The 129,925-nt window shown below is 40.8% G+C and overlaps 1 protein-coding gene across 1 annotated transcript; it reads right to left on the bottom strand.

The window, feature by feature from the left end:
- Window positions 1–44,959: 44,959 nt before the first annotated feature.
- Window positions 44,960–82,192, bottom strand: LOC103295193 (kininogen-2-like). Its single transcript, XM_054711496.1, is given in 11 exon segments — window positions 44,960–45,073; window positions 47,304–47,381; window positions 48,742–48,831; window positions 48,948–49,055; window positions 61,731–61,891; window positions 62,760–62,844; window positions 72,677–72,784; window positions 73,880–74,052; window positions 77,535–77,619; window positions 79,148–79,258; window positions 81,998–82,192. Coding segments are annotated over 11 exon segments (1,308 nt in total).
- Between the last annotated feature and the right edge of the window lie 47,733 nt (window positions 82,193–129,925).

The raw sequence follows: 129,925 nt of genomic DNA, 5'->3' as shown, positions 1-129,925 counted from the left end.
ATACATTTGATCTATGAAGTATAGATGCTGCCCCACCCCCCATCCAATTTGAAGAACAGGCTAGTTGGTGATTTGAGGCATTATGTATACTCCTGTCTTAAAATTCCACTGCTGAATATTCTGGTTTTGCTTAAGAAGTATTCAGCAACCTTGTCCTACCCTCCCTTTCTGTATTAACCATTTACTCTGTCCTTGGCAGGGGAGACAAGGGTAGTGGTCTAGCCCTGTCTAAACTTCCCTGAGATTTTATGACCCTTTTACAACTTTGCAAAGAGTTAACTTTGGAACTTATTCATTTCTTTTAATATATCTTTTTTCCTTCTCATTACATACACAACCTTCACAAATTTACACTTTCAAATTAACCTTCAAACCTTCTTTCTATGTCCTTCAAACATGCATAACCATTCCTTAGACCTTCCATTAAGTATTTCTACTCTAAGTTTCTTTCTGTCATACCATCAGCAACTTGTACAGACCTTTTTCTTCTTTTTCTTTTAAAATGTATGTCCTGCCTTCTATTATTAAAAACACACAATATTTAAAACTTAATTTTCCAATGATAATTAAAAGTAAACAGCCATCATTATTAGATTGACATTTATGAACATTCTCACCTTTAAGAAATATATATTTTTAGATTCTCTGTAATAAAAAGTAAAACCAAGTGAACTTAAAACTTGTTGGAATATTTAGATGTTTATCATTTAATCCAGCAATGTTCTAAAGTCTTTAAGTACCAAGAACTTTGGAAAATTATGTATAGGCATATGAAGCTGGAGAAAAGGCAGGGTAAGGAGGGAGCAGGCCTCTATCCACTTGGGTTTAATCTGTTACATTCTTCCTTAGAGATAACATCTAAGGTTACTGCTGCAGCTTCTCTGCATTTACAGGTAGAGGGGCAACTGGCCCTTTCCTCTAACCAAGAATATAGTCATTCTCCTCTTAAGAGACTGGACTTTCATTATTAATATATTTATAATTATTACTGAAGTGCTTTATTACAAATCCTTCATTTTAAGTAACTATTTATTTATGTTTTAACAACTTTGAGATTTTAAAGCCAATTATTATTATCCAAGGCATTTTCTTTGGCAAATTCTGTAACAGAGATAACTTACTGGCTTTCAATGGCTTTAATGTTAAAGTATTATTTTGTTTTATTTTATTTTATTTTATTTTATTTTATTTTATTTTATTTATTTTATCTAAACAGGAGTGCCCTTGGGACCTGTGAGGCAACCTTGGAATGTAGTCCATTATTATTCAAGAATTACCCATTATTATGGAACACTAATCTTGTTGCCCAAACACAGCCTGTGTATATTCCTTGTGTCATTTTTGCCATCTTTTAAAGAAAAAGAGTCTGGGGCTTATTCTATAGCACCCATAAAAAGATGGGGCTTAGGCCTATAGGTCATCCAAAATCAGTCAGGGTGAGCCTTCTCTTAAGCTAGCCTTTTTCTCCTCGTGTGTATAGAAATCCCAGACATATTCCTAAATTGAGACTAATGTCTCATCTATTCAAATTTCAAATGACAGACTGGGAAATGAAAACATGGCTGAAATGAGACTTTTAAGAATGCTCCTGAAAGCAGGCGTCCATTTTACAGGATCACTAATAGACCTAGCAATTAATGGGCCTGGGTCTTTTTTAGTTATCTCTACTTTGTCTAGGGAATTTTCCTATAATCTGTGTTATCAGCCATGTGTTCCACTCATATTCTTTCTCTCCATTCCCACATTCTGTTTGCTCTGGGGAAATTTAGTAATGGCCTAGCCATCTGTTGTTTGTTTTCTATTAAATTAAATTAAAGGCATGCTTAATAAACTAACAATAAACACATTAAACCAAGCAAAAAAAAGAGATAAAACAATAATCAACAGACAAGCATGCATAACACATAGACAAGGCTTAATAAATCAGAGTTCTTTTCATGGATCTTTCAGATGTTTTACATTGCCTGGGACGTATAGCCAGAATGCAATCTAGATCTCAGCCTGTTGTTCACAGATCTTATCCTATTCTGCTCTCCATAGCATTGACTGGCATCTAAAGTTGTATTAGCAAAAATCTGCCAATCTCAAGGCATCATATGGTAATTTTCAGACAAAGCATTAAAGAATCCTTTTGTAAAAGGACTGTTAGGCCCTTTTTCTCTGGTGGATGAGCCTTCATAAACTAGTGGTGGAGGATCCAGGGCCTTAGGTTTTACAGACTTTTAATCCCCAATATGGAATGGGCATAATGCAGTTCAAACAAGAGCTCACATAGTTAAAGATGAAAAGGGCACTCATTTTCCTTGAGCCTTATTTAAGAGAGTACCTTTTGACACCTTAATTCCTTTATCCTTGAGCATGCAAGCTAAAAATATACAGTGATGGTTTTGCCTTTTACTCGTATCCTGCCCCCATTATAACTTAGCTGAATCAAAACATTCACAGTCCACTTATGGTCGCGACTCCAAAGCTGGCATGGGCTTTATGCGTGGTGAACTTCCCACCTTTCTAGTAAATTTCTACTTTTCCTTTTTCACTTCATTTTTTCACTCAAGCTAATTTTCTCCTTCAGATTCATGTTGGTGGGGCCAGAATGCCACAACCTTTTGCAGCAGGGTTTCAGGAACTGAATAAGGGCCCTATGCACAATTGAAAATACTATACAAGAAATATGAATTTAGAAGACAAGGGGGGCCAGGTGGAGACCTCTCTTTTGGAGAGGCACACTGAATCCTGGCCTTATCTGCTTTTTATTAAATTTTAGATACACATCTTGCCCTCAGTAAAGCACGGAAAACAGGTAGCAGGCAGACTGTCTCTAAGGTAACTAAAGATCAGTAAATATTAATAAGGTCCAGTAAACATTTACTTTGAGGCTAGCCATTAGGTCAGGAACATGCTTTGAGCCACCACTATCTCAACTCAGCCCTGATAACACCCAAGGTCCATTGCCCTTCTGCTTTCCTTGGTGCACTCTTATGACAATATTGGGAAAGTGTGACTTCCTGCAATTCACCTTGACCCTCAAATTAAAATCTTTGTCAACATGCTATAAATGATTAATGGGTCATGGGGACTGAAAGTTGAGACATGCCTCTGATGAGTGGGAGAAACTGTGAGCTGCACAAATCTGGATATTTCTAGTAGGTACCAGGTGCAAAGTGTTTTTGACCATAAGCACTGCCTCATTCATGGGAGTGGGGGTAGGGTTAGCAGTAAAGTAATTTTCCTCCATCTCCCAGCCTGTCTCAGCCAGGGGTTGCCACCATCGGTCTGCATGTTGGGTTATAGCACTAGGAGTCTTTAGCAGAAAACAGCTATATTATTTAAGGGAGGAGCTGAGTTCAAGTAGAATAAAATGATTAAGAGCCTGTTGCTTTGGAGTCAGATCTGAATTTCAACTCTGCATTGTTACCCTCTTCCTGTGCAATGCTGGGGAAGCTATGAAATGTCTCTGTGACTTTGTTTTCTCGTGTATAAAATGCGATTAATGTCCCCTGACAGGATTGTATGATAATTAAATAAGAAAACATATAAAGTAAATAATACAATTCTTGGCACAGATTCAGGTGCTTAATAAATGATGCTATTGATGATTATTTTTGTTGTTATTATTATTATTGTGCCTGAGAAGAAGTTGAGGACACCAGCTATCATTCTAGTTCTCCGTGGCTCTTAAAACATGCCAAAAATATTGGTTACTGTGGAAGCGAACCGTGATGAGGGTAGCAATCAAGCCATTTGATGCCTACCTATCCCAGAGAAGGGGTTATAGAGAATACACCATTGGGAGAGAGTCTCAGCATTGGGGGGCAGAGCTGGGATTAAGCTGACCCCCTCTGCCCTATTCCTCCAATAAAACCAATATACCTATATGGATCCTTCATACCAGGAGAACCCAGTAACATCAGACCAGAGGGAATCAGCCCCGATTCACTTTCCACTTAGACAGTATCTCCCTCCCTGCTCTCTTCTCCATAGTGTCTATAAGTGTCCACAGCAATGATGCTCAGCCTTAGCTAGAATCACCTGAGGAGTTTTGAAAAGTCCTTATGTCCAGGCCTTCCCTGAGAGCAATTCAATCAGGATCTCTAGGTATTAAACCCAGGCATTGGTAGTTTTGAAATTCCAAGATGATTCAAATGTGCAGTCAAGGTTGAGAACTATGGGGGCTCCAGAAAAAACCTGGAAGGAGTTTGAAGAGAGAGGGAAAGGGCAGGGCATACCACACAAAAAGCAGACCACACTTCCCCAGAGTCACAGATTGGCTTAAGGAGTGCTAAAAGTGGAAGGGACACATTTTGACTTTTGTTTAATATTGAACTTTTAATATTAACAACAATAACTTTTAAATAACCAAACAGTACCACCTTAGTGCAACTTAGAATGAATGACTGGAAAAGTATGAAATCTGGCCAAGGTATTATTAAGGGGCTCTCACAAAGGTGGTTTGGGGGGTTGTTATTGATTAAAACAAAACTGTTTTATGCTTCAATGAGTTGAGTTCCTTAATTAAGTCTTTCAATTATTGCTGTATTAGTCATGTCCAATATGGAGTGCCCTGGACAAACCAAATGCTGGTGAAGGGAAAGGGATGGGACAGGGAAAAGCTACCAAGGAAGAGAATAAGCTCTTCCTACAATACTGTTTTGCTAAGACTTAGAGGTACTCACAAGAGCCATGTCTTCTGTTCCCCTTGCTTTATTGAACCTTATATACAGACACAATGGTAGTGATGCCATGCAGTTACTTGTGTAGCTTCAGATGAGACAGACATTTCAGGGAGCCAGTGAGAGTGCTAGGGTGGCAAATAATTGAAAGAGCAGATAGTGGTCAGGATCAGATAGACTGATGGTGAGTAGGAGAGATAGTCTGTCCTGGGGAACTATCTGATCTAGTGTTGTGGCAGAATACACGGAAGAATGATCAGCTGGCACTCTGAGGGAGGAATGTTTAACCTTTCTTTCGCAGATCTGCTAGTCCAGGGAAATTCTGGATCCAAAGCCTGAACTGAACTCATGGGGAGGCTCTGACCTATATATATATCTCCTCCTGTGGCGTGACCCTGAGGGTCCCTGCAGCTCCGTCCAAGTCAGCTGTGGCAGGGCCCTGGGGTTAGGCTCTGCAGCTCCACTCAAGCCAGTCAGAGTGGGGAAGTAAGACTACAGTTTTAACCAGATGCTGAATTATGTTGCAAGTCCTCCCCACCATCCCCCCTGCCCTCCATATTCCTTTTCACTAAGAAGTGACGTTTACCATTGTTGAAGCTTCTTACTGGCTTTGGAATAGCTTCCTAGAGGTCCTGAGCCAGAGAATGGCCAATGATGTGCAATGGAGAGGGTACTAGTGACTTTTCACAAGATGGTTATCAGGGCAGCCAGGGGTAGATAGATTTTCACCTCCATGGGTTCTTTCTGTCATGCAGGTTCTTTCTGGGTGTCCTGGCTATAGGATCAGAAAAGTCAGGAACAGAATTTTTATTCTTTTTGTTGCTGTTGTTATTCTTCATCCAATGATATTTTTCCATTGATTTTTAGAGAGAGTGGAAGGGAGGGTGAGAGAGAGAAACATCGATGTCAGAGAGACAATAGAATGGTTGCCTCCCACACTCCCATATGAGTCCCGGATTAAACCTGCAACCTAGGTACATGCCCTTGACTAGAATGGAACCTGGGACCCTTCAGTTCGTGTGCTAATGCTCTATCCACTGAGGAAAACCAGCCAGGGCCAAAATTTTTATTCTTTAAAGCTAGTTTACCCAACTATGGTTGAGTGTTTACTTACAACCTCTATTTTTGAAGGGTATTACTAGAAGCCACTTAAGGTTTATAAATGTGGAAAATACAAAAGTATAAAGAAAAACTAACCTCTAATTCTACTATGTAGAGAAAAATCATGAACAATTATATATTGCTTTATAGACTTTTTCTATTTAAATATCTATAATATATGTGTTTTTACATTATTGGGATTATTCTGTACATATAGGTATTGTTTTCCTCCACTGGATTGAATGTTTACTTACAACCTCTATTTTTGGGAGTTATTACTAGGAGCCATATAAGCTTTATAAATATTGAGGTTTGTTTGGATTTTTTAATAAGGTTTTATTTTCAAATTTGAGTTATTTTAATTATACAATTTTTAGTTATAAATATAATCCCTATACAAAGTTAAAAGAAAACTGGATATTATCAAATGTGTAAAATAAAAACAAATTTGTTATCCCTCATTCTTTTTAAAAAAATATTTTTATTTATTCATTTGAGAGAGAGAGAGAGAAACACTGATATGTTGTTCCATTTAATTATATATCCATCGGTTTCTTCTTGTGTGTGCCCTGACCTGGGATTGAACCCACAACCTTGGTGTATTGGGACACTGCTCTAACCAGCAGAGCTACCTGGCCAGGGCTTATCCTATGTCTTATTCTTCAAACCTTTTCCCAAGGGAAACACCATTTAAAAAAAAAATTTAAGGAATATTTTTTAAAAGTATGTTTTTATTGATTTTAGAGACTGAGGAAGGGAGAGGGAGAGAGAGATAGAAACATCAACTTTAAACAATAAAGAAGTAAAAAGAAAAAGAAAGAAAAGAAACATCAACATTGATTGACTGCCTCTGCTAGAGATTGAGCCTGAAACCTGGGCAAGTGCCCTCACCAGAATTGAACCAGCAACCTCTTGATGCATTGGTTGATGTTCAACCACTGAACCACAAGTGAGCCCAAGGGAAATGCTTTTAATAAATTTTTGATATATACAGTTTAAACAGTACATTTTTCCTTAAGGTTATACCATGAGGACTTTACCAAATCATTAAATATTATTCAGAAAGTTTATTCTCAAAGATCACAAGATATTATATGCTATGTATGCTTATAATCCTACCTAATAATAGACAAATATGCAAATTGACCATACCTCCGACACACCCACAAGCCACACCCACCATCCAATCAGAGCGAGTATGCAAATTAACCCATCCAAGATGGCTACAGCCACAGAGAGCAAGGTTTCCCAGGCAACAGAGGGAAACAAGCTTTCCACCAGCCGTTGCAGGCCTAAGCCTCCACTCAAGCTACAAAGTTTCAATTATAGAAGGTAAATAAATTCAAACAGAAATGGCGTCAGAATGGAGCTTGAGAGAGCAGGCCAGGGTTGCCAGCGGCAACAGGGGAAGCAAAGCTTTCTGCACACCCTGGCCGGGCCCACCCGCTTAAGGCAACAAAGTTTCAATTATAACCCCAACAGAAATGGCTGCCGCCGCAGAGGGAGCCCCAGGCTTGGCTCTGCTCCAGGCTACAAAGTTTCAATTGTAGAAGGAAAATAAATTCCAGATACCAGGGCCTCTGCTTGGGTTGCCAGGGGGGCGTGGCTGGCCTGCAAACCACCACAGGCCCCTCACTCAGGCCGCCCCACACCCCAAGGGAACCCCCACCCTGATCTGGGACACCCTTCAGGGCAAACCAGCTGGCCCCCACCCCTGTACCAGGCCTCTATCCTATCTAATAAAAGAGTAATATGCAGATTGATCATCACTGCAACACACAATATAGCTGCCCCATGTGGTCAAAGATCCTGCCCCCATGTGGACACAAGATGGCCAGCAGGAGAGGGCAGTTGGGAGGCACCCGGCCTGCAAGAGAGAGCAGTTGGAGGTGATCAACCCTGCAGGAGAGGGCAGTTAGGAGTGACCAGGCCAGCAGAGGAGGAAAGTTGGGGGAAAACAGGCTGGCAGTGGAGTGGTTAGGGGGTGATCAGGCTGGCAGGCAGAAGAGGTTAGGGGCAATCAGGAAGGCAGGCAGGCGAGCAGTTGGGAGCCAGCAGTCCTGGATTGTGAGAGGGATGTCTGACTGCCCATTTAGGCCCAATCCCACGGGCCTAAACGGGCAGTCGGACATCCCTTGAGGGGGTCCCAGATTGGAGAGGGTACAGGCTGGGCTGAGGGACAACACCCCTCCGTGCCGAATTTCGTGCACCGGGCTTCTAGTGTATCAATATTCTCTTATATTTAGACATGTATATTGCTTTCAATTATTTGTTCTTAAAAATAACTAGAGGCTCAGTGCATGAAAATTTGTGCACTTGGGGCGGGGGTGGTCCCTCAGCCCAGCCTGTGCCCTCTCAAAGTCTGGAACCCCTCGAGGATCGGGGGATCAGGGCCTAATCTGGCAGTCAGACAGCCCTTTGGCAGCACAGGAGCCCTTGGGGGGTGTTTGACTGCTTGTGGCTGAGCAGAGATCCCCTTGTGGGGGCACACTGACCACTAGGGGGCAGCTCCTGCATTGAGCATCTGCCCCTCCGGAGGTCAGTGCGCATCATAGCAACCTGTCTTCCCCAGTCGTTCCACCATTAGGGCCAATTTGCATATTACCCTTTTTTTACATAGGATGTCAATATGGACATATTTGTAAATTTCTGATTTCTTTGGGGATCACTGGGCCAGTTGACAGAATTTTATAACATCCAGCTATTTGTAATACAAGGCACTTAAAAAAAAGATTTCCATATACTCCATGCTCAGTCTCCCCATACAGCCTCCTTCACCATCAATATTCTCACCAGAGTGGTACATTTGTTGTTAACAATGAACATACTTTGAGACATTATCACTCAAAGTCCATAGATCATATTGGGTTCACTCTTGATGTACATTCTATGGATTCAGACAAATGTGTAATGCTCTGTATCCACCATTATAGTGTCTTACAGGATAGTTTCATTGCCCTAAAATACTCTGTGCTCTGCCTATTTATTCCTCCCTACCCTCAACCCACAGATCTTCTTATTTTTTCTGTAGTTTTGCCTTTTCCAGAATATTAAGTAGTTGAAATCATAGGTTATGTCACCTTTTCAGATTTTATGGTTTCACTTAGTGATATGCCTTTAAGGTTCCTTTGTATCTTTTCATGGCTTAATAGCTTATTTGTTTTTAGCACTGAATAATACTCCATTGTTTGTATATACCACAGTTTATCCATTCAACTACTGAACAGTATTTAGGTTGCTTCCAAGTTTTGGCAGTTATGGATAGAGCTACTATAAATATCCATATGCAAGTTTTTCTGTGGACATGATTATATGGTAAGAATATGCTCAGCTTTGTAAGAAGTGCCAAATTATCTTTCTATGTGACTATACCATTTTGCATTCTCAATAATGAATGAGAGTTTCTGTTGTTCCACATACTGTCTAGCCGTGGTGTTGCCAGAGTTCTGGATTTTGGCCATTCTAATAGATGAATAATGGTATTTCATCATTGTTTTAATTTTTAACTCCCTCTGACATATGATATGTCCATCTATTCTTTTACTTATATGCAAAAGAGGTGACTGTTCAAATTTTTTGCTCTATTTTTAAAAATCTTCATCTGAGGATATTTTTCCATTGATCTTTAGAGAGAGTGGAAGAGAAAGACAGAGAAAAGCATCAATGTGATAGAAACACATCGATCGGTTGCCTTCTGCATGTGCCACGACCAGGGCCTGGGCCAGGGAGGAGCCTGCAACCACGGTGTGTGCCTTTGACCGTAATCGAACCCAGGACCCTTGGGTCTGCAGGCCAGCATGACTGTACTTGGAGACAGAACCTTCAAAGTGGTAATTAAAGTTAAATGAGATCATAAAGGTAGGTTCCTAACTCAACAGAACTGGTGTCGTCATGAGAAGAATAAGAGACACAGGGGTGTGCAAGCACAGAGGAAAGTCCATGGGAGAACAGCAAGAAGGCATTTGTCTGTATGCATAGGAGAGAGACATTAGGAGAAAGAAACCTGTGGACACCTTGTTCTTGCACTTTCAGCCTCTTGAACTGTGAGAAGATAAATGTCTGTTGTTTAAGGCACCCAAGTCTGTGGTATTCTATGATGGCAGCTCTGGAAGACTAATGGATGTCAGCAAATCTAACTGTATCTAGTCTATACTAATAAAAGGGTAATATGCTAATTAGTCTGGGAGACCTTCCGAGAGACCTTCTTGACATCCTTCCGGACAAAGTCATGGGGGCAGGGCCGAGGCAGAGGCTGTTAGGGGTGATCAGGCCAGGAGGGGAGGGCAGTTGGGGGCAAGCAGGCCAGCATGCAGAGTGGTTAGGGGCGATCAGGCAGGCAGGCAGGTGAGTGGTTAGGAGCCAGCAGTCCTGGATTGTGAGACGTATCTCTGACTGCTGGTTTAGGCTGAAACCGGCAGTCGGACATCCTCCGAGGGGTCCCATATTAGAGAGTGTGCAGGCCGGGCTAGAGGCCCAGTGCACAAATTTGAAAACGGGTGGGGTCCCTCTGGGTGGCCTTCAAGGATCGGGCCAAAACCCCACAGTCCAACGCCGTTTGCAGCTCCTACCTGCCACTTCCGCTCATCCTGGCCCCACTGTGCCTGCCATGGGCCCTTGCTCAATCAGTTCTGATTGGAGGAGGCTCATGCTGCCACAGCAGTGCTCACCAGCCATGAACCCTGCGTCTGGCACCCTCCCAAGGGGAGTGGCCTGCGGGATCAGGCTGAAACCGGCTCTCTAACATCCCCTGAGGGGTCCCGTTATACTGGGCCCACCTGTATTATTGCGATAGGGTGCAGGGCAGGCTGAGGGATCCCACTGGTGCACGATCAGGCCAGGGAGAGACCGCGGGAGGGCTCAAGGACATATCCGGCCAATCTCGCTCAGTCCCGATTGGCCAGATCCCAGCAGCAAGCTAACCTACCAGTTGGAGCATCTGCCCCATGGTGGTCAGTGCACATCATAGCGAATGGTCAACCGGTTGACTGTCTGCCCTCTGGTGGTCAGTGCACAAGTGGTTGAGCAGCCTTAGCATATCATTAGCATATTACGCTTTGATTAGTTGTTCAGTTGTCCTAACGTTTGGTCTATTTGCATGTTACCCTTTTATTATATAGGATTATTATATATTATATGCTAGGGCATGGCTATTTTTCATTATAGGAGTGTTCTTTTATCAAATGACTAATAATAAGTATATTTTATTTATTTTTTTATTTTATTTTTATTTTTTTTTCAAGCCTATATTTTTTTTATTGAGGTATTATATGTGTACATATCTTACCATTACCCTCCCCCGCCCCACACCCATTCATGCCCTCACCCCCCAGAGTTTTGCGTCCATTGTTTATGCTTATATGCATGCATACAAGTCCTTCGTTTGATTTCATAACTCCCCCACCTCTCCCTAAATTTCCCCCTGTAATTTGAAAGTCTGTTTGATGCTTTACTGTCTCTGTATCTATCTTTTTGTTCATCACTTTATAATGTTCTTTACTATCCATAAATGAGTGAGATCATGTGGTATTTTTCTTTCATTGACTGGCTTATTTCACTTAGCATTATGTTCTCCAATTCCATCCAGGTTGCTGCAAATGATGAGAATTCCTTCTTTTTTATGGCAGCATAGTATTCCATTGTGTAGATGTACCACAGTTTTCTGATCCAGTCATCTGCTGACGGGCACCTAGGCTGTTTCCAAATCTTAGCTATTGTAAATTGTGCTGCTATGAACATAGTGGTGCATATATCCTTTCTGATTGGTGTTTCTAGTTTCTTCGGATATATTCCCAGGAGTGGGATTACTGGGTCAAATGGGAGTTCCATTTTCAGTTTTTTGAGGAAAGTCCATACTGTTCTCCACAGTGGCTGCACCAGTCTGCATTCCCACCAGCAGTGCACGAGGGTTCCTTTTTCTCCGCATCCTCACCAACACTTGTCGTTTGTTGATTTGTTGATGATAGTCATTCTGACAGGTGTGAGATGGTACCTCATTGTTGTTTTGATTTGCATCTCTCAGATAATAAGTGACTTTGAACATGTTTTCATGTGTCTCTTGGCCTTCCTTCTGTCTTCTTTTGAAAAGATTCTATTTAGGTCTGTTGCCCATTTTTTTATTGGATCATTTATCTTCCTTTTATTAAGTTGCATAAGCTGCCTGTAGATGTTGGAGATTAAACCTTTATCAGTGATAGCATTTGCAAATATGTTCTCCCATGCAGTGGGCTTTCTTGTTGTTTTGTTGATGGTTTCTTTTGATGTAAAAAAGCTTTTTATTTTGATGTAGTCCCATTAGTTAATTTTCTCTTTAGCTTCCATTGCCCTAGGGGCAGTGTCAGTGAAGAAGTTCTTTTGGCATATGTCTGAGATTTTGTTGCCTGTGGATTCCTCTAGTATTTTCATGGTTTCCCGTCTTATGTTTAAGTCCTGTATCCATTTTGAGTTTATTTTTGTGTATGGTGTAAGTTGGTGATCTAGTTTCATTTTTTTTTTGCATGTATCTGTCCAATTTTCCCAACACCATTTATTGAAGAGACTGTCTTGACTCCATTGTATGTTCATGCCTCCTTTGTCAAATATTAATTGAGCATAGTGGTTTGGGTCGATATCTGGGTTCTCTATTCTGTTCCATTGATCAATATGTCTGTTCTTTTGCCAGTACCAGGCTGTTTTGAGAACAGTGGCTTTGTAATACAGCTTGAAATCTGGTATTCAGATCCCACCTACTTTATTCTTCTTTCTCAGGATTGCTGTGGCTATTGGGGTCTTTTTTTATTCCAGATGAATTTTTGGAGAGTTCTTTCTAGGTCTGTGAAATATGCTGTTGGTATTTTGATGGGGAGTGCATTGAATCTGTAGATTGCTTTGGGTAGTATGGACATTTTAATGATGTTGATTCTACCAATCCATGAACATGGTATGTTCTTCCATCTGTTTACGTCTTCCTCTATCTCTTTTTTCAGTGTCCTGTAGTTTTCTGCGTATAGGTCTTTTACCTCCTTAGTTAAGTTTTTTCCTAGGTATCTTAATTTTTTTGGTGCGATGGTAAATGCAATTGCTTTTTTAGTCTCTCTTTCTGTGAGTTCATTATTGGTGTATAGAAAAGCCATAGATTTCTTGGCGTTAATTTTGTATCCCGCTACATTGCCGAATTCATTTATTAAGTCTATTAGTTTTTTTATGGAATCTTTTGGGTTTTTTATGTACAATATCATGTCATCTGCAAATAAGGACAGCTTCACTTCTTCTTTTCCAATTTGGATGCCTCTTATTTCTTCTTCTTGCCTAATTGCGATAGCTAATACTTCCAGTACTATGTCAAACAGGAGTGGTGAGAGTGGCCATCCCTGTCTTGTTCCTGTTCTTAGGGGAAATGGTTTTAGTTTTTGTCCATTGAGTATGATGTTTGCTGTGGGTTTATCATATATAGCTTTTATTATGTTGAGGTATGATCCTTCTATTCCCACCTTGTTGAGAGTTTTTATCAAGAAAGGGTGTTGGATTTTGTCAAATGCTTTTTCTGCATCTATTGATATGACTATGTGATTTTTATCTCTCAGTTTGTTTATGTGATGTATCACGTTTATTGATTTGCGGATATTGTACCATCCTTGCATTCCTGGGATAAATCCTACTTGGTCATGGTGTATGATCTTTCTGATGTACTGCTGGAGCCGATTTGCTAGAATTTTGTTGAGGATTTTGGCATCTATGTTCATGAGGGATATTGGCCTGTAATTCTCTTTCATTGAGTTGTCTTTATCTGGTTTTGGTATTAGGGTGATGCTGGCTTCATAGAAGGAGCCTGGAAGTGTTCCTTCCTCTTGAATTTTTTGGAATAGTCTGAGGAGGATAGGTTTTAGTTCTTCCTTGAAAGTTTGGTAAAACTCTCCTGTGAAGCCGTCTGGCCCCGGGCTTTTGTTTGCCGGAAGCTTTTTGATGACTGCTTCAATTTCTTCCATAGTTACTGGCATGTTGAGCTGTTTAGATTCTTCCTGATTCAGTTTTGGAAGGTTGTATTTTTCTAGGAATATGTCGATTTCCTCTAGGTTGTCCAGTTTTTTGGAATAGAGTTGTTCGTAGTATTTTGTAACAATCCTTTGTATTTCGTCGGGGTCTGTTGTTATTTCACCTCTTTCATTTCTGATTTTGTTTATTTGGGTCCTCTCTCTTTGCTTCTTGGTGAGCCTGGCTAGAGGTTCATCAATCTTGTTTATCCTTTCAAAGAACCAGCTCTTGGTTTTGTTGATCTTTTGTATTGTTTCTTTGGTCTCTATGTCGTTTATCTCCGCTCTGATCTTTATTATTTCTTTCCTTCTGCTTACACTGGGCTTATCTTGTTGCTCTCTCTCTAACTCTTTGAGTTGTTGGGATAGGTAATTTATTACCATTGTTTCTTGTTTTTTGCAGTAGGCTTGTAGAGCTATGAACTTCCCTCTCAGGACTGCTTTCGCTGTGTCCCATAGATTTTGGATTGTTGTGTTTTCATTGTCATTTGTTGCCATGATGTTTTTTATTTCTTCCTTGATGTCTTTGGTAACCCAGTCATGGTTTAATAGCATGCTGTTTAGTCTCCAAGTGTTTGATTTCTTTGGGTTGTTTTTATTGTAGTTTATTTCCAGTTTTATGCCACTGTGATCTGAGAAGATACTTGATATGATTTCTATCTTCTTGAATTTGGAGAGACTTTGCCTATGTCCTAACATATGGTCTATCTTTGAAAATGACCCATGTGCACTTGAGAAGAATGTATATTCTGTGGCTTTGGGGTGAAATGTTCTGAAGATGTCGATGAATTCCATCTGTTCTAGTGAGTCATTTAGGATTGATGTTTCTTTACTGATTTTTTGTTTAGAGGATTTGTCCAATGGTGATAGTGGGGTATTGAAGTCTCCTACTATGATTGTATTGCTGTCAATCTCTCCTTTGATATCTTCCAGGAGTTTTTTAATGTATCTTGGTGCTCCTGTATTGGGTGCATATATGTTTACCAGAGTTATTTCTTCTTGTTGAATTTCTCCCTTTAGTATTATGAAGTGGCCTGCATTATCTCTAGTTATGTCCTTCACTTTGAGATCTAATTTGTCAGATATAAGTATTGCTACCCCAGCTTTTTTTTCATTTCCATTCGCCTGGAAAACGTTTTTCCAGCCCTTTACTCTCAGTCTGTATGCGTCCTTTTTTTTGAGGTGGGTTTCCTGTAGACAGCAGATATATGGGTTTTGTTTTCTTATCCAGTCTGTTACCCTCTGTCTTTTGATTGGGGCATTCAATCCATTTACATTTAAAGTTATTATTGATAGGTACTTATTTGTCGCCATTTTTATTCTATACCCCTGTGTTCCTTCTTTGCTTCCTATTTCTTTCTTTTTTTTTACAGCAGACCCTTTAGCATTTCTTTCATTGCTGGTTTGGTGGTGATAAACTCCCTTAGTCCTTTTTTTTCTGTGAAGCTCCTGATTTCACCTTCAATTTTGATTGATAGCCTTGCTGGGTACAGTATTCTTGGATTTAGACCCTTCCTTTGCATGACTTTGTATATTTCATTCCATTCCCTTCTGGCCTGATGAGTTTCTGTTGAGAAATCAGTTGCTAGTCTGATGGGGGTTCCTTTGTATGTAACTGTCTGTCTCTCTCTGGCCGCTTTTAAGATTCTTACTTTGTCGTTGGTGTTTGCCAACTTAATTATAATGTGCCTTGGCGTCGGTCTTTTGGGGTTCATTTTGCTTGGAACTCTGTGAGCTTCTTGGATTTGTGTGGGTTTTTTCTTCCCTATATCAGGGAAGTTTTCTGTTATTATTTCTTCAAACAGGTTTTCTATTCCTTGCTCAGTTTCCTTTCCTTCTGGCACCCCTATTACCCTGATGTTGTTTTGTTTTGTGTTGTCGCAAAGTTCCCTTAGGTTCTCTTCAATCTTTCTAATTTTTGTTTCTCGAAGCTGTTGTAATTGGGTATTTTTTTCCATCTTGTCTTCTAGCTCACTTATGTGGTCCTCTGCTTCGTCTAGTCTACTCTTGATGCTTTCTATTGAGTTCTTTACAGCAGCAATGTCATTTTTCATTTCTTCTTGGTTCTTCTTCATTTCTTCTTGGTTCTTACTCATATTGTCGAATTTGTCTTCCATCCTTTTCAGCCACTTTATGACCATTTCTCTGAATTCTTTCTCTGATAGGTTGTTTGCCTCTAAATCGTTTACTTCCTTTTCTGGTGATGCCTGCTTCTCTTTCCTGTGGGGACTATTTCTTTGTCTCCTCATGGTCTCTTTTCTCCGGAAGTCTGGTTATATAGATTTCTCTCTCCGGCGTTGATTTAAAGGTATAAAATACAACACAACCAGGCACAACAGACAAGGCACTGAACAGAATTGTATTCACGATATTAATAACCTCCAATAAAGGTAACCACCAGAGAAAGACAAATTAGGGAATAGGAGTGGAAGAGGGAGAGTAAAAAGAAAGAACAACAATAAAAAAAACACAAAGAGTGTGAATCTGAACTTGGGAAAAGAGCAGAAAGAAAGAAAAGAAAAAGAAAAGAAAAAAAAAAATAAGAGAGACAAGAACGATACTAAGAGAGAAAAGGGGAACAAACTATATATATGGGGAGTAAACTCCACTAGAACAACCACTATTCCCAGCAAATTCCTGCAACACGAGCCTGGAGATTAATACAAACTGCAACACCAGCTAATATCAAGTGAGGCAAGGGAAAACAAAAGTAAAAAACAAACAAAAACAAAGCAAACAAAAGAACCAACCAAACAAACAAAAAGAATAATCAAAACAATCTCATAAAAAAGCATAAAAATTCAATCTAATCAACATTCAATCAAACAACAACAAAAGGCCAGAGAGAAAAATAATTTTTTTAAGGTAGCGTAGAGAGAGGTTTGTATGGATTTGGAGCAGGGGGTTGGGAATTAGATATATAAGTAGGGTGAAGTTTTAGCAGAGAGTAAACTGAAAAAGTAGGGAAAATCTAAAGCCATAAAGGGTTAAGATAAACTGGAGAACAAAAGGGGAAAGGTTAGGAGGAGAGTGATGGCATAATGTTAGCTTTGAGATAGGGTAAAACGATTGTAAGGGAAAGATGCAAATCGAATGTAGGACACTAATCCAAAAATAAAAGAAAGAGAAAATCAAATGACATTAAAAAAAAAAAAGTAAAATAATAGTAATAATAATGCTGATTGAAAATAAAAATGTAATAATTAAAAAGGTGAAAATCGAGTGAGGAAAAAGAAAAAAATTTTAGTTTCTTAAGTAAAAGATGCAAAAAATGAAAATAAAAAATATGAGAATAAAAAATTAAAAAAATTGAAAAAAGAATTGAAAATTAAAAAATAGGAAGACTAAAATGTGCAGTAGCGGCTGTCATTCACTTCCTCTATTATTCTGTTTGGTACGCCTGTTTCCCAGTCTGGGCGGTATTTCAGTTCAGCTTCATTCCAGGGCTCCTCAGTGTTGGAAGCCAGTCCTGCTTTTTAAGCCGGCCGTGTCTTAATTTCTCGTATTTATTTTTGATTACACCAGAGACAATTAGCGTTTCAGCCCCTGGGTGGCGGTGTTTCTGAATTGACTTCCGGGCCTCTTTAGCTTTTTTTTTTTTTTTTTTTTTTTTCCCCTCTATGGCACTCACTACCAGTTTGTGGAGGTGTGCGCCTCAGAGCTGCCTCTCTGATGGTCACACCCAGCTCTGGTCCCCAGGTTCTGAAAAAACAACTTCCCCCTGCAGTCTTTCAGGGCCCCTCCACCTGGGTTTTTCTATGTATTGGGCTTAGCAATCAGAGTCGGAAAGACCCCCCAAGTGTGTGGACCGTGGGTCTGTGCGCCAGACTAAGGATCCTGCACTCCTTTGAAAATTCTTAGTCTGACCCTCCTCGTCAGATTAAAATGAGTTGCTTTCAAGAGGTCACTTCTGTTAGCAGCTCAGAAGGCCCCCCTCCACATTCACGGATCACGGCAGTTCCAACTGCTGCAGATTTTTCTAGGCACAGACCTCCCGGTTCCTGCTGGTCCTGCGGCTGCCGCGCTTCCCTCACCCAGCGCTTCCCTCACCCACCGCGGGGATTAGAAACCACTCCTTATTTCAGGCGAAATCTGACCTTTCCGTGGTGCAGTGAAGAGTTCCTTTGAATCCGAATGTTTGCGCTGATAGGGGACCAGTGGTCTGGTGATCTCAGCAGTTCAGTGTTTGCAGTTGTCGCGGAAAGTCAGGTTTCCAATAAAATCCTCCTTTCCTTGCAAGATGGCGAGGCGCCCGGTGAGCCTGCAGCTCCGGGAGGGGACCCAGCCCCTGTGGGTGCTGCACGGTCAGGGGAACACTGCCCAGCACTCCCCCGCCTTCTCCTGGAGTTTAGCTGTCCCTTGGCTTGCCCACATACACTCCCTCTGCGAGCCTCTGCTTCTCCTACACTCCGCCCCAGGAACAGACTCCAAACCCGACTATTCCGTCGCCATTTTTTCCCCTCTCTCCCACCATTCTAATAATAAGTTTATTTTAAAGTAATGTATTATGTGATTTAGTTTGTAAAGGTTATGCCACTTACTCCATCCCCTTTATCTCTTAAAATTTGCTTCTTTTCTTAGGATCAGCTCAAAAGTCTGTCTTTTGCTATGCCCTTCCTAACTAACCTAAAAATGAAGTGATTTCTTTCCTTGGGTTCCCAAAGCTATTCTGTTGTACCTCTGTTAAAATATTCATTATGATCTAGCCTATAGAGAGGAGGGATTGTGTTTTATTTATCTTTTTATCTCCCACAACATGAAGCCCAGTGCTTTAATGCTTATATTAATTTTCATTGTTGCTGTAACTAATTACCCCAAACTCAATAGCTTAAAACAACACAAATTTATTATCTTACAATTCTGGAAATCTGAATCCAAAATGGGTCTTGGCTAAAATCAAGGGGTCAGTAGAGCTGTGTTCCTTCTGGAGGCTCTAGGGAAGGATTTATCTGTTCCCTGTCTTTCCCAGCTTCTAGAGACTGCCTACAGTCCTTGGCACCTGGCTTCATCACTCTGCTTCCATTATGGACACATCTGCCATTCTGACTCTCCTTTTTTCTTATAAGGACTTTATGGTTATACTGGGCCCACCTGGATTATTCAGAAAAATCTCTCCACATCCAGATCTTGAACTTAATCACATCTGCCAAATTCTCTTTGCATGTGAAATAACATAATCACAGGTTTGGGGGATTAGAATGTGGACACTTTTGGGGGGACATTATTTTGCCTGCCACAATGCCCAATCCATTTTTTTGAATGATAAATAATAATAAGAAAGACTGAGGAAAGACAGTAAAGAAATTATTAGACTAGAACGGATCCAGAAAAGTATCTAAGAAATTGTGAGTTTTGATACAAAAATGGCAAAATAATTTTTTTTGTGCTTTTATTTTAAGGTCAAATGAACTGATGAGAAGGTTTTCCCATTGCACACATAATAAGCACTCAAATATGTTTTAATAAATATGTGAATAACTAGAAGAATGGATATTATACATATATTTCCTATAGTGATTTATAATGATGATACTCTGTTTTAATTTCTTTTTTTTTCTTCTGATTTTTATTGATTTCAGAAAGGAAGGGAGAGGGAGAGACAGATAGAAACATCAATGATGATTGATGGGCTGCCTCCTGCACGCCCCACACTGGGGATTGAACCCACAACCCAGGCATGTGCCCCTGACTGGAATCGAACCCAGGACGCTTCAGTCCTCAGGCTGATGCTCTATCCACTGAGCTAAACCAGTTAGGCCTGTTTTAATTTCTTTAAAAGAGTCTATTTCTCCTTGCTATTCACAGTCAGAAAGGACTCATCTCATTTTTTTTTTTTTTATGGCTGAAAGCTATTTTATTATTCCTGCCGATGTGCAGAGTATGGTTTGCTCTGCTGTGTGTCATGTCTGCTGGGGCCGAGTCCAGGTTGCCTCTTCAAACCCATGGCAGTGCCTGGCAAGGATGACCCCGGGGACTGGGGACTGTTTGTAATAGCCAGCTGGGGTCATAAGCCTGGCATCTTGGTTCTCCTCCTTGGAGGTTGCAGCCTCTTCCATTCCATGTGGTTGTCCCAGCAGCTTAGCCTGACTTCTTTATTTTTTTCTTTATTGATTAAGGTATTACATATGTGTCCTTATCCCCTCTTTGCCCCCCCCCACGCCATTCCCATTCATGCCCTCAATCATCACCATTTCAATAATTAAATGAAGGCCCATAAGTCTAGGGAATAAAAAATAGTCATTATAAGCTGTGGTGGGACCGGGATGGGACTGGGCGAGATGGGCCAGATATGCCCGGTAGCCAACCTTCTGTGGTGCCTCCCCAGCCGGTCGCACCTGGGGTGGTGCCATGGCTCAAAGGGACATCTGAGGAGTGAGCGGGGGTTCCTCCAGCAGGTGGGGTCCCTCAGCCTGGTCTGTGGGATTGGCCAAAACCAGGTCTCTGACAGGAGTGAGAGAGGGCACTCTGCAAAGTTGCTGTCCTACAGCGTGTGGAATGCATCGCAAGTGTGCAGTAAACCAGAATTGGGGCCTATAGTGCCCAAGTAACAACATAACCCATGGCCAAAGGTGGAATCATGTGGCCCCATGAGGAATCGGGTTCCCTCCTCTCTGGTTTCAGGGTGTCAGGAACCACTGCTGCCAAGTCACTGCAGCTTGGCAGATCCTCTGTTGAGCATCTTCCCCCTGGTGGTCATTGCACGTCATAGCTACCAGTTGGATGGACACTTAGCATATTAGCCTTTTATATATATAGGTAATTTATAAGGCTCTGTCTCTGGTTAGGTTCAATAAGAAACACAAAAATTTTTCCTGAGATGTTTTATTTTATTTTATTTACTGATTGATTGACTTGAGAGAGAGAAAGAGAAAGATTTGTTGCTCCACTTCTTTATGCATTCATTGTTTGATTCTTGTATGTGCCCTAACCAAGGATGGAACCTCAACCTTGGTGTATTGGAATGATGCTCTAACCAACTGAGCTACCTGGTCAGGGCCCTGAGATATTCAATGCTTCTTACATGTTTACTAATCTCCCTTCTGTTGCAAAGTAAATACAATTTTTCAGTGTTTCTTCAATCTGCAGAATATGTTTATAGTAGAAAATGGAATTTGTTTGCTTAAATTGTAGTTGAACCAGTCTGGTCCCTTTATTCCTGATATGATTTACCTTTCTATATAATCTGATGTCTCTCAATTAATGGATTAAAAGAAAACCCACACCCTGTGTCTAGCTGTTCTTTTGCCAGCTAAAATGAAACATGATTCTAATAGATTTAATACTAAATACACTTCAGGAAAAAAATGGCGGCTGAATAGAGTCGTGTTCGGAGTCTGGTCCTGGGGCGGAGAGTAAGAACAGCTGAGGTTCGCAGGGGGAGTGTATGTTGGCAAGCTAAGGGACAGCTAAACTCCAGGAGAAGGTCGGGGAGTGCTAGGCAGGGTTCCCCTGACCATGCAGCACCCACAGAGGCTGGGTCCCCTCCTGGAGCTGCGGGCTCACCGGGGGCCTCGCCATCTTGCAAGGAAAGGAGGATTTTATTGGAAACCTGACTTTCCGTGACAACTGCAAACACTGAACAGCTGTGAGCACCAGAACACCGGTCTCCAATTGGCGCAAACACGCGGATTCAAAGGAACTCTTCACTGCACCACGGAAAGGTCAGATTTCACTTGGGATAAGATGTGGTTTCTCATCCCCGCGGCGGGAGAGGGAAGCACGTGAGCCGTGGGACCGGCAGGACCGGGGAGGTCTGTGCCTAGAAAAATCTGCGGCAGTTGGAGCTACCGTGATCCATGAATGTGGAAGGGGGTCCTCTGAGCTGCTAACAGAAGGGATCTCTAAAAAGCAACTCATTTTAATCTGACATGGAGGGTCAGACTAAGAAATTTCAAAGGAGTGCAGGCTCCTTAGTCTTGCGCGCAAACCCACTGTCAGCACACTTGGGCTCTTTCTGACTCTGATTACTAAGCCCAATACATAGGAAAACCCAGTTGGGGAATACCCTGAAAGACTGCAGGGGGAAGTTGTTTTTCCGGAACCTGGGGAGCAGAGCTGGGTGTGACCATCGGAGAGGCAGCTCTGAGGCGCACACCTCCACAAACCGGTAGTGAGTGCCATAGAGGGGAAAAAAAAAAAAAAAAAAGCTAGAGAGGCCCGGAAGTCAATTCAGAAACACTGCCATTCGGGGGCCAAAACACAAATTGTCTCTGGTATAATCAAAAATAAATACGAGAAATTAAGACACAACAGGCTTAAAAATCAGGACTGGCTTACAACACTAAGGAGCAGTGGAACGAAGGGAACTGAAATCAGCCCAGACTGGGAAACAGGCGTACCAAATAGAACAATAGAGGAAGTGAATGACAGCCACTACTGCACATTTTATTCTTCCTATTTTTTATTTTAAATTCTTTTTTTAAATTTTTTTATTCTAATTTTTTATCTTTTACTTAAGAAACTAATTTTTTTCTTTTTCCTCACTCGATTTTCACCTTTTTAATTATTACATTTTTATTTTCAATCAGCATTATTATTACTATTATTTTACTTTTTTAAAAAAATTGTCATTTGATTTTCTCTTTGTTTTATTTTGGGATTAGTGTCCTACATTCTATTTGCATCTTTCCTTTACAATCGTTTTACCCTATCTCAACGCTAACTTTATGCCATCACTCTCCTCCTAACCTTTCCCCTTTTGGTCTCCTGTATATCTTAACCCTTTCTGGCTTTAGATTTTCCCTACTCTTTCAGTTTACCCTCTGTTAAAATTTCACCCTACTTATATATCTAATTCCCAACCCCCTGCTCCAAGTCCATACACACCTCTCTCTACGCTACCTTAACTAAAAAAAAAATAAAAAAAAAATAAAAATAAATTGTTTTTCTCTCTGGCCTTTTGTTGTTGTTTGCTTGAATGTTGATTAGATTGAATTTTTATGCTTTTTGGAGATTGTTTTGATTATTCTTTTTGTTTGTTTGGTTGGTTCTTTTGTTTGCTTTGTTTTTGTTTGTTTTTTTACTTCTGTTTTCCATTGCCTCACTTGATATTAGTTGGTGTTGCAGTTTGTATTAATCTCCAGGTTCGTGTTGCTGGAATTTGCTGGGATTAGTGGTTGTTCTATTGGAGTTTACTCCCCATATATATAGTTTGTTCCCCTTTTCTCGCTTAGTATCGTTCTTGTCTCTCTTACTTTTCTTTCTTTTCTTTTTTTTTTCTTCTCTTTTCCCAAGTTCATATTCACACTCTTTTTTTTTTGTTCTTTCTTTTTACTCTTCCTCTTCCTCTCCCATTCCCTAATTTGTCTTTCTCTGGTGGTCACCTTTATTGGAGGTTATTAATATTGTGAATACAATTCTGTTCAGTGCCTTGTTGTGTTGTATTTTGTACCTATAAATCAACGCAGGAGAGAGAGAACTACATAACCAGACATCCGGAGAAGAGAGACCATGGGGAGACAAAGAAATAGCCCCCATAGGAAAGAAAAGCAGGCATCAACAGAAAAGGAAGTAAACAAATTAGAGGCAAGCAACCTATCAGAGAAAGAATTCAGAGAAATGGTCATAAGGTGGCTGAAAAGGATGGAAGACAAATTCGACAATATAAGTAAGAACCAAGAGGAAATGAAGAAGAACCAAGAAGAAGTGAAAAATGACATCGCTGCTGTAAAGAACTCAATAGAAAGCATCAAGAGTAGACTAGAAGAAGCAGAGGACTGCATAAGTGAGCTAGAACACAAGATGGAAAAAAATACCCAAGCTTCTAGAAACAAAATTAGAAAGCATGAGGAGAGCCTAAGGGAACTTCGGGACAACACAAAACAAAACAACATCAGAATAATAGGGGTACGAGAAGGAAAGGAAACTGAGCAAGGAATAGAAAACCTGTTTGAAGAAATAATAACAGAAAACTTCCCTGATATAGGGAAAAAAACCCCACACAAATCCAAGAAGCTCACAGACTTCCAAGCAAAATGAATCCCAAAAGACCAACGCCAAGGCACATTATAATTAAATTGGCAAACACCAACAACAAAGTAAGAATCTTAAAAGCGGCCAGAGAGAGACAGACAGTTACATACAAAGGAACCCCCATCAGACTAGCAACTGATTTCCCAACAGAAACTCATCAGGCCAGAAGGGAATGGAATGAAATATACAAAGTCATACAAAGGAAGGGTCTAAATCCAAGAATACTGTACCCAGCAAGGATATCAATCAAAATTGAAGGTGAAATCAGGAGTTTTACAGACAAAAAAGGACTAAGGGAGTTTATCACCAACAAACCAGCAATGAAAGAAATGCTAAAGGGTCTGCTGTAAAAAAAAAAAAAAAAAAAAAAAGGAAGCAAAGAAGGAACACAGGGGTATAGAATAAAAATGGCGACAAATAAGTACCTATCAATAATAACTTTATATGTAAATGGATTGAATGCCCCAATCAAAAGACACAGGGTAACAGATTGGATAAGAAAACAAAACCCATATATCTGCTGTCTACAGGAAACCCACCTCAGAAAAAAGGACGCATACAGATTGAGAGTAAAGGGATGGAAAAAGGTTTACCAGGCGAATGGAAATGAAAAAAAAGCTAGGGTAGCAATACTTATATCTGACAAATTAGATCTCAAAGTGAAGGACATAAAAAGAGATAGGGAAGGCCACTTCATGATACTAAAGGGAGCAATCCAACAAGAAGAAATAACTCTGGTAAACATATATGCACCCAATACAGGAGCACCCAAATACATTAAAAAACTCCTGGAAGATATCAAGGGAGAGATTGACAGCAATACAATCATACTAGGAGACTTCAAGACCCCACTATCACCATTGGAAATCAACTACAATAAAAACAACCCAAAGAAATCAAACACATGGAGACTAAACAGCATTCTATTAAACAATGACTGGGTTACCAAAGACATCAAGGAAGAAATAAAAAACATCATGGCAACAAATGACAATGAAAACACAACAATCCAAAATCTATGGGACACAGCGAAAGCAGTCCTGAGAGGGAAGTTCATAGCTCTACAAGCCTACTGCAAAAAACAAGAAACAATAGTAATAAATTACCTAACCCAACAACTCAAAGAGATAGAGAGAGAGCAACAAGAAAAGCCCAGTTTAAGCAGAAGGAAAGAAATAATAAAGATCAGAGTGGAGATAAACGACATAGAGACCAAAGAAACAATACACAAGATCAACAAAACCAAGAGCTGGTTCTTTGAAAGGATAAACAAGATTGATGAACCTCTAGCCAGGCTCACCAAGAAGCAAAGAGAGAGGACCCAAATAAACAAAAGCAGAAATGAAAGAGGTGAAATAACAACAGACCCTGATGAAATACAAAGGATTGTTACAAAATACTATGAACAACTCTATTCCAACAAACTGGACAACCTGGAGGAAATGGACATATTCCTAGAAAAATACAACCTTCCAAAAATCAATCAGGAAGAATCTAAACAACTCAACATGCCAGTAACTATGGAAGAAATTGAAGCAGTCATCAAAAAGCTTCCAGCAAACACAAGTCCGGGGCCAGATGGCTTCACAGGAGAGTTTTACCAAACATTCAAGGAAAAACTAAAACCTATCCTCCTCAGACTATTCCAAAAAATTCAAGAGGAAGGAACACTTCCAGGCTCCTTCTATGAAGCCAGCATCACCCTAATACCTAAACCAGATAAAGACAACACAATGAAAGAGAATACAGACCAATATCCCTCATGAACATAGATGTCAAAATCCTCAACAAAATTCTAGCAAATCGGATCCAGCAGTACATCAGAAAGATCATATACCATGACCGAGTAAGATTTATCCCAGGAATGCAAGGATGGTACAATATTTGCAAATCAATAAACATGATACATCACATAAACAAATTGAGAGATAAAAATCACATAGTCATATCAATAGATGCAGAAAAAGCATTTGACAAAATCCAACACCCTTTCTTGATAAAAACTCTCAACAAGGTGGGAATAGAGGGATCATACCTCAACATAATAAAAGCTATATATGATAAACCCACAGCAAACATCATACTCAATGGGCAAAAACTAAAACCATTTCCCCTAAGAACAGGAACAAGACAGGGATGCCCTCTCTCACCACTCCTCTTTGACATAGTACTGGAAGTATTAGCTATTGCAATTAGACAAGAAGAAGAAATAAGAGGCATCCAAATTGGAAAAGAAGAAGTGAAGCTGTCCTTATTTGCAGATGACATGATATTGTACATAAAAAACCCAAAAGATTCCATAAAAAAACTAATAGACTTAATAAATGAATTCGGCAATGTAGCAGGATACAAAATTAACGCCAAGAAATCTATGGCATTTCTATACACCAATAGTGAACTTACAGAAAGAGAGACTAAAAAAGCAATCCCATTTACCATCGCACCAAAAAAATTAAGAGACCTAGGAATAAACTTAACTAATGAGGTAACAGACCTATACGCGGAAAACTACAGGACACTGAAAAAAGAGATAGAGGAAGACGTAAACAGATGGAAGAACATACCATGTTCATGGATTGGTAGAATCAACATCATTAAAATGTCCATACTACCCAAAGCAATCTACAGATTCAATGCACTCCCCATCAAAATACCAACAGCATATTTCACAGACCTAGAAAGAACTCTCCAAAAATTCATCTGGAATAAAAAAAGACCCCGAATAGCCACAGCAATCCTGAGAAAGAAGAATAAAGTAGGAGGGATCTCAATACCAGACCTCAAGCTGTATTACAAAGCCACTGTTCTCAAAACAGCCTGGTACTGGCACAAGAACAGACATATAGATCAATGGAACAGAATAGAGAATCCAGATATCGACCCAAACCACTATGCTCAATTAATATTTGACAAAGGAGGCATGAACATACAATGGAGTCAAGACAGTCTCTTCAATAAATGGTGTTGGGAAAATTGGACAGATACATGCAAAAAAAATGAAACTAGATCACCAACTTACACCATACACAAAAATAAACTAAATACACTTCAAATCCTCATTCTTGCACAAGATGGTGCTATGGTAAACTCAGTTGTCAAACTCCCTCCCTACACTCTGGATTGAGCTCCTGGCATGCCAAAAGAAATAAAAGGCAAAGTAGAATCAATATACTCATTTCTGTATTAATTGATAAGATAGAGGTAAGTATACTTGTGAACAGTGGGAATCACTGAGAGATAGACAGTACAAGGGTATGTGTATTGAGGTGTAATTACTAAATTTTTATTTGGGACATGTATTTTCTAACTTTGGTTGCCTTCCTCCTTTGCACTAACTAGGGTTCCTAAAGGTAAAAACACAGGGAGGGGATTGCACAGAGATTAAATGATTTATTGCAAGATGATTGCTTTTGTTTTGTTTGTTCTTTTTAAAAATTATCTTTATTGTTGAAAGTATTACAAATGTGCCCTTTGTTGTTGTTTTTTTGTTTGTTTTTCATTTTTTTTCTCCCCATTGACTCCTTCCAGCCCACACCCACCCCTCCCAAGCCTTCACCACACTATTGTCTGTGTCCCTGGGCTATGCATAGTTGTAGTTGAACTAGTCTGTAGTTGAACTTGCCCTTCTCCACATATTAATTCCCCAGTTAATCTCTCCTACCCCTACCTCCCACCCCCGCCTTCCCTCTGAAGTTTGCCAGTCTGTTCCAGGGTTCTATGTCTCCGGATCTATTTTGTTCATCAGTTTATTTTGCTCATCAGCTTCCACATGAGTGAGATCACATGATACTTATCTTTCTAATCTGGAGAGTATTATGCAAAAATGCTTGCTTTTGAATGCTTTGCTTGAGCCCACAGGGATGAGACCCCCCTGGGTGATCCCTAAGGCTAACTTGGGAATCAGGTTTCAAAGCTTCCCAGGGAACTCTGAATGGTTTGTGGCTCTAAGTGGATTCTTTCTGCTCCTGGGGACATCAATGACCCACGTTTGTTTCATGCTGCCCTCTCCCTTCAAATGGGGATTTATTTATTTATTTTTTCCCTTGTATATTAAAGTCTTGATTTTTTTTTAAAGTTAAAAGATTGATATTTAACTCTGCCCTCTCTTGAAAGCTCACTAAAATAATGGTAAAAGTTTTGTTTTCTTTCTTTCTTTCTTTCTTTCTTTCTTTCTTTCTTTCTCTCTTCCTTTCTTCCTTTAATATTTTTTATTTTTATTATTTGTATTTTTTTTAAATTGACCTCATAGAGAAAAAGGGAGAGGGGGGAGAGAGCGATAGAAACATCAATGATGTGAGAGAATCATTGATTGGCTGCCTCTGCATACCCCCTACTATGGATCAAGCCCACAACCCAGGCATGTGCCCTGACTGGTAATCAAACTGTGACCTCCTGGTTCAAGGGTTGATGCTCAACCAGTGAGCCACACTGACCAGGCTAACAGTCATGTTTAAAAGACTTACACACTGGAGAATATTGGAAACAGAAAACAGGTCACAAAGCTGCTTAAATTGGGTAGCAAATGGGGGAAATGATGACAAAATTAGCAGATAGGAGAAAGCTTAGTCCTAAACTGGGAGTGGGAAAAGCTGATAAACAACCTCATTCATATTGTAGAACCAATGACTCAGGAATTGGTACCACCATGTTCTTTTGGACATGTGAGAATAAAGCAGGAACACTGGTAGAAAATTTGTTGAAAAAAGCAATTCGAATTTGCCAGAGCAGAGAGGGGCAAAAGCATAGTCTGGAATATTGAAACCACTTATTTCTAAGTGTTTTTGGTTAGGGAAGATAAGACCTTGTGATTTTTCATCTGGCTGTAAATTGCTCTGCCAGGTAACTCTCTGTCTCAGTTTCCTCATTCCATTTGTCAAGGAATGTTCCTAGCTTTTTACTAACCAGTCTCAGAATCATGTATGGTCAAAAGCAATTGCCCAGGGTCTTAAGCACAGAAGAATAAAGAAAAGTGGAAACAATGTCCACAAATGCTCATAAATTTGTAGGGTGTATACCCTACTATTAAAGAGGCCAACCAGAGGCCAAAGAGGAAACTCTGGCCTTGTCCTTATGGAGAGGCCTTTCACAGGATCCTCGAATATAGATGAGCAGACACTGTCTTCTCAGGTCCTCCCTGTGCACATGCAATTAACCTCCTACCTCCTAAGTATCAGCCCCAATCTTGTGCCAATCACATTCCCTTTGAGGAGCTGCTGTGCCTTTCGCCCTGCCATACACATGTAATCTACATGGAGGAACATCAGGTACCCACATGGAGTCCTGGGACATGAACCTTCTAAGGTCAAGTACATTTCTGTTTTCTGTCTTTCTCCAGCTCTGAACAGCAGTTGACCTCCTTTGATTCTGATTCAGATACTCAACTTAAAGAAAACTAGAATCTGGATCCCAAATTTGAAAGACAATAGAATAGCCCAATTCTATGCACTAATAACTAATTTCTTTCCAAGTTCAATGTAATGAGAATAAATGTGAAATTAACCTAGAAAAAAGAAAGAGCAGACTTCAGGAATTCCTGCCCTTCTCCATGTAGTCAGGCATCATTTCCTCCTTCAATCTGGCTAGTCTCCAGATTTTTTTCTGCAAAGATAGTGAAATAGTAAGTCTTTGATTAGAGGCCTCTCATGAAGCTGTACTTAAAATTTGGTGGTCAACGTAGAGAACTATGTGATAGGTCCTCCCTCCCCCCAACTTGTGGACGGAGTTATGACATTACCGGCAGACTCCGCCAAGACATCCCCAAGACATTGAACCACCAATCAGCGTGTGCCGAGTGCCCTGGGGCCCACCCCTTCCAGTTCCGCCCTGGGTCCAACCTTTTCCTGTTCCTCCCCTCCAAAGGCTCTTCACCACTCCACCTGTCACTGTTCTCCAGACTGTCTCTTCCAGTCTAAAGGAGGCAGTCCGGTTGGGTCCCTCCTTCTTCTCCTCCCCCTCACGTTTTCCTTGTTTCTCTACATCCTCCTTAAGAAATCTCGCTCGTTAGGCGGAATAAACCTCCCTTTTAATGTGTCTTGGTCTCCAACTCCCGTTTCCTGCGCCTTGAACCTTACACTATGTGTTGTTGTTTTTTTAATTACTTTATTGATTAAGATATCACATATTTGTCCTCATCCCACCCCCATTCCCATCCCAAACCCCTCCCCACACTTGCCCCACCCCCCTGTTATCCGTGACCACTGGTTAGGCTCATATGCATGCACACAGTCCTTTGATTGATCTCTCTCCCTTATCCCCACCCTCCCCTACCTTCCCTCTGAGGTCCGACAGTCTGATCGATGCTGTTCTTGTTCATCAGTCTATGTTGTTCGTAATTTCCCCTAGATGAGTGGGCTCATGTGATACTAGAAATACACTTATAAGAACCGAAAATGAGACAAGCAATAATGGTTATGCTGAGAGGCAAATGAATGAATCAGTCTATAGTGAGTTTCTTTCTGGGCCAACAGTTCTTTTGAGTCCCAATTTCTATGCAAACAGTTCCTTATGTGTACATGTCTGCAATGATATTTCAGTTCTGGATGGTGGACAAATGGTGGTAATGCAGGTCTGACCCTTTCTGGTTTGGTCCTGGGCAACCTGCAGCAACGCACAGCTGCTGATTGCTAATATGGCAAGGCATTGTCAGCGTCTTCCATCTCTGGACTGTTTCTCTTCTGTCTTCATGGCTGGAGCACTCCTGTCAATTCCTCTCTGTTGCAGGAATCCACATGGTCTCGGAATTGTTTTCTGAAAATATATAAACATATTCTCGACCAAAAGTTAATAAAGGAATCTTTTCTATAAATTTGACTTGCGATCCTTTTTCATTTTTTGCCCAAACGATTTTCCTTTGGCTTGTTTTGACACCATGTATGTTTTACCTGGGTGTCTTGCTGTTAGCATTAAAAATGAAAGTTAATTTTCTAAAGTAAAAGTTTTCTATATGTAATTTACTTACAGGATATTTTTCCTTACATGATATTCTTCTACTATCCCCCCTTTTTTGATTTAAATATTAGGAGGCTTTTGGAAATTTTATAATGTAATCTTGATAGCTTTTAAATTTTAATTTTTACCACTAAAATATGACTGCTTTAGGTTCATTACATGTTACTCAATTTTACCATGAGATGAACTACCAATAAAAATTTTAGTTAACACTTTAGGAACAGCTTTTTTGTCCAATACAATTGATTTTTCTAGAATATTCACTTATTTCAATTAGCCAATTTAAATTAGCCTGAAAACTTGACTACTATTTTACTATCAAATTTAATACTCTAACAACCATCTTATTTTACCCTGTAAATATTAGTGGAAAGGATTATTTGCCTTCTTGAGTAGGCACTGAGCATTCCTGGTACTAGGCTGGATTTAGGTATCGAATCCCACTTCCCCACACTATGGGTATAAGACAACTCATACAAGTCTTGTTGCAGTGAGAGGGCAGCTGCTGTCGGCCAAGTCTCTGTCTGTTACCTGGGTCCCGATTTGAGCTGGGCATGGGAAGCTAAGCAGCCATGGGGGCAGGAGACCTCCCTCAGCAGGGGTGAGGGTTCAGGCCTCTGCAAAGTTGCGGGGATGAGGGTCTTTGCCCCACCTCTGTTGACCCCAAGTTCTCTCCTGATGGCCCCTCTGTGACTGTGCCTGTCTTAGGTTGTTCCTTCCCTGAGGAATCTTACCCGTCTTTGGCTAACCAACCATCCTCTGGGGCCAAGCAGGGTGATGTGAGGTTCAGTTCTGTCTCCTTGGCAGCCTATGCCCCCATGGCCTCCACGCCCAGCACCTGTCTTGGGATCCACTCGCCTGCTGGCAGGGCCCCAGCACTGATCACATATCTTGTGAAACCCAGGTTTCTTCTCCAGGGAGGGCCCAGCTCACTCCACTGGGCGAGAGACAGATCCATGGTATCAGCCATCACGAGGCTTCAACCTAGGCATGAACAGAAAGCTCAGGCAACAGCTGTGGACAATTAGATTGTGAGAAGAGGGTCCCTCTTGTCCAAAAGGTCAAGAAGGGCCAATATAGAATGCTCAGGTGCCTTCCCAGGGGGCCCTCTACACCGTGGAAGGGATTAAATCCTTTCATGTCCTTTTTAAATTGCTGCCAGACATTCTAATAATTAGTTTGTAAGTTTGTTTGGGATAATTGTACATTATGCTGTTGTAATTCTAAACTATCTAGAGATGTGTTACCTTTGTCTCCAAGCACCAAAAAGATGATTTTTTATTGATACCCAAGGGTGCGAGGTTCTATTATAGGTAATGGGTGTAACACAAATCTGGGAAAAATTATAATGACATTGTAGAATAATATCATGTAAGGATATTCTTTGCTCTAGGCCATGACAATTCCATTTCAAACTGGCTGTCAATTTCATTTTGTATAGACAAGGTCTTAGTTACATTTTCTACACCTCTCCCAGGAGCAAGTAGTGATAGTCCCTTCCTTTGGTGTCCACACAAGCCAAAAACCTCTCTTTGATTTTACATACAAAGGAGCAATGGTTTGATTTTGTGTCATACAAAAGGGAAACTGGGTGGAGACCCCTGTGTAATTATACTTCCTTGCCCCACCCATGGTCCTCTTGGATGACCAAGGTGTTTGGTATTATTGGTGACTACATTAGGAGGGGGATCAGACCATGTAAGGGCTCTTACCCATGAAAGGTCAGGAACATAAGTCCAAAATACTTCCCCATTTGCCCCAGGTAATATTACCATACAGCTGATGACTGCTAGCATGGCAAGAAAGATGTTCTCAGGCATCCTTGGGGTTGTGGTTACCTCACAATTTCTTTCTTATTTTTTAAAAAATTTTTTATTTTTATGATGATTATTATTTTTTTTATATGTGTCCTTATTCCCCCATTACCCCCCATCCCCAATTCGTGCCCCACCCCCCTGTTGTCTGTGTCCATTGATTAGGCTCATTGCATGTACACAAGTCCCTTGGTTGATCTCTCTCCGTTTCTCCCACCGACCCCCTCCTTCCCTGAGGTTTGAGGTTCTGATCAACGTTTCTCAGTCTCTGGATCTGTTCTTGTTCATCAGTCTATGCTGTCCATTATATTCCACAAATGAGTGAGATCATGTGATATTTATCTTTCTCTGCCTGGCTTATTTCACTTAGCATAATGATCTCCATCTCCATCCATGTTGTTGCAAATGGTAGGAGCTCCTACTTTTTTACCGCAGCAAAGTATTCCATTGTGTAGATATACCACAGTTTTTTAATCCACTCATCTGCTGATGAGCATTTGGACTGTTTCCAAATCTTAGCTATGGTGAATTGTGCTGCTATGAACATAAGGGTACATATATCCTTTCTGATTCGTGTTTTTAGTTTCTTGGGATATATTCCTAAGAGTGGGATCACTGGGTCAAATGGGAGTTCCATTTTTAGTTTTTTGAGGAAACTCCAAACTGTTCTCCAAAGTGGCTGTACCAGTTTGCATTCCCACCAGCAGTGCAAAAGAGTTCCTTTTTCTCCGCATCCTTGCCAACATTTATTGTTTGTTGATTTATTGATGATAGCCATTCTGATAGGTGTGAGATGGTACCGCATTGTTGTTTTGATTTGCATCTCTCTGATGATTAGTGACTTTGAGCAGGTTATCATATGTCTCTTGGCCTTCCTTCTGTCTTCTTTCAAAAAGTGTCTATTTAGATTAGTTGCCCATTTTTTGTTTGGGTTGTTTATCTTCTTTTTGTTAAGTTGTATGAGTTCTCTGTAAGTGTTGGAGATTAAACCCTTATCGTTGATATCATTGGCAAATATGTTCTCCCATGCAGTGGGCTTTCTTGTTGTTTTATTGATGGTTTCCTTTGCTGTGCAAAAGCTTTTTATTTTGATGTAGTCCCATTTGTTTATTTTCTCTTTAGCTTCCATTGCCCTAGGAGCAGTATCAGTGAAGAAGTTCTTTCGGCAAATGTCTGAGATTTTCCTGCCTGTGGATTCCTCTTGTATTTTTATGGATTCCAGTCTTATATTTAAGTCCTTTATCCATTTTGAGTTTATTTTTGTGTATGGTGAAAGTTGGTGATCTAGTTTCATTTTTTTGCATGTATCTGTCCAATTTTCCCAATACCATTTGTTGAAGAGACTGTCTTGACTCCATTGTATGTTCATGCCTCCTTTGTCAAATATTAATTGGGCATAGTGGTTTGAGTCAATTTCTGGGTTCTCTATTCTATTCCATTGATCTATGTGTCTGTTCTTGTGCAAGTAGCAGGCTGTTTTAAGAACAGAGGCTTTGTAATACAGCTTAAAATCTGGTATTGAGATCCCACCTACTTTGTTCTTCTTTCTCAGGATTGCTGCAGCTATTCTGGGTCTTTTTTTATTCCAGATGAATTTTTGGGGAGTTCGTTCTAGGTCTGTGAAATATGCCATTGTTATTTTAATGGGAAGTGCATTGAATTTATAGTTTGCTTTGGGTAGTATGGACATTTTGATTATGTTGATTCTACCAATCCATGAACATGGTATGTTCTTTCATCTGTTTATGTCTTCCTCTATCTCTTTTTTCAGTGTTGTGTAGTTTTCCACATATAGGTCTTTTACTTCCCTAGTTAAGTTTATTCCTAGGTATCTCATTTTTTTGGTGCGATGGTAAATGGGATTGCTTTTTTAGTCTTTCTTTCTGTAAGTTCACTATTGGTGTATAGAAATGCTATAGATTTCTTGGCATTAATTTTGTATCCTGCTACAATGCCAAATTCATTTATTAAGTCTAATAATTTTTTGATGGAGTCTTTAGGGTTTTTTGTATACAGTATCATGTCAACTGCGAATAAGGACAGTTTTACTTCTTCTTTTCCAATTTGGATATCTTTTATTTTTTCTTCTTGTCTGATAGCAATGGCTAGTACTTCCAGCACTATGTTGAACAGGAGTGGTGAGAGTAGGCATCCCCGTATTGTTCCTGTTCTTAGGGGAAATGGTTTTAGTTTTTGCACATTGAGTATGGCGTTGGCTATAGGTTTGTCATATATGGCTTTTATTATGTAAAGGTATGATCCTTCTATTCCCACCTTGCTGAGAATTTTTATCAAGAAAGAGTGTTGGATTTTGTCAAATGCTTTTTCTGCATTAATTGATATGACTATGTGATTTTTATCTCTCAATTTGTTTATGTGATGTATCACATTTATTGATTGGTGCATATTGTACCATCCTTGCATCTCCGGCTTAAATCCTACTTGGTCATGGTATATGATCTTTCTGATGTACTGCTGGATCCGATTTGCTAGAATTTTGTTGAGGATTTTGGCATCTATGTTCATGAGGGACATTGGTCTGTATTCTCTTTCATTGTGTTGTCTTTATCTGGTTTTGGTATTAGGGTGATGCTGGCTTCATAGAAGGAGCTTGGAAGTGTTCCTTCCTCTTGAATTTTTTGGAATAGTCTGAGGAGGATAGGTTTTAGTTTTTCCTTGAATGTTTGGTAAAATTCCCCTGTGAAGCCATCTGGCCCCAGGCTTTTGTTTGTTGGAAGCTTTCTGATGACTGTTCCAATTTCTTCCATAGTTATCAGCCTATTGAGATGTTTAGAATCTTCCTGAGTAAGTTTTGGAAGGTTGTATTTTTCTAGGAATGTGTCCATTTCCTCCAGGGTGTCTAGTTTGTTAGAATAGAGTTGTTCATAGTATTTTTTAACCCTTTGCACTCGCTTGCTTTTTTCTCGATTCCTGCTACTTATGCTAACCGTGTCGAGTCACACTCGACATCCGAGTGCAAAAGGTTAACAATCTTTTGTATTTTGGTGGGGTTTGTTGTTATTTCACCACTTTCATTTCTGATTTTGTTTATTTGGGTCCTCTCTATTTGCTTCTTGGTGAGCCTGGCTAGAGGTTCATCAGTCTTGTTTATCCTTTCGAAGAACCAGCTCTTGCTTTTGTTGATCTTTTGTATTGTTTTTTTGGTCTCTATGTCATTCATTTCTGCTCTGATCTTTTTTATTTCCTTTCTTCTGCTCACTGTGGGCTTTTCTTGTTGCTCTCTTTCTAATTCTTTGAGTTGTTGAGTTAGATGATTTATTACCATTTTTTCTTGTTTTTTTTTGTGGTAGGCCTGTAGAGCTATAAACTTCCCTCTCATGACTGCTTACATTGTGTCCCATAAGATTTGCAATGTTGTGTTATTATTGTCATTAGTCTCCAGAATGTTTTTAATTTCTTCTTTGATCTCATTGATAACCCAATCATTATTTAGTAGCATGCTATTCAGCTTCCAAGTGTTTTGATTTTTGGAATGTTTTTATTCCAGTTTATTTCTAATATTATGCCATTGTGGTCTGAGAAAATGCTTGATAGGATTTCAATCTTTTTGAATTTGGGGAGACTTTGCTTGTGACCCAATATGTGGTCTATTTTTTAAAATGTCCCATGTGCACTTGAGAAGAACATATATTCCGTGGCTTTGGAGGGAAATGCTCTGAAGATGTCAATTACGTCCATCTGATCTAGTGTGTCATTTAGAATTGCTGTTTCTTTGCTGATTTTTGTCTAGAGGATTTATCCAGTGATGTCAGTGGTGTATTAAAGTCCCCTACTATGATTGTATTGTTGTCGATCTCTCCCTTGATATCTTCCAGGAGATTTTTTATGTATTTGAGTGCTCCTGCATTGGGTGCATATATGTTTACCAAAGTTATATCTTCTTGTTGAATTGCTCACTTTAGTATTATGTAGTGGCTGTCCTTATCTCTTATTATGGTCTTTACTTTGAGGTGTATTTTATCAGCAATAAGTATTGCAACCCCAGCTTTTTTCTCATTTCCATTTGCCTGAAAAATTTTTTTCCATCCCTTCACTCTCAGTCCGTGTGAATCTTTTGCTCCGAGGTGGGTCTCTTGTAGACAGCAAATATATGGGTCATGTTTTCTTATCCATTCAGCTACCCTATGTCTTTTGATTGGTTCATTTAATCCATTTATGTTTAATGTTATTATTGACAAGTACATGTTTGTTGTCATATTTTTTCCTTAGTGTTTGTGTTTCTTTTTGCCTTTCATTTTCTTCTTTTTACAGCAGTCCCTTTAGCATTTCTTGCATTGCTGGCTTGGTAGTGATAAACTCTCTTAGCCCTTTTTTGTCTGTGAACCTCCTGATTCCACCTTCAATTTTGAATGATAGCCTTGCTGGGTATAGTATTCTTGGGTTCAGACTCTTGCTTTGCATCACTTTGTATATTTCATTCCATTCCCTTCTGGCCTGGTGTGTTTCTGTTGAGAAATCAGTTGACATTCTAGTAGGAGATCTCTTGTAAGTAACTTTCTGTCTCTCTCTGCCTTTAAGATTCTTACTTTGTCATTGGTATTCGCCAATTTAATTATGATGTGTCTTGGTGTCGGTCTTTTGGGGTTCAACTTGTTTGGGACTCTATGTACTTCTTGGACTTGCATGGTTTTTTTCTTGCCAATATCAGGAAAGTTTTCTGTCATTATTTCTTCAAACAGGTTTTCTATTCCTTGCTTCTCTTCCTCTCCTTCTGGTATCCCTATTAAGAGAATATTGTTTCATTTTGTGTTGTCCCAAAGCTCCCTTAGGCTCTACTATTGCTTTTTAAGTCTTCTTTCCAGTTGCTGCTGTGTTTGTGAGTTTTTTCCTACTTTGTCTTCTAATTCACTGATGCAGTCCTCAGCCTCTTCTAGTCTACTGTTTAAGACTTCCATTGTGTTCTTTATTGCAGCTATGTCATTCTTTATCTCCTCTGCATTCCTTTTTATGTTGGCGACATTCTCATTCAGCTCCTTATAATTCTCATTGAGTTGTGTGTATTTGTCATCCAGCCGTTTACACATCCTTATAACCATTACTCTGAATTCTTTCTCTGATAAGCTGCTAGCCTCAATTTCATTTAACTCCCTTTCTCATGATTCCTCTTTTTCTTTCCTTTGGGGATTGCTTTTTTGTCTTCCCATGTTTTCCTGTAATGTTTTAGTTGTAGATCCACTTGCTTTGCTACCCAGGTTCTTTTGGGGATGGTGCTACTGGTGTAATCTCTCATTCTCCTGGGCTTGGTAATCTAGTGTAGCTCCCTACTTGAGCTATTCGGGTTCTCCTGATGTAGGCCTGCAAGCTTGAGAGGCACAACTGCAGTGTCTAGACGTCAGCAGCTATGGAGGGGAGTATTTCAATTTTTGCTGTCTTGCACCTTTAGTTGAAATCACGCGTGTCCAGCTGGGACTCACAGTGGCACTCAGGAACTGTCTGTTGGGAGAGCTCACAGTGGCTTCCACTAGCGCCCTGTGTGTAGATGGGCTCAGCGTGCCTACCTGTTGGAAATTCGCATCTGTGGAGGTGTGTTTGCAGGTGCAGAGCTCTGATGCGCTCTGAGGGGTCCTGGCACTAACGTTGAGCAGCTAGGGTGAATGTGGGTAGTTATTCAGGAAGAGGAGTTTCAGAATTTCTGCTGTGGGGCAGCGCGTCCTTGTCTGTATAGAATCACACCCAGCAGGGGCTCAAAGCAGCTACCCAGAGGACCCTGTTGATATATGGGCTCAGGCTGCCTGCCCTTTGGAAATGTGCACATCTGTGGTGGTGAGTTTGCTGGCACTGAGCTCTGACACACTTTGAGGGGCCCTGGCACTGAAGTTACCCTGCTGCGGTGTCTGTGCAGGTGTCCAGGATGAGGGAATTCAGAATTTCTACTGCCAGGGGCAGTGCGTCCCTGTTTGTCCAAGATCATACCTAGCCACGACTCACAGTAGCTCCCACAAGCGCCCTGTGGATGGATGGGCTTTGGAAGTGTGCACGAGAAATCTGGAATTGTCTGCCCTTTAGAAGTGCACACGCGAACTGGTGGTGCATTTGTCTGTGCAGAGCTCTGACATGCTTTGAGAGGCCCTGGCACTAAAGTTAAACAGCTAGGGTGTATGTGGGAAGTTATTTGGGAGAAAGGAGTTCAGAGTTTCTGCTGTGGGGCAGCGTGTCCTTGTCTGTACAGAATCACACCCAGCAGGGGCTCAAAGCAGCTCCCCAGAGGACCCTGTGGATATATGGGCTCAGTGTGCCTTCCCTTGTCTGTGGCTGTGAGTTTGCAGGCTTTGGAAGTGCGTGTGCGAACGTTGAAAGTGCCTGCCCTTTGGAAGTGCACACGCAAACTGGTGGTGCGTTTGCCTGCGCAGAGCTCTGATGCACTCTGAGGGGCCCTGGCACTGAAGTTACACAGCCGGGGTGTCCGTGGGCAGTTATTTAGGAAAAGGGAGTTCAGAATTACTACTGCAGGACCGCGCACCCTTGTCTGTGCAGAATCACACCCTTGGGGGCTCTCAGTGGCTCCCAAGCACTGCCTAGGTCAGTGATGGGCAACCTTTTGAGCTTGGTGTGTCAAACTTCATCAAAAAACTGAGCATAACTCAGGTAGTGTGTCACTTTGAGGAAAAAACATTATTTCACGATATTTATAATTTAAATAACATAAATGTGTAATTGTTATATATAATTGTATTTAATAAACCAAAAACTAAATATTTAACTTACCTGCTTAGTGACTTCTTTGTTCATCCATCAGTCGGTTTCTCTTGTTGGTCTTGATATTATTTAGCTTGTGTGGGGTGCCGTGAACTAAGATAAGTGAGGGGGAGGGGGAATTCTTTAACTAATCTGCCTATTAGTGACTTTTTTGTTGCTGAATTTCATTGGCTAAATCTTCAATTGAAGGTTGGTATTTTGTACACTTCAGGCCCAAGCAAGCGCTACTAACTTCATCTGTCAATCTGTTTCTTTTGTTGGTTTTGATATTATTTAACGCTGAGAATAAGGCCTCACAAAAGTATGTAGAGGGAAAAATTGTGAGTAAAGCCATTGCTATAATTTTCAGGGTGCTAAAAGTGTCTGGTAGTCGGTTCCAGGCACTCCAAATTTCCTGTTCGTAGTGGCACTCCTCTTGATTCTCCAAGCGGCACCTTTCCAGATTCTCTAGCTTTGACCTCAAGTCGAAAAACACCTGAGCCCAGATACTGTCTTGAAATTCTGCAAGTTGCATCTCCAAATCATCAATTTGCATCCATTGGAAACCATTTAATTCCAAACCATTGTAGACTACTACATCAGGATACTTAATTATTTTTATCGTCTGTTCTAGCCTTCTAAATTGACTAAATCTATCACTAAACTGGTCAAGTAATGAGTCTAAAACATGCTGGTACTTCATATGCAAGAGTTCCATTTCATTTTGTACAGCTGCACTGGCCTTCTCAAAATACTTTGCTACTCGAGGAAAATACTTATAAGTTTTAGATTCTACATCTCGCTTGAAAAGGTTAACTTTACTTTCAAAAGCTTTTATGTATCCAAACATAACGTCAATACTTTTGCCCAAACCTTGTAATTTTAAGTTCAGTTCATTAATATGAACAGAGAGATCTGTAAAAAACATCAGGGTGTTGACCCACTTATCATCATTAAGCTGAGGAAAGTTTCCCAGATCTTTATCATCAAGAAATACCTTAATTTCTTCAAAGCACTCCACAAAGTGCTCAAGAACTTTGCCTCAGCTCAGCCATCTTACATTATTGTACATTAGCAGTCCACTGTAGGTGGAATCAACCTCCAGTAAAAGTGCCGAAAATTTTCGCTTGTGAAGGGGGCGAGCAGCTATTAAATTAACTATTTTTGTAACAACTGACATTAAGTCGTTTAAGTCAGTGAATCCTGCCTTGGCACATAAAGCCTCCTGATGGATAATACAATGAAAAGGCACAATCGGATGTCCAATAGCTTTTGTAAACAATTGGACAAATCCGACTTTTTTCACCACCATATTTGGTGCCCCATCTGTCGTCACTGTCACAACTTTAGAGATATCAATGTTTAGGTCACGAAATATTTGTATAACAACCTTACATATTTCGCTTCCTGATTTACTTGTTGACACTGATACTATCTTTATCAACTCTTCTGTCATTGTGAGTCCATAAGAATATCGACCAATAATGGCCAACTGAGCATGTTATGTGACATCAGTAGTTTCATCAAGAGAGATCGAAAAATATTTACACTTCCTTATGTCTCTCTTTAGTTGATGTTGTATGTTTGTGTTCAGTGTCATTATTCGGTCTTTTATGATATTTGTACTGAGTGGTAACTCAGATATTCTCTTAATAATTGCATCTTTATTCTGCATATTGTGAAATAGAACTGGTGCACATCTTAGGAGAGTTTCTTTAATAAATTCTCCCTCACTGAGCCCTTTTCCATGCTGAGCTATAGAGTGAGCAATGCTCAAACTTGCAGATGTTAAATTTGTAGAGGCTTTCATAAATTTAAGGATGGAATTAGATTGGCTCTTATAAAGGTGTAGCTGCCTGGAAATGTATTCCTTCCTTTCATCCTCACTTTTTTCCAAGAGCTGGGAACGATTAGTTTCAAAATGTCTATTTATATTCCACATTCTGCTTACTACCGTTTCAGTACATAGAACACAAAATGATCTGCCATTTTTTTTCTATAAAGCCATATATCTCGGTCCATGTCTCTTGAAAGGGTCGGCCACTGCTACTACCACTTCCTTTACTTAACCTTAGTTTTTTATTTTTTGGGTTCTCCAGCAGGGGGGCAGTGACAGAAGATAGAATTATAGGTAGCTTGTTAGGCCTGCAGGCCATTAGAGGTTAACTAGCCTAACTAACCACAAAATGGTGCATATAACCGACTTTTAGGAAAGGGCAGGGTTAAAAAGCAGAAATAGGGGTTAATAAGGATGCACAACAGTAATAGTGGTGAAATGGAGTCTGCACTATGGAGCAAGATGGTGTTCCTTACAACCTAAGACAGGCACAGTCGCATAGGGGCCATCAGGAGAGAACTTGGGGGTCAACAGAGGTGGGGCACAGACCTTCACCCCCCCAAGTTTGCAGGGGCCTGAACCCTCACCCCTGCTGAAGGAGATCTCCTGTCCCCATGGCTGCTCAGCTTCACATGCCCAGCTCAAATCGGGACCCAGGTAACAGAGACTTGGCCGACAGCAGATGCCCTCTCACTGCAACAAGACTTGATGGAGATGTCTTGCACCCATGATCCAGGAAACTGGGGTCTAGGATATCTAAATCCAGCCTAGCACCAGGAATGCTCAGGGCCTACTCAAGGAGGCAAATAATCCTCTCCACTAATAATTACAGGGTAAAACAAGATGGTTGTTAGAGTATTAAATTTGACAGTAAAATAGTAGTCAAGTTTTCAGACTAATTTAAATTGGCCAATCAAAATAAGCAAATACTCTAGCAAAATCAATTGTACTGGACAAAAAAGCTGTTCCTAAAGTGTTAACTAAAATTTTTATTGGTAGTTCATCTCATGGTAAAATTGCATAACATATAATGAACCTAAAGCAGTCACATTTTAGTGCAAAAAAGTAAAATTTAAAAGCTATCAAGATTACAGCATAAAATTTCTAAAAACCTCCCAATATTTAAACCAAAAAAGGGGTGATAGTAGAATATCATGCAAGGAAAAATATCCTGCAAATAAATTACATCTAGAAAATTTTTACTTTAGAAAATTAACTTTCATTTGTAATGCTAACAGCAAGTCACCCAGGTAAAACATACATGGTGTCAAAACAAGCCAAAGGAAAATCATTTGGGCAAAAAAATGAAAAAGGATCACAAGTCAAATTTATAGAAAATATTCCTTTATTAACTTTTGGTCGAGAATATGTTTGTATATTTTCAGAAAACAACTTTGAGACATGTGGATTCCTGCAATAGAGAGGAATTGACAGGTGTGCTCCAGCCATGAAGTCAGAAGAGAAACAGTCCAGAGATGGAAGACGCTGATGATGCCTTGCCATACTAGCAGTCAGCAGATATGCATCACTGTAGATTGCCCAGGACCAAACCAGAGAGGGTCGGACCTGCAATACCACCATTTGTCCACCATCCAGAACTGAAATATCATCGCTGTTATGAACACATAAACAACTGTTGGACATAGAAACCGGGACTCAAAAGAACTGTTGTCCCAGAAAGAAACTCACTATAGACTGATTCATTTGCCTCTCAGCATAACTATTATTGCTTGTCTCATTTTTGGTTCCTATAAGTGTATTCCTAGTATCACATGAGCTCACTCATCTAGGGGAAAAGATGAACAACATAGACTGAAGAATAAGAACAGCATTGATCAGACTGTCAGACCTCAGAGGGAAGGTAGGGGAGGGTGGGGACAAGGGAGGTAGATCAACCAAAGGACTTGTGTGCTTGCATATGAGCCTAACCAGTGATCACGGACAACAGGGGGAGGGGGGCATGCGTGTTGGGGGGGAGGGGGTTGATGACAAATATGTGATACCTTAATCAATAAAGTAATTTAAAAAAAAAGATGGTGTTCCTTATGTGAGTTAAAATGGCTGCCGCTATTTCTAATGGCGGGAAACGGCACCCATAGCACGCCACAAACCCTCGCCTCTCCCAGCCTCCCCCTCACTTATCTCAGTAATGATGGGTTAGAAATCCATGACACCCCAGAACAGTAGATAATGGTTGCTGTGGTTAATTGTTATTTGGTTACTGGTAATGGCAGGCCCCCAGAGATGCGTCCCTTGCTGCGTTCCACTGCTCCCTGCTCTGACGGCGGAAGTGAGGGCAAAGATCCTGGCTTAACCGGAAGTCCCAGAACTAGACGCTCTGTGCTGGACTTCTGTTGTTTTGGCCTACAGACCTCCGGCACAGAGTGTCTAATAGTTAGACTCTAACTCCAAGACTCTAGTCGCAAATGTTTCATCCTCAGGAGCAGCAAATGTTTCATCCTTGGCATGCGGCTGCCTCAGTGGCTGTGTGTCATCAGAAATGGCTATGCGTGTCAGTGCTGACACACGTGTTATAGGTTCGCCATCACTGTTCTAATCAATGCTTTCCGGAGTTTTCAGAATAATGTGTTTTATACACTCTTTCAGTAGGTCTCAGCTCAATAACTATTAGAGGCTCTCTAATGCCTTCTTCAAATCCAAAATATCAGTTGGACTTAATTTTATCTTTCCATCTCTTCCATATCTTCCTATCCCATTCAACAGGTCTGCTTACTGTTCCACAAATGATCATGGGGTGGATTAAATGTCAGTCCCACAGGCTTTAGTCATAACTTCTCAATGTGATTGTAAATTCTTTCAGGAGTTATGTCTCTTAACACTTGTTTCTCTTCTTTTCAGTACCTAGTGCTAAGCAAACAGTAAATGCCCATTGCCAGTGATTGACTCCCTCATAGCTTTCCCTGAGCAGTACTCAGAACAGTGTCAGACACAATAAGATATTTAATCAGGGTTTTTGTATTGAGATAATGATCATCTCAGATTCAGAAATGTGTTTTTTGTAATGCTGACATTAATAATAATACCTCATGGTAACTTGATGTAATGAAGTTCCAAAGGTCTGAGTCTGAACGCCAGCTCTGTGATGCAATAATTGTGTGACCTTGAGCAGGGCACTGGGAGCTAGTTTCCTCATTGTAAATGAAAGGTGGTCATGGGGACCTCAGAGTTGCTGTGAAGACTAAGTCACACACCAAACAGAAACTGTCTAGTATGGTAAATGGCTCCAATAGGTATTCAGTAAATACCTATTTCAGAAAATTAAAACTCTCTCATCACTTTTTACTCTATTAGATTTCTAATTATTACCATTATTTAAACCAGAAAGACAATTTTAAATTTTCTTTAAACTTCTTTGAGGTTTGATATTTTTTGCTAGTGAAAAGTTGGTAAGCATCCTATTAATAAAGAAATTTTTTTTTTGTTTTCCTTTTTGGTAATTATCTAGATCTTAAAAATATATATATATAACAAAACATGACAAATGACTCTTAACTTTGAACTGGAAATCAGGAGAGAGAAAGGGGGGAAAAAAGGAAAGAGAGGACGAAGGGAAGGTAGAGAGATTCCTTAGATTGCTTATGGAACATCACCTACAAACCCTCGATTTAGAGCCTATGATGAAGTCCTGGTGTTAGGAAGGCTCATTTAAGGGATCCCCGCCTGTCCAGAATTGCAATATGAGTCTCCATGGTAGAGTATGCTCTCTGATCAACTGGACTTTGCTGCAGGATGGGAGTGGCTGAAAGCAGACTACTGTGAATTAACCAGGAGTGAGAACATTAAGATCAGACTTTATTTCACACAGAACCAGAATGATAAATGGCATTCTTCTCTATTGACATTCTATCCCATCTTCTTGTCCTTCCATTCAGGGCTGCTGACAGGTTGCTGGGGCTATTGTGTCAGGCGTGGAGATTCTGCCACTGGCCAAGAGACCTCACTCTCCAATGTTGGCTTTGCCTCTGCCTCCCAAGGTCGGCCCTTGTACACGCAGGGTCTTAGTTGTTTCTGTGAGAATGGTAAAATTCTGTTAATATGATGTTATCATTCAACAAGAGAAGAGTGAAGCAACCAGTTGACAAGATGAGACTTTTTCCTGACATAATTGATTCTTTATTGAAAAGTACAGATAATATTTGAAATGGAATATAAACTCAGAGGCTCAAATGCATCCAATAACTTGAAGTAGCAGTGGCACATGCATCCACAAGCGACTGTAGCTGTTTAAAGCCCTGTCCTGTTTCCCTAGGCAGAACACAGCAAGGATTATGAAATGTGTGCTTCCCTCACATTAAAGCAATTAACAATAATCATATTGTTATTTTTTTGTAAAAATCAGAACTTTTCAATGCCATAGCAAAACATGTTTTGCTGATAAAGTGTAGATTGAGAGGCATTTCCTCATAAAATTTCTGAATAAATTTTGTATCACATCTTATGATATTCCCTTGTCAATTATAAAAAAAAACTTCCTTCTATGTCACTACTCCTGCTTTCCATTGTTATCATTAAAATCTGAGCAGCTGAAAACTGAGAATTGCTCATTCTAGCCTCAGCAACAAATAGACAAACAGAAAACTCCTATTTCAAACACTTATTGCAAAGAGTGGTTAATGAGTAAATAGAATTACTGACTTCTGAGAAACAGTCTGACTCTGAAAGAGAATTATCAGAATATCTTTGTGAAGTGGGAGTAACTATACTATATAATAAAAGCCTAATATGCTAAGTGTTTGACCGTTTGTTCAACTTTCCACCAGTCGCTATGACATGCACTGACCACCATGGGCCAGATGCTCCGACCCATCCGTTAGCTTGTTGCTGGAGTCTGGCTGATCAGGACTGGGTAAGACCAGACAGATATGGCCTGGAATCCTCCCACAGTCCCTCCCCAGCCTGATCTTGCACCGGTGGGGTCCCTTGGCCTGGCCTGTGCCCTCTCACAATCCGGGACCCCTTGGGGGTTGACAGAGAGCTGGTTTCAGCCTGATCCCCACAGGCCAGTCTGAGGTACCCCACCAGTGCATGAATCCATGCACCAGGCCTCTAGTTTGATATAAATATCCTGTTTTGGGAACAGAAAGTCAGTTAATTTCCTCCTGTTCTCCCTTTGGCCAGTCTGTCTTTCTTGTTGTCCCTCTTTGACCTCTGGTGGCTTTTATTATTATTTTTACTCTATTAAGAAGTTTAGCATTCAGTCTCTTGACTTCCTTATTTTCATATGTATTCAGGGACCAGATGCCACAGTTTATTCAGAATGGCAAGAATCTTTGTATGAAAGTCGATGACATCCATTCTAAGGTACATATTTGTTATTAGAAAAGCAAATTGCAGTAGGCCACCAGGCACATTTTTTGTTGATTTTTTGTGCTAGTTAAGAAAACTCGTGAGGAAGATTCAGAAAGGATTTAGAATCCTGCACACTGTTTTTGTGTTGTCCATAGAAATTGATGGTGTCCCCAAAGGGAGTCCCACCACTTCTCTCCAGGATGTTTTGAAGCTTCATGGTTTTTGGTGCATTGTATCAGGTATGTGAACAATGGTGAAAGGGGATGATGAAGTATTAAAGAAACACCCATGGCTGCATACATTAATAAAGAGCATCAGAGAGATCGAAATCATGAAATACTTTTGTTTCCACAGTTGGATTCATTCCATTAACTGGCTTCCATGGGTGTCTATGATACTTGGGGGAAATAGTTTCTGGGAAATCAGTATCAGGTTAAATGAAAGGCTATTTGGCTCTCTCTGGATTTCAGGGATCCAAGAATCATCATTCTCTGTTGGCGGTGTATTAGTCATCATAGCTGCAATGAGGTCCAAGTCCCAAAATTCAGGAAAGGCAACTGCTACACCTGACTGGGCTAGGGAAGGGAGGGATGTTGGTTCTTCTGTCTTCTCTGGTGTCTGTGCAGATGTAGTACTATCTTCAGAAGAACTTGTTTTCCAATCATTGTGCTTTCCATTCTTTTTTCCTTATTTTTATGTTTTTCATGGCCATGATCATGCTCATATTTATGTCTATGTGCTAGGCCATGTTCCCTTTGATGTCCATGGCCAAGACCATGTCCCTTTTGGTGCCCAGGGCTTTGGTCATGCTCACGTTAATGGCCATGGCCAAGGCCATGTTTTATTTGCTTTACATGGCCCCAACCATGACATGAGTGGGTCCTTGTTCTTTTTCTGAATCCTGCTCTTCATCTTGTACAGGTGCCATGGAAGTGTGGGGTGGACTTACAGTTGTTCCTTCTTTTGTGTCTGCCACTTGTACTAATCAGAAAAGTGAAAAACCTGGAGGACTTTACAGCAATGTGGTCTAACCAAGAAATATTAAGACGAATGCATTACTGTGGAACCCACACTCTCAATGAAGAAAGAAGGGACTGAGACCTGGGGATGCTATCTTGGTTTACATGGAGCAAGTCTTTAGCCAGGTTTTAAATGCTATGTTAATATTGCAGAAAGGATGAGAATGAATATCTTTTCCTCTTTTGATTGATTTTATAATGTTGTGGATATTTCTTATTAATACTCCTCTAAACTGGAGAGGTCTTTCTTCATCTGGAAAAATTGGAAGGTTGAACTACATAATACCATGCCACATTATTTGTTAATTGATACTATTTCTATTAGCACAATTAGTTTTTATATCAAAAGACCCTAAATGGCTTTATGGACTGAATATATATATACAGCATATGCCCATAATTACTTTGTTGGGCTGAAACACATTAGGACATGTTCATAAGCTTAAAATGCAGCCTTTGTGTAATGTCTGTGTTAGACTACATATATGCGTATACACGGCAAAAATCTAAATCAGAAAAGAAAAGACAAGAGGCAACTCACATTGAAGATCTGGATGATTTCTACCTGCATTTCACTAGTGGTAAGAACAGGATGCTGGAGGCAGTGTTCAGTGGTGCAAAGAGAATGGTCTTTGGGGTCAAATAAGCCAGAGCCTAGTTGTTACATCATGTGAACAACTCTGATTTGAAGACTCTGATTTGACCTACACTTGCATCCGGGCACCATTCGCTTTACATTTCTCATCTCTAAAATAGGAATAAAAGCAGCACCTGCCTCATAGAGTTGTAAAAAAAAAAGTGTGTGATGTCCTCAGTACAGTGATTGGGATAGAGGAAGCACTTGATCATGTTATTATTCACTCCAGGATCTCAGCATCTTCGTAATTTTTGGTGTCTCATCCTTGACAATGGGAAAAGTCTTACTTACCTCCTAAGATTTTCTTAAGAATTGGAAAAGATGATACAAACTAATGCTTCTCACACTTGAATGTGAGTATGAAACCCTGGGGACCATGTTAAAATGCACATTTGGAATCAGTCTATGTGGAGTGGGGTCTGAGATCTGTATTTCTCCCAAGTCTCTTGGATGGAGGCAGATGCCAGTGAAGCATCTCAGGCACATGTTAAAGCTGCAGAGCTGGTATTGGCTCTGCACAGCAGGAACTGCCCTGTGAGCAGTGATTAAGGGGAGTGACTGTTGTTTTCCTTTCTAGACAAAAAAGAGAGGTCAGCACAGAAATGTGAGAGTTCTCTCCATTCTAAAAAGATAGTCCCCCAATTCATTTAAATAGTGGTTCATTTTCAACCCACAAATAAGACTTTGCAGAATAAGCAAAATTTATCCAAGATGACTAATTAGAATCATACCTTTCCTGGTGATTGACATTTGACAGTTGGTTCAATTCTATTCTTCCCATGTATCCCATAGTAAACATCAGCAGTGCATCTTAGAATTTCCTATCCGTGAAAACAAAGCCAAAAGAGAGAATAGTGTTATTCATGAAATACTTAGACAAGTATAAAATGTCAAGTAGATTTCCAGGGAATAAGTAGAGAGTTGCATGACTACTCACTCCAAGTTTATTGATCTCGCAACTTTCGGTCAATTCTTTATTACTTTCCTTGGAACATGTAGTTTCCCTGGCTGTGAACTCAATAACATATTTGTATCCAGCCACCACCTGGAAAATTAATTAGTCCAAAGTAGAACCTTAATTAATATTATATAATAAATGATATGTTTTTACCCTAAGGGATCTTAGTGGGGAATATTAAAATTTTAATTATTCACTGCTCAAATGAGAGGTATACAAATAAAGTACAAATGTTTGACAACTAAACTTTAAGTTTGTATGCATGTGTAAAATATTTGGCTGTTGGTTGGTCTTGTTTCCTTTTGTATAATTATTCAATAACATTCAAGTGCTCAAGTTGTAATAGAATCTAAGAAGAGTAGGAAGAAAGATTTAAACATTTTCTTTAAGTATGCCTTATTGTCATGCCAAGTCCTAAATCAGAGAAATAACGAGTTAGTAGTGTCACTACAGAAATTGTGGGTTAAATTCTGTGATTAGGAAAATTCTTTGGATTTTTTAGTTTGCCTCTCTTAATTGTTTTATATTAAGAAATCATTTTAATCTCTACCAATAGTTTTTTAAAGTGGATTTATAGAGGGAAAGGAAAAAAGAGAGAGAGAGAGAAACATGGATCAGCTGCCTCCTACATGCACCTTACTTGGGATCAAGCTCACAACCTGGGTATGTCCCCTTACTGGGAATTGAATCCACAAACTTTTGGTGCTAGTGGCGTGGTTCAACCTACTGAGCCATAGTGGCCAGTACTCTAAGTAACAGTTTTAATATTTATAAGATGCTGGGTCCACAATGAATATTTTGTGGTCCAATTTATTTATTTATTTTTATATGAAAGAGACATACTTTATTTATTTAAAAAAATTAAACTCATGCTTTTTAAAATGCACTGACTTCAATAAAATTGCATATATGGCTTTTTAAATGTCATTTCAAAATGCCACATCTTACATCTCTTATACTTAAAAAATATACTTGGTAAAAATGACTTTTAAATGTATGTTAAAAAGTTAGTTGATATGGCCCAATTTCTAGTGCAAGTTATTCAGTACTTGATTCTAGGATCTAAATGTGTGTGTGTGTGTGTGTGTGTGTGTGTGTGTGTGTATGTAAAAGAATACATGAATATATCACTTGACCTGGAGAGATGACTATTATTTTTAAAAATGAAGTTATAGCCCAGGTTGGTGTGGCTCAGTTTGTTGAGTGTCATCCCATGCAGCAAAGGATCCTGAGTTTGATTCTCAGTCAGGGCACATGCCTGAGTTGTGGGTTTAATCCCAGCTGGTGGGGACATGAAGGAGACAGCGGATTGATTGTTCTCTCTCCTCCTTCTCTCACTAAAATCAATAAAAGCATATTAAGAAATAAATGAAGTCACAGGGTGATAGTAAAATCTCCTTTGAAAAAGCAAACCACAACAGTCTTCCCTATCTCTGTGTTTTTTAAAAGCATGGAAAACGTGTGGCAGGAGGAAGAGAGCAGGAGAACAAAGTCATAGGACGAACTAAGCTCCCCCTCTACTTTTTCTGGCATTGTTCTGCTGGGTAAACATGGTTAAATTTCTAAGAAAAATTTGATACTTAACTTTTAAGACTCCAGGTATAGCTGTAAATGGGGAGGAAGATTCTAAGAGAGTTTCAGGGTCTATATTTTTAGTGATCATAAGTTTTCTTGCTCATTTCAGAATATATCTTAATCCAATTTTTTGTAACAATAAAGTTGATCACAGTAACATTGCCTAAGAAACTTGACAATATGTGACACAAACCACACTGATGGCTCAACTCTATTCAGGGTCAAGCAGAAGGAATTAAATAGATGTAATCTTCAATTTGAGGGCCTCAAATGGCATCTCTATTGCCATTATTATCAGGTGTCATTCTTATCAAAAGTCTTCCCTGTTCAAACCCATCCTCCTCAACCTTTATTTTTAAAGTAGAGATAACAACATAGCAAAATAAGTTCAAATGTATTAACAATTTAAATTAAAGAAATAAACTCAAAATATATAAATATGTATATATCAGATCTCAGGATGAAGAAGGCCTTTCTTAGGTGAAAAGCAGAGGAAGAAAACCTAAATGGAGAAAACATGTCTAAATTTGTTCAGACAGAAAGGACAACTGATTCTCAAAAATCACAGCAAGCAAAGTAACAAAAATAAAAGCTTGGAAAAATATAGTATAAGATTTATATTCTTATGCATGTAAAGCCCAACACGAAAAAATGAACAAAAGACATGAACAAGTATTTCAGAAAAGAAGTTAAAATGGTCATTAAGCCAGAAACAAATGACTATCTTCATTAACAACCAAAGATTAAAAACACCAACAACACAACAGCATCTTTAATCTTCCATATGTTGGCAAAGATAAAAAACAGTGGTGATACCTGCTATTGGCCACGTGTGGGAAGCACGCAGCTCAGTCACTGTTGGTAGGAATAGAACTCAAGCAAGATGACCAAGTCCTATAGCCAGGTGGTATGAATGTAAAATGGCATAATTGCAAATGGTTTGGCAATTTGGCAATTTGCATCATAAGTCCTAGACATATACATATGCCTTGACATTTCTAGTACTTTGTTAAAGGAAAAATTCCTGAATGTGCACACACAGATCCTTGAAGTATATTCATCTGAGCAAAGACAGGGAGGAATATGGAAAACAGTGGGGACAGCGGTGGCAGAGGCAGGGCAAAAGAAATGGCCTATGACAGAAATCACATCATTCACATGTACAAACGGAGAATTTAAGAAATATTTGGCAGAGAAAGAAGATGGCGACCGGCAGGAAGGTAGGGAGAGAGAGAGTGTGAGTGAGGAACCCATAGAGGAGAGTGTAGACGTGTGTGGTGTGTGTGTGTATGAGCTAGGGTCAGTTAGATTCTGCAGGTCTTCCAAGGGGCTGCCTAACCGGGCAGTCCTAGAAGGCGGAGCCCCGCACACAAAGCGGACACATCTCCGCGGCTGGTGCGGACGCTGAGACCACGCCATCTTGAGAAACAGAGCTGCCTGAGACTCGGATCCTGGCTTCTGACACAAACCAGGACCCTGCAGCCACTGGGGACAGAGAACTGCTATCACAGCTTCAGACCAACAAACAACAAGAATCCAGACTTCCCGGCAGAATTCCGTGAGTCAAAGAGCCTATCCCCCTCCCCGCAGGCGCGCAGATAGCGCCATTTTAACTGATAGACCTGCCCCTCTCACAAGCCGCAGAACTTTGCGCAGGGACTCGCTCCCCCTCAGGGAATTTGGCTCGCGCGGGACAGAAGCAGCTCCCTGTTGGGGAAATCTGTCAGTGCGCACAGAGGGCTCCCCTTCGGAGAATTTGGGGGAATTTGGCTTGCGGGTCAAAGCTCCCCCTTCGGGGAATCTTAGTGCTTGCACAGAGGGGCTTCCCCTTTGGGGAATTTGGCGCGCAGGACGGACTCCGCCCCCCTTCCAGGACTCCGGTAGAGTGCACGGAGCCAGCTCACCTTCAGGAAATTAAGAGTGTGCGCCCTAGCCGGTTTGGCTCAGTAGAGAGAGCACACACAGGACGCAGCTCCACTTCAGGGAATTTGGCACGCCGGACACAGCTGCCTGGGATCCCTGACTCACAGCGCATTCACACTAAGAGCCAGCGACCCCAATTGTTGGTGCATGCACACACAGGGACCCTGATTCTCAACGAGAAACCGCACAAGGCAACAGAGACTCTGACACTCGAGTCTTGGTGCAGAAACAGGGAAACTCTGACTCCTGGCACATGCTAAGGATCTCATTTTCGGCACATACCAACAGTGTGGTGCAGACAGGGCCCCTGATTCTAAGTGTGCACACGAGACCACACGGAACACTGGGGACACTGACCCTGGGCAAGTCTGGTTCCCACCAACCAAAGGCAGCCACACTTCCTAGTGTCAGAGCACTTCAGTGAAACTCGGGTGGAGCGAAGTCCCCACAGCACATGGCCCAGGTCCACGCAAACAGAAGCTTGAGCTTTCTGGTGATAGCCAGAATGGGGAAACGAAATAACTCACAGAGGAAAGAAAATGTGGAGTCGCCAAGAAAGGAAATCAGTGAAACTGAAACTTGCAACATGACCAAAAAGGAGTTTAGAGTAATGGTCGTGGAATTTATACATCGGATGGATGAGAAAATCAACAACTTATGCAAGAATCAGGAAGAAATGAAAAGTGATATAGCTACAATCAAAAACACCATGGAAAGTTTCAACAGTAGACTACAAGAAGCAGAGGACCGAATTAGTGAGTTAGAAGATCAGGTACAGAAACAAGCTCAATCTGAACAGCAATTGGAGAAAAGAATTAAAAAGCAGGAGGAAAGCCTAAGGGAGCTTCGGGACAACATGAAACGAAGTAACATACATGTAATAGGGCTGCCAGAAGGACAAGAAGAGCAGCAGGGATTAGAAAATCTATTTGAAGAAATAATGACAGAAAACTTCCCGGATATGGGAAAGATAAAAGTTATGCAAGTACAGAGAGTCCCAAGCAGGATCAACCCCAAAAGACCCACACCAAGACATGTCATAATTTCAATGGCAAATATAAATGATAAAGAGAGAATCTTAAAGGCGGCAAGAGAGAGACAGCGAGTTACCTACAAAGGAACACCATCAGATTGTCAAATGATTACTCAACAGAAACACAACAAGCTAGAAGTGAATGGAAGGAGGTATACAAAGTGTTGCAAAGCAAAGGACTGAATCCAAGAATACTATATCCAGCAAGACTATCAATCAAAATTGAAGGGGAAATCAGGAGCTTTGCAGACAAAAAAAGGCTCAAGGAGTTTATCACCACCAAACCAGCAATGCAAGAATTGCTAAAGGGAATACTGTAAAAAGAAGAAATAAACAGGTAAGAAGGAATACAGACACAAAAATAGATATGACTACAAATACCTTTCAGTAATAACTTTAAATGTAAACGGACTAAATGCTCCAATCAAAAGATATCGAGTAGCTGATGGATAAAAAAATACGACCCATATATATGCTGTCTACAAGAGACCCACCTCAGAACAAGAGACTCACACAGATTGAAAGTGAAGGAATGGAAAAATATCTTTCAGGGAAATGGAAATGAAAAAAAAAGCTGGGGTAGCAATACTTATATCTGACAAAATAGACCTCAAAGTAAATGCCATAACAAGAGATAAAGAAGGCCACTTCATAATACTAAAGGGAGAAATCCAACAAGAAGAAATAATTCTGGTAAACATATACGCTCCCAATATAGGAGCACCCAAATACATAAAAAAAACTCCTGGAGGATTTCAACGGAGAGATTAATAGCAATACAATCATAGTAGGAGATTTTAATACCCCACTATCACCACTGGACAAATCCTCTAAACAAAAAATCAGCAAAGAAACAGCAATCCTAAATGAATCACTAGACCAGATGGAATTAATTGACATCTTCAGAACATTTCACCCCAAAGCCACAGAATATACATTCTTCTCAAGTGCACATGGGTCATTTTCAAAGATAGACCATATGCTGGGTCACAGGCAAAGTCTCTTCAAATTCAAGAAGATAGAAATTATATCAAGCATCTTCTCAGATCAGAGTGGCATAAAACTGGAAATCAACTACAATAAATACAATCCAAAGAAATCAAACACATGGAGACTAAACAGCATGCTATTAAACCATGACTGGGTCACCAGAGAGATCAAGGAAGAAATAAAAAACATCATGGCAACAAATGACAATGAAAACACAACAATCCAAAATCTATGGGACACAGCGAAAGCAGTCTTGAGAGGGAAATTCATAGCTCTACAAGCCTATTGCAAAAAACAAGAAACAATGGTAATAAATTACTTAACCCTACAACTCAAAGAGCTAGAAAAAGAGCAGCAAGAAAAGCCCAGTGTAACCAGAAGGGAGGAAATAACAAAGATCAGAGCGGAGATAAATGACATAGAGACCAAAGAAACAATACAAAAGATCAACAAAACCAAGAGCTGGTTCTTTGAAAGGATAAACAAGATTGATGAACCTCTAGCCAGGCTCACCAAGAAGCAAAGAGAGAGGACCCAAATAAACAAAATCAGAAACGAAAGAGGTGAAATAACAACAGACCCCGCTGAGATACAAAGGATTGTTACAAAATACTATGAACAACTCTATTCCAACAAACTGGACAACCTGGAGGAAATGGACATATTCCTAGAAAAATATAACCTTCCAAAAATTAATCAAGAAGAATCTAAAGAGCTCAATAGGCCAATAACTATGGACGAAATTGAAGCAGTCATCAAAAAGCTTCCGGCAAACAAAAGCCTGGGGCCTGACGGCTTCACAGGAGAGTTTTACCAAACATTCAAGGAAGAACTAAAACCTATCCTCCTCAGACTATTCCAAAAAATTCAACAGGAAGGAACACTTCCAAGCTCCTTCTATGAAGCCAGCATCACCCTAATACCAAAACCAGATAAAGACAACTCAATGAAAGAGAATTACAGACCAATATCCCTCATGAACATAGATGCCAAAATCCTCAACAAAATTCTAGCAAATCGGCTCCAGCAGTACATCAGAAAGAACATACACCATGACCAAGTAGGATTTATCCCAGGAATGCAAGGATGGTACAATATCTGCAAATCAATAAACGTGATACATCATATAAACAAGTTGAGAGATAAAAATCACATAGTCATATCAATTGATGCAGAAAAAGCATTTGACAAAATCCAACACCCTTTCTTGATAAAAACTCTCAACAAGGTGGGAATAGAAGGCTCATACCTCAACATAATAAAAGCTATATATGATAAACCCACAGCAAACATCATACTCAATGGACAAAAACTAAAAACATTTCCCCTAAGAACAGGAACAAGACAGGGATGCCCACTCTCACCACTCCTGTTTGACATAGTACTGGAAGTATTAGCCATTGCAATTAGACAAGAAGAAGAAATAAAAGGCATCCAAATTGGAAAAGAACAAGTAAAGCTGTCTTTATTTGCAGACGACATGATATTGTACATAAAAAATCTGAAAGACTCCGTCAAAAAACTAATAGACTTAATAAATGAATTCGGCAATGTAGCAGGATACAAAATTAACGCCAAGAAATCTATGGCCTTTCTATACACCAATAGTGAACTTACAGACAGAGAGACTAAAAAGGCAATCCCATTTACCATCGCACCAAAAAAATTAAGATACCTAGGAATAAACTTAACTAAGGAGGTAAAAGACCCATACACGGAAAACTACAGGACACTGAAAAAAGAGATAGAGGAAAACGTAAACAGATGGAAGAACATACCATGTTCATGGATTGGTAGAATCAACATCATTAAAATGTCCATACTACCCAAAGCAATCTATAGATTCAATGCACTCCACATTAAAATACCAATGGCATATTTCACACACCTAGAAAGAACTCTCCAAAAATTCATCTGGAATAAAAAAAGACCCCGAATAGCCACAGCAATCCTGAGAAAGAAGAATAAAGTAGGAGGGATCTCAATACCAGATTTCAAGCTGTATTACAAAGCCACTGTTCTCAAAACAGCCTGGTACTGGCACAAGAACAGACATATAGATCAATGGAACAGAATAGAGAATCCAGATATTGACCCAAACCACTATGCTCAATTAATATTTGACAAAGGAGGCATGAACATACAATGGAATAAAGACAGTCTCTTCAATAAATGGTGTTGGGAAAATTGGACAGATACATGCAAAAAAATGAAGCTTGATCACCAACTTATGCCATACACAAAAATAAACTCAAAATGGATACAGGACTTACACATAAGACGGGAAACCATAAAAATACTAGAGCAATCCACAGGCAGCAAAATCTCAGACATATGCCAAAAGAATTTCTTCACTGACACTGCCCCTAGGGCAATGGAAGCTAAAGAGAAAATTAACAAATGGGACTACATCAAAATAAAAATCTTTTTCACAGCAAAAGAAACCATCAACAAAACAACAAGAAGGCCTACTGCATGGGAGAACATATTTGCAAATGGCATCACTGATAAAGTTTTAATCTCCAACATCTACAGGCAGCTTATACAACTTAATAAAAGGAAGATAAATGATCCAATAAAAAAATGGGCAACAGACCTAAATAGAATCTTTTCAAAAGAAGACAGAAGGAAGGCCAAGAGACACATGAAAACATGCTCAAAGTCACTAATTATCCGAGAGATGCAAATCAAAACAACAATGCGGTACCATCTCACACCTGTCAGAATGGCTATCATCAATAAATCAACAAACGACAAGTGTTGGCGAGGATGCGGAGAAAAAGGAACCTTCGTGCACTGCTGGTGGGAATGCAGACTGGTGCAGCCATTGTGGAGAACAGTATGGAGTTTCCTCAAAAAACTGAAAATGGAACTCCCATTTGACCCAGTAATCCCACTCCTGGGAATATATACGAAGAAACTAGAAACACCAATCAGAAAGGATATATGCACCCCTATGTTCATAGCAGCACAATTCACCATAGCTAAGATTTGGAAACAGCCTAGGTGCCCGTCAGCAGATGACTGGATCAGAAAACTGGGGTACATCTACACAATGGAATACTATGCTGCCATAAAAAAGAAGGAATTCTCATCATTTGCAGCAACCTGGATGGAATTGGAGAACATTATGTTAAGTGAAATAAGCCAGTCAATGAAAGAAAAATACCACATGATCTCACTCATTTATGGATAATAAAGAACATTATAAACTTGAACAAAAAGACAGATACAGAGTCAGTAAAGCATCAAACAGACTGTCAAATTACAGGGGGAAAGTTAGGGAGAGGTGTGGGAGATAAGAGATCAATCAAAGGACTTGTATGCATGCATATAAGCATAACCAACGGATGCAAAACTCTTGGGGGTGAGGGCATATATGGGAGTGGGGTGGGGGGTGGCAATGGTAAGATATGTACACTTATAATACCTTAATAAAAAAATTGGGAAAAAAAAGAAATATTTGGCATCTGAAACCACCTGAAAAATGGACATGCATCCAAATAGGATTAAATAGGCAAAGCCAAGGCAAGACCTAATTTGTAAAATAAATCTTTGGCAAAAATCGGTCATTTGGCAAATTCATCAAATGGTAAATGGATTTCCAGTAACTCGGCTGCTTCCAGCAAGGCCTTCAATAATCATGTCAGAACAGCCAAATTGTTCTCTTTAAATGTAAAAACCAGTAAAGATTCTTCTTTTGTAAGTAAGTCTGATATTCTTCACCATATTTCAAATTGACTTGGCAAGTGAAGGAATGTCAATTCCCTTCAATTAACAGCATTACCTGTTGTTCCCCTGGCATCCTTGGCATAAACAAATACACACAATGCTGGGATGTTGATTCATTACTTTACTGAGAACTGCAAGTACTATGAAGACTAGATAGTCATGTATAACATGAGTGGTTCTCTCCTGACAGCAAACCTCTGATATGCAATATATAGTGGAATAGAGCATATTCCTATATCAAGAATAAGGGAGTTTCACAAGAAAGCAGAAATATGAAGTGAGAAGAAAAGCTGACAAACACAAGAATAGCATTGCGGGTTGGGTGGGTAAGAGAACAACCAAAGGACTTGTATGCATGCCTATAAGCAGAACCCATTTACACAGACACTAGGGAGTGGGGGGGTGGTGAGGGCATGTGCTGGGGATGGGAACACCAGGGAGAGGTTAATGCGGGGGGGAGGAGACATATGTAATACTTTAGACAATAAAGAATTTAAATTAAAAAAAAGAATAGCATGGATTGGTATACCATGTGAGTACACCACTAACATGGGTCTTGTGCCCATGAAATGAGGGAAAAATAGTTGTGGTGTCCGGGGCAGGAATAAGTGCCTGATAGGAGAAGAACAAAGTGTCAGTTTTGACTTATTTCAATACCATTTGGTTAGGTTTCCCCTGCAGTAGCAAAACTGATACAGGATTTAGAAGATGAAAATAAACAGCCCATTGTGCCATCACCTAAAGCCACCACTGTGAATAGTTGGAGGCATTTGTTTACTTTCAGTGTTGTTTTCTGTACTTTTTTATAAGACATCTGACAACAGAATCTATAGTCAATTTTATGGCCTCTTTTTTTCCCACTGAATATTTTAACACAAGGCATTTCCCACATCAAGAACTCCTCACAAAGATGCTTTAAAATTGCTCTTTGGTACTCTATTTTAAGAATATGCCAGACATTATTTGATCATTTCTATATTATTGATTGTTTTGACAGTTTACCATGTTGTCTTTTATAGTTAAAGCTACAATGAATATAATTGTCTATAAAGACACTATTTTAAATTTCTAGACCTTCAATTATTGAGCCAAAAGTATGAATTGTTATAAGTGAAGTTCCCCTCCCCCAACATCAGATTATGTTGGTTTGCTGAAACAGTTTGGTTCCATTTTGATTATTTTTGTTGGTTCTATTTTGTTTACATTTAGAGAGGCCAGTTTTGAGGGTTATAATAGGAATCTGCCCGTGAATAGATTACTCATACGTCGTTAGAGTTGGAAGAATTTTGGGCTCTTCTCACCCAGCCACTCATTTTACAGATGGGGCCACAAAGACTGAGTAAGTCTGAATGACAGCCTGGGGTTACCCAGGACATGAGGGCTGGGACTCTGGTAGAACTGGGTCTCCTGACCCCCAGACTAGGACGCTCCTTATCTATTGACAGGGCATGGGAGGAAAGATGAAGCCCTCGAGGGCACATTTGTGGGCTGGAAGGACACATAGGCAGGGGGGAAGTGACATGGAGGTGAGAGTGTGAAGAGAGTCTGGGTGATGATAGACTGACATGTGGCTGATACAAAGGCACTAAGTGATGCTACAACAAGAAACGACTCTAGAAAGGCAGAGAATAAGAGTAGCTTTTCCTTGTCCAACTTTTTATTAATTATCCTAGAGGCCCAGTGCACAAAATTTGTGCACCGGGGGGTGGTCGGTGTCCCTCAGCCCAGCCTGCACCCTCTCCAATCTGGGACCCCTCGAGGGATGTTTGACTGCCTTTTTAGGCCTGATTCCGGTAGGGCCTAAATGGGCAGTCAGACATCCCTCTCACAATCCAGAACTGCTGGCCCCCAACTGCTCACCTGCCTGCTTTCCTGATTGCCCCTAACTGCTTCTGCCTGCCAGCCTTATCACCCCTTAACCACTCCCCTGCCAGCCTGATTGATGCCTAACTGCTCCCCTGCCAGGCTAATTGCCCCTAATTGCATTCCCCTGCAGGTTTGGTCACCCCTAAGTGCCGTCCCTGAAGGCCTGAGTCCCCCCCAACTGCCGTTCCCTGCAGGCCCAGTTGTCCCCAACTTCCCTCCTCTGCTGGCCTGATCAACCCTAACTGCCCTCCCTTACAGGCTTGATCACCAGCAACTGCCCTCCCTTGCACGCCTGGTCCCTCCCAACTGCCCTTCCCTGCTGGCCTGATTGCCCACAACTGCCCTCCCTTGCAGGCCTGGTCTTTCCCAATACCCCTCCCCTGCTGGCCATCTTGTGGTGGCCATCTTGTGTCCACATGGGGGCAGCCATCTTTGACCACATGGGGGCAGCCATCTTGTGTGTTGGAGTGATGGTCAATCTGCATATTACTCTTTTATTAGATAGGATAGAGGCCTGGTGCACAGGTGGAGGCCGGCTGGTTTGCCCTGAGGGGTATCCCAGATCAGGGTGGGGGTTCCCTTGGGGCATGGGGTGGCCTGGGCGAGGGGCCTATGGTGGTTTGCAGGCTGACCACGCCCCCTGCCCCCGGCGACCCAAGCGCAAGCCCTGGTATCTGGGATTTATTTATCTTCTATAATTGAAACTTTGTAGCCTTGAGCGGAGGCCAGGGCTGGCCAGGGAGGCAGGGAAGCTTTGCTTCCTCCATTGCCAGGGAAACCCAAGCCTCCTGCTTGCTGAAACTCAGTGGCACAGCTATTTTGGTTGGGTTAATTTGCATACTCACTCCTGATTGGATGGTGGGTGTGGCTTGTGGGTGTAGCAGAGTGATGGTTAATTTGCATGTTTCTGTTTTATTAGTGTAGGTAATAGTTGCTTGAATTTATATAACACTTTAAAGTTTGAGAAGATAATGAATTGACATATATTATCTCTCTTTTTGTGTTCCATTTATTTATGCATTCACTGGTTGCTTCTTGTATGTGTCCTGACTGGGGATCGAACCTGCAACCTTGGTATATAGGGACAATGCTCTAACCAACTAAGCTACCCGGCCAAGGCTTGACATACACTAAGTGGCCAGATTATTATGATCTCTGAACACATAATAATCTGGCCACTCAGTGTATATCCTATATAATAAAAGGCTAATATGCAAATTGTCCCCTCGACCAGGAGTTCGACCAGCAGGCAGGCTGGCCAACCGTCCATGTCCCCTCTCCCTGGTCAGGCTGGCCAGACCCCACCCATGCACTAATTCATGCACCACGCCTCTAATATATGTATATATATATACATATATACACTGAGTGGCCAGATTATTATGCATTCAGAGATCATAATAATCTGGCCACTCATGTATATTATTTTATTTGAGTCTCACCCCAGTCCTTTACAGACAGAAAATGGAATGTTCTACATGACTTGTCCAAGATCACATAGCAAGCATGTAGTGAGGTTGAGACTTGACATTCAATTCCTTTTACCAGGTATTCTATTTCCCAACCCAAGATCAGTGGCAATATTAGTAAGCAGTTTGCACATAGACTATAATGTCACTATTTTTGTAGCTTAATTTACAGACCTGTGATGTTGCTCTGTGCACAATGTCAATCTTGAAATAGAAAGTTGCATTATTCTCTGCATTAAGCTTTGTAATGGAATGAGTCAGAGCCTCCTTCAGATTTGGATGGTCGACAGGCATCTCTGAGGGGCAGCCAAAGCAACCTAAAGTAAAATCCTCACCTGAAAGAAGAATCAGGTTTTAAGTCAGTGTGTACTCTGAAGGAGCAGTCTAGCCTAGTACCTCTCCTGCACATTGTCCAGCACTCATTTATAGAGGGCCATGTGTAGCCTCAAGGCCAGTAGTGCCTGAGTAGAGGTTGTCTGTATGACCTTCACCTTACTGCCTGTCCTCTTTTCCTCTCCTCAGAGCCAAGAGTATTTAGCAAAACCTTCCATCAGAAGGTGTTATTTAGTACACCTTCAATATCAATGTGCTGCACTGTTCCTAAGTTTTTGCATTTTTGAAAGAAAGTATACAAAAGCAACGCTTAATTTAAAGGAATGATTCTCTGGTGAGAAAATTTTAAGTCCTCTGATTCTGGTGAGCAGGGAGCTTCAATGATGCTTCTCACTGTGGAATGTATGCAAACATCTTCCAAGTATGAGAAAAGCCAACTCTTGGTATAAGAAACACTGGCTTGACCATAAACTTGCACTATCTCACTTTTCCCCATTATAATATGCAGGAGGAAAAAAATTTAATTGAAAGGATTTTATTCTGAGTGATTAAATAGGAGATACCGCTTCCCCAATTTATAAAACCTTATGTAGTGACATCTTATACACAAGGAAGATCAGCAGACATTGCATCTAGAGATCAGCTTTGCTCAAAGAACATCAATCTTTCCTTCTGTCACCATATTCCCTCTGGCCACTGGCAGAGCAGTCCCAACTGCATCAGCTACAACTCAGCTGTGCAGAAACGGGGTAAAGCTGTAATGGTTGTTGATTATATCGTTGCACCTAAAGCACAATTCCTATAAAAACACTAGCCAGTTGTTTGGGATCAACATGTACTAGTAGAGCACAAACATATATTATCGCATACCTGATAAAATCTCACACTTCTGTGAGAAGGAAGCAATTCTTAGCTGAGGATCCATGTATGCAAGATCTGTACATTCACTGGTATCCTAGTTTTTCAAAAGTAAATAAATTTAAAAAGGTTTTTAAGAATTTTTAAAGTAAACAACTGGTAAAATTAAATATAGGATGTTGACTTTACATACAAAACAAAACAAAATATAATCCTACTGCAAAAGAGAGAATAAGAAACAATCAGGTATTATTATCAACAATACATGAAATAAGATGACAAGAATACCTAGTATAGAAATAATAATCATAAAGCCCAGCCAGCATGGCTCAGTGGTTGAGAGTCAACCTATGAACCAGGGGGTCACGGTTCGTTTTCCAGAAAGGTATATGCCCAGGTTGCAGGCTTGATCCCTAGTGTAGGGTGTGCAGGAGGCAGCTGATCAATGGTTCTCTCACTCAATGATGTTTCTATCTCTCTCGCCCTTTCCCTTCCTCTCTGAAATCAATAAAAATATATTTAAAAAATAATATATTTGAATGGGTAAAATTTCTTTTAGAAAGACAAAGAATTCCAGACCAGCCCGTGTGGCTCTGTGTTTGAACATCAACCCAGGAACCAAGAGGTCACGTTTAGATTTCCTGGTCAGGGCACACACCCAGAGTGGGTTGTGCAGGAGGCAGCTGATTGATGATGTTCTTCTCTCATTGATATTTCTATCTCTCTATCACTCTCCCATTCTCTCTTTCTAAAAATCAATAAAAACATTTTTGAAAAGAGGAAGGCAAAGACTTCCGTATTGAGTTTAAAACAAAATTAATATATTACATTTTCAAGAATAATGTCTTGTAATATAAAAGATAAAAGTAGATTAAACATAATGGATGACCAAAACTATATGAAGCAAATATAAACAGAAAAAGGATCTAGAGTATTATTAATACTGGACAAAGTAAAATTCAAGGTAACAAAAAAGCTCATGATGGTAGTAAAGAAGATAATTTTATTTTTATAAAGATATAGTCTAGAAGCATAGAGTTAAAATACAAAAACAAATAAACAAGAAACTACCTACTGGGAAATCTAAACACATTTGCCTAAATAGTCAGGGTCTTCTTTGGATAAAGAAAAATATAAAAAACAAAATGAGAAAACTGAGAATTTTATAGAATGTTGACAGAGCAGCACTTGGAATTAAACTCATGGCTTTATATTCTTTCGTAATTTAAAAAGAGAGAGGCAAGAAACAAACAACACAACCTCAAACTGAGCTAACTTTGAGGTTGTTAAGAAATCAGGAAGTTAGAAAAAGGAAAAGAATAATAAATAGCATTAAACAAAACAAAAAAGATGGATACAATAAAGGAAAACTGATGAACTAGAAAACAGAAAGCACTAGCATTAGTAAATAAATCCAAATGGTCATTCTTGGGATAAGAAAAAAAAAAAAATCAAATGCAAAAAAAAAAAAAAAGCATTATAGCAAAGGAAGCTAAAAATATAAGAGAATAATTATGAACAAGTGTATGCTACTTTAAATCCCAGTGAAATGGATTCTTTTCTGGAAAACTATAAATAACCAACGCTGACATAAACACAAGAACAAATTTGAATGGACCAGTAACTGAAGAACAGAGAATGCTATCATTACTCTCAACTTCCATTCCTTTTCTCACCTCCAAACAACATAGATGTTTTATAGATGAATAATTTTTAAAATTAAAGAAACATTTAGTTCCTTACTATGTAAACTATTTCTGAATATAGAAAATAGTGGCACACTACCCAAGTCAAAAAATAGTGGCTAACCACCTAACCAAAAAATAGAAGGCAGCAGGAAAAGAGGAAGACCAAATATGACATGGACTGACTCCATAAAAGAAGCCACAGAATGAGTCTACAGGTGCTCAACAGAGCTGTTGAGGTCAAGACAGTGTGGCCATCACTCATCATAGGGTCAGCAGGAGTCAGACCTGACTCAACTGCATGTAACACATACCCAATTCATTTTAGAAAACTATAATCTGGATACCAAAACCTGAAAAAATAGAATGCACACACAACCACACACAGAAAACTGTCAAACCACTTTCACTTATAAATAAAAATGTAGAGTTCTTAAACTAAAAATAAAATCCAAATGCACATTTAAAGAATAATGAACACTAGGCAAATAGAGTTTATGAATCTAGAGGTTACTATTAGGAAAGTTGTCAAAACAACATAAAAGATTAAATTAGAAATACGTAACATGATATTTCAATACATATTTAAAGCATTGACTAAATTCTAACACAAATTCCTTTTTTATCTTAAATTAAAAAAATTGTTGGGGGGTGACATTGGTTAATTATATAGGTTTCAAGTGTATAATTCTATAATACATCATTTGTATATTGTATTGAGTGTTTACTACCCAAAGTCAAGTCTCCTTCCATCATCACTTATAACCCCCTTTATCTTCTACTTTCCCCCACCTCCTTTCTCTCTAGTAATCTGTGTCTGTGAGTTTTTGGAGTTTTGTTTTTTTTGCTTAATTCTTTCATCTTTCTCACCTAACCGCACAACTTGTCTTCCCTCTGACAGCTGTCAGTCTGTTCTCTGTATCTATGAGTATGTTAACACCAATTTCTTATTTAAAAACAAAACAAACTTCTTTAAAAGCAGAAATGTAAGGATGCTTCTTTAATATGACAAGAATGCCTACCTGGAACCCATAGCAAATATTATAAATAAATTGTAGAGGCTTTCCCAATAAAATCAGGAGTGAAACACAAATATGTGTGGAATATCTATGGAAATTTGGTCAATTCATTGAGACACAGAACAAAAATGAGCATTGGAAAAGAGGCAATAAAATAATATCTTATTTTATACCTAGAACAATCAAAAGAATGAATGCAAAATTGTTAGATTTAAACAGAGCTCACTCGCTGAATATAAGGTGAAGATGTCTAAATTGATACATTTATATAAAAATAATATTAAAAAGAATAAAATAAAATAAAAACAAAATTTAACTTTTCAGAACAATAACCAAAAATAAACAAACAAAAAAACACACCCCTACAACACCTAGAAATAACTCCAGTGAGCAATGTTCTGGATATATAAATAAAATCACACAATTTTAGAAGTTTAAAATAAAACTTGACTAAGTATAGATGTATGCCAAGTTCTTGACTGAAAAGACAAAATATAGTACATACATCAATTCTATTTAAATTAATTTAAATACATTTTTATTGATTTCAGAGAGGAAGGGAGAGGGAGAGAGAGTTAGAAACATCAATGATGAGAGAGACTCATAGATTGGCTGCCTCCTGCACACTCCCTACTGGGGATTGAGCCCACAACCTGAGCATGTGCCCTTGACCAGAATCGAACTTGAGACCCTTCAGTCCACAGGCCAACATTCTATCCACTGAGCCAAACTGACCAGGGCTCCTTAAATTAATTTAGAAATGTAATGCAATTCCAATCTATATGACAACGTAAGTTTTTCTTACAAACTTATTCTAAGGTATGTTTTGAAGTTATAAACACTAGAATAATAAATCACAAATTTAAACCTATTGTTAAAACATGGCAGTACAAATATAAAGAACAGGTTTTTCATAAGAAACTATTAAGGGATTAAGGTTGTCACAAATTTATGTATAAAGGAAGAATGTTGAGATATCTGGTTATCCTCTTGAAAAAAGCCTCAATTTAGAGATCTCAAATGATACATTAAAATTAATTCCAGATGGGTTCAAAAGCTATATTTAAAAATACTGACTAGACAAACTAGGGAAAAAAGATGACTACTGAGTGAATAGTGGAAGAATTCAAAAGGAACATGTTAGTAGATATGGTCACCAATAAGCAAAATCTGTTGGTAAGTCAGAATACCATAATGAAAACTAAAAAATGAACAACTGAGAAAATATGACAAAATACTAATATCTTTAATATAGGAATACTCTATTTCAAATCATTAAGATTTATCCCAAAGAGAAATGAACCAAGGATATGGAAAACAATTCATAAGTTCAATCCATAAATTTCTAACACATTTCTATTTATGAAAATGAGAATATATAGCAAATACAGAAATAGCTTTATTCTCAAGAATGTTTGTTGAGTTATTAATGATAATAAAAATGGAAATAATTCAAATGTCTAACTATAGTAAAGTAATTAAAAAAACAATCTATGGTATCTTTAATAGGATATTATACAGTTATTTAAAATAAATTTTATCAAGAGTTTTAATGATGGAGAAAAATTCTTAGGTGAGAAAAATGCAGCATGTGAGCCTGGCTGGCATGGCTCAGTGGTTGAGCATTGAGCTATGAACCAGTAGGTCACTGTTTGATTTCTCGTCATGGCACATGCCCGGGGTGTGGGCTTGATCCCCAGTGTAGGGGGTGCAATGTTTCTATCTCTCTCTCCCTCTCCCTTCCTCTCTGAAATCAATAAAACTATTTTTTAAATGCAGCATGTAAAATAATGACAAATATTAACAGACAAAAAAAAATAACACCTCACCAAATTGTCTATATCTCCTCCACCCCATCACCCCAAAAAAAGATAAGAGGGAAATATACTAATATATCCTTGGGTATTTGGACAATAATAATATTAAACCACATACCCAAAGTTTGTGGTTTAATATTATTATTGTTTTCTATGTATCTGTATTGCCTTCTGCATTGGAAATGTTTATTTCCAATAAGGAGATATATATATATATATATATATATATATATATATATATATATATATATATATATAATAAATGTCACAGTTGTTACATATACAAGGAATACCACACTTATAATACCTTAATTTTGGATGAGGTGATGGATACTGGCAGTAGCTCTGAGGTTCTCAATTCTATTAGCGTATTTGATTCACCTAGAAGCTTTTAGTTTATTCTGACTCTAGAGACTCACCCTGCACCTAATTAGAATGACTGGGGAATGGCCTAGGAGTAGTTACTAGTATTTTTAAAGCTGGCAATGTGATTCTAATATACAGTATGGCCTGAGAACTATTTATGAAACTCTAAGTCAGTGCTTTTCCAACCTTAAAGTGCAAATAACTCACCTGAGAATCTTAACATGCAGATTCAGTAGGTGTGGGTGGAGTTCAAGATTTGGCTTTTCTAATAAGCTCCCTGGTGATGCTGATGCTGCTGGTTCAGGGACCAGACTTGGAATAGCAAGGCCTTCAGTCTTACCAGTTGTAGGCAAGAGAGTTCATTTATATTTTGTGTCCTTTAATTATGGTAACAATGTTATGAGATAGGTGCTATTACTCCTCAACATTTTAAAAATGAAGAAATGGAAGCTCAGAATTTATACCAGAAATCTGATTGGATTTGTGACTCCAATCAGCCCTGCATCTCTGTGTGTTGCAAAGATTAGGACTCAAAAGAACTGTTGGCCTAGAAAGAAACTCACTACAGACTGATTCATTTGCCTCTCAGCATAACCATTATGGTTTGTCTCATTTTTGGTTCTTATAAGTGTATTTCTTGTATCACATGATCTCACTCATCTAGGGGAAATAATGAACAACATAAACTGATGAACAAAAACAGACCCCGAGACAGGGAAGCATTGATCAGACTGTCAAACCTCAGAGGGTAGGTAGGGGAGGGTGGGGGAAAGGGGGAGAGATCCACTAAAGGACTTGTATGCATGCATATAAGCCTAACTAGTGGTCATGGACAACAGGGGGGTGGGGACATACGTGTGGAGGGGTTTGGGATGGGAATGGGGGGATGAGTACAATTATGTGATACCATAATCAATAAAGAAATTTTTAAAAAAGAACTAAATGGAGGCCTTACAAACAGATGCAAGGAGATTAAAGCTAGATAACATTTAAGCCTATATAATCTCAAATGGCTAACTAAAGAACTTAAAAAACAGAAGGTGTTAATAGATGCTTTAAAGGCCAGATGACTAAAAATAACAAAGTTAAATAGTAGCTAGAGCATACATTTTTAGAGTGTTTCTCTCTCTCTCTCTCTCTCTCTCTCTCTCTCTCTCTCTCTCTTCCATTTTACTATTATTTTTATTATGGTAAAATATATGTAACACAAAGTTTGCCATTTCAACCATTTTTAGATACATAACTCAGTGACATTAATTACATTATTCAACCATCACCAATATCTATTTCCAATAGTTTTCATCACCCAAACACAAATTCTGAACCTATTAAGCAATAAATTCCCATCCTCCCTCCCCCTAGCCCTTGGTAAACTCGATTCTACTTTTGCTTCTATGCATATGTTAGATATTTCATATAAGTGGAATCATACAATATTTGTCTTTTTATGTCTGGCTTCTTTCACTTAGCACAATGTTTTCAAGGTTCATCTATGTTGTAGATTGTGGCAGAATTTTATTTCTTTCTATGGCTAAAGAACATTCCATTGTTTTATATATACATCACATTTTGTTTTTCCACTCATCTGTTGATGGACACTTGGGTTGTTTCCACTTTTTGGCTATTGTGAATAATGTGGCATGTAAGTATCAGTTTGACTCCCTGTTTTTTTAATTCTTTTGGGTACATACCTCGGAGTGCAATTTCTGTGTCATATGGTAAATCTATGTTTAACTTTTTGAGGAACTACCAAAGTGTTTTCCACAGTGGATGCACAATTTTACATTCTCATCAGCAATAGACAAAAGTTTCAATTTTTCCACATCCTCCCCAATACTAGTTATTTTCCAATTTTTAAAAAATTATAGCCATCTTTTAGGTATGAAATGGCATCTCATTGTGGCTTCTTTTACACCCCCCTCGCCTGCAGCTAATTATATTGAGCATCTTTTCATGTGTTTAATGACTGTTTGTATATCTTCTTTAGAGAAATGTTTATTTTAAAGTCCTTTGCCCATTTGAAAATTAGGTTGATTGTCTTTTTGTTGTTGCATTATAGGAGTTATTTATATATTGATTATTTAATTCTTATCAGATATATGATGCAAATAATTTCTCCCATTTTCTGGGTTGTCTTTTCACTCTCTTAATAGTATCCTTTTAACTTTTCTCCTAATTATGAAATAAATACATGCTGGATTAGAAACATTGGCAAGTACTAAAGAGTTTCAAAAAGTATAAAGAATCAAAAAAAGGCACCCATACTTCCAACTGCAAGTTCACTATGTTTTATATTTTTGCATATTTTTTCATCATTTGATATTTTTTTATGAGTTTACTTGAGGCAAATTGACACCATATGACAGGGAGCAAGATCTAAAATGCACCCCTCCATCACTTTTTTTGTTGTTGTTCATCCTTACCTGAAGATATTTTTCCATTGACTTTAGAGAGAGTAGAAGAGAGAGGGAAAGACAGAGAGAAACATGGATGTGAGAGAAAAACATGAATTGGTTGCCTCATGCATGTGCCCTGAACAAGGGTCCGGCCTGGGCAAGGGAGGAGCTTGCAACCTAGTAATGTTCCCTTGACCAGAATTGAACCTGGGTCCCTTTGGTCCTCAGTCCGACGCTCTATCCATTGAACCAAGCCAGCCAGGGCCCCTCCATCACTTTTGATATTTACATTTACTTTATATATTTAAATTAATATGTATATACACTTTTATATATTTTTAACTTATCATATTATAACCATTTTACTAAGTCACTAAGAAATCTGTAAACATACTTTTAATGGCTGCATATATTCTACTATATGGATACCCTGTAAGTTATTTAAACATTCCCTAATGTTGAAACCATTTCCAATGTTTTTCTATTAATGATAATGCTGAAATTAATATCTTACTGTCTGGGTTTCTCATTTTCTTCCCACATAATGGAATTGTAGAAGTAGAATAACAGACTAAAGGGCTTGAAGCAATCCCTTGCTTAAAGTAGTTTTCTGCTAAAATCCTGGGATGGTCATTGTGCCTTAGGCATCTGCACATTCACTAACTACTGCCACCTTGTGATCCTCTCTTGTAACATAATTTTGGTTCTGATAAAGTGATGGAGGCTCAAGATGTGTTATCCTATCTAATAAAGACAGAATATGCAAATTGACCATCACACCACCACAAAGATGGCAGCGCCCAGTCCCCTCAGCCCCGCTGGAGATTACTATGGCAAGTGGACTGAGAAGGTTTTCAGCAAGTTTAAGAAGCAAGAGTGAGAAGCAAGGGTGAGAAGCAAGCCTTGGCAGGATCTAGGGAGAGTCGGTGGGCTCAGGGCTGCTGCCACCCGGCGAGGCCCTCAGAGTTCGGTTCTAAAACCACTGGGACCCGCTCCAGTGCAGGTTGGGGAGGAAGCGTCACTGCCCCCTGCCCAGTGCCAGGTCCCTGGTTAAGGAAGTGGGTCCAAGTCACAGCCATGGGGCCTGGCGGGGCAGTCTCACCCCAGACCATCGTGGCTGAGCTCTGGCGGGGGCAGCAAGCGCCTCCAGGATCACTGTCTGCCCCCGGGCCACCTGTGGACACCAATGGAGGAGGCACAGGTTGAACATTTTAATGAAAATGGGATGCCTGCGCCTGGCACTGCAGCACCCTGGTCCCTGGCAAGGAGAGGGCAGCGGGATTGGGGGCATAACCTTAGGACCCCGTTAGGAAGCATCGGGGCTCAGGAGGGGCTGGTAGCATAGGGCCCTGGTTGCAGGCTGACAGCAGGATAGACCCGAGGTGCCTCCAGTTGCCATCACCCACCCAGCACTGGGCCATGGGCACTCACTCCATAGCTCAGCCATAGGAGGCACCGGCCCCGGGATGTTTTTCCTGTTATCTGACTGGAAGTACAGGAGGCAGTTGAATTAGAGTCATGATTGTAATTTAATTTCTCCAAACTCAGAGCTATTTTCTTTCCAAATTCATCAGGGGTCAGGAAACATTCAAAGAACTGGGGAACCATTCCCAAATCAGAAGGGGAAGTCACAGGGTGTATACTATTGCTACAAATACAGTATTTCCTACTATTTACAACATATACAATGTAATGTATTAAATGCCTTCCTATTGCATGAAGTATGTATTCTCATAGAGTAATACTGGTAGATATGTTATAATTATGGCGGTATGTCATATCCTATCTATCTATACTAATAAAAGGGTAATATGCTCATTAGACTGGAGACCTTCTGGGAGACCTTCTGGACGTCCTTCCGGAAAAAGTCATGGTGGTGGGGTAGAGGCAGAGGCAGTTAGGGGTGATCAGGCCAGGAGGGGAGAAAGTTGGGGGTGATCAGGCTGGCGGGAGCTGGGGGGGACCGGCAGGTGGAGGTGAACAGGCCAGCAAGGGGGGAAGTTGGGGAGCCAGCAGGTCGGCAGTGTGGGGACAGTTGGGGGGGGGAGCAGGCTGGTGTGGGGGAGAAGTTGGGGGCGAGAAGGACAGTTGGGGATGAGCAGGCCAGCAGGAAGAGTGGTTAGGGGCAATCAGGCAGGCAGGCAGGTGAGTGCTTAGAAGCCAGTGGTTCCAATTTGCAAGAGGGTGCAAGCCAGGCTGAGGGATCCCCCCCACACACACACCGTGCTCGATTTTCATGCACCGGGGCACTAGTTAAAAATAAAGAAAGGAGAGGGGAGGGGAGAAAATAAGGAAAGGCAAGTTTGAACTTGAGGAGTGTCCTGTGCAGAGCTCAGGAGCACTGGGAAGGACCTTAAGCAGGTGGAGAAGGAAGGGAGACAGGAAAGTGTGTAGACATGGACAGACAAACTTGACACAGCATCATTTTATCTCAGGCCCTGGTTATATCTGTAAATGCTTATTGCCAGATGTACAGATCTTTTGATCAGGTAGGTAAGGCAGCTTCACTAGTGACATGGAGAATGTGGCTGTGCATGTCATCTAAAATCTTAGTGACTGAGTCTTCCTATGTAGCTGAGTATTCCCACACCTGTATACTGGACACCAAATGCTAATAACATTATAAATTGATTTTTGCCTACTTACACCATTGGGAAGAGCCTTGCAGTCTAGGGTTAAGACTTTAAAATTCTCTTTGGAACAATTAGTTTGCTCAATTAAGTAAGTAACTTCATAGTTCCATCCAGACACCATCTGAAACAATGTTGAAATGAATAGTTAAAGGGCATTTTAAACATTATTCACTGTGTTATGAAGAACTTAGAATACTTCCTGGCATATTGTAAGTATTCAAAAATATAAACTCTTATTACTAGGCAAAACTCTTGGCTGAATAAATATTGAGCACTTTATGACTCTCACACTCCTCAACACACACACACACACACTCCTACACACCTCAAAAAAAAAGCGCAATATATAGGTGGAGTTACTGTATTATCTTAAGAAAAACCTAGCAACATTTCCTCTGCCAGGCAACAGAAAAATAATGTCCTTTGGAATTTTGTGAAATATTAATAATACTCTTCTAGATGGTTAAAAACACTTTGGAGCTAGAATGGCCTTTACTGATAAGTTCTCAGGTTCCCAGACAGTCAGGCAGTACATTTTGTGCTGCTTTATCTAGTCCCACCCCGATAGCTGGCTATGAACATAATTGAGTAGAACAAGCTCTTGCATGAAGGGAAGTTGGATGGTCTGTTAAAAGCAGGGACTGTTACTGACTAAAGTAGATCCCTCATAATTAGACACTGAAATAGAAGGGACCCAGTCAACTGTCAGTAAAGACTTAGTCAACTGGGTCAATGAAAAGGCCAGATTTCCAAGTATTTACATTCTTTTAATGATATGAAAACTGTAATTTAGAGAGTACTCAGAAAGCCGTGACAACTGTTTGGGTACCATTTAATATTTTGGAGCCATGTTTAGCTAAGTGATGATGTAATTTTCTTAAAACCTTGAGGGTAGAATGATCTTTTCATCTCACCATCACTCAGAAAAACATGTATTTCTGACTACCCATTCATTAAAACCAACCTCAGAGCCAGGGGTCTGATTAGCCAAACTTTTGCCCTTTATATATTGCAGTATTCGAATCACTTTGACTCAAGAGAAAACTCTTTACCTCCTATGCCAGTCAGATGAGGACATAAAGAGCTCCCTCACCACCAGTCATGGAATCATAGGTTTTCTATTGACCAATGGTTTATTTCAGGCAATGAAACCCTAAACATAAAGGTCCAACAAATTTTAAACAATATTGTAGGAAATGAAAATTAAAACACAAACCTGTTTCTGTGCCCTTTTTACTTCTTTCAGAGCAAAGAGGTGGGAATGATCATTGTGGTTGTTAAAATGTTGAATAGCATGTCTCAGAACAGGGTCCAAGTCAGAGGGGACAGTCGTTATGGGGTGCACGCAGCCATAGCATTCATACTGGGAGGTCACCACAGGGCCCTCGGCTTGACAAAGAAAGAGTAGGCAAAGGGCAGCGTTAATGAGCAAAACCTGCATTCAGATACATTGTCCTAAATAAGTAAGATAATTTCCAAGACCCTGGAAAACAAACTTTCTAGTAAATTCTAGTACATATTATAAAAAAAACACAGAACTGTTTTTTTGTCAGAGGGGAAAAAACCTACCATTGACTTAGGAACATCTTATGTGCATACTATTGTGCATAATTATTTTAAATTTCTTTAAAATTTATTGTAAATTATAGAAATAATACATTAATTTATCCTCTTATAAAAAATAAAATGCTACAGATATAGAATTATTTATTTTTCAGTGTTAATTAAAGCTCCTTGACGCCTCACTGAGGATTTGATATGTTTTGTATCAATTCATTTCAACAAACATGTACATATTTTACTCCTGCTGTAATATGTCAGGTGCTGAGCTAGACTGTGTGGTTACGTTAACTTGTTAGTAATGGTCACTGTGGTGTGTTGGGGAGCACAGAGTCTTGGTTGGAAAGTTGTAAGGAGGACATTCTGATAAAAGGGAAGTGTTGCAAGGCCACACTCTCCCTACTGATTGTATCTAAAGAGAAAAACTGCAGTAAAAGGCTAACAAGGCAGGCAATGCAGGTTGTTCTGGCTGCTAGAGCCAGGAGCCCCTTAGTCTTCTCTTTCACAGTCAAACTGTGTCTGAGTAATCTGTTCATCTGTCATTCAGGGGCTGCTGGTCAGCCCTGGCAGTGGTGAAGGTGTTGGGCAAAGTTGAATGGGAGAGACAGAACTGCAGATGGATATTTCAAAATAATTCAGCAAGAGCTTGGAAAGGCAGAAGCCAAGAGTGAGCTCAAGAAAGACTTTCCTAAGGAGAAGAGACCTGAGCTAAGAAAGGTGTAAAGCAGTCAAGGTCACCTCGGCAACATAACGTGTGAGCCTGAGAAGAAGGAACAAAGGGAGGAATGGATCCTCAAGAAAGCAGGATGAGTCAGGGGCAGCATGTGGGATGTGGTGTATACTTTTTACCGGGGCTTAAAGCAGGAATCAGGGACTGGCGGTTGAGGTCTGGACAACTGGTAGAGAGCATCCTCTGCTGTGGAGCCCACGCCAGTCTCCAGAGGCCATGGGTTATGAGCTATATTCCAAGGGTCTTGGACTCCTTGGAGAACCTGATGAGCACTATGGCGCCCTCTTCAGGAAAATGCCAGTGCTCACAATGTTCTACATATAAACTAAGTGTCCAGATTATTATGATATCTGAATGCATAATAATCTGGCCACTTAGTATATATATATATATATATATATATTTATATATATATATATATATATGTATATATGAGGCCTGGTGCATGAATTCGTGCATGGGTGGGGTCTGGGACATAAGTGGTTGGTCAGCCTGCCTGCTGGTCGAACTCCTGGTAGGGGACAATTTGCATATTAGCCCTTTATTATATAGGATATACACTGAGTGGCCAGATTATTATGCATTCAGAGATCATAAAATCTGGCCCTCAGTGTAATTTCAGGGTGTGCAAAGACCCACTGAAGTGAATTAAGTGTGGTCAGCAGTAACGATGGGGTGCCACTGATGGGGTTTTAATAAAATAACGTAAAATATTAAAACCGGAGCAAGCTTGTATTAAGTTACCAAGTAATGTTTATAACAGATAGCCCTAACCCGCGGGTCAGTAGAGGCACACGCTGTAGAGGGGAAGTCATGAAGGCATCCTGGGCCCCTTTGCCTTGGGCTCTCACTGTCCGAGTGTGTAGGACCCAAACAGAAGCAGAAGCAACAGTGCTCTACAACAGTGTCCCTCAGTTGCGAGTAGGTCAACACAACTCCCCTTGCAGCTGTTTCTTGGCACTCACTCTATAAGCTTGTGTGTCAGAAAAAAGATTTGCTGGGTGACTATTCATAGCTTTCCTCACTGCTGTCCCCTTGCAGAAGGTATGTGGCATCAGGGCAGTGGACTAAGTTAACAAACTGGAGGGGACTTACCTGGGAAAGGAGAGTATTACTGATGGGAGAACAAATGATTAATGAACACAGAAGGGGGAGGGGGAAGAGAGTAGAGACCAGAGGCTAGTTTGCTGATCTTAGGGCAGCTCTGACTGGGGTAAGAGGAGAGATGAAGCAGTCTTTAGAGGGTGAGAGGAGTAGGGAAAGATGCAAATTCAGTTTTTCCAGGCGATGGAATGATTTTTCATCCTGCTCCAACATTTCTAGGGAGATTTAAAAAAATTTTTAAAAAGATTTTAAATTTTGAATTTTGAAACATATTGGCCAAAAAGGTTTCAGATAAGCGATTGTGGACCTAGTAGTAATTGTGGCAAAGAGCTTTTTCTCTCCTAGTATATAAGTGCTGTGTCCTGGATCATGTGAAAATTTGCTTATGAGCTAAAGTTCCTAAATTAAATAATAAAAGCTACTCAGAAAAAATACTTTTTTAAAAAAAAATTGTGATTTCTTTTCTGTTTTGGACTGTTTTTCTTTGAATGCCACTTCTTGCAATAACTGAAACTCAAGAAATACAGTTTTTGTGGGTTCCTTATGGATGGCTAAGGCCAGGATAGAACAATTGCTCCTCCACTGACGTTCATGAGTGTGGCTGAGGATGTTGTTCTGGAGCCTCATATACTAAAACCCTATCTTGCAAAAGGTCAGTTCTGGGTTGGCTTTTGTGATTGACATTCCCTAGATGTGCCCATTTTTCTGCACCCAGCCTCTGCCTCCAGAGGGAAGGAGCTAATAGTGGTTATATCTCTGCATGAGTTGCTCCATTTTTACAAGGTCTAGTATACCAACTCTGCTAATTGCAGCTATGGAATACTGGGCAAGATACATAACTCTGGTGGGCCTCGGCTTGTTTCCTCATTTGTAAAATGAGAACATTAACACTTGCCTCATAGAATTGTTGTGAGGATTAAATAAATCAACATATGTAAAATGATTAGCACTGTGGCTAGCAATAAGTGCTCAATAAATGTCAGATATGATTACTTTTATTCTGATGGTCATCAATGCATTCTTATGCTTGTAACTTCAAGCCTGCCATCTAGTTTCCATCTACAATAACCCTCTGCAGTGAGCATTACTGTGATCCCCTTTTAAGGAAAAGGGAAACCAAAAAGGTGAAGAGCTTTTGAAGGATTGCAGGCTGGATCTGACCTCAAAGCCTGTGCTTTTCTGGCTCTAGGACACCCCACAATTGCAGCATGTGGCATTGTTTTCTAGTCCTTTCCCAGGGCCTTAGCACACACCTAATCCAGCTCTGCTGTCCAGGGAGAGTCCAGGGGATGAATGGCAGAAGCCTGGCCCCACCGCTGGACACTGCCACCACAGACCCCACCCCGCCAAGGCTTCAAATGGCATTACACAGCCACCCACTGCCCTCTGGGAAGTGGTTTTGTCCAGGTTATGCTCCTGGCCCAACACGGAAATGGTTCATTTACCCCAGGACAGCGCCACCCTATATATCACCTACCTGGAGTAATGTGGCAGGTCTGGGTAGCTACGGAGAATTCCATATTCCATTTCTTCCCTATGGTAGCCGTGCATTCTCCTGTGGCCTAGAAAGAAAGAAAAAGGAGACCATTTATCTTAATCTTTCAGATGGAGAAGTGCACCTAGTGCTGTTGCTAAGTATGGCTTTTCTCTTATTTAAAACTTAAGATTCTATTCTAACAGAGTTTTGAGACACAAGAATGAATGTTTTTGTAGCCTAATCATTATTATTTACAAGTCATTGATATTCATGAGATGTCGGGAGGAGTGGCAGTGAAGATAGTGAGGTTTAAAATAATGTTATGTTTGGAGCAGAGGAGATATTTCTTTTTCACCAAGGTGAACACAGTGCCCTAAAACTAGCCTGCCAGACTCTCCTCTTACAGCTCAACTTCAGGGTTCAACTGCACAGAGAATGCGGAGTTTTTGATACCCTTGTAATAACCACTTATTAACTGAAAAGGAGCAAAGGGAAGGCCAAATAGACACATGCCCAGTAAAGTCTGGGTGACATACGGAAGGTACTTGTCTGTCAGTCACACCTGGGAACATAGTTGGTGTGGCCACTGCAAGCACGGGAAGATTTCAGTTATTAAACTCCTAAACGAAGGAGTTCTCTCTCTTGCCTTTCTTGTACACTGGGCTCCTGGCTCTCTTGTTGCAGGGGACAAACTCCCCTGCATGCACCCACATGGCCCACAGCCATATACTCTCCCCACCCCACATACACACACATACAATGGACTAATAGATGGGAACTAGCCTGATGCTGTGCCTGACCCAGCTCCACCATGGAATGGAAACTTGGGACATTGGTTTGGCTTTTGGCTCTGCTGAATCCCCAGCTGCACCTCTTTTAGGACTGGTTTAAGGGAAATGGCGCTTTAGAAATGCAGATATGAAATTCCACACAAATAAAGATCTCTCATCTTCCTGTGTGAGTCTTAGAAAATTCTTTTTCTCAAGATATTGTGAGGACCGGACCCCAACATCCTGTGGGGAAAGGGATCCCCCACTTCTCACCAGTGGACACCCCATTTCCACCAATAACATTTTCACACATTGAAGAGGTGAGTCCATGGACTGTGAAAAGAATGGTTTGCTTCCTGGCAGATACTGGCTGTTAGCCTCCTCAGGTAAGGCCAAACAACCAGCTGTGGTGTGGCAAACAGATGTTAGGCATTGGTTAAGATACCTTGTTTTTAAAACAAGGTCTTTTCATATGTATGTCCTTTCATCTTCCAATTTAGGTCAATTTTACCTCCCTTTTACAAGGGAGCCCATGGGTTAAAAGTGGTCAGCTAATTAGAGGCAGAGTAGAATTCCAACTCAGGTCTGCACAAATAAAGCACCCAGTTGGTCATAGGAGTCCCCTCTTCATGGGAGGGCTTTCTCCACATCTCATGGCTGGCCCCTCATGCCCTTTCTGTCTATGCAAGAACATAGACATCAGCCATTTTACTTTCTACACATTTGAGGGTTTATGTTCACCCCTCAGAAACAGGCTCAACAGTACTCATCACCCCCAGCACTAATAGAATAATTTGGCAGTCTCGATTGAGAAAACTGGAGGCTCTGGACCATCACACTTACAGCTTGTCCAGGTTCTTTGTAGTCACAGTCCTGCCAGATTTTGCCACTTTGAACAGGACAGTCGCCCTCCTTCATTTCGTACTTGACAGAATAAAATATGTCCTGGTCTTCCTGGAAAAAAAGCAATCAAAGATACATAGGGCTCATTCAATTGATAACAGCAGACCATTGGAAAGCGATCTGGTGCAGTTATGAATATTTGATATTGATTTAATTCAACAAGAGCAAAACATTTACTAAAAATACCAAATGTTATAAATACTTGGAAGAATGTTCATAATATATTTATAAACATGTATTTTCAAGTAACAAAGTAGTATATGAAGTATTAGCCTATTTTTGTGGAATCCAATTTACATGCCCATACATGATTTTTAAAGCCTGAACAGTTATGCAGCAAAGCTCTTAACATGTTGCTCTCAGTGGTGGGTGTAGGTTATCTTTTACTCTCTTCTTTAAACAAACATTCCTAAATTTTCTGAGGATTTTTTGAAAACAAATGTATATTCTTTTACAATTAGAAAACAAACCAACAAACCAGAGTATTTTCTTTATTTTTTTGAAAAAAAAAATGTTAACAGGTATCTCTGGACGAGGGGATATTATAGGTAATCTTAGTATTTTTATTTGGTTTGTTTTGTTTTCTATTTTTTTCTAACATGTCATAAAATAATAAATAAAACTTTTAAAGCTCAAAGGTTCTGAGTTAGATGAGCTTTTAGATGCAAAATCCTGGCATTTGGGAGCAGAAAGAGACCTGAGAGGTGATGTTGCCTCGTCCCTCACTTTGCAGGTGAGAGAAAGGAGGCCCAAGGAGAGAGGGCAGAGCTTAGGCAGCCTCCCACCTTGGAAAGGCAACGCCAACCCAGACCCGGGTCTCCTGAGTCCAGGGGCAGTGCTCTTTCAGAGCCTGCACTCCTCAGAGTATTTGCATCTGGGACAGGATGGAGTCAAACACGACAGTTCTGAGGTTCGTTTCAGGTCTCAGATTTTGGTAAAACAATAGGTGATAGTGATTCTGTGGACATTTTAGAGAAAAAAAAAAATACCCAACAACAACACATTTGCCACAGATGTCAGTCAGCCAATGATGACAACACCAGGACTCACATGACTACACTAGTTTGTAAAACAGAATGGCTCAATGTTACTTTAAAAAACAAACAAAAACAAAATCAAAAAGCCCACTTGGCTTTTTTCTTTATTCTCATCATGTCAAATGGATGGATTTTTTCTTCCACCTAAGTAAACTATCACACAGACATAGTGAAATTCATTTGAACAAACTATTAAAAGTTTGTATTTTTTAACTTTGCTTTTTTACCCTTTAAAAATAATTTGTTATCGTTTGCATGACACAAGACTTTTGATTTCAAAACAGGGTACATCAAAAAACAAAATATACCCCCTGTGTCCCATCTTTATTTTCACCAATGCAAGAAATCCTTCTGGAATATCAGCACATGGTTAAACAGGTATCAAACTACAGAATCTACAAGTTAACACATATTCTGTTATGGCAGAATAACCAAGAATTTGCCCCAAAGAAAGATTTTAATTTTCTAAATATGAAAGGGTCTAAGAGGATCCTATGCGAACAAACAAAAATCTCTTATGCCAGGTTTTTTAGGCTAAAGATGGATAACACACTGGCAGCTGAAGAAAGCTGAAACTATAAATGGATCCAAATTAAGAATTTCTACATTTCTTTAGAAGACAGAACCAGAATTTCTTTTTTAAAAATGATCCCGTGGAATGTCTTTGCTTCCATATTTACCTAATATTGTAACAGTAAAACAGACACAAGAACGTTGATGACAGCTCAACAATGCTGGATGCAGGATGTTTACATGTATACTTTTGTTTAAAAGTCCTACAGGTTTATTGACTAAGGCTGGACAGCAAGTCATGTGATCCTATTTGATGTGTGTGGTGAGAATGTTTAAAATCTAGCTCTTTAGCAAATTTCAAGTATATAATACAGTAGTATTAATTCTATTCACCATGCTGTACATTAGACCCCCAGGACCTACTCAACTTATTTTTTAAAATATATATTTATTGATTTCAAAGAGGAAGGGAAAAAGAGAGATAGAAACATCAATGATGAGAGAGAATCACTGATTCCTGCCGCCTGCACACCCCACACTAGGGATCAAGACTGCAACCCAGGCATGTGACTTGACCGGGAATTAAACCATCACCTACTGGTTCATAGGTTTACGTTCAACCATTGAACTAAGCAACCACGCTCATCTTATAACTGGAAGTTTGTACACTTGGCAAACACCTCCCCATTTCTCCCATCCCACATTCCCTGGCAACCACCATTCTACTTTCTGCTTCTGTTAAGTTTGACTTTTTTAGATTCCATTTATATGTGAGATTATACAGTATGTGTTAGACATACCCCCTTAAATACCTTCTCCCCTTTGAGGTCTGAAGGTCTTTATATTTTAGTTTAAGGCCAGTCACCCAGTAAATCCTCATGCTGTGGCCTGACTGAGTTCCTGGATTTTCCCACTCTTCATAGTCCCTTTCAAATGACTTCATCTACCTTTCTTTAATTTCAGCCTAGGATACCTGTCCTCTGATCACCCAGGAGGCCAACCTTGAAGGCTTGAGGACTAGACATACCCTTCCCAAGTCCCAGCCCAGAGAGTGGGGTTGGCCTTTTCTAAGAGCTGTAAGCCTCACTTTTAATTATCAGGTTTTCTTTTTGTGATGTGATGTGCCTGTGTGTGTGTGTGTGTGTGTGTGTGTGTGTGTGTGTGTGTGTGTGCGTGTTTCCTGGGTTCAAGTGGTAGCAAAAATCCCAAATGACCTCAAGGTTAAACACAACTCACTCACCGTCTTGTTGCCTTCGATTATGCGGTACAATACAAACTGGTTGCCACTTTTGCTTCCATCATTGTATTTCCTCAGAGCTGTGTCCACAGCCTCAAATACATCCTCATCATTGCAGTGAATTTCTTGCTGTTGGTCCTCTTGAGCAAAACTTGTTAGCAGTCTGGAACAAAGGAAAAGGATGGCAATTAACTTCATTATTTATCAGTCTCCCTCTGGGAGTTTCACCAAGAATTGGAAGCTAACTTGGAGGCTGATGTTAACTCTCTTCATCCTTTTATCTCTTCTGTCTCTCCTCTCTGCCTTAGCACTTTAGGTTACTGCTTGGCTTCCTGCCGCCCTCCACTATTTGCCCTATTACAAAAGGACAAATGGTTCTGCTGGATTATCCAAGCAGATCTCAGGCTGGTACATTACAACACTGGGTCATTGACCTGCTTGTTTGCATTAGGAAGGCATGTGTGAGCACATTTCCAGGAAAGTGTACAACTTTGTATAGCAAATCAGAGTACAGTCCAATAAAGGAGGAGAAAAAAATCAATATCAAGCAACTGTTATTACCTTTCCCAAAAGACTTTCCCAAAGCTATTTATGAAGTCACTACATGTGACAACAAATGCAACCATGATCAGACACCTTTCAATAAAATTTCTTTGCACTCCTGGAGAGCCCATGCACAGGGACATAGTGAGTGCAGGGAGTCTCACACCAGGACAGTGGCGTGACTGAAAATAAAAAATGGGCATCCTATCTGTTCTCTGGCCAAGCCAGCCTCTCTCCACTCAACTGGATCTGCTGTAGAAAGGAAAATGTTCCCCAGGGTGGAGGAGACAGGGGAGAAACTTAAGGAGAGATGGGTTGAGTGAAGCTCACTTACCCTGTCCTTCCTTCTTGTTTCTGGTTGGGTGGATTTTATAGGGGTCTTTTATTCACCAAGCCTAAGTGACCTTTCAGATCAAGTTAGACTATTCAGCTAGAGGAGGTCTAAAGGTAGGTTAAAAATATGGGCTAGTAGATGTTTTCCTTCAAGTGTTACACTCTTCCCCCCAAAAAAGATGTTTGACTTCTTTGTTGGTGATCGGGTACCTAGCTTGGCAAGCCAATCTCCCTGGGAGCCCCTGGAAAAGAGGGATCCATGGGGGCTGAATGATGGCCTTGTAGCAGAGTGGCAGGAGCATGAGCTTGGCAGTAAGCCCAACCTTGATTCCCATCCAGCTCTGCTACTTAACTGCTATGTGATCCTGAGCAAATCAGGGTCATTATAGCCTTTCTGAGCCTCCATTTCCTCAACTGGAAAAGTGAAAAATCATAATATCTTATGAGGTTTTCTGAGAAGAAATGAGATAATACATGTGCAGAGCCTGGTAATTAGTTAATAAAAATTATATCTAATATTAGGGCTGTTTGGTTAAGAATCCCTGACTTACTGCAGCAGTTTCAGGTGTGTGATGATGGCAGAAGGTAGATTCTAGTGTGTTTGTGACAGGGCCAGGGGGTGGTGGGAGATGTAGGAAATGAAATTAAAGATGAAAAGGCCTTGGGTAAGTTCTTAGACTTGAAAGAAAGAGGGACCCACAAAGATGGAGAAGCTGAGGGTGAGAGAGGGAGGAGATGACTGATGTGCACGGTCCAGGAGGAGTTGGAAAGGAGCACAGGGCTGATCAGGGTGGGTGTTTCAAGTGAAGATTTAGAAACAGGACTTGCCAGTGTATACAGGTGGAATAATAAACAGGAAAGCATGTGACTTTGGAGGAGGCTGATCTAGGTTCTAATCCCAGGCCCAATTTCCTGACTATAACAAACACTTTTTAGCTATCGTGTAATAAAACAAATCTGGAAAAGGAGCAATCGATGGTATCTTGTCGAAATCTCTAGTACAATGTAAGCTCCCTAGAGTAGGGATTGTTTCTTACCCCATTATTCAGCTGCAGCAACTGTGTTTGCACATTATAAATGCATTCAATGGACATGAATTGAGGACATTCAATCCCATGTTTTCCAGGTACTATTTTCAATAACTCAGGCAATATTTGTAAAAGTATTTTATAAATTAGAAAACACAACTGAAATGCTCCTGTGAATTATTGAGTTACGCATTTTTTTTTTTTTTTTTTTTTTTTTTGTCTTCTTGGATTTCACCTTTTTTTACTCTGCTTCTAAGCAACCAACCCCTGTTTTCATGCCTCTGGAGGAATGTGATTCTGCAGAGCAGACATTTGGCTGGAGCCTCCCTGGTTTTTTACAGCTGGTGACTATTCTTACTGGCTGTTATACCTGCTCTGTTGGTCAGCGCTGGTGTCATTTTGGTTATTAAATATTATTAACTATTTTGGGTATCATCGTGTGGTTTCATGAAATGACATCTCAGTGTACTCTAGGGAGAAAGGGGAAATGTGCTGCCACCATCACCTTTTTATACAAAAGGAAAATGGGGCTTAAAGAGGTATAATGGCTTTCTTAGGAACTTATAATCAATAAATTGTAGAACTGGGATTAGAACCCAGATGGGCCTTCTTTAAAGTCACATGCTTTTCTATTTATTATACTGCCTGAATCCATTGCCACATTCCAGTTTTATTAATAAACTCATGGCCCTGTACACGAATTCATGCACATTGAAATGGAATTAATTAGAAGAAATATTTTAATATCACTATTTGCCCTTTATAAGTGTCAGAGATTAAAGTAAATTAGAAAAATATATATAAAAGTATATATAAATTTCTTAATAAATAAACAATAACAACAACAAACACATGCTATAAAAACAACAAAAACATGATATAAAAACAACAAAAACATGATATAAACACAACATTGATACGGCTGATTCTGTGAGTGATGGGGCTCCCGCAACCCTGCTGTCTGGGTCCTGGGTGTGGGTATCCGGCTTCCTCCTCCCTCCTGTGAGAGTCTGGGCTGGCACCCGCGGAGACACAGCAGCAGCGCCCACGGAAATGCAAAGTCAAGCCCCCACCTGAGCCAGCAGGGATGCAGCGCCAAATCACTGCTCTGAGAAACCCAGAATCAGTCCTGAGTGTGGGTATCCAGCTCCCTCCTCATTCTTGTCAGAGTCTGGGCCAGCGCCCGCGGGGAAGCAGCCTCAGGTCCGTGCCCACCCACACACGCCTGCAGTGCATGCAGCCTCCTGGTGATCGGTCATTAAGGCGTGAGGGCATCACGACCACAGGCTATTTATATATAGGACAATTGACATACATCCCAGTGTAAGTTTAAGGTGTTCCGCATGATTCTTTGATTTACGTATCTTTTGAAATGATTACAATAGTTTTAGTTAATATAAACCTTCTCATGTAGATATAATAAGAAAAGATTTCTTCTTGTGATGAGAACTCTTAGGATCTACTCTCTGAGCATCTTTCCTATATATCATGCAGCAGGGTTAACTATAGTCACCATTCTGTAAATTTCACCTTAGTCCTCACTTCTTTTAAAACTAGAAGTTTGCATCTTTTGATCACCTTCCTCCAAGTTCTGTTTCTGACTCTTCACTTGAAGCACCCACTGTGATCAGCCTTGGACTCCTTTCCACTCCTCCTGGACCACGCACATCAGTCATCTCCCACCCTCAGCTTCTGCATCTTGTGGGTCCCTCTCTCTTCCCAGCCCAATACCTTACCCAAGACTCTTTCACCCTTAGTTTCTTTTTCTTTCTCTCCCTTCCCCATTAGAATCTACTGCTGCCACCACCACACACCTGAAACTGCCTCAGTAAATCAGATAGAATCCAAAGTTTTATTAGCTTGAGTGTAAATGCTTGAACCATTTTGGGAAGAAGGAAAAAGATAGAAAATTCAAATATGAAAAAATGTCCCCTGGTCTCAAAAATGAATAAAGAAAAATTTCTGAGACTGGAACAGCCCCTAACATGGGAGAAGGTATGACAAGAACAGAGGAGTCTGGGAATCTGGAAGCAGAGGACACTTATGCCATGCTTTCTGGACTTATAGCCTGAAAGACAGCAAGATCCCAGAGGTAGATGAATATGGTATTCCTGGCCGTCATGTTCATCAGCAGTCTTAGACAGAATCCTGCACCCCCAGTTTGATTACGAAGAAGCAGATACACTAGACACAAAGACTGATGTGAACAGGGTAGTAAGCATCCCTTAGCAGGGGGACCTAGTGAACCAGTGATGAAGTATCAGACCTTCTTCTCATGCCCACCATCCAAACACCTGGGACTGTGTGAGATTCTTGAACTATGGCATAACTTTGTGTGGGGAGCAGCAGGGTGGAGAAACTATAAGAAGGACTGAGGTTAAGTTTTCTATTATCCCAGCTGGATGGCAACATGAAATATAAATTAATGTTTTGAAAATAAAGTATTTCTGGTGCACTTGAATTTATGGTCATGATTCATGTCTATGAACTTCTTTTATAAAAAATAAATATTTATTGTTCAGATTATTACAATTCTTCCTCTTTTTTCCCCCCATAGCTCCCCTCCACCCGGTTCCCTCCCCACCCTCTGCCCTTACCCACCCCGCGCCCCATTGTCCACATACATAGGTGTACGAATTATTTCCAGTCTCTTCCCACACCCCCACACCCCTCACCCCTGAGTATTGTCAGTCCACTCCCTTTCTATGCCTCTGATTCTATTATATTCACCAGTTTATTCTGTTCATTGGATTTTTTATTCACTTGACTTTTACTTTATTTTTTTTTCTTTTTTATTTTTTATTTTTATTGATTTTTTACAGAGAGGAAGAGAGAGGGATAGAGAGTTAGAAACATCGATGAGAGAGAATCATCGATCAGCTGCCTCTTGCACATCCCCTACTGGGGATGTGCCCGCAACCAAGGTACATGCCCTTGACCGGAATCGAACCTGGGACCTTTCAGTCCGCAGGCCGACGCTCTATCCACTGAGCCAAACCGTTTTCTGCTCACTTGACTTTTAGATTCACTTGTTGATAGATATGTATTTGCTATTCATAATTTTTATCTACCTTTTTCTTCTTCTTCCTCTTCTTGAAGAATACTTTTCAGCATTTCATATAATACTGGTTTGGTGTTGATGAACTCCTTTAGCTTTTCCTTATCTGTGAAGCTCTTTATCTGACCTTCAATTCTGAATGATAGCTTTGCTGGGTAGAGTAATCTTGGTTATAGGTTCTTGCTATTCATCACTTTGAATATTTCTTGCCACTCCTGTCTGGCCTGTATAGTTTCTGTTGAGAAATCAGGTGACAATCGTATGGGTGCTCCCTTGTAGGTAACTAATTGTTTTTCTCTTGCTGCTTTTAATATTCTCTCTTTGTCTTTTGCCTTTGGCATTTTAATTATGATGTGTCTTGGTGTGGTCCTCTTTGGATTCCTTTTGTTTGGGGTTCTGTGCACTTCCTGGACTTCTAAGTCTATTTCTTTCACCAGGTGGGGGAAGATTTCTGTCATTATTTCTTCAAATAGGTTTTCAGTATCTTGCTCTCTCTCTTCTTCTGGCACCCCCATAATTTGGATGTTGGTACACTTGAAGTTGTCCCAGAGGCTCCTTACACTATCTTCATATTTTTGGATTCTTTTTTCTTTTTGCTTTTCCAGTTGGGTGTTTTTTGCTTCTTCATATTTCAAATCTTTGACTTTATTCTTGTGATCCTCTAGTCTGCTGTTGGATCTCTGTATATTATTTTTTATTTCATCAGTGTGTGCTTAATTTCTAGTTGGTCCTTTTTCATATCTTCGAGGGTCTCACTAAATTTATCGACCTTTTCTAGAAAATTCTTAGAAAACCTTATAACCGTGGTTTTGAACTCTATATCCCTTAGTTTGCTTTCCTCCATTTCTTTCATTTGTGACCTGTTTCTTTGTCTCCACATTTTGGCTGCCTCCCTGAGTTGATAAAGTGGCTTTGTGTGGTAGGTGTCCTATAGGGCCCAGTGGCTCAGCCTCCTCAGTTACCTGAGATGGACACTCTTGGTGCACCCCTTTGTGGGCTGTGTGCACAGTCTTGTTGTAGTTAAGCCTTGCTTGTTGTTGGTATCACTGGGAGGAATTAACCTCCAGGCCAACTGGCTGTGAGGATCAACTGTGTCTTCGATGGGAGAACTTCTGTGCTGGAGACACCCTTATGAGGCAAGACTTGCTTCAGTGGGGCTTTGTTACTCACTGAGTCTGCCCCCTGAGTGTGTCCCTTATGGATCTGAGGAGTTGTAATCTGGATGGTCCTACTCTGACCCCTGGGTACACTGGCTCTTGGATCTCCAAGAAGGTGCTAATTTAGCCTTTGCCTGAGGCCACCCAGCAGGAGCTACGGAGAGATCTGCAGACTCTTCTTCTTCGTTTGTGTTTTGGAGGTGCCCAGATGAGGCCCAGTTGTGAAGCAATGAAAGCTGCTGCAGGGCCTTGGGCCTTCTTTTGGATGTTCTGGGTCTCACTGACTCAGCTGCAGTTTGTTAAGTAAGTTTAGATTTCAAAGGACCAGGCCATTCATATGCAAAAGCCTCTGTGCACAGCTTGGCTGGGGTAGCGTCTCAGGGCAGAGCAAACAGCAATGGCTTCCCATCAGCCCTGCCCTAAGAGGCCCCCCAGGTCTCAGTGTCCCTTGGTAATCACTTCAAGCACCTCTGAGAGAAAGTCACCCTTGAGTTGCGCCCACTGCCAGACAGTCCAGTTTCTCCCTGTATGAGTCTGGGTCCCCAGAGTCTTGCCTGGAACTTGAGTTCAGAGCAGTCAGGAACTTGTGTCTCCCTGTGGATTGAAAAAGACAGCCGCGTCCTCAGTTGCCAACCTACTCCGCACGTGTGCCTCAGTACCTCTGCACTTTACTTCTCCAGCTCCTCTGAGTCTCAGTGTGCTTTTCTCCTTCCTTTTAGTTGTAGAATTTCCACTCAGCCAGCCTTCCTGTGGTTCTGGATGATGTTCGTTTTGCCTTTTAGGTGTAGTTTTCAAGTTGTTGTGCAAGGCAACAGTTCAGGTGTTTACCTATACCGACATCTTGGTTTCTCCTCTATGAACTTCTTTAAAAATTATATTCTGGGCTTTGTTTGCTTTATAATTAAATTTAGAACTTATTTCTCCAAAATAAAGAGGATTTAGGGAACTAGAAATAAGAAGTAGGAGAGAATTTGGATCACTTTTATAAGAACAATCCTTTATATGACAATACATACTTTCTTGGCGTGCCCAGCTGCAGCAACAGTACTAAAAGAGGAATGTTGCTAGAATTAAAGGAGTTGAGCCCAGGAAGTAAAGAAATTCTGAGGATCAGAAATTTGTCTTGAGTGGTATAGTAGCCAGTGAGTGAATGAACTTTTGACTTTAGACTTGGGACACTAAGATTTTTTTCTTCTCCTCTCCATTTTTCTTGTTCTTCTTATTTCATCTCCTCCCCTACCCACATTTTGTCCTATTCTGAATATGAAAGTTAAGATTACAATAACTTGTAATGTTGCATTTATTTAATGGTTACATTGTATTTATTGTTCTAATTCAGAACATTACTCATTTTTCAAGCAACTCAGATTTCTTTTTGGAAGTGTCTCTTCAAAAACCTTTGAAACTTGTGAAAATTCACTCTTAAACATCCCTGGACATAATTCAGAGGCTGGTTGAGGAAAGGGCTGAATTTCTTGCTTTAGAGGATGGTTGAGGTTTGGCAATGAGAAGCTGGGAAAATTGGCTTCAGGAAGAGAAGAACTTCACCTTTCTTTAATGGAGGTAGTTGGTAAACATATCCAATTTGTCTCCATTTTAAGGGAAAGTGACCTTTTCCTTGGCCTCTTTATTCTGAGTGCCTAGGTGGTGGGCACTGGTAATGGTGATCTTGGGGACCTTGCCTATGGGGTGGTGGGTCACAGGGTCCATGGTCATGAAAACCATGGCCATTGGGATGCTGTACATGGGGATGGTGTCCGTAGAGATGGTGTCCATGGGGATGGTGTCTGGGGGACAATGTCTATGGGGATGATGTCCATGGGGATGCTTTCCATGGGGACGATGTCTATGGGGATGGTGTCCGTGGGGATGGTGTCTATGGGGATGGTGTCCATGAGGATGATGCTCACGAGGATGGTGTCCATGGGAATGGTGCTCACTGGAACTATGATTATGAAGGGGTGCATGTGTGCCATTGGTGCCAAAATGGAGGTGATGACATCTTGAAGGGGGCAATTGTGAAGGAACTCCTGCTTGAAGTGGTGGTCTGTCTGTCTGATTTTTGTCATCTAGAGGAGGTGGGCATCCAGATTCATGTGACTTGTGGGGATGGAAGTTATCTCTGGATCTACTGTGTGTAAATGGAGGCTTGTCAGCAGAGGAATGCCCATGGCCTCCAGAGTGGAAGGGATGGTCCAAATGGCATTGAACATCACTGATGTTTCTATGTTCTTGGTGAAGGACACTGAGAAGTGAATACCATCATGTAAAGAAGAAATTAGATGTTTAACTTGATTTAATTCAACTAAATCCATACTTTTGGATTGTAGAAATAAATTTTAAATGTATGATATCAAAAAAGGGTTCTCAAATTTTTATCTAGGCAAGTTGGCATTTAAAATGCCAACAAAATTATCATCGACCACCATCATTTCACAATAGCAATAACCCTATATGATAAAAGGCCAGAACCATAAGCATAATGACCAGAACGACTGCTCTACCAGTTGCCATGAGGTGCATTGACGACCTCTCAGTCCCCCCACCCTGTCCCGCAAGCTCAGATCGCAGCATGTCAAATGGGGAACCATGGCGAACAGGGGTGGCAGCAGGGCGGGACTGAGGACTGGTGAGCGGCAGCGGGCCCTTAGTGGTGGTGAGCGTCCAGCGGCGAGCAGAGGCGAACATTGCGGGGCAGCAGCGGTGAGCGTTGCAGAGAGTTGTGGGGCAGCGTGCTTCACAGAGCATCATGGGGCGGCGGAGGCGAGCGTTGTGGTGTGTTGGGGAGCATTGGGGGGCAGCAGCAGGGAGTGTCGCAGAGCATCGTGGAACGGGAAGCTTCGTGGAGTGTCGTGGGGCAGCAGAAGCTAGTGTCGCAGGGGATCTCGGGGCATTGGACATGGCCCTGATCGCAGGCTAGGCCTGGGGACCCTACTCGCACACGATTTTGTGTGCTGAGCTTCTATTATTTTATAACAACAGTCAGAAAGATAATCTCAGAGTAAAAGATGGTTCTTTTATATGTAATATGTTATACCACAAAAAAATTTTCTTATTATCTTTAGTTTTCTCATTTTCATATAAAGTGATAAAATTATATTACAGAATGGTACTCATCTGTAGATCAACATTTGGAAAACTACTGCCTTATAATTTAGGCTCTCAGCAGAGTTCTGAGACTCTATGGAATAAGCATCTCTTACTCCTAAAAGATGAGCACTTCACCTCTTCACTATTCTTATTCAGATTTTAATATTTTAAAAAATCTGTGCAACCATGCCCATGGTGATAAACCTGCCCTCCTTTTTGGTTTGTCACATGGATGTTTGAATTATTTTTTTCTGATATAAAAAATACTGTGAAGAATATTTGTCTGTAGAACAAAAGTTTCTATACACTGATATTCTCATAAAATATTGTTTTGTATTTTATTTTACGTATCTTTATATAATAAACTAGAGGCCGGTGTACAAAATTCATGCACAGGGGGTGAGGGGGGTCCCTCAACCTGACCTGCACCCTCTCCAATCTGCTCTCAGGGGATGTCCTACTGATGGCTTAGGCCCACTCCTTGTTGTTCTCTGCTGTCTACAGGGCCCACTTGGCCGCTCCCAGGTCGCGCCCATGACGGCCAAGCAGGCCCTGCTCTCAGCGGCTGCCCCCTGGGACTGGAGGACCCTAAAGGGGCTGAGAGGACTGGGTGCCACCATCTTGTGGCTATGGGCACCGCCATCTTTGTGTCAGAGTGACAGTTTTTTTGCATATTACTCTTTTATTAGATAGAATTTGACACTAATTTATTCCCCTTAGATTTTGTGCCTAATAATAAAACTAGATTATTATGTCAGTACTGGAGTCCTAGCTATGAGAACCATTTTCAAATTCATTAAAGGTTGGTTAAATTGGTCATGATTTCACTTTTGTGCCAAATCTTACTTTCCCAATTCTTAGAAAAAGTGTCACACTTTTGGTGTCTTACCAGCAATTGCACTCCTTTCCCCAGGAACTATTCTCTCTGTTTTTCTCTCCCCCACCAATCTCATCTTCCTCTCTCTCTCTCTCTCTCTCTCTCTCTCTCTCTCTCTCTCTCTTTCTCTCTCTCACACACACAGACACACACACAGAGCCACAAGAACAAAGTACACTATGTGTGTGAAAACATTACTTAGCTTGGCACTGCTCATGACAAAGGTTGCTTAAGCAATCCACCTTAAGGTCGAAGACTTCACAGTTTATATCAACCTCTATGGGCATTTCCATGTCAGAGGCTCCTACATCATAAGGCAAAACTGATCTGCAGAATCCAAAGACCTATAAATAAGAACGAAACCTGTTAGTGTATGTGTATATGTGTGTATGTGTGCAAGTGGTGTGAAGATGCCCAGCTACAGTTGTGAACTTCCAGACATTCTGGAAAGGAAGGAGAGCTCTAGAAAAGTCAAGTTAATATCAAATATCTCCACCGGTTATTTAACAACTAGTGGCCTGGTGCATGAAATTCATGCATGGGGGGAGTTGGTTCCCTCAGCCCAGCCTTCACCCTCTCTAATCAGGGACCCCTAGGGGATGGAGCCTAAACCGGCAGTCACCTGGCTGGCACCCCTCTTCCCCAGAGATCCCTAAACCCAGCTGTCAAAGTTACAAGTAGAAAACTCATTTTTTGAGCAGACTGTTAAGCAGTAAGATTTTGAGTACAGCCCTATCCAGTTTGGTTCAGTCGACCTGGAGACCAAAGGGTCCCAGGTTCAATTCTGGTCCAGAGTGCTATCTTGGTTGCAGACTCCTCCCTGGCCTCGTGCCCTGGTCAGGGCTTGTGCAGGAGGCAACCAATTGATGTGTTTGTCTCACATTGATGTCTCTCTCTGCCTTTCCCTCTCTCTTCCATTTTCCCTAAAAATCAAAGGAAAAATATCCTTGGGCAAGGATTAAGAAAAAACAACAAGAAAAGATTTTGAGTACAGTTTTGGAGTCAGACAGACCCATGTTAATCCTGGCTTCATCATGTACTAGTGCTATGAGATTTAGGTAAGTTGCATAAAATTTCTGAAATTTCTAAAATGAGTACAGGTTGTGCAAGGGCTTAATTAAATGAGATAATGCCATAGAACATTAGCATTGAGTTCCTCTTCTCCAGCCTCCATGTTTCTGCACTGAGTTTGTATTCCCCACACCAAGATAGTTAAGGGTTTGTTGGGGTCAATGGGATGGTCATGGGGATCCAACAAAGTAATAATATTTGGTAGTGGTTTGTAAACTATAGGTTGCTATACAAATGCTGCATATCATTCATAACACTTCCTGCAGGCACAGGAGTATCAGCATATACATGAATGGGGGAAAATCCCAGGTGACTGGGCATCTTTGTTGTGAACATTAGGCAAGACCCTTACTTTACTGAGCCCATTACCTTCCCATTTGTCAAATATGATCACTGTGAGGAGTGAATGAGATGAAGTGAATGAAAGTACCCATGAGTATAGGTTCTTAATACATTTTAGTTATTAGTTTTAGCTAATCTTTAATCCTAATGAGTTAAAAAAAACAACAACACCTCAGTGTTAAGTTTAGGTATATATCATGTACATTTATAAAATAACTAGAGCCCCGGTGCACGAAATTCATGCATGGGAGGGGGTGTCTCTCAGGTCAGCCTGCACCCTCTGCAATCTGGGACCCCTCGAGGGATGTCTGACTGCCCTCTCACAATCCAGGACTGCTGGCTCCCAACTGCTCGCCTGCCTGCCTTCCTGATTGCCCCTAACCGCTTCTGCCTGCCAGCCTGATCACCCCCTAACCACTCCGTTGCCAGCCTGATTAATGCCTAACTGCTCCCCTGCCAGCATTTTTGCCCCTAACTGCCCTCCCCTGCAGGCCTGGTGTCCCCCTTCTGCTCTCCCCTGCAGGCCTGGGTCCCACACAACTGCCCTTCCCTGCAGGCCCGGTCACCCCCAACTTCCCTCCTGTGCTGGCCTGTTCACCCCTAACTACCCTCCCCTGCAGGCTTGATTGCCCCCAAATGCCCTCCCTTGCAGGCCTGGTCCCTCCCAACTGCCCTCCCCTGCTGGCCATCTTGTGCCGGCCATCTGTGTCCACATGGGGGCAGGAACTTTGACCACATGGGGGCAGCCATCTTGTGTGTTGGAGTGATGGTCAATCTGCATATTACTCTTTTATTAGATAGGATAGAGACCTGGGACATGGAAGGGGGCCAGCTGGTTTGCCCTGAAGGGTATCCCAGATCAGGTTTGGGGTTCCCTTGGGGTGTGGGGAGGCCTGGGTGAAGGGCCTGTGGTGGTTTGCAGGCCGGCCACGCCCCCTGGTGACCCAAGCAGAGGCCCTGGTATCTGGTATTTATGTATCTTCTGCAATTGAAACTTTGTAGCCTGGAGTGGAGCCAAGCCTCCTGCTCGCTCCATGGCCAGCAGCCATTACTTTTGGGGTTTGTGTATCTTCTATAATTGAAACTTTGTAGCCTGGAGTGGAGGCCTAGGCCAGCCAGGGCTGCAGAAGCTTTGCTTCCTCCATTGCCGGGGGCAACCCTTGCCTCCTGCTCTTTCCAGCTCAGTGGCTGCCGACACTTCTGTTTGGATTTGTTTACCTTCTATAATTGAAACTTTGTAGCCTTGAGTGGAGGCTTAGGCCAGCAAAGGCAGGCAGAAAGCTTGGCTTCCTTTGTTACCAGGGAAACCCAAGCCTCCCTCCTGCTCTCTGTGGCTGTAGCCGTGTTGGTTGGGTTTATTTGCATATTTGCTCCTGATTGGCTGGTGGGCGTGGCTGGTGGGCGTGGCTGGTGGGTGTAGCAGAGTTAGGGTCAATTTGCATATTACTCTTTTATTAGGTAGGATACTCTCAATTTTATCACCATGACTCCGTTTCCCCATAGGTAAATCTGGGATAAAAATGTTCTCTAGTTCATAGGGTGGTGGTGGGGATAATAGGCTAATATATGTGTGAAGTCCTTACAAGGGTATCTGGCACATAGTAAGTAGTCTCCAAATGTTACTAGTATTTCACACTTATCTATAAAACTCACATTATGGTGCCTGCGAAAATGGTGACTGGAACAGTTCCTCACAGAGAAGTCAATATAGTAATTGGTTCTTCTCCCTCCTCTCCAGAACAAATTGGATCAAAGCAGTTTCAGGAACATTTCAAAAAAGCCAGTAGATACCTACTATCCAATATACTGTAAAGGCACTATCAGGATCCACCAATAGGTGACATTCTTCTTATTATTGGTGTCTTTTTAAAATTTATCAAGTGATAAGATGAATATTATTTGATTGAAAAGGCACAGATAATACAGACATAATCAAGAATTAGTGTGAAAAGTCATTCTTCCTGTACCCCAGCCTCTTTCTCTCAGAGGTACCACCATCATCCATTTGATGTGTTTTTCTTCTAACCTTTTGCTAAATATGTTGTGTATATACACACATATCTACTTGTTTAATATAAAGGGGATCATAGTCTAAGTATTGTTCTGTAACCTGCTTTTTTTCCCTTGGCAATATATCTTGAAACTCTTTCTAAAACATATAGGTCCAAAACATTCTTTTTAGTACATAATTGCATTGTATTTATCCCATTGCTTGTATGCACCATAATCTATTTCACTTTGTGTTTTCAAAATACAAGACAACATAAACTAGCTATTCTATAAGACTGCTATGGGTGGGAGGCACTTGAGTCTCTGGATGGGGAAGGACTGCCTGGCTCTAGCCATACCACTGGGTGTGGTGAGGTAGTTGCTCTGAGCCTCAGTTTTCCATCGTAATACAAGGAGGTTAGTTCTAGATTATTTTAATGACTCATAACGCTACTATGCTTTTCATCAATTTGCTCTTTTTTGTTTGGATTTCCCCCCTCTCTGTTAATATCAAACTCCCCACAACTCCAAATATTTAAAAAAAAATTGCAGGAGGGCAGTTCCATGTTATCTGCTGCCTGTCTCTTGAAATTGCAACAGCGATCTCAACTTAAAAAAAAAAAGCTGGTGGCTCAGTGGATAGAGCATTGGCCTGCAGACTGAAGGGTCCCAGGTTCGATTCCAGTCAAGAGCATGTACCTTGATTGTGGGCACATCCCCAGTAGGGGGTGTGCAAGAGGCAGCTGATGGATGTTTCTCTCTCATAGATGTTTCTAACTCTCTATCTTCTCTGTAGAGATACCTCTGTAGAGATACCCAGATACCTCTCCCTTCTTCTCTGTAGAAAATCAATAAAATATATATCTATTTTAAAAAAGCAGCTGGTGGCTGGCACCAGCAGCTTAGGGGAGGAGGCAAGATGGGTTCATCAAGAAGGAAGCATAACAAAGGGTTCCAAGAAATTATTGGGGGTGATGGATATGTTCACTATCTTAAGTGTGGTATATTCATTAGTATATACATATGTTAGAATTATCAAATGGTATATTCTCACTAAATATGTGCTGTTTATTGAATGTCAATCACACCTCAGTAAAGTTGCTATTGTATTAAAACAAACAAAAAACAAAGCAGCTGGTTTTTGTCCTTCCCTGTCTGGCTTATTTTACTTAGCATCATACCCTCTACATTGTCACAAATGGTAAGATTTTATTTTTTTTATGCTTAATAATATTTTATTATAAATATATGATATATATTCTTTATCTAATCATCTATTGACAGGCACTTAGGTTGCTTCCATATGTTGTCTACTGTAAATAATGCTGCAATGAATTTAAGGATGCATGTCTCTTTTTGAATTTGTATACACTTAAAACTAATATTATATTGAATGTTAACTATAAGTTAAAAATTATAATAATAAAAATCATCTGGCCCAAGGAGGCCAGTGGGGAGAGGGTCATTGCAAGTGAATTTGTGCCTGCGAGGTTGGAGCCTGGGCCCTCAGACTCCAGCTGGACATTAGTGGAAACTCACGCCTCTGCCAACTCTCTCCACTTGGTCCACTCTGAAAGAGGCAAAGTCACCATTCTCCTTTTCGTACATCTCAAGGACTTTCTCTGCTTGTTTTCTGTAGACCTCAGTCTCCTCAAAGAAATCCAAGAGTACAGGGCTGTCTTTAGTATTGGCCAATGCAGAAAAGACTGGAGAAAGAAGATGGTAGATTTGTGGCTAAACAGCATTGTCAATGCTATGACTTAATACATTTAGGCATGGTGGAAACAATAACAATAGCTCCTGCATTACAGACGTGTGAATTGAGGGTTGGAGAGGCTAAGAAACTTGTTCCAGCAAATCAGCTAATCAGCAGCAGAGCTAAACTTAAAGCCAGATCCTTCTGATGCTCAAGTCTCGGTTGTTACCCTATTCAGATGCCCGAACTCCATCATTCATAAAGTGTGAATATTTTAAGGAACTCTCCCTATCTCTGCTAAGGAGGGAGAGCATTATTAAAATGAAGTTTTGCCCAGAGAGAGAAGGTACAGCTCAGTCTTCTTTAAGGCAAACTCCTGTAGGAGTTGCTTGGCTGCTGAATTTTTGTATATGGAATTATGCTGAAATTTGCTATTTTTAAAAGAAATCTGTAATAATTCTCTTGAAAAATAAAAATAAAAAGAACATGGACTTTAGAGTCAATGAGGGGGTAGGTTAAGATTCACCACATTTTGGCTATTTTATGAGGCCAAGCAATTTAATCTCTTTGAACCTCTTTTAACTTTATTTATTTTTTAAAAGTATTTTATTTTATTTTTATTTAAATTTAATAAATCTTTATTGTTCAGATTATTACAGTTGTTCCTCTTTTTTCCCCCCATAGCTCCCCTCCACCTGGTTCCCATCCCACCCTCTTCCCTTCCCTCCCCCGCACTGTCCTCATCCATAGGTGAACGATTTTTTTGTCCAGTCTCTTCCCGCACCCCCCACACCCCTTTACCCCTGAGAGTTGTCAGTTCACTCCCTTTCTATGCCCCTGATTCTATTATATTCACCAGTTTATTCTGTACATCAAATTTTTAATTCACTTGATTTTCAGATTCACTTGTTGATAGATATGTATTTGTTGTTCATAATTTTTATCTTTACCTTTTTCTTCTTCTTCCTCTTCTTAGAGAATACCTTTCAGCATTTCATATAATACTGGTTTGGTGTTGATGAACTCCTTTAGCTTTTTCTTATCTGTGAAGCTCTTTAGCTGACCTTCAATTCTGAATGTCAGCTTGGCTGGTCAGAGTACCCTTGGTTGTAGGTTTTTGCTATTCATCACTTTGGCTATTTCTTGCCACTCCCGTCTGGCCTGCATAGTTTCTGTTGAGAAATCAGCTGACAATCGTATGGGTGTTCCCTTGTAGGTAATGAACTGTTTTTCTCTTGCTGCTTTTAATATTCTCTCTTTGTCTTTTGCTCTTGGCATTTTAATTATGATGTGTCTTGGTGTGGTCCTCTTTGGATTCCTTTTGTTTGGGGTTCTGTGTGCTTCCTGGACTTGTAAGTCTATTTCTTTCACCAGGTGGGGGAAGTTTTCAGTTATTATTTCTTCAAATAGGTTTTCAGTATCTTGCTCACTCTCTTCTTCTGGCACCCCTATAATTCTGATGTTGGTACACTTGAAGTTGTCCCTGAGGCTTCTTAACACTATCTTCAAATTTTTGGATTCTTTTTTCTTTTAGCTTTTCCAGTTGAGTGATTTTTGCTTCTTTGTATTTCAAATCTTTGACTTGATTCTTGCATTCCTCTAGTTTGCTGTTGGGTGTCTGTATAATAGTTTTTATTGCAGTCAGTGTATGTTTAATTCCTAGTTGGTCCTTTTCCATATCCTCAAGGGTCACTCTCATACCCTCAAGGGTCTCGCTAAATTTATTGGCCTTTTCTAGGAAATTCTTGAAAAACCTTATAACCATGGTTTTGAACTCTATCTCCAGTCGTTTGTTTTCCTCCATTTCTTTGGTTTTTTATCTATTTCTTTGTCTCCCCATTTTTACTGCTTCCCTGAGTTGGTAGGGTAGCTTTGTGTGCTAGTTGTCCTATATGGGCCAGTGGCTCAGCCTCCCAGCAGTTACCTGAAGTGGACACTCTTGGTGCACCCCTTTGTGAACTGTGTGTTCAGCCTTGTTGTAGTTAAGTCTTGATTGTTGTTGGTATCAGTGGGAGGAGTTGACCTCCAGGCCAATTGGCTGTGAGGATCAGCTGTGTCTACGCCGGGAGACAGCCTTATTCGACTAGACTTGCAAAATTGTAAAATCCTCTGTGCTCAGCTTGGATGGGACAGAGTTTCAGGGTGGAGCCTATAGCCTTGGCTTCCCGTCAAGCCCGCCCTATGAGGTTCCTGGGTCTCAGTGTCCCTCAGTACTAGCTGCAAGCACCTCTGAGAGTAGAAAGGTGCCCTGGAGTTTTGCCCACTGCCAAACAGTCTAGTCTCTCCCCCAATGAATCTGGATTCCCAGATTCTTGCCCAGAACTGGGGTTCAGTGCAGTCGGAACTGGGGTTCAGCACAGTCCGGAACTTTTATCTCCTTTCCACTAGGGCAATCCACCAGCACAGTCAACAGTCCGTCCTCTGCGCGCATTCACGTGCGCGCCTCCGGAGCTCTGCCTTTCCCCTGAGTTTCCACCTTACAGCCCAGATTCCCACAGTATGAGCCTGCGTCCCCAGTGTCTGGCCTGGAACTGAGGTTCAGTGCAGTCGGAACTGGGGTTCAGTGCAGTAAGGAGCTTTTATCTCCTTCCTGCTAGAGAACGCCAGCCAGGCACTCAGCCGCCACATCCTCTCCGGCTCCATCCTCTCCACACGCCTGCGACCGTGTAGGCGTACCTCAGGCTTTTAGAGCTCCTCTGATTTTCCTTGTGGTTTGTCTTTCCTTCTATTTGTAGAAATTCCAGTCAGTCAGCTTTCCTGTGGTTCTGGATGATGTTCGTTTTGTCTTAGTTGTATTTTTGGAATTGTTGTGCAAGGCTGCAGTTTAGGTGTTTACCTATGCCACCATCTTGGTTTCTCTTCCTGAACCTCTTTTAACTTTAAGTCTCATAATATTCATAGTCTTGTTATGAGATTAAATGAGACTTCTGTGTAAACTGTAGTATTAATACATAAGTTTTAGATGTTGAAGTAAACATATTGCTAAGTACTTTGGAAGTGTACTACACAGAGCATCTTATTTAATTCTAAGAAAGACGCAAAGAGCTAATACTATTATTAGCTTTGTTTTACACATGAGGAATCCTTAAAGAGATTAAGTAACTTTCCCTCAAGACAATGCAACTGGTAAATTATGAGATTGGGATTCAAATTCAAGCAAATCTGATGCCAGACAGAGCCCATGTTCTCTATAATAATGCTCTACTGCCTTATAGAGCGTTCTATTTTTATATATTTAATTTTATGAGAAGTGTATCAATAACAGGGGGAAACCTTTTTGAAACTCTTTTCAGGAGACAGAGTAATAATCAAGTCCATGAACATAGGTAGGGACCATTTTTTATATGTACATCACAGTATTATATGTTAAATACCACTGTATGATAGAATTTTATATCAATCTAGAATTAAGTAGCATTTTAACAGATTATCATACCACAGCTTGTGGTGCAGTTGAAGTCATTCACTCTAAGATTCTGAAATTCACACAAACATATTGTAGCTATTACCTTACACTGTCCAATCGCCTGTAAGAAAGAAGAGTTTATCATTTTGTACTGCTTTCTTCAGGTTGAATATGAAGATACAAAAAAGTGATGCTACATACCTTATTATCCTTTAAAATTTATTTGTTGTTTCTCAATAAATCCTCTTTCAAACCTGTATTTTCTTAATCTGTTTCTGTGAGTTAGATGTCATAGGCATCCAAAACCCTCATAAGAACCACAAATAAATGGTTTAAACAGATCATGGCCATATCTCAAACATTTTCAAGAAGAAAAAAATGCTAAAATTTCTAGGTATGTAAGTGTCTTATTTTCTGGAACTAAAATCTTAGATTTGTGCTTTTTCATCTTTGGGTTCTTCTCCTGTGGCAGACAGCCTGGGACCTGATTACCCATGTGCAAAGCAGCACAAGATCCCATTCCTCATGATAATTGCAATCAATCCCCTTTGGTCACTCCTTCTCATGGAACCAGTCCTCATAGGACACAATTACAAGTTCATAAGTTCTACACCCAAAGACTGTCAGAGCCAGATAGGACCTTAGAGTTTATCTACTCCAACCTCCTCCTCTTATTTTACAGCTGAAGAGACAGAAATCTAGCAACATTAGGCAATTTGCACAAGGTTATAGCTGGTCATGCTATAACAAGCCCCACTGACATATTTTGAACTGTGTTCCTAGGTATGGCTCTCAAGAGAATATTACTCAAGATCAACATAATCTTCATGAGTCTAAAGACAGAAACTGGTCTTCCTCTTTTGCTGTGGCATACAGCTACCCTGGGAAAACAGAGTAGACAGAAGTCAAGAATAATAAAAAGAGAAGAATGGTACCATGTTTACTTACTATATCAGATGGATATCTAGAAATATTTGGCTCACAGTCATCCCAGTGTTTCCTGGACTGGACTGGACAGTCAGATTCTTTCACATCTAAGACTAAATAATAGACATCTGTGGATTCCTGAAAAATTTCAAGAAAACAACAGGTGAGGAGCATGCGGGAGCCCAGTATGTTTTCATTAGAAACAATCTCTTGATTTCTTAAAAAGAATTTCTGTTCCTTCCCAAACCATTGCAGATGTTTACTTTTGTGAAATTTGATTTATTTATTTGAATAAATAGCTTGAAAAAGTTACTTCCAAATGTTTTTTTTTTTAAGTGGTCATAGTGTTGCTTCTATTCATGAGCTTTAAAAAACAATCACTAAATTGCACCATTTGTTTGGGCGGAGATGTTCAAGATATAAACCTAGAAATTAGAAGTGATGACAGCCACATCACAAGCTCCAATCTGTATGCACAATTGTGCCCTCTCACCCAGCTCTTTCCTGAACTTGGACTTCTTGACTTAATTTCAACTTGCCCAAAATCAGCTCTTCTCTTACAAACTAGCTACCTCTCTCAATTTATCTTGCCTTTTGTCAATGACACTATTAATTATTTCTTGCCATAGTCTTTGGCTTTAAAAAATGTGACATCAGCTTTGATTTCTTTCTTTGCTTTTGCTATCCAATCACCAGGTCTTGAATGGTCTTTCTTTGAAATGTCTCATGTCTTTTCTTCATTCTCATTGCCATAAATCCCACCACCTTGGTCTGTCTTCATTTCCTCATTCCTGAACACATAATATAGCTTTCTAGTTCAAGCCCCTCCACCTGCATCCATCTCCCCAGGTAAACTGTGCTCCCTGCCCCCACTCAGAAGTAGCCCGGGGCCAATTCATCCTGTGTCCTATAATGTGGGAGAGATCTTGGACTGGGACTAGTAGTCACTAAGTTGATGGTTGAATCCCAAGTCCCTGCACTCATTCTCTGCAACCTGTAGAGCCTCCACATCTAATACTTTGACAAGCATCAAGTTATCTGCTTGTCCTCTGTGATGCTCTACTGTCTGACCTCCCTGAATTTAGAGGTTCCTCCAAAGGATACATTGTTTTGGGGAGTGGGGAAGAGAGGTCTCCCTCCTTCATCTCTATCAAGCCCTTAAATCTATTCCAAATAAGTATATAATCTATGTCAGTGATTTTCAATATTTTCATCTCATGGCATATATAAACTAATTACTAAAATTCTGAGGCACACACACAAATATATTTTTTTGCTGATCTGACAAAAAAAGTATAATTTTGATTCATTCACATTGAATGGCTTTGGGTGTGTTGGCTTTTGACCTTTCTTCATTTGAAAATCTAAGGGAGAAGAGGTCAGTGCCCCTGACTAAATAGTCAAGTATTGCATGTTTTAAAAATTCCTGTGGCACACCGGTTAAAAATTACTGATCAAAGTGAAGATAGTAGGCTTGCTTTGCATCAAGATAAGCCTACATTATTTTTTTCCACCCTGCTTGCTGTGCCAAACACATAGAACTTCTGGAATTGCCCTGCTTGTGTCTAATTACTCCCTAATACTTTCCTGTGTGATTTCTTACCCACAGAGAGGTAGTATTCCTGGAATTTCCCTGGAGTGCCTTTAACCCAGCCCAACTTCCTGTTCAAATCCTGCTTCATTTCGATTTTCCAAACGAAGCATCCTCTCATTCAATGGTAATAGATTTCTTTTCATTAGATTGTCCAGCATCTATAATACTTACTCAGTCATTTAAATATATCCTACCTTACACTGTATGTGTGTGTGTGTGTGTGTGTGTGTGTGTGAATGTGTTAGCTGATTATTACTGCCTTAAGTTTTCTCTATAACACTTAGATTTGATTGGACTCAGCATCAGTGCTTATAAGTATTCACAGATTGATTCATAGTTAAGGAATACTAATAAGTGAATTTAGTTTGGAAAAGAAAAGTACATTCTAGAGCAGCAGCAGAAACCAAACAGAAAACCCTGACCATGGCCATTCCATTGTGCAAAGCAGTAGGCTTAGTGGCTAGAGTCACACTTGCCCCTGGTGCATGGTTTCCCAACTTAGCTCTGCCATTCGCAATTCTTTACCCCTTTGTTCAAGTGAGCATCAGCGACCCTCAGCAACTGGAAAAGGTAGCCATTTGAACGTCCTTTATTGATCAGGTCTAGAGCTTTCCCAGACAGGGGCTCAGTAGCATTGCAATATGGGACTCACAGCGTAGGAATATCTAAGTGTTATCCAAAGGATGGAAAGTAGAGCTGCAGTGAATGTCTTCATTTTGTTCAAACAGGAAAACCATCCCTTGCTATGGTATACCACAGCAGGGAATTTTATACAGACTTTTTAAACACACACACACACACAAACACACACACTATTGATTAATCAGTCTTTACATGTTTTTGTTGTGTAAACTGAATGTTCACTGCCACAACCTTTTACGGCAGGAGTTTAGGATCTGAAGAAGGGACCGATGCACAAATGAAAATACTATACAAGAAATACGAATTTAGAAGTCATGGAGGGCCAGGTCAAGACTTCTCTCTTGGAGCAACACACTGATACCTGACCTTGTCCTATTTTTATTCAATTTTAGATACACATCTTGCCCTCAGTAAAGCACAGCAAACAGGTAGCAGACAGACTGTGTCTAAGGTCAATAAAGATCAGTAAAGGTCTGTAAGGTCCAGTAAACATTAACTTTGAGGCCATTAGGTCAGGAAATTGATTTGAGCCGCCGCTATTTCAACAAGGCTAATGCATAAGGTCCATCGGCCTTCCGCATTCCTTGGTTCACACTTATGACAGTATTAGGAAAGCGGTGGCTTCCGGCACCTCCCTCTTTTGGTTTTCTTAATAAATCTTGAAAAGTGTATGCCATCTGTAGGGCTTGAGTCCTTTAAGACTCTTCATTACACATCTGCAGACTAGAAATAAACATATAAGTACAAAAATGAGACAGACAGTAGTGGTTATGCTAAGAGGCAAATGTAAGGAGATCCAATGAAAAGGATTGAGTTCTTTTATGTCCTTTTTAAATTGCTGCCAGGCATCTAAGGAACTAGTTTGTAGTAGGCTTCTTTCTGGACCATTAGTTCTTTATGGGTCCCCTCCTCAATCACTGTCCCCTGTGACCTGACAGTAATTATATTCAAGTCCTGAATGGTGGAGAAAAGGTGGGCAATGACAGTGCAGGTCTGAAATTCTCTGGCTTTGTCCAGGGCAACCTGCACTGTCGCACAACTGATGACTGCGAGCATGGCAAGGCTTCTTTACCATCTCACATGTCATCTTTGGACTGTTTCTCCTCTGTCTCATTCTCCTCCCATTCCTTAACTTCAGTGTGTTACTTGGGGGTACTTCTATCTGCGGCTGGAGTAGTCGATTGTCTGCAGCCACAGGTACAGGATGAGTATCCAGGTGCAAGGTCCTCATTAGTCTGGTCAGTTTCTCTCTGGGATCTATGTTGAAGTTTAATATTCCCTGCAGGAATCCACTTGGGCTTGGAAGAATTTTCTGGAAATATACAAGCTTATCCTCGACCAAAGTTTAACAAAGGGACCCTTCCATAAACCAGACTCAGGATCTTCCCATTTAACCAGACCATTTTCCTTTGGCTTATTCTGACACCAGTGTAATTCCATAGGTGTCTTGCCATCAGCATTACAAGTGAAAAAATTTTAAAGTAATTAAGGCTTAGTGTAGTCTACTTACAGGAGATTTCACCACTATTCCCCCTTTTTGTTTTTCAAGTTGGGATTTTAGCCACTGATGTTGGCGTTCTATAATTGCCAGTCCTTGGGAATTGTATGGTATTCCCGTATTGTGCTGAATTTTCCACTTTTTACTAATATGCTAGAAATGACAGCTTGTGTATGCAGGTCCATTATCAGTTTTAATAATTTTTGGAATTCCCATGATGACAAAAGCTGCTAGGCAATAATTAATGACCTGTTTTGCCATTTCCCCTGTAGATTCAGTGGCCCATAGGACCTTTGAAAAAGTGTCTACAGAGACATGCAATGCCCCAAGGCATCCAAAAGGAGTATAGTGTGTTACATCCATTTGCCAGATAGAGTCCCTTATCAATCCTCGAGGGTTACTTTCTGTATTAGGCCCTTGAGGCAGATGTAACATGCCAGTGGGACATTCCTTGATAATCTGTTTTGCTTGCTGTCAAATGATTGAAAATTGTTTAGACAACATTTTGACAGGCTGATGTAAAAGCTGATGAGGTTCTGTGGCCTGTTTCAATAAAGCAACCAATTGATCAGCATATGCATTTCTTTTTGTTAAAAGACCAGGCAGGGTGGTATGAGCCCTGATATGAGTAATATGAAAGAGGTATTGCTTTTGCTGTACAATTTGCTATACCTGTTTAAATAGTATAAAAAGACTTTGGTCAATGAGCCATCTTAATTGAGCAGTCTCAGTTCTGTTTGCCAGGCCAATAGTATAGGCAGAATCAGAAATAATATTAATAGGCTCTTGGATATACTGCAATGCAGCCTTGATAGCTTGTAATTCAATTCTTTGCACAGAAGTATGACTGGTCTGAATGACTTGGTCTGAATTCATTGCATAATAAGCAGCTTTACCATTAGATGAACCATCAGTAAAAACAGTTAATGATCCAGGAATAGGTTCCTGCCTAGTATTTTTTTTTTTAGTATAAATATTAGGGGAGTATTATAAAAATTGTAGTAACTTGTTTTTTAATATGTGACAACCAAGTTCCCCTGAATATTCACTTACTTCAATTTGCCTATTCAAGTCAGTCTGAAATAACATTTCTAATTTCTTCCCTGTGAGGGGAAGATAGATGCAGTGGGGTTCTTCTCCTCTAAGTTGCCTGCAACGCTTTCTGAGTTGAGATATTAATTGAGCCATGAGTTCTATATATGTAACCACAGATTTAGAGGATTGATGCCCTAGGTGGACCCACTCAATAATAGTAGGAGAGTTTTTATTTTGGAAGATGACTCCAGTCTGACTATTTGCAGTAGGATCAATCTGTCCTAATAAAGGCAATTAAGGCTGTACCCATGCTACTTGGGCAGAGGAGATTGCCTGCTCCATTCTTAGTAACTCCTTCCTAGATTCATCTGTTAATGTTTAGGGTGAGGAAAGACTAGAGTCACCCCTAAGTATATTGAATAAATTTGTCATTTTTCCTATAGAGATTTTTAGATAAGTCTTAATTAATGTTCTCTAATAATTTTTGAAAGTCATTTCAGGTTTTAATGCCATTCTTTCATATTTCTCCTTTTTAAGGCCTAATACATTGGATTTTAATTACAGTTCCTAGATATTTGAAGGGCATTTCCCTCTGTATTTCCTCCCAGAGCAATCTCTAAGCCACATTTAGGGATTTTCTTTTCTAATTGGATAAGCACTTTAAAGTCTGCTTTTCCTGTGGGCTTACCATAAATCACTATATTAAAGACTTTTACTTTATTTTAAACGGAACAACCAATTTGGTTGCCTATCAGAAAAACATGTAAGAGAGAGACATGCTGGCAATACTGCAATGCATACATTTCAAGTTAAAGTAACTTTCTTTTTACTTTTAATGGTGTCTCATTAATGATTAGATTGAATGCTTGCATAATAATTTTTAGTTTACTTTGTAAATAGTAGTGGAAGAGATTTTAAAATTTCTCCCTTTTATTAAGCTTAAATTTACTTTCAAATAGCATTCCTTTTGGCTAGTGCTTATTTGCATATGTATGCAAACGTTACTTTGGACTTTACTAGATCCAATTGTTCATAAAATATTGGCTTCTCATATAAATGAGTTTATATGAGACCTTGATTATATTGTGAAAAGCTAACTTATTAAAGTATGCACCTTTATTGAAAAAGCAAAGTAAGCAAACCTATACATTTGATCTATGAAGTATAGATGCTGCCCCACCCCCCATCCAATTTGAAGAGCAGGCTAGTTGGTGATCTGAGGCATTATGTATACTCCTGTCTTAAAATTCCACTGCTGAATATTCTGGTTTTGCTTAAGAAGTATTCAGCAACCTTGTCCTATCCTCCCTTTCTGTATTAACCATTTACTCTGTCCTTGGCAGGGGAGACAAGGGTAGTGGTCTAGCCCTGTCTAAACTTCCCTGAGATTTTATGACCCTTTTACAACTTTGCAAAGAGTTAACTTTGGAACTTATTTATTTCTTTTAATATATCTTTTTTCCTTCTCATTACATACACGACCTTCACAAATTTTACACTTTCAAATTAACCTTCAAACCTTCTTTCTATGTCCTTCAAACATGCATAACCATTCCTTAGACCTTCAATTAAGTATTCCTACTCTAAGTTTCTTTCTGTCATACAATCAGCAACTTGTACAGACCTTTTTCTTCTTTTTCTTTTAAAATGTATGTCCTGCCTTCGATTATTAAAAACACACAATATTTAAAACTTAATTTTCCAATGATAATTAAAAGTAAACAGCCAGCATTTCTTAGATTGACATTTATGAACATTCTCACCTTTAAGAAATATATATTTTTAGATTCTCTGTAATAAAAAGTAAAACCAAGTGAACTTAAAACTTGTTGGAATATTTAGATGTTTATCATTTAGTCCAGCAATGTTCTAAAGTCTTTAAGTACCAAGAACTTTGGAAAATTATGTATAGGCATATGAAGCTGGAGAAAAGGCAGGGTAAGGAGGGAGCAGGCCTCTATCCACTTGGGTTTAATCTGCTACATTCTTCCTTAGAGATAACATCTAAGGTTACTGCTGCAGCTTCTCTGCATTTACAGGTAGAGGGGCAACTGGCCCTTTCCTCTAACCAAGAATATAGTCATTTTCCTCTTGAGAGACTGGACTTTCATTATTAATATATTTATAATTATTACTGAAGTGCTTTATTACAAATACTTCATTTTAAGTAACTATTTATTTATGTTTTAACATCTTTGAGATTTTAAAGCCAATTATTATTATCCAAGGCATTTTCTTTGGCAAATTCTGTAACAGAGATAACTTACTGGCTTTCAATGGCTTTAATGTTAAAGTATTATTTTGTTTTATTTTATTTTATTTTATTTTATTTTATTTTATTTTATTTTATTTTATTTTATTTTATCTAAACAGGAGTGCCCTTGGGACCTGTGAGGCAACCTTGGAATGTAGTCCATTATTATTCAAGAATTACCCATTATTATGGAACACTAATCTTGTTGCCCAAACACAGCCTGTGTATATTCCTTGTGTCATTTTTGCCATCTTTTAAGGAAAAAGAGTCTGGGGCTTATTCTATAGCACCCATAAAAAGATGGGGCTTAGGCCAATAGGTCATCCAAAATCAGTCAGGGTGAGCCTTCTCTTAAGCTAGCCTTTTTCTCCTCGTGTGTATAGAAATCCCAGACATATTCCTAAATTGAGACTAATGTCTCATCTATTCAAATTTCAAATGACAGACTGGGAAATGAAAACATGGCTGAAATGAGACTTTTAAGAATGCTCCTGAAAGCAGGCATCCATTTTACAGGATCAGTAATAGACCTAGCAATTAATGGGCTTGGGTCTTTTTTAGTTATCTCTACTTTGTCTAGGGAATTTTCCTATAATCTGTGTTATCAGCCATGTGTTCCACTCATATTCTTTCTCTCCATTCCCACATTCTGTTTGCTCTGGGGAAATTTAGTAATGGCCTAGCCATCTGTTGTTTCTTTTCTATTAAATTAAATTAAAGGCATGCTTAATAAACTAACAATAAACACATTAAACCAAGCAAAAAAAAGAGATAAAACAATAATCAACAGACAAGCATGCATAACATATAGACAAGGCTTAATAAATCAGAGTTCTTTTCATGGATCTTTCAGATGTTTTACATTGCCTGGGACTTATAGCCAGAATGCAATCTAGATCTCAGCCTGTTGTTCACAGATCTTATCCTATTGTGCTCTCCATAGCATTGACTGGCGTCTAAAGTTGTATTAGCAAAAATCTGCCAATCTCAAGGCATCATATGGTAATTTTCAGACAAAGCATTAAAGAATCCTTTTGTAAAAGGACTGTTAGCCCCTTTTTCTCTGGTGGATGAGCCTTCCTAAACTAGGGGTGGAGGATCCAGGGCCTTAGGTTTTACAGACTTTTAATCCCCAATATGGAATGGGCATAATGCAGTTCAAACTAGAGCTCACATAGTTAAAGATGAAAAGGGCACTCGTTTTCCTTGAGCCTTATTTAAGAGAGTACCTTTTGACACCTTAATTCCTTTATCCTTGAGCATGCAAGCTAAAAATATACAGTGATGGTTTTGCCTTTTACTCGTATCCTGCCCCCATTATAACTTAGCTGAATCAAAACATTCACAGTCCACTTATGGTCGCGACTCCAAAGCTGGCATGGGCTTTGTGCGTGGTGAACTTCCCACCTTTCTGGTAAATTTCTACTTTTCCTTTTTCCCTTCATTTTTTCACTCAAGCTAATTTTCTCCTTCAGATTCATGTTTGTGGGGCCAGAATGCCACAACCTTTTGCAGCAGGGTTTCAGGAACTGAATAAGGGCCCTATGCACAATTGAAAATACTATACAAGAAATATGAATTTAGAAGACAAGGGGGGCCAGGTGGAGACCTCTCTTTTGGAGAGGCACACTGAATCCTGGCCTTATCTGCTTTTTATTAAATTTTAGATACACATCTTGCCCTCAGTAAAGCACGGAAAACAGGTAGCAGGCAGACTGTCTCTAAGGTAACTAAAGATCAGTAAATATTAATAAGGTCCAGTAAACATTTACTTTGAGGCTAGCCATTAGGTCAGGAACATGCTTTGAGCCACCACTATCTCAACACAGCCCTGATAACACCCAAGGTCCATTGCCCTTCTGCTTTCCTTGGTGCACTCTTATGACAATATTGGGAAAGTTGTGACTTCCTGCAATTCACCTTGACCCTCAAATTAAAATCTTTGTCAACATGCTATAAATGATTAATGGGTCATGGGGACAGAAAGTTGAGACATGCCTCTGATGAGTAGGAGAAACTGTGAGCTGCACAAATCTGGATATTTCTAGTAGGTACCAGGTCCAAAGTGTTTTTGACCATAAGCACTGCCTCATTCATGGGAGTGGGGGGTAGGATTAGCAGTAAAGTAATTTTCCTCCATCTCCCGGCCTGTCTCAGCCAGGGGTTGCCACCATGGGTCTGCATGTTGAATTATAGCACTAGGAGTCTTTAGCAGAAAACAGCTATATTATTTAAGGGAGGAGCTGAGTTCAAGTAGAATAAAATGATTAAGAGCCTGTTGCTTTGGAGTCAGATCTGAATTTCAACTCTGCATTGTTACCCTCTTCCTGTGCGATGCTGGGGAAGCTATGAAATGTCTCTGTGACTTTGTTTTCTCGTGTATAAAATGGGATTAATGTCCCCTGACAGGATTGTATGATAATTAAATAAGAAAACATATAAAGTAAATAATACAATTCTTGGTACAGATTCAGGTGCTGAATTAATGATGCTATTGATGATTATTTTTGTTGTTATTATTATTATTGTGCCTGAGAAGAAGTTGAGGACACCAGCTATCATTCTAGTTCTCCGTGGCTCTTAAAACATGCCAAAAATATTGGTTACTGTCGAAGAGAACCGTGCTGAGGGTAGAAGTCAAGCCATTTGATGCCCACCCATTGCAGAGAAGGGGTGAGAGGGAATACACCATTGGAGAGGGACTCAGCATTGAGCGACAGAGCTGGGATTAAGCTGACCCCCTCTGCCCTATTCCTCCAATAAAACCAATATACCTATATGGATCCTTCATACCAGGAGAACCCAGTAACATCAGACCAGAGGGAATCAGCCCCGATTCACTTTCCACTTAGACAGTATCTCCCTCCCTGCTCTGTTCTCCGTAGTGTCTATAAGTGTCCACAGCAATGATGCTCAGCCTTAGCTAGAATCACCTGAGGAGTTTTGAAAAGTCCTTATGTCCAGGCCTTCCCTGAGAGCAATTCAATCAGGATCTCTAGGTATTAAACTCAGGCATTGGTAGTTTTGAAATTCCAAGATGATTCAAATGTGCAGTCAAGGTTGAGAACTATGGGGGCTCCAGAAAAAACCTGGAAGGAGTTTGAAGAGAGAGGGAAAGGGCAGTGTATACCACACAAAAAGCAGACCACACTTCCCCAGAGTCACAGATTGGCTTAAGGAGTGCTAAAAGTGGAAGGGACACATTTTAACTTTTGTTTAATATTGAACTTTTAATATTAACAACACTAACTTTTAAATACCTAAACAGTACCACCCTAGTGCAACTTAGAATGAATGACTGGAAAAGTATGAATTCTGGCCAAGGTATTATTAAGGGGCTATCACAAAGGTGGTTTGGGAGGATGTTATTGATTAAAACAAAACTGTTTTATGCTTCAATGAGTTGAGTTCCTTAATTAAGTCTTTCAATTATTGCTGTATTAGTCATGTCCCTGGACAAACCAAATGCTGGTGAAGGGAAAGGGATGGGACAGGGAAAAGCTACCAAGGAAGAGCATAAGCTCTTCCTACAATACTGTTTTGCTAAGACTTAGGGGTACTCACAAGAGCCATGTCTTCTATTCCCCTTGCTTTATTGAACCTTATATACAGACACAATGGTAGTGATGCCATGCAGTTACTTGTGTAGCTTCAGATGAGACAGACATCTCTGGGAGCCAGTGAGAGTGCTAGGGTGGCAATGGTCAGGAGCAGATAGACTGATGGTGAGTAGGAGAGATAGTCTGTCCTGGAGAACTATCTGATCTAGTGTTGTGGCAGAATGCACAGAAGAATGATCAGCCGGCACTCTGAGGGAGGAATGTTTAACCTTTCTTTCGCAGATCTGCTAGTCCAGGGGAATTCTGGATCCAAAGCCTGAACTGAACTCATGGGGAGGCTCTGACCTATATCTATCTCCTCCTGTGGCGCGACCCTGAGGGTCCCTGCAGCTCCGTCCAAGTCAGCTGTGGCAGGGCCCTGGGGTTAGGCTCTGCAGCTCCACTCAAGCCAGTCAGAGTGGGGAAGTAAGACTACAGTTTTAACCAGATGCTGAATTATGTTGCAAATCCTCCCCACAATCCCCCCTGCCCTCCATATTCCTTTTCACTAAGAAGTGACGTTTAGCATTGTTGAAGCTTCTTACTGGCTTTGGAATAGCTTCCTAGAGGTCCTGAGCCAGAGAATGGCCAATGATGTGCAATGGAGAGGGTACTAGTGACTTTTCACAAGATGGTTATCAGGGCAGCCAGGGGTAGATAGATTTTCATCTCCATGGGTTCTTTCTGTCATGAAGATTCTTTCTGGGTGTCCTGGCTATAGGATCAGAAAAGTCAGGAACAGAATTTTTATTCTTTTTGTTGCTGTTGTTAATCTTCATCCAAGGATATTTTTCCATTGATTTTTAGAGAGAGTGGAAGGGAGGGTGAGAGAGAGAAACATCGATGTCAGAGAGACAATAGAATGGTTGCCTCCCACACTCCCATATGAGCCCCGGATTAAGCCTGCAACCTAGGCACATGCCCTTGACCGGAATCCAACCTGGGACCCTTCAGTTCGTGTGCCAATGCTCTATCCACTGAGGAAAACCAGCCAGGGCCAGAATTTTTATTCTTTAAAGCTAGTTTACCCCACTATGGTTGAGTGTTTACTTACAACCTCTATTTTTGAAGGGTATTACTAGAAGCCACTTAAGGTTTATAAATGTGGAAAATACAAAAGTATAAAGAAAAACTAACCTCTAATTCTACTATGTAGAGAAAAATCATGAACAATTATATATTGCTTTATAGACTTTTTCTATTTAAATATCTATAATATATGTGTTTTTACATTATTGGGATTATTCTGTACATATAGGTATTGTTTTCCTCCACTGGATTGAATGTTTACTTACAACCTCTATTTTTGAGGGTTATTACTAGGAGCCATATAAGCTTTATAAATATTGAGGTTTGTTTGGATTTTTTAATAAGGTTTTATTTTCAAATTTGAGTTATTTTAATTATACAATTTTTAGTTATAAATATAATCCCTATACAAAGTTAAAAGAAAACCGGATATTATCAAATGTGTAAAATAAAAACAAATTTGTTATCCCTCATTCTTTTTAAAAAAATATTTTTATTTATTCATTTGAGAGAGAGAGAGAAACAATGATATGTTGTTCCATTTAATTATATATCCATCGGTTTCTTCTTGTGTGTGCCCTGACCTGGGATTGAACCCACAACCTTGGTGTATTGGGACACTGCTCTAACCAGCAGAGCTACCTGGCCAGGGCTTAGCCTATCTCTCATTCTTCAAACCTTTTCACAAGGGAAACACCATTTAAAAAAAAAAATTAAGGAATATTTTTTAAAAGTATGTTTTTATTGATTTTAGAGACTGAGGAAGGGAGAGGGAGAGAGAGATAGAAACATCAACTTTAAACAATAAAGAAGTAAAAAGAAAAAGAAAGAAAAGAAACATCAACATCGATTGACTGCCTCTGCTAGAGATTGAGCCTGAAACCTGGGCAAGTGCCCTCACCAGAATTGAACCAGCAACCTCTTGATGCATTGGTTGATGTTCAACCACTGAACCACAAGTGAGCCGAAGGAAAATGCTTTTAATAAATTTTTGATATATAGAGTTTAAACAGTACATTTTTCCTTAAGGTTATACCATGAGGACTTTACCAAATCATTAAATATTATTCAGAAAGTTTATTCTCAAAGATCACAAGGTATTATATGCTATGTATGCTTATAATCCTACCTAATAATAGACAAATATGCAAATTGACCATACCTTCGACACACCCACAAGCCACACCCACCATCCAATCAGAGCGAGTATGCAAATTAACCCATCCAATATGGCTACAGCCACAGAGAGCAAGGTTCCCAGGCAACAGAGGGAAACAAGCTTTCCGCCAGCTGTTGCAGGCCTAAGCCTCCACTCAAGCTACAAAGTTTCAATTATAGAAGGTAAACAAATTCAAACAGAAATGGCGTCAGAATGGAGCTTGAGAGAGCAGGCCAGGGTTGCCACCGGCAACAGGGGAAGCAAAGCTTTCTGCACACCCTGGCCGGGCCCACCCACTTAAGGCAACAAAGTTTCAATTATAACCCCAACAGAAATGGCTGCCGCCACAGAGGGAACCCCAGACTTGGCTCCGCTCCAGGCTACAAAGTTTCAATTGTAGAAGGAAAATAAATTCCAGATACCAGGGCCTCTGCTTGGGTTGCCAGGGGGGCATGGCCGGCCTGCAAACCACCACAGGCCCCTCACTCAGGCCGCCCCACACCCCAAGGGAACCCCCACCCTGATCAGGGACACCCTTCAGGGCAAACCAGCTGGCCCCCACCCCTGTACCAGGCCTCTATCCTATCTAATAAAAGAGTAATATGCAGATTGTTCATCACTGCAACACACAATATAGCTGCCCCGTGTGGTCAAAGATCCTGCCCCCATGTGGACACAAGATGGCCAGCAGGAGAGGGCAGTTGGGAGGCACCCGGCCTGCAAGAGAGGGCAGTTGGAGGTGATGAACCCTGCAGGAGAGGGCAGTTAGGAGTGACCAGGCCAGCAGAGGAGGAAAGTTGGGGACAAACAGGCTGGCAGTGGAGTGGTTAGGGGGTGATCAGGCTGGCAGGCAGAAGAGGTTAGGGACAATCAGGAAGGCAGCAGGCAAGCAGTTGGGAGCCAGCAGTCCTGGATTGTGAGAGGGATGTCCGACTGCCCATTTAGGCCCGATCCCACGGGCCTAAACAGGCAGTCGAACATCCCTCCAGGGGTCCCAGATTGGAGAGTGTACAGGCTGGGCTGAGGGACAACCCCCCTCCGTGCCGAATTTCGTGCACCGGGCTTCTAGTGTATCAATATTCTCTTATATTTAGACATGTATATTGCTTTCAATTATTTGTTCTTAAAAATAACTAGAGGCTCAGTGCATGAAAATTTGTGCACTTGGGGCGGGGGTGGTCCCTCAGCCCAGCCTGTGCCCTCTCAAAGTCTGGAACCCCTCGAGGATCTGGGGATTGGGGCCTAATCTGGCAGTCAGACAGCCCTCTGGCAGCACAGGAGCCCTTGGGGGGTGTTTGACTGCTTGTGGCTGAGCGGAGCTCCCCTTGTGGGGGCACACTGACCACTAGGGGGCAGCTCCTGCATTGAGCATCTGCCCCTCCGGGGGTCAGTGCGCATGATGCAACCTGTCTTCCCCAGTCGTTCCACCATTAGGGCCAATTTGCATATTACCCTTTTATTACATAGGATGTCAATATGGACATATTTGTAAATTTCTGATTTCTTTGGGGATCACTGGGCCAGTTGACAGAATTTTATAACATCCAGCTTTTTGTAATACAAGGCACTTAAAAAAAAGATTTCCATATACTCCATGCTCAGTCTCCCCATACAGCCTCCTTCACTATCAATATTCTCACCAGAGTGGTACATTTGTTGTTATCAATGAACGTACTTTGAGACATTATCACTCAAAGTCCATAGATCATATTGGGTTCACTCTTGATGTACATTCTATGGATTCAGACAAAGGTGTAATGCTCTGTATCCACCATTATAGTGTCTTACAGGATAGTTTCATTGCCCTAAAATACTCTGTGCTCTGCCTATTTATTCTTCCCTACCCTCAACCCACAGATCTTCTTATTTTTTCTGTAGTTTTGCCTTTTCCAGAATATTAAGTAGTTGAAATCATAGGTTATGTCACCTTTTCAGATTTTATGGTTTCACTTAGTGATATGCCTTTAAGGTTCCTTTGTATCTTTTCATGGCTTAATAGCTCATTTGTTTTTAGCACTGAATAATACTCCATTGTTTGTATATACCATAGTTTATCCATTCAACTACTGAACAGTATTTAGGTTGCTTCCAAGTTTTGGCAGTTATGGATAGAGCTACTATAAACATCCATATGCAAGTTTTTCTGTGGACATGATTATATGGTAAGAATATGCTCAGCTTTGTAAGAAGTGCCAAATTGTCTTTCTATGTGACTATACCATTTTGCATTTTCAATAATGAATGAGAGTTTCTGTTGCTCCACATACTGTCCAGCCATGGTGTTGTCAGAGTTCTGGATTTTGGCCATTCTAATAGATGAATAATAGTATTTCTTCATTGTTTTAATTTTTAACTCCCTCTGACATATGATATGTCCATCTATTCTTTTACTTATATGCAAAAGAGGTGACTGTTCAAATCTTTTGCTCTTTTTTCTCTTTTTTTAAAATCCTCACCTGAGGATATTTTTCCATTGATCTTTAGAGAGAGTGGAAGAGAAAGACAGAGAAAAGCATCAATGTGATAGAAACACATCGATCGGTTGCCTTCTGCATGTGCCGCGACCAGGGCCTGGGCCAGGGAGGAGCCTGCAACCACGGTGTGTACCTTTGAATGTAATCGAACCCAGGACCCTTGGGTCTGCAGGCCAGTACGACTGTACTTGGAGATAGGACCTTCAAAGAGGTAATTAAAGTTAAATGAGATCATAAAGGTAGGTTCCTAACTCAACAGAACTGGTGTCGTCATGAGAAGAATAAGAGACACAGGGGTGTGCAAGCACAGAGGAAAGTCCATGGGAGAACAGCAAGAAGGCATTTGTCTGTATGCATAGGAGAGAGACATTAGGAGAAAGAAACCTGTGGACACCTTGTTCTTGCACTTTCAGCCTCTTGAACTGTGAGAAGATAAATGTCTGTTGTTTAAGGCACCCAAGTCTGTGGTATTCTATGATGGCAGCTCTGGAAGACTAATGGATGTCAGCAAATCTAATTGTATCTAGTCTATACTAATAAAAGGGTAATATGATAATTAGTCTGGGAGACCTTCTGAGAGACCTTCTTGACATCCTTCCGGACAAAGTCATGGGGGCAGGGCCGAGGCAGAGGCTGTTAGGGGTGATCAGGCCAGGAGGGGAGGGCAGTTGGGGGCAAGCAGGCCAGCAGGCAGAGTGGTTAGGGGCGATCAGGCAGGCAGGCAGGTGAGTGGTTAGGAGCCAGCAGTCCTGGATTGTGAAACGTATCTCTGACTGCTGGTTTAGGCTGAAACCGGCAGTCGGACATCCTACGAGGGGTCCCAGATTAGAGAGGGTGCAGGCCGGGCTAGAGGCCCAGTGCACAAATTTGAAAATGGTTGGGGTCCTTCTGGGTGGTCTTCAAGGATCGGGCCAAAACCCCACAGTCCAACGCCGTTTGCAGCTCCTACCTGCCACTTCCGCTCACCCTGGCCCCACTGTGCCTGCCACGGGCCCTTGCTCAATCAGTTCTGATTGGAGGAGGCTCATGCTGCCACAGCAGTGCTCACCAGCCATGAACCCTGCGTCTGGCACCCTCCCAAGGGGAGTGGCCTGCGGGATCGGGCTGAAACCGGCTCTCTGACATCCCCTGAGGGGTCCCGTTATACTGGGCCCACCTGTATTATTGCGAGAGGGTGCAGGGCAGGCTGAGGGATCCCACTGGTGCACGATCAGGCCAAGGAGAGACCGCGGGAGGGCTCCAGGACATATCCGGCCAATCTCGCTCAGTCCCGATTGGCCAGATCGCAGCAGCAAGCTAACCTACCAGTTGGAGCATCTGCCCCATGGTGGTCAGTGCACATCATAGCGAATGGTCAACCGGTTGACTGTCTGCCCTCTGGTGGTCAGTGCACAAGTGGTTGAGCAGCCTTAGCATATCATTAGCATATTACGCTTTGATTAGTTGTTCAGTTGTCCTAACGTTCGGTCTATTTGCATGTTACCCTTTTATTATATAGGATTATTATATAGGATATGCTAGGGCATGGCTATTTTTCATTATGGGAGTGTTCTTTTATCAAATGACTAATAATAAGTTTATTTTAAAGTAATGTATTATGTGATTTAGTTTGTAAAGGTTATGCCACTTTCTCCATCCCCTTTATCTCTTAAAATTTGCTTATTTTCTTAGGATCAGCTCAAAAGTCTGTCTTTTGCTATGCCCTTCCTAACTAACCTAAAAATGAAGTGATTTCTTTCCTTGGGTTCCCAAAGCTATTCTGTTATACCTCTGCTAAAATATTCATTATGATCTAGCCTATAGAGAGGAGGGATTGTGTTTTATTTATCTTTTTATCTCCCACAACATGAAGCCCAGTGCTTTAATGCTTATATTAATTTTCATTGTTGCTGTAACTAATTACCCCAAACTCAATAGCTTAAAACAACACAAATTTATTATCTTACAATTCTGGAAATCTGAATCCAAAATGGGTCTTGGCTAAAATCAAGGGGTCAGTAGAGCTGTGTTCCTTCTGGAGGCTCTAGGGAAGGATTTATCTGTTCCCTGTCTTTCCCAGCTTCTAGAGACTGCCTACAGTCCTTGGCACCTGGCTTCATCACTCTGCTTCCATTATGGACACATCTGCCATTCTGACTCTCCTTTTTTCTTATAAGGACTTTATGGTTATACTGGGCCCACCTGGATTATTCAGAAAAATCTCTCCACATCCAGATCTTGAACTTAATCACATCTGCCAAATTCTCTTTGCATGTGAGATAACATAATCACAGGTTTGGGGGATTAGAATGTGGACACTTTTGGGGAGACATTATTTTGCCTGCCACAATGCCCAATCCATTTTTTTGAATGATAAATAATAATAAGAAAGACTGAGGAGAGACAGTAAAGAAATTATTAGACTAGAACTGATCCAGAAAAGTATCTAAGAAATTGTGAGTTTTGATACAAAAATGGCAAAATAATTTTTTTTTTGTGCTTTTATTTTAAGGTCAAATGAACTGATGAGAAGGTTTTCCCATTGCACACATAATAAGCACTCAAATATGTTTTAATAAATATGTGAATAACTAGAAGAATGGATATTATACATATATTTCCTATAGTGATTTATAATGATGATACTCTGTTTTAATTTCTTTTTTTTTCTTCTGATTTTTATTGATTTCAGAAAGGAAGGGAGAGGGAGAGACAGATAGAAACATCAATGATGATTGATGGGCTGCCTCCTGCACGCCCCACACTGGGGATTGAACCCACAACCCAGGCATGTGCCCCTGACTGGAATCGAACCCAGGACGCTTCAGTCCTCAGGCTGATGCTCTATCCACTGAGCCAAACCAGTTAGGCCTGTTTTAATTTCTTTAAAAGAGTCTATTTCTCCTTGCTATTCGCAGTCAGAAAGAACTCATCTCATTTTTTTTTTTTTTTTTTTATGGCTGAAAGCTATTTTATTATTCCTGCCGATGTGCAGAGTATGGTTTGCTCTGCTGTGTGTCATGTCTGCTGGGGCCGAGTCCAGGTGGCCTCTTCACACCCATGGCAGTGCCTGGCAAGGATGACCCCGGGGACTGGGGACTGGTTGTAATAGCCAGCTGGGGTCATAAGCCTGGCATCTTGGTTCTCCTCCTTGGAGGTTGCAGCCTCTTCCATTCCATGTGGTTGTCCCAGCAGCTTAGCCTGACTTCTTTATTTTTTTCTTTATTGATTAAGGTATTACATATGTGTCCTTATCCCCTCTTTGCCCCCCCACGCCATTCCCATTCATGCCCTCAATCATCACCATTTCAATAATTAAATGAAGGCCCATAAGTCTAGGGAATAAAAAATAGTCATTATAAGCTGTGGTGGGACCGGGATGGGACTGGGCGAGATAGGCCAGATATGCCCGGTAGCCAACCTTCTGTGGTGCCTCCCCAGCCGGTCGCACCTGGGGTGTTGCCATGGCTCAAAGGGACATCTGAGGAGTGAGCGGGGGTTCCTCCAGCAGGTGGGGTCCCTCAGCCTGGTCTGTGGGATTGGCCAAAACCAGGTCTCTGACAGGAGTGTGAGAGGGCACTCTGCAAAGTTGCTGTCCTACAGGGTGTGGAATGCATCGCAAGTGTGCAGTAAACCAGAATTGGGGCCTATAGTGCCCAAGTAACAACATAACCTATGGCCAAAGGTGGAATCATGTGGCCCCGTGAGGAATCGGGCTCCCTCCTCTCTGGTTTCAGGGTGTCAGGAACCGCTGTTGCCAAGTCACTACAGCTTGGCAGATCCTCTGTTGAGCATCTGCCCCCTGGTGGTCAGTGCACGTCATAGCTACCAGTTGGATGGACACTTAGCATATTAGCCTTTTATATATATAGGTAATTTATAAGGGTCTGTCTCTGGTTAGGTTCAATAAGAAACACCAAAATTGTTCCTGAGATGTTTTATTTTATTTTATTTACTGATTGATTGACTTGAGAGAGAGAGAGTAAGAGAAAGATTTGTTGCTCCACTTCTTTATGCATTCATTGTTTGATTCTTGTATGTGCCCTAACCAAGGATGGAACCTCAACCTTGGTGTATTGGAATGATGCTCTAACCAACTGAGCTACCTGGTCAGGGCCCTGAGATATTCAATGCTTCTTACATGTTTACTAATCTCCCTTCTGTTGCAAAGTAAATACAATTTTGCAGTGTTTCTTCAATCTGCAGAATATGTTTATAGTAGAAAATGGAATTTGTTTGCTTAAATTGTAGTTGAACCAGTCTGGTCCCTTTATTCCTGATATGATTTACCTTTCTATATAATCTGATGTCTCTCAATTAATGGATTAAAAGAAAACCCACACCCTGTGTCTAGCTGTTCTTTTGCCAGCTAAAATGAAACATGATTGTAATAGATTTAATACTAAATACACTTCAGGAAAAAAATGGCGGCTGAATAGAGTCGTGTTCGGAGTCTGGTCCTGGGGCGGAGAGTAAGAACAGCTGAGGTTCGCAGGGGGCGTGTATGTTGGCAAGCTAAGGGACAGCTAAACTCCAGGAGAAGGTCAGGGAGTGCTAGGCAGGGTTCCCCTGACCGTGCAGCACCCACAGCGGCTGGGTCCCCTCCTGGAGCTGCGGGCTCACCGGGGGCCTCGCCATCTTGCAAGGGAAGGAGGATTTTATTGGAAACCTGACTTTCCGTGACAACTGCAAACACTGAACAGCTGTGAGCACCAGAACACCGGTCTCCAATTGGCGCAAACACGCGGATTCAAAGGAACTCTTCACTGCACCACGGAAAAGTCAAATTTCGCCTGGGATAAGATGTGGTTTCTCATCCCCGCGGTGGGAGAGGGAAGCACGTGAGCTGTGGGACCGGCAGGACAGGGGAGGTCTGTGCCTAGAAAAATCTGCGGCAGTTGGAGCTGCCGTGATCCATGAATGTGGAAGGGGGTCCTCTGAGCTGCTAACAGAAGGGATCTCTAAAAAGCAACTCATTTTAATCTGACGTGGAGGGTCAGACTAAGAATTTTCAAAGGAGTGCAGGCTCCTTAGTCTTGAGTGCAAACCCACTGTCAGCACACTTGGGCTCTTTCTGACTCTGATTACTAAGCCCAATACATAGGAAAACCCAGTTGGGGAATACCCTGAAAGACTGCAGGGGGAAGTTGTTTTTCCGGAACCTGGGGAGCAGAGCTGGGTGTGACCATCGGAGAGGCAGCTCTGAGGCGCACACCTCCACAAACCGGTAGTGAGTGCCATAGAGGGGAAAAAAAAAAAAAAAAAAGGTAGAGAGGCCCGGAAGTCAATTCAGAAACACTGCCATTCGGGGGCCAAAACACAAATTGTCTCTGGTATAATCAAAAATAAATACGAGAAATTAAGACACAGCAGGCTTAAAAATCAGGACTGGCTTACAACACTAAGGAGCAGTGGAACGAAGGGAACTGAAATCAGCCCAGACTGGGAAACAGGCGTACCAAACAAAACAATAGAGGAAGTGAATGACAGCCGCTACTACACATTTTATTCTTCCTATTTTTTATTTTAAATTCTTTTTTAAATTTTTTTATTCTAATTTTTTATCTTTTACTTAAGAAACTAAATTTTTTCTTTTTCCTCACTCGATTTTCACCTTTTTAATTATTACATTTTTATTTTCAATCAGCATTATTATTACTACTAGAGGCCTGGTGCACGAAATTCGTGCACTGGGGGGAGGGGGGTGGGGGGGGTGTTCCCCTCAGCCCAATATGCACCCTCTTCAATCTGGGACCCCTCAGGGGATGTCCAACTTCCAGCAGTCGGACATCCCTCTCACAATCCGGAACCGCTGGCTCCTAACCACTCACCTGCCTGCCTGCCTGCTCGCCCCTACCTTGATCTCCTGCCAGTCTGATTGCCCCTACCTTGCCCTCCCCTATCAGCCTGATCGCCCCAAACTGCCTGTGCCTTGGCCCCCAGTCTGGCCTCCCTCTGGAGGCACCACCCCCATAACCTCAATGCTGCTGCCACTGCAGCTGGTTATGGCTGCCTGAGCCTTGGCCTTTGTAGCCACTGCGGCTTTGTCTGGAAAGATGTCCGGAAGACAACCACTCTAATTAGCATATTACCCTTTTATTAGTATAGATTTGGGGACCATTACAACCACGCAGAACTTGAAGAAAACACATGGCCCTGGTCAGTTTGGCTTAATGGAGAGAGCATCGGCCTGTGGACTGAAGAGTCCAGGTTTGATTCTGATTAGGGGCACACATGCCTGGGTTTCGGGATCAATCCCCAGTAGGGGGCCTGTGGGTGGCAGCTGATCAGTGATTCTTTTTTTTTTTTAAATATATTTTATTGATTTTTCACAGAGAGGAAGGGAGAGGGATAGAGAGCTAGAAACATCGATGAGAGAGAAACATCGACCAGCTGCTTCCTACACACCCCCCACCGGGGTATGTGCCAGCAACCAATGTACATGCCCTTAACCGGAATCGAACCTGGGACCTTCCAGTCCGCAGACCGACGCTCTATCCACTGAGCCAAACCGGTTTCGGCTGATCAGTGATTCTTATCATTGATGTTTCTATCTCTCTCTCCCTCTCCCTTTCTAAAATTTTAAAAATATAGATTTTTTAAAGAAAACACATGATCTTCACTTTGGGCTTTGTCATCTTACAATATCCTTTGTGCAGTGTTTTAACTTCCCTCAACTTTCCTTTACCCACCTTTAAAGTGCAATCTATTTTGGGGAAGATGATCAGGAAAGTGATTCCAGTGGGTAGAAGTTTTTTTTGGAGGGGATGGGTCATGAAGATATTTAAATATTGAGCATGGTGATGGTTGTACCACTCTGAATTTACTTTAAAAAACCAGTTCATTGTACACTTTAGGTGACATGTACAGTATATGGGTTATATCTCAACAAAGCTGTTCTTTTATTTCTTTTTAAATAAAGACCAGTCTTATAATCAATTGCAGATGTTTTCAGAGGCCCCTCAAGATTTGCTTACCATGTCCCAAATCACGGCTGTGATTCCCAGTTGCCTCCAGTCCTGGTGGATCTGGATGGTGTGGTTTGCAAAGGAGAAGGTGGCAAGAGGCTTATGGAATTTCAGCAACCCCATTCCCCTGGTCTCCTCATAGGGCACCAGGGCCATTCCCACTGTGCCAGCTCTGCTCCCTTTAACCTGTTGGGCAAAAGAATCCTGCGTGCTCTGGCCAGAAAGTGCATTCTTTCTTAGGTGGCCCGAATGCTTTTTTTTTAAGGTCATTTTATGGATTCAAAAGAATAAACAGAGATGTGGAAAGCTTTTGTCAAAATCCTTTTACATGGTTCTTCCAGTCTCATGGGAAATGAGATGTGGCTCTGAATTCATCCCAAAGTGTGTCTTTGGGCAAAAGCACCCAGAACGGCACAACTCCTGCAGAATGCCCCACACACTTTGCTGTCAGGACTCAGGGGGGCTTGAGGGTGAGCGAGGCGGCGGTGCCAGCACAGGACCTGGGAGAAGGTAGCGCTTTCTACACTGCCCAGGCCACGTGGACTACAGCAGTACCCGCCCAGGTGGGCAGGGTGTTTCTGCTGTTTTGTTTTGGTCTGGCCTCCACCCCGTCAGCCACGGACCTGTGCCTGCACTGAGACTGAATGGTTTGATGGCCCTACTTTTTGGTGGACAGTGGATGCACTCCCAGAGACTGGCAGTTAGACTCTGGCGGCTTCTGAGTCCCTTGCGGGGAGAGCCCGGCCCTAGGTCAATAACAGACTCAGGCGTCCTCGGCCAGGAGGCCTCCTTGGGCTAGGGGCCGCCACAGTTTGAAGGCTGGCCATGACCCCAATCCTGGCAGGGGTCTCCTCTGGGGTGCTGGCAGGCCTGGGCTAGGGCTGCGGGCGGTTTGGAGGCCGGTCACGCCCCCAATCCTGGCGGGGGTCTCCTCTGGGGTGCTGGCAGGCCTGGGCTAATGGCCGCCCTGGTTTGGAGACCGGTCACACCCCGATCCTGGTGGGGGTCTCCTCTGGGGCGCTGGCAGACCTGGGCTCTGGCACCGCAAAGGGAGAGGTTCCTGAACCTGCTTCCCACATACCTAGGCTAGGATACATCTTGTAGGAGGCGGCTTCAATGCCGGGGGTCGGTGGCCAGGTCCTCCGGAGCCTCGCTTTCTGGGCTGCAGTCCCACGTCTCCCAGTGCCCCAGCCTCGGATGCGCCCCCGCAGTTGCCCCCACCACCAGCCACCTCAGCGCAGGCCACAGCAGCTGAAGCTAGGCTCTTGGAAGCCAGGCCACCACACCCACCACCGCTAGTAGCCCTCTGCTGCTTGCTCGCTGTGCCCTGTCCGCTGGGGTGGGGGAGTGCTCCCAGCCCAGAGGCCCTCCCTCCCTCCGCAGCCTGGCTTGGGAAGCTGGCCTCGTGCTGGGGCTACGATGCCAGCGTCCCCACTCGGCCACTATGGGTGCGACGCGGACCCCACGGAGGCCAACCTGGAGAACGCGGACCCGAGCTCTGCATCCGGTTGCTGCAGATGCCCTCGGTGGTCAACTACCACCTGCTCCTTCCGCCGGCCCCATTGATCCCTCTCAGCACCAGCCATTTAGGCCAGGGTGGTGATCGCCCGGGGACCCCCACCCCGGGAGTGGCTGGCTGGGCCCAGCCACGCCCACATAGGGTGGTGATCGCCCGGGGACCCCCACCCCGGGAGTGGCTGGCTGGGCCCAGCCACGCCCACATAGGGTGGCGATCGCCCCCGGGAATGCCTGGCTCGGCCTGGCCACGCCCCCCCAGGGTGATGATTGCCCCCGGGACCCCCGGGGAGCGCCTGGCTCGGCCTGGCCATGCCCCCCCAGGGTGGCGATTGCCCCGGGACCCCAAGGGAGCGCCTGGCTGGGCCCGGCCACGCCCCCCAGGGTGGCATCGCCCCGGGACCCCAGGGTAGTGGCTGGCTTGGCCCGGCCACGCCCCCCCAGGGTGGCGATGGCCCCCGGGACCCCCGGAACTAAGAGGATTGGGCGCCGCCATCTTGGTCTTCTCAACGGCCGGATAGGCCACCCGGAGTCCCGCCCCCAGCCTCTCGCAGGCCCAATCATGGTCATAGCGGAGGTGTGGTCAATTTGCATGTTTCTCTATTATAAGGTAGGATTATTTTACTTTTTTTTTTTAAATGTCATTTGATTTTCTCTTTGTTTTATTTTGGGATTAGAGTCCTACATTCTATTTGCATCTTTCCTTTAAAATCGTTTTACCCTATCTCAACGCTAACTTTATGCCATCACTCTCCTCCTAACCTTTCCCCTTTTGGTCTCCTGTTTATCTTAACCCTTTCTGGCTTTAGATTTTCCCTACTCTTTCAGTTTACCCTCTGTTAAAATTTCACCCTACTTATATATCTAATTCCCAACCCCCTGATCCAAGTCCATACACACCTCTCTCTACGCTACCTTAACTAAAAAAAAATAAAAAAAATAAAAAAAATTGTTTTTCTCTCTGGCCTTTTGTTGTTTGCTTGAATGTTGATTAGATTGAATTTTTATGCTTTTTTGAGATTGTTTTGATTATTCTTTTTGTTTGTTTGGTTGGTTCTTTTGTTTGCTTTGTTTTTGTTTGTTTTTTGACTTTTGTTTTCCCTTGCCTCACTTGATATTAGTTGGTGTTGCAGTTTGTATTAATCTCCAGGTTCGTGTTGCTGGAATTTGCTGGGATTAGTGGTTGTTCTATTGGAGTTTACTCCCCATATATATAGTTTGTTCCCCTTTTCTCTCTTTTTATCGTTCTTGTCTCTCTTACTTTTCTTTCTTTTCTTTTTTTTTCTTCTCTTTTCCCAAGTTCATATTCACACTCTTTTTTTTTGTTCTTTCTTTTTACTCTTCCTCTTCCTCTCCTATTCCCTAATTTGTCTTTCTCTGGTGGTCACCTTTATTGGAGGTTATTAATATTGTGAATACAATTCTGTTCAGTGCCTTGTGTGTTGTAGCTTGTTGTGTTGTATTTTGTACCTATAAATCAATGCAGGAGAGAGAGAACTACATAACCAGACATCCGGAGAAGAGAGACCATGGGGAGACAAAGAAATAGCCCCCGTAGGAAAGAAAAGCAGGCATCAACAGAAAAGGAAGTAAACAAATTAGAGGCAAGCAACCTATCAGAGAAAGAATTCAGAGAAATGGTCATAAGGTGGCTGAAAAGGATGGAAGACAAATTCGACAATATAAGTAAGAACCAAGGGGAAATGAAGAAGAACCAAGAAGAAGTGAAAAATGACATCGCTGCTGTAAAGAACTCAATAGAAAGCATCAAGAGTAGACTAGAAGAAGCAGAGGACTGCATAAGTGAGCTAGAAGACAAGATGGAAAAAAATACCCAAGTACAACAGCTTCTAGAAACAAAAATTAGAAAGCATGAGGAGAGCCTAAGGGAACTTCGGGACAACACAAAACAAAACAACATCAGAATAATAGGGGTACCAGAAGGAAAGGAAACTGAGCAAGGAATAGAAAACCTGTTTGAAGAAATAATAACAGAAAACTTCCCTGATATAGGGAAGAAAAAACCCACACAAATCCAAGAAGCTCACAGAGTTCCAAGCAAAATGAATCCCAAAAGACCAATGCCAAGGCACATTATAATTAAATTGGCAAACACCAACAACAAAGTAAGAATCTTAAAAGCGGCCAGAGAGAGACAGACAGTTACATACAAAGGAACCCCCATCAGACTAGCAACTGATTTCTCAACAGAAACTCATCAGGCCAGAAGGGAATGGAATGAAATATACCAATTCATGCCAAGGAAGGCTCTCAATCCAAGAATACTGTACCCAGCAAGGATATCAATCAAAATTGAAGGTGAAATCAGGAGTTTTACAGACAAAAAAGGACTAAGGGAGTTTATCACCACCAAACCAGCAATGCAAGAAATGCTAAAGGATCTGCTGTAAAAAAAAAAAAAAAAAAAAAAGGAAGCAAAGAAGGAACACAGAGGTATAGAATAAAAATGGCGACAAATAAGTACCTATCAATAATAACTTTATATGTAAATGGATTGAATGCCCCAATCAAAAGACACAGGGTAACAGATTGGATAAGAAAACAAAGCTCATATATCTGCTGTCTACAGTAAACCCACCTCAGAAAAAAGGACGCATACAGATTGAGAGTGAAGGGATGGAAAAAGGTTTACCAGGCGAATGGAAATGAAAAAAAAAGCTGGGGTAGCAATACTTATATCTGACAAATTAGATCTCAAAGTGAAGGACATAAAAAGAGATAGGGAAGGCCACTTCATGATACTAAAGGGAGCATTCCAAAAAGAAGAAATAACTCTGGTAAACATATATGCACCCAATACAGGAGCACCCAAATACATGAAAAAACTCCGGGAAGATATCAAGGGAGAGATTGACAGCAATACAATCATAGTAGGAGACTTCAATACCCCACTATCACCATTGGACAAATACTCTAAACAAAAAATCAGCAAAGAAACATCAATCCTAAATGACTCACTAGACCAGATGGAATTAATTGACATCTTCAGAACATTTCACCCCAAAGCCACAGAATATACATTCTTCTCAAGTGCACATGGGTCATTTTCAAAGATAGACCATACGTTAGAACATAGGCAAAGTCTCTCCAAATTCAAGAAGATAGAAATCATATCAAGTATCTTCTCAGATCACAGTGGCATAAAACAGGAAATCAACTACAATAAAAACAACCCAAAGAAATCAAACACATGGAGACTAAACAGCATTCTATTAAACAATGCCTGGGTTACCAAAGACATCAAGGAAGAAATAAAAAACATCATGGCAACAAATGACAATGAAAACACAACAATCCAAAATCTATGGGACACAGCGAAAGCAGTCCTGAGAGGGAAGTTCATAGCTCTACAAGCCTACTGCAAAAAAAAAAAAAGAAAGAAAGAAACAATAGTAATAAATTACCTAACCCAACAACTCAGAGTTAGAGAGAGAGCAACAAGAAAAGCCCAGTGTAAGCAGAAGGAAAGAAATAATAAAGATCAGAGGGGAGATAAATGACATAGAGACCAAAGAAACAATACAAAAGATCAACAAAACCAAGAGCTGGTTCTTTGAAAGGATAAACAAGATTGATGAACCTCTAGCCAGGCTCACCAAGAAGCAAAGACAGAGGACCCAAATAAAATAATCAGAAATGAAAGAGGTGAAATAACAACAGACCCCGATGAGATACAAAGGATTGTTACAAAATACTATGAACAACTCTATTCCAACAAACTGGACAACCTGGAGGAAATGGACATATTCCTAGAAAAATACAACCTTCCAAAAATCAATCAGGAAGAATCTAAACAGCTCAACAGTCCAGTAACTATGGAAGAAATTGAAGCAGTCATCAAAAAGCTTCCAGCAAACACAAGCCCAGGGCCAGATGGCTTCACAGGAGAGTTTTACCAAACATTCAAGGAAGAAGTAAAACCTATCCTCCTCAGACTATTCCAAAAAATTCAACAGGAAGGAACACTTCCAAGCTCCTTCTATGAAGCCAGCATCACCCTAATACCAAAACCAGATCAAGACAACACAATGAAAGAGAATACAATCCAATATCCCTCATGAACATAGATGCCAAAATCCTCAACAAAATTCTAGCAAATCGTCTCCAGCAGTACATCAGAAAGATCATATACCATGAACAAGTAAGATTTATCCCAGGAATGCAAGGATGGTACAATATTTGCAAATCAATAAACGTGATACATCACATAAACAAATTGAGAAATAAAAATCACATAGTCATATCAATAGATGCAGAAAAATCATTTGACAAAATCCAACACCCTTTCTTGATAAAAACTCTCAACAAGGTGGGAATAGAAGGATCATACCTCAACATAATAAAAGCTATATATGATAAACCCACAGCAAACATCATACTCAATGGGCAAAAACTAAAAACATTTCCCCTAAGAACAGGAACAAGACAGGGATGCCCTCTCTCACCACTCGTGTTTGACATAGTACTGGAAGTATTAGCTATTGCAATTAGACAAGAAGAAGAAATAAGAGGCATCCAAATTGGAAAAGAAGTGAAGCTGTCCTTATTTGCAGATGACATGATATTGTACATAAAAAACCCAAAAGATTCCATCAAAAAACTAATAGACTTAATAAATGAATTCGGCAATGTAGCAGGATACAAAAT

The sequence above is a fragment of the Eptesicus fuscus genome, chromosome 3 (genome assembly GCF_027574615.1).
Source record: "Eptesicus fuscus isolate TK198812 chromosome 3, DD_ASM_mEF_20220401, whole genome shotgun sequence".
Classification (NCBI taxonomy): Eukaryota; Metazoa; Chordata; class Mammalia; order Chiroptera; family Vespertilionidae; genus Eptesicus; species Eptesicus fuscus.
This window is presented reverse-complemented; position numbering and strand designations above follow the sequence as displayed.